This window comes from Sarcophilus harrisii, chromosome 4 (assembly GCF_902635505.1).
Source record: "Sarcophilus harrisii chromosome 4, mSarHar1.11, whole genome shotgun sequence".
In the NCBI taxonomy this organism is placed as follows: Eukaryota; Metazoa; Chordata; class Mammalia; order Dasyuromorphia; family Dasyuridae; genus Sarcophilus; species Sarcophilus harrisii.
Genome location: NC_045429.1, coordinates 279,979,836 through 280,124,014, shown reverse-complemented (window position 1 = coordinate 280,124,014; position 144,179 = coordinate 279,979,836). Strand labels below are relative to the sequence as shown.

The window sequence follows — 144,179 nt, the reverse complement described above, 5'->3', positions numbered from 1 at the left end:
ACAGTCTTTGTCCTCAAGGAATTTACAATCTAATGGGAAGAAAACATGAAAATAATTATGTACAATTTATAAAGAAGATAGGTAGAAAATAATAAAGTAGAAGAGTTGAGAGATGACATTCAAAGCCCTTCATAAGCTCCCTGCTTCCCCCACCCCAGTCTTATACCCTTTTTACCTTTACTACATGGACTCTTCAGCCCAGTAATAATGGTGTCCTAGCTGTTCCTTGAACAAAACAGGGAAATCAGGTATTGTCATGTATAAATTGACAGTTGAATTATGCTTTGAAATAAGTAGATAAATTATAAATGTCAGATTGAGGGTTTTGTGTTTTATCCTAGAGGCAATTAAAGATTTTTAAAGGATGAGGGCATACGGAGAGATTGACAGGGCTAAGTCTGTACTATGTGAATTTGGCAACATGTGAAGAATGGAGGGAGGAGGGCCTCAAGGACTGGAAACAAAATAGGAGACAACTGCAATAGTCTGGGTCAGTGATGATGAAGAGTTGGACTAGGAGAATGCAAGTGAAGAGAAGGGGGATACAAGAAAGGTGAACATAAGACTGACAAGACTTAGCATTTGATTGACTATGAGCAGGGAAAAGATAGAGAAAAATCAAGAAAAACACTGACATGGTGAACCTTGAGTGACCAAAATAATATTGCCGGCATAAACAACAATGAGAAAGTTTAGAGAAGGGAGTTTGGAGAGAGAAGGAATAGAATCAATTTCTTTACTAGTTGAGTTGGATTGACTATAGTGAATTTATGTAAAGACACAGAACTGGATAGAGTTCAGAAGAGAAATTAACACTGCATTAAGGGGATCATATGCAGAAATATAATAAAGCCAAGTAAACTGATGAGATCACTGGGGAGAGAGTCTAAAGATGGAAGGGAAGAGGGTCCAGAAAAGAACCCTGGGAAGCATTCAGACTTAGTGGGTAGAAGAAAAATGATAATCTAGCAAGAACACCTGAGAAGTGGCCAAACAGAAAGGAGAAGAACTAAGAAAAGTATTACAGAATCCAAGGGAAGAGGAGGTTCAAAGGAAAGAATTGGTTGGACAGGGTCAAAAGTTAAAAAGTCAAGTTAAAAGGGCCAGATAAGATGAGGACTGAGAAGAGATAATTGGATTTAGCAAGTAAGAAATCATTTCTAAGTATTGGAGGTAGGGTGTAGCATAGGGTTTAAGGCTGTAAAAAAGAAGAGGTAGAGAATGATAACTTGAGAATATGGCATGGTCAGGAGAAGACTTTATAAAGGATAGGGGAGTTCTGGGCATTTTTGCAGGTGGTAAGAAAAATAATGATGGCACAGATATTTTTGATACAACCGTTCAACTGTCCCATCCCAACAACTTCAAATCAACAAGGAATAACGACATATTTCACACTCTGTCAATATCCTGATAGCTATTGTCTATGATCTTCCAAGTCACTCTATTCCTTCCCCATTGAGTTTTGTACAAAATTCATAGTTTTTCTCTCCTATATAATTTCTGTCCTTGAATAAGAGAACATCAGTATACATAGGGATTCTTCCTCAAATACTTTAACCACTCAATTCCTTGACCTTTTCCCTTCCTATAAATTACTTCTTCATCCCATCTCAGCTACACACAAAGATGATCATACCTTTCATCTTGCCATCACTTAGATATATGTACCACGTTTATGTTCACGAATTCTGAAATTCCCATTATCCAAAATATATTGACTTTTCATCTCTTCTTCTGCCTTCCCTTACAAAACCCTATTCTTTGTCAAAACTATGATCTCCAATCCTTTGACTCCTCAATTTTCTCCCAGGCCATCTACCCTGAATTAGCCACTTTCTCCTCTTTTCCTTATTTTGATTATTTGGTGAACCAATTCAACTCTGTACTGTTCTTTTTTTGGCTTCCTAAAGTTCTTATCATATTGGCAATATGTCCTACCAAGCTTCAGCCTTGGATCACTCCTACTCCTCCTACCAACTTTGATCCTACACATGCTGCAAAATGAAGATGTAGAAAATTACACAATGTTCCAGTTTGATGTATTATGAATTTATGAATTATACATTATTTATATTATATAATGTATATTATTAATTACATATTTGAAATACATATTGTGAATTGTATATATTACATAATTATGAATTATAAATTATATAAATTCATACAATCTTAATTGAGCTTTCACTGCTGCTAGGCAATCCTACAATACCTTCCTTTTCAATTCACTACCCCACTTACAACAGAGGATCTTCTAAATTTTTACATCCCTCCTCAAACTTTTCATGATTTTCCTCTCATACACCCTTTTTAGCTATGATCCTTAACTCACATTCTGGAGAAAAAATTGTTTGCTGTGAGCCCCCTCTTCTCCCTTCTTCCTTATCTCATATTACTCAGATGCTTCTTCCATGATCTTCTTCATCCAAGTCTCACATGATGAAATGACTTTCCTCTTTCAAAGGTTCATCCTTCTACCTGTTCAAGTCAATCTATTCCATCCTGTCTCCTCCAATAGATTGCTCCCACTGTTATCCCCATTCTATCACTTATTTAAAAAAAAATTAAATAGTATTTTATTTTTCCAAATACATGCAAAGATAGTTTTCAACATTCACCTCTGCAAAACCTTGTGTTGTAAATTTTTCTTCCTCCCTCTTGCCCAAAATAACAAGCAATCCAATATGTGTTTAACATGCCTCTCATTTACTTTCAACCTCTCCTCCTTTACTGGCTCCTTTTCTTATTGCTTACTAAAATGCCTATCTCCATCCTGAAGAAAATCCTCACTTGAACATTCCATTCCTGCCAATTATGGTCCTATCTCTTCTTCCCTTTGTAGCTAAACTCAGAAAAGCTGTCTACAATTGTTGCCTCCACTTTCTCTTATCTCACTCTCTTCTCCATTATAATCTGGCTTCTAATCTCCCACCCAAACTGCTCTCTCCAACATAGCCATCCATCTCTTTGTTGCCAAATCCAGTGGTCTTTTCTCAATCTTCATTTCCTTGACCTCTCTGCAACCTTTGACATTGTTGATCACTTCTCTCCTCTTTGATACTCCCTTCTCTCTAGGTTTTCAAAATGCCTTTATTTTCTGCTTTTCCTTTGACTTACCTGACTATTTTATTTTGCAGTTTCCTTGGCTGAATCCTCATCCAAATTACACCCTCTTATCACTGGTATCCTAGAGGGCTCTGTTCTGGGCTCTCTTCTCTTCTTCTATACTACACTTGTGGATTTCATCAATTCTCACGAATTTAATTATCATCTCCATATTGATGATTCTCAAATATGTCTATCCTGCCTCAAACTCTCTGTTGTCAATTTCACATCTCCAACTGCCTTCCAAACATCTTAAACTCAATGTCCAGTAGTCATTTTAAACTCAACATGTCCATAACAGAACTCATTATCTTTTTCCTTAATCTCTCCCCACTAATCACTTTCTCTATTACTATATAGTGTAACACCATCCTCCCAGTCCCCCAGGCTCACAATCTAGAAGGCTGACTATCCTCATTATTTTTCACTCCCATATTCATTCTGTTGCCAAGGTCTATAAAATGAGATAATCACAGAACCTAACCTACCTCCCAGAGTTGCTGTGAAGATCAGTTGGGATAGTATTTGTAAAAGACTTAGCACAACTAACGGTATATAATAGGTGCTATATGAATTTATTCCCTTTCCCTTTCCCTCCTGTTACATCTCTTCAAAACAACAAGATAAGAACTAACCCAAATACCTAGGTCTCCTCCATCCTTATGACGTATAATCTGATATAGGTTAAACACAACATTAATATTTCTAAGATTTTGAGTTCCAAACATTTTTCCCTTCCAAATCTCCTTCCTCCGTAATACAGCAACCAATATGATATGTCATAAGAAATAAACAAACAAAAAAAAGTGAAAATACTATTCTTCAATTCACATTCAGTCTCCTTTCTGTAGTTCTTCCTCTGGATGTGGATGGCATTTTCCATCTCAAGTCTATTGGAATGATCTTGAATGATCACATTGCTGAGAAGAGGATAAAGCCTTCTTTCAAGTCTGACATTCTACTATATATTTCCTAATTCTAGGACATAGAACAAGGAAGAGAGAAAGCTCAGAAGGCATCAAACATCATATTTCTACCGAGATCAGGTTATTGCCCCATAGACATATAAGCCACCTGACCAGTCATTCCCAGACTCCCCTTTTTCATATGTCCAGTTCAATGATGGAAAACAAAAAAAAATTTTTTTTTGATTGGTCTTGTTTTCTTATATGCTTTTTTTACCTTTTTATCTTGATTTTGGCCATGCCAACTCTGAGCTAGCCCTGGCTGCAAATTCTAGCTTCCTGAGACTCTTTGGTTCCAAGAAATCAGCTCCATATCAGGCAGGAGGATGTTAGACTGAAAGGAGGACTTGCCCGGGAAAGTGATAGACGGGGGAAGAATTGGCATTGTACCATGTTTTATAGAAGCAAAGAGATTTCTGGGCCAGGCCAATATTGGGCAACTATTTAATGCTTTAGGAGGCAAGAAGAGAGAGATTCCTATCTCTATTCTGTGAGATGAGGATCAACAGGTTTTTCCAAGCCTGCCTTGCTAGAAATTTGGTTTCAGAATTTGATTTCCCAATGAACCCAAGCTCTTCATGCTTAATGAGTGATAAGAGGCTAGTTACAAATTCCTTATTGCCTGTCCCTTCAGTCAAGTCCCCTAACTCCCTGTCTACACTAATGGTATTTTAAATATTATTTTGGACTTTCTGCAGGGCTTATAGTGTCAGAGAGGGCCAGGGAATGGGAGATGGGGGACCTGTCTTCTTCCTAATAACCCAGACTATGTCTCAAAACCCCAAAAGCTTGATAAAGTGTGAATAAATGTGGTAAACAGGGTCAGTCTCCAGCCAACTAACCTCACCCTTCCTTATCTCCCAGTGCCCTTCCTCTATCCCTGGGCATTTGTTCCCTAGAACCTGCCCTCCCAGCCCCTTTTCCCCTTATATTTATCCCTACTCCTCTCTCTTTCTAACACCTTTCTGCTTTTCTTTTTCCTGTTCTCCTCTTGTCTCCATGTTTGCTCTTTCTGTTCCAGTGCTTGGAAGGTCCTTACTCTTGTCATTTGTTGACATGCTGCTTGTCCTTTAAAAGCCAACTCAGAAGTCAACAGAACCAGATGAACATTATACACAGTAACAACAACATTGTGTGGATGAGCAACTTTGATAGATTTTGCTCTTCTCAGCAATACAATGATCTAAGATAATTCTAAAAGACATAATAGAAAAAAAAAATGCTTTCCCCATTCAGGGAAAGCATTATGGAATCTGAATGCAGATTGAAGCATACTATTTTCATTTTTTTTGTTGTTTTTTTTTTCTTTCTCATGATTTTTTCTCTTTTGTTCTTCTTTCACAACATGACTAATGTGGAAACTTTAAAAAAAGGAAATATAAAAAAATTAAAATAAATTCAGATGCCACGTCCCCCAAAGTCTTCTCTAATCCCCTTAGCTGGTAATTTATGACCTTCTCCTTCTGACTTTATGTTGCACTTTGTTCCAGGCTTGGTACATAGTGAGCCATTAATAAATGCTTTTTCCTTGAGATTGATTGATTTTGCCTTACTAATGCCTTTATTAAACATTATTATATTTCAGAGCAATTTTTCTTTTTAAATTCACACTCTAACCCTAACCCTATTACTCTTTCTTTTTCAAAATAATAGGCAAAGATAGTTTTCAGCATTCACTCTTGGCAAAATCTTGAGTTTCAAATTTTTCTCCCTCTCTCCTTTCCTCCACACCTCTCCCCTAGATAACAAATAATCCAATATAGGTTAAACATGTGCAATTCAGAGTAATTTTTCTAAAGCACAAGTCTGCTCATGTCAAAACCCCTTCTGTCCCCAATGCAATAAATTTCAGTGGCTTCTTATTGCTTCCAGGATTAAATCTAAAATGATCTATTTGGCATTTAAAGCCTTTCATAACATAGTTCCTTCCTACTTTTCTTGTCTTCTTAGACCCTGCTCCCCAATACATATTTTTCCATCCAATGACACTGGTCTCCTGGCTGTACCACAAGCAATATACTTCATCTCTCAGCTCTGGACACTTTCTTTACCTTTCCCCCATGCCTGAAACATACTCTCCTTTATTCTGACTACTGACTTCTCTAGCTTCCTTTAAGTCCCATGTAAAATGCTGCCTTCTGCAGGAAGCCTTCCCTAACCTTCGTTAACCCTTAAAATCTTTCCTCTGTTAATTATTAATATATAAAAATAATATATTTAATTAATAATGCTAAATATTGCTAGTTTTGTATATACTTGTTTGCATGTTGTCTTCTCCATTATATTGTAAGATCCTTGAAGGCAGGGACTCTTTTGTTTCTTTTTTTGTAACTCCAGCACCTCACAGAGTGCCTGACACATAGGAGGCACTTAAACTTAACAAATGTTTTATTGATTGATCTATGTTAGAGCCAGTATTCTCTGAGCCGCTTTCTCAAGCATTAGACCGGTTATATCTCCCCTAGAGTTCTAAGGAATATCCTGAGAGATTGGAATGTCTCTCTAATACTATAAGCTTGAGACCTCTACTGTTGTGTTCTCCTCCCCATTGGCTGCTAGTGAAGGACCAGTTCTTCAATTCCATTTAACTCCCAAATATCAATAAGCTTTTACAAAGAATATTTGTGTCAAAGATATAGCAGGAAAATATTTCTCCTAAAATCTCAGGGATATATGATCTCTGGGGAGACTGGGATGATACTGCATTCCTACCTAATTCATGAAGAAACATGACCTTGCTCCTAGATGCATTTTCTTCTCTTCTATTTGATGGGTCTTGAAGGTCATTCCTTGTTCCTTGGGGCAATGATGTTGAAGCAACTATAAAACCCATTTGCTAAGACATTGAATGTCAATCCAGATTGATGGCTCACATAAAAAATTGTATTTTCATGGGGGCCTTCCTGAAATAATGCCTCTACTGTTTTTGATAAACTAGAGGTCGACTAATTCTGGGAATTTCAGGCTGTGTTCTCATGGAGCAGAAGTTTTGCAGCATGCTCCTCTATAAAATGAGGGGATTATATTAGAAGGAAAGAGGCATTTATTAGCATATGTATGTATGAATAATAAAGAAATAAAAATTAGGAAAAAAGGAAATCAGTCCTTGTCCTTAAGGAGTTTACATTCTAATGGAGGAAGACAACACAAAAAAAGAGGTAAAATGTAGGGAGAAGATGGAAGTGGAGTGTTGTAGAGGGAAGTTAAGGTATCTGCCCTGGAATATGTGGGGGAGGGATCTTGAAGTCCAAAAAGTCAGAACTGTCAGGTCCACCTAGCAGATTTGATCCTTATTTGGTATTGTGCTGATAAGAAAGATACAGGTCAGGCAGGATGCAAGAGAGCAATCAGTTTATTTTTTGGAGGGACAAGACTTTTATAGAGCCAATCCATAATAGCTTATAAACAGCTGTGGAAGTTATATTACTTGTTCCTTCTGGATGAACATGTACTTTTAGCTGGGTTCTTGTTTTTTTCAATCATGAGTCTGCACATACATCAACTTCTTAGGGTCATGGAGATCTGTGTTTAGGTGATGAAGGAGCATGTTCTCCTGGGTACAGGCTTCTCTGAAGTTCTGGCTTGGACTAGAATTCACTGCATCTCCGCCCTCCATAAGAAGCACAACCAGAAAGAGAATGAAGGTTGGCCATCCTGGACCTATCCCCTAAATGGAGAAACTCACCACCGGGAAAAGAGGACCATCCTGGAAGACGCATATTCTAGGATAAGGAAGCACCAGGCACTGAGGATAAGGCAACAGCTGTCATTATAGTCAGAAGCACAGCTAGGAGGGCAATGAAGACTCTAAAGGTTCCCCCCATCTCTAGACCTATAATCCAAATCATATTGAATAGTGGCTTCACAAACTAATCACAGAACATCAGAAAAGAAAGTTTATCTCTTCCAACCTTCCATTTGTAAAAAATCATCTTTAAAATGGGAATAAAAATAGCACTAGCTCCCAGGATTGTTAAGAGACTAAAATGGGATAATATTCAAGAGCTATATAAATACTAATTATTAGTTTTGTTTTTGTGTCCCCCAACACTTACCACAGTGCCTGGCACATTTTTGTTGTTGTTGTTGAGTCTTTTTCAACTGTTCTCCACTCCTTGTGATCCCATTTGGGATTTTCTTGGCAGAGATAATAGTTTCCCATTTACTTCTCTGACTCACTATGCAGATAAGGAAATTGAGGCAAACAAGGAAGTGATTTTCCCAGGGTCACACAGCTAGTAAGTGTCTGAAGTTGGATTTGAATTTAGGAATAAGAATCTTCCTGACTTCAGACCCAGCTCTACTCACTATACCCCTCTAGCTACCCTTGCCTGGCACATAGTAGGCACTTAATAAATTCTTACTGACTGAAGGATGGAATGGCACCATCTTTATTTTTGTATTTCTTTACTGGGCTGAACATCAATATATAAAAAATGTTGAATTGAATTTAAAGTTATGATTATTAAATTATATTAAAATATATAAAGGTATTTTCAAGGAGTGGGGTAGGGATGGGGAAAGAACTAACAAAGATGAAGATCAGAAAAGATCTCTTCTAGGAGGGGGCACTAGAATTATAAAAAGCAAGACGAATTTCCTCTTGTGAATGGGAACTAACCAGCTCTGAAAGTACTTCTCAAATCAGACCCCCCTCTTCGCTCCCTACAATTTACTGAAAGAAGAAACATCTTTGGGACAATCATCAGTCTCCCAGACTAGGAAGAAACAAAGAGCTCATTTGGACATGTAAATTCTTGTGTAATTTTAGATGGTGTCAAAAAATGTTCTGATTTCCTGGTATAGCATGGAATAGAATTATTTTAAGGATTTCCCAGAAGAAACTGACCTTGAAATCTAGGCCATACCGTGGGAAACTGCTTAATTCTGTGGAATCTATAGGATCAAATACAAAATTTTCTCTTATACCCTCCTTCCTGTTCAGTCTTCTTATATCTTACTCTCTAATATATAACCTTCCATATATAACTCTCTAATATATAAGCAGGCCAGGCTGTTCCATGAAGAAGACTCTCCATCTCTAACTGTAAAATGGGGATAATAGTCCTTGCCCTGACTACTTTTAGAATGGTTCTGAGTCCCAAATTAGGTTATAGATGTGATAATGGTAAAAAAGAGAATGGAGATGCTGGATGGTGGAAAAAGTGCTTTTTTTTTAGCTGTTTTGAGTTAGAGGATTCCAGCCCCGAAGGAAACAACAGGGCAGAGAACCCCTTAGGAAGTCAGGAGTGGAAAGGGGAAGATGTTGGCTATTGTGCAGAGGCTGGCATATGAGACATCCTCCTATTCTCTGACTGGTTGTTCACAATCATCTTGGGGCTTACCTACATACAGGGACTTTTTCTGCCCCTCACCGTTGAGACTACTGTTTAGGAAGGAACAACAAATAAGATGACTGTTTTTCTTTAAATTTTTACTTTTAAATCAGTTATTTCAGCAACACATATCTAATCTCACTCTCATCTTTCCATTACTTCTTTTGCCTCATTTTTCTTCCAATGGACTTCAAAACCATGATCTCTCTCTATGGCTGGCTTGTCCTGCAACAATCCTCAGTGTTTGGGGTCTCCTTTACCTAGAGCAGCCCATGACCCTCTGATCTACACATCATTAAGTTGCTTCCCACAAGTGAATCTTCTTACTCCTATTGGCTAATCTTCCAGGAGTCTTCATTTTTCTTGAGGGGTTGAGGCTGGCCTGCCTTCCTTTTTTTTCCTTTTGTTTTCCTTTTTTCTTCCTCTGGATTGTGAAACTATGTCCCCTCTCTTTTTCAAATCCTTTTTGAATTTTTCTTCTCCTTAAACTCCATAAAAGCAAGTTCTCTCTTTATTTTTGCTTGCATTATATCCTCAGCATATAGGCCAGTACCTGGCACAGAGTATTTTTTTAAAGTTAAACTTGTACAATTCCTCCAAACATATTTTTATATTTGTCATGCTGTGAAAGAAAAATCAGATCCAAAGTGAACACCCCCCCCCCCACACACACAACATGAGAAAAAAAAAACAACAAAGGTGAACAAATAAAAAAAAGGTGAAAATACTATGCTTTGATACACAATCAGTATTCATAGTTCTCTCTAGATGTAGATGGAATTTCCATCCCAAGTCTATTGCATGATGATGAATCTTCCTGATTTCAAACCTAGTGCTCTTTCCACTGTTCCACCTTGCTGCTCTGGCACTTAATCCAAGTTCAATGTGACCTCAGCTATATTAGCTGTATGATCTTGGGCAAGCCTCTTAATCCTGTTTGCCACAGTTTTCTCATCTATAGAATGATGTGGAGAAGGAAATGGCTAACCGCTTCAGCATCTTTGCCAAGAAAATCCCAAATGGGGTCTAGAAGAGTTGGACTTGACTGAAATGACCGAACAACAATGTTTCCTTCCTTTCTTGTAAATCTATTTTTTGGTTAATAATAACAACAACTAGAATTTAAATAGCACTTTATAATTTGAAAAATGATTTACGTGTTATTTTATTTGATCCACACAACAGCTGTGGGACATATTCCAGTCTTCCTGAATTTAGTGATTCCTCCAAATTTAGTGATTTTTTTATACCACCCACTGCTTACTTCCCCACCTAGTCATCAATATCAGGGAAGATAAAGTCTAAGGGAGGGCCATTGAATGTAACAGTTAAGAGATCACTGGTAACCCTAAATTAGCCCCCCCAATAGTATTTTATTTTTCCAATTTCAAGTAAAGTTAATTTTCAACATTTATTTTTGTAAGATCTTGAGTTCCAAATTTTTCTCCCTCCCTTCCTTACCTCCCATTTCCCCAAGACAGCAAGCAATCTGATATAGGTTATACATGTACAATCATTTAAAATCTATTTCCATATTAGTCATGTTGAGAAAGAAAAATCAGAACAAAGAGGAAAAATCACTAGAAAGAAAAAGCAGGAAAAAAAAAAGATGAAAATAGTATGCTTCAATCTGCATTCAGTATCCATAGTTCACCTTAGAGTAATTTTTGTGGAGTGATGAGGTCAGGATTCAGACCCTGGGGTATTTAGAAGTGAGTGGAAGGTGAAAATGTGGAAGCACTGAGTAATTGTGGTTCTTTCTAGGAGTTTGGAGAGGTAAAGGACAGTATAGTTTGAAGGAATGGTGGGATCATTGGGAGAGAGTTGACAGTGTTTTTGGGCAACAGGGAAGGAGCGAGATAAGGAGAAATTGAAGATGAACAAGAAAGGGAATGGGAGAGAAAAGCATAGGAGGAGAGGAGGGAAAGAAAAAAGGAGAGGGGAGAGAGAGACATACAAAAAGAGAGACAGACAGATACAGACACAGAGAGACACACAGACACAAACACGGAGATACACACAAAGTACATTTGAAGGAATAAACTTCTAGAGAAGATGGGAGGGAAAGGGAATGAGAGTTCAAGTAGAAGAACTGACCTTGGCAAGAAGGTACACTTCTTCCTAAGACACAGAAATAAAAAAGAGGATGCATGCAGATATGGAAAATTTTTGAGGTGAGGAGTGGGGGGAAAGAGGAAGTTCACAGTAGGTGAAGTCTATTTTCTCAGCAATTGAGGAGCAATAATATTTGCTAAGCTAGAAAGTTTTGGGGGAAGAATAGGAAGCATTGAGGAGAAGTTGGCAATAACTACTAAAGGAAGGAGGATAGAAAATCAAACAAGGAAGAATAAATGTATTGCCACGTACCAGAGTGTATCTGTCTACCCACATAGACAACATTCTAGCTCAAGCCTTCATCCCCTCTAAACTAAACATTCATTGATCTCTCTACAAGGCACTTAACCTCTGTCAATCTAAGTTTTCTTCTCTATAAAATAGGGATAATAACAATAATAATACCTCACACAGAGTTGTGAAGATCAAATAAGGTGACATGTACAGTGCTTTGCAAATCTTAAAATGCTATACAAATGCCAGCTATTTTTGACCTCTGAAAATGTTTATTTAACACACATTCCCCCTAGATACTCTCCTCCCTTGTCTCACTGCTATCCTGGGCCACTCTTTTCACCTACTTCTATTGTGCCATTCCTCCTGGTATGTTTCATTTCCCTAGGGCTCTGCCCTAGAACTTTTTTCCTTTTGTCTCAACCCTCCACAATCTCATTAGCTCTCATGGATTCAAGTATCATTCCTCCACAGTTGATTTCCAGATCTTTATATTCAGCTCTAATCTCTCTCAAATTCCAGTCTGGAAACTGGCTGCTGGATATTTCCATTTAAATGTCCCAAATGATATCTCAAGTTCAACTTGCCCCAAACAATATTCATTATCTTCACCTCCAACCACTCCCTCCTTCCAACTTCCTTATTTCTATTTAGAGTACCACTGTCCTCCTAGTCATCCATGTTAGTAAGCTCCTAATCATTGTTGATATCTCCTCACCAAGCCAATAAGCTACTGTCTTGTTGATTCTTACTCTATAATATTTTTCACACTCATACTTCTTTCTACTCACAGAGCTACCACCCTAATTCAAATGGTCATCATTTTTCATTTATCTTACTGTAATATCATCCTAATTAATCTCTTTATCCCCAGTCTTTCCCAATTTATAGCTGTTAAAACAATCTTCCTAAAGTACAAACCTGACACAAACAAAAATACTCAGTGAGAGTTAAACGAGCAGATTGTATGATGATCAACTATGATAGACTTAATTTTTCTCAGTGGATCAGTGATCCAAGGCAGTCCCAATCAACTTTGAATGGAAAACATGATCTGCATCCAGAGAGAATATATATGGAGACTGAATGTAAATCAACATGTGCTATGTTCATTTTTTTCTTTTTTTTTTCTCGAGGTTTTTCCCTTTTGTTCTGATTTTTCTCTCCAACGTGATTCATATAGAAATATGTAAAAAATCAATGTACGTGTATAACCAAAAGAAAAGTTGTTTTTCATGTAAATGGGGAAAATAAAAATATATTAAAAAATAAAATTATTGAGTTAGGTTTAAGAAAAAATACTCAGTGATCAATTTGGAAATATGCTCAAAAAGCTATCAAACTGTGCATACCCTTTGATACAGCAGTGTTTCTACTGAGCTTATATCCCAAAGAGATCTTAAAGGAAGGAAAGAGACCCACATGTGCAAAAATGTTTGTGGCAGCCCTCTTTGTAGTTGCAATAAACTGGTAACTGAGTGGATACCCATCAATTGGAGAATGGCTTAATAAATTATGATATATGAATGCTATGGGATACTATTGTTCTTTAAGAAATGACCAGCAGGATGATTTCAGAGAAGCCTGGAGAGACTTACATGAACTGATGCTAAGTGAAATGAGCAGAACCAGGAGATCATTATACATGGCAACAATAAGACTATACCACGATCAGTTCTGATGGATGTGGCTCTCTTCAAGAATGAGATGATTCAAACCAATTCTACTTGTTCAGTGAACAGAGTGTGGAACACAACATAGCAGTCTTACTCTCTCTGTTGTTATTTGCTTGTATTTTGTTTTCTTTCTCAGTTTTTCCTTTTCTTTCCTTCTTGATCTGATTTTTCTTGTACAGCAAGATAACTATATAAATATGTATACATATATTGGATTTAACATGTATTTCAACATATTTAATGTGTATTAGACTACTTGCTAGGGAGGGGTGTGGGTGGGGGGAAGGAGGGGAAAATTTGGAACAAAAGGTTTTGCAAGAGTCAATGTTGGAAAAATTACCCATGCATATGATTTGTAAACAAATAAACAAACAAATATATGAATGAATGAATAAAGGAAAAAATCCTCAGTGACTCTTTAACTGCTAATAGGAAGAAATGCAAACTCTTTGATCTGGTCTTTAGGGTCTTCTAAAATCTAATTTCCACCTACCTTGCAAGTCTTATCGCATTTTATTCTTCTTAATAAATTTTATGTTCCAACCAGAAGAGATTTCTAGCTTTCCCAAAACTTAATATTCTACCTTTCTTGACTGTGTATTCACTACATATGTTCTCATGTCTGGAATATGATCCTTCTGGAATCCTCTTTGAATCTTTGATTTTCTGATTTATGATTGCCTCTCTCAGACCACTATGTCAGGAAAAATACCAGACCAGCCATGTTTCTCTTCAAACCTGACTCTGGCTAGCCCTTCCATGGCCTCACTAATCATCTTCCCTTACTCACACAAAAACCATTATCAAATCTACTCTCCCATTGTTCCTTTGTTCCTATAAGAGTGTCATTTGATTCCCCTATAGTCCCCTGTAATTTTCTGAGCCAAAGTGCCCTTCTCTGCCAATATTCCCCTTTCTGTGTTGCCTCTATCATTAGACTTAAGTGAAACAAACCATATACACTTAAAGTGCTGGTTTTTAATTACTATTATCATGATCATGGATATCCAATTGTTACTTTGAGGACAGTGTATTTATGTGCCCAGTGTTTAGCACGGTACTTGATAACCTAGTGGGTGCTTAATAAATGCTTTTTTGATTCATTCATTTATTCTTTCAAAACTCAATTCCCTTGCCACCTTCTTTGTAAAGCCTTCCTTGATTGATTCCTTTCCTAAACATTAATATTCTCTTCTCAATTTTCCTTTTTTTTTTTTAATTTGTGTATATAGTGTATTTCTTCCTCTTCTCCTTTCTCCATGTAAGTTCTTTGCCATCAGGGATTAACGTATGTGTGTGTATGTGTGTGTGTGTGTCTCCTTAGTACCTATTAACATGCCTTGCACACATTATATATTTAAAAGGTATTTTTCCAATAGTTGAATTTTTAAGAAAATATAAACACATCCTTGACAGAATGCCAGAGGGCAGGGATCATACCTACACTCCTCTGATTCATGCTGAGCAAATGGCCAAGGCATGGGCAGGTTCTTCAAGATGTTCTGTGATGATGATGATAGCAATGATGACAATCATGAAATGTCCTTCCCCTCCATAATAACTGACCTGGGGGGGGACGTCTCCCTTTAATCACCAGCAAAACCAAAACAAAACAAAACAAAAAAGCCCTCAGATTAAGCCATATATATATATATATATATTTTTCTTAAATATATAAGAAAAAAATTCTGAGTTTGTCAGTGGTTCTTAAGTACTTACTCCAACTTCAAACACAGGAGCTTTGAGATATTTTTCATTGATGGAAGATCCCAGAAGTAGTAAGGTGGTCCATGAAAACATGGGATAAGGAGGATACTACCTCTCCTTTTTTCCACTAATATCATTAATCATAGAAACCATCAGCAGAAAACCACCCAATTATAGTATGTAGTAGTTCAACATTTCACTTGTGTCCTATTCTTCATGACCATATTTAGGATTTTCTTGGCAAAGATCCTGAAGTGGTTTGCCATTTCCTTCTCCAGCTCATTTTACAAATAAGGAAATGGAGGCAAACAGGAGCAAATGACTGGCCCAGAGTTACCCAGCTAATAAGTGTCTGAGGCCATATTTGAACTCAGGTCTTCCTGATAACAAACCTTGTACTCTATCCACTGTGTCACATAGCTGCCTAGAATACTAAATTATAACAAATGATTAAAACTGTCAAATGATTGGTCTGATGTTGATTGGCAGCTTAGCTACCCAGTGAGAGAAAAAGTAAGAATAATGGAAACTATCTGATATGCTCACCTGTTTTTCTATTTCACTAGAAGAATTTGATCCTGAGCAGCAGGTTGAAAGTCTAGAAATGCCAGAGCAGAGCATCTAAATTTAATTCTCAAACTTCTAATTAATGTACCCTCAGTGGTGGGGAGAGATGGGGAGAATGGGGGAAATATGAGAAAGGAGTGACAATCTCAAACATAGTAGCCCCCTCAAGGGCCCCCAGCTTAGTTCCTAAAATCATAGATTTTGAGCTGGACAGCACCTTGGAGATTATCTAGTCCAACTCTCTCATTTGATAGATATAGTGCATCCTTAGCCCCACCTACTGCAAAAGTAGGTAGAGACCTGGAATCCAGGTATCTGCCCTGTGTTAGGAATTTTTTTTTTTAACTAAAAATTTCCTAAGCCTTGGAGCTTCTGTCTTTGAACATGGGTTTGAAAGGGGATGGTGGGCTGCAGAAGCAGGAAGCTAAGCTTAGTAAGAAACTCTTTAAAGTAAGCAATAAATGAGGGAGGAATCATGAAGAGCCACCCGACTCAAGCCAGTGAGAGTGGCTGATTGGGGAGATGAAGACATCCAAGGTGGGACTCTGCTGTAATAAATGCTGAAAATAGGGATGGTGATACATCCTCCCACTTTATTGGCCCTATTCCTTCTCCCCAGGGAGAGAAACTGAATGTATTATCACTTTACAATCCTTGATTTCCTTTGTGTTCAAGAAGCATTCATTAATTAGCTTTTGTTTTAAATGTGTACCTTCGCTTCTACATCCTTAAGTGTGATAAAACTATTAATCAACACAAACCCAAATTGTCTGGGGATGGGGGAGGTCATAGATACTTACTTAATAGAAATTATAATATTTTAGGCTGCATAAATGAATTCTTGGCAGCTGGGACAGTGGGGGTGTAAAAATTAGTTAAGTCTATGAATCATCTCACCCACAACTAATCCTTCAAATGGCACAGAGATGGCATCAAGAAACCCAGGTCGCAGAGATGCAAGCCTCTGAAAAAAATTGATTTTAAGTTTCAGAAAAACATGTGCTCTGCTAAGGAATAAAACAAAAAAGGATGATTCAGGCCAACAGTGCCAAAGTCATCAGCCTGGAGTCAAATCAGACCACATGTGCTAAGAGTTGTGGACACAAAAAAGACTCTCTGGTTTCCAGGAGCTTAAGGAAGCTCTAGTGGGGGAGTGAACATGCAATAACTACAAAAGAGGAACACACAGGATACATTGTAAAAAATCTCAGAGGGAAAGCACTGGTATTTACGGGAATAGGGGAATGTTTCTTGCAGAAGATTGGGTTTTATCTGGGACATGAAAGAAGCGAAGGAAGTCCAGAGATGGAGATTTGGAGGGAGAGAATTCTAGGTCTGGAGGAGAACTGATAAAAATTCATGGGCTCAGAAGATGTATTGTTTCATTCAAAGAATTGCAAGGCAGAGTCACTGAATCAAAGAGTGGGCATTGAGGAATAAGGCAGCTAAATATGAGGAAGTAAGATATAATGTTATGCCACAGCCTCTTTTGAACGGTTCTACCTCACTTTCCCTGTACAAGTTTCCCTTGTCTCGGTCTCCTGAACTATTCCCCTTAGTTATAAACCCTCCCTCTGGCCCATTAAGACTGAGAACCATTTGCTCTAAGGTTATAAATTGTTAATGCAAGCAAGATAAACAAGAGAGTAGACTTCCTGACTCTTTTCTGTTCTCAAGAATTTACAATATCCCTCTAAAATATTCCAAGATACCTCACTGACATCTTTATCTCTGTGTATTCAGACATCCAGTCTCTGGTTTTTAGGATTTATGGCCTCCCCCATCCTGACAGAAGTTTTCACACCTTTTCCATTTCTTTGTTTGTAAAAGATACTTAAGGAGATGAGAGTCTCCCATTCAGCACTGGATAATTTGAGACAAAGAGTCCTGTCCAGTCAATTATGCTCTCCAATTAAAAAAATATTAAAAACTCTCTAATCTCTCTCCTGCCTCAGTTTCTCTGGCACTACAATAATAAGACTGGAAAGGTAGGAAGGGATCAAGTTATGAAGGTCTTTAAAATCCAAAAGAAGGATTTTATATTTTATCCTGGAAGTAATAAAGGAACTTGTTATTATGATCACATTATGATCACATCTGACTCTGTGAGTACATTTGGGCTTTTCTTGGCAAAAATACTGGAGTGGTTTGCCATTTTCTTTTCCTTTCAGTTTCATTTTTACAGATGAAGAAACTGAAGCAAACAGAATTAAGTGACTTGCCCAGGGTCACATAGGTAGGCCATGTCTAAGGCTGCATTTGAGTTCAAATCCTCCTGACTCCAGGGCAGGCACTCTATATATTGTGTCACCTAGCTGCCATTGAATGGGATAATAGAATTAGACTTACATTTTAGGAAGATCAATTTACCAAGTCCAAGGTCTTAAATATACCACTGCCTTGAAGACTACTGCCAAGTCACTGTTTCCCAAGGGCAACAAGCCTGACTCTTGAGGCTGCCAAGAAGAGCTGGGTTCAAGTCCAGCTTCTGACATCTTTTGATTGTGTAACTCTAAGCAAGTCATTCACTTTCTCAGAACTCCTGGTGACTCTTTAAGACTATATGTTGCAGAGAAGATGCTGACATGTTAGAAGGTGTTTCCTCACATGGGCATTCCCTATACTAAGGAAATCACAGGACTCTATTTTTAGTCCTCTTATGAGATTTTGGGGAAGTGAAAGTAATATACTGAGAAATAAAGGTGATTTAAAGCAAAAGTTGTCAATAAAAATCCAGATAAAAGCTTATAAAAAATTAAAGATGAAATCTAAATTGACTGATGAAAACAAATTAAAAAATATGTTTTCTATCTTGTGCTATAGCTTCATGGGGAAGGGAGGAAGGGTTGGTTCCTGGAGTTTTCTTCTAGTTTCTCTGGGGTAAGGTTTCCTATAACTTCACCATAGTGTCCTTGTAGCTCGATTCCTGTCAATAGATTTATAGGATCACAAAATTCAGAGCTGAAAAACATCTAATAGCTAGCTCTGTTGAAACCTCATTTTATAGATGAGGAAGCAGAGGCCACTTGAAGAGAAGAGGGGAGAGAAAGGGAGAGAGAGAGAGAGAGAGAGAGAGAGAGAGAGAGAGAGAGAGAGAGAGAGAGAGAATGCTCACCTGAGAGGAAGTTCCTTAAAGTTTCTAGTATAGCAAGCTGGGGGTAGAGACATAATGATGGAGACTGTCATTCCAGAGTCTTTTCCTTCAACAACCTGAAGTAGAATTGGACTTGTTCATTTTCTGTGTTAAAGCTAGAAGCACCTAGAGCCCAGGCAAGGCCTCAAGGACCTCAAAGTCTGAAGAAAACTCAAAGAGGATTGAAGAGAGTAAGTCTCCATGCTCCATTTAAATGCTTGGTCTCTACTTTGTCTGCTCCTGACTATCCTCAATCTGACCATTTTACCATCGCTATGTTCTGGTCATAGTGTCTGAAGCAAAGAACCAGTACTTTGAGGGGAATATTATTCAAAAGTTACTCAAGGTGTCCTGGTCACTTGTACAGTTGAAAATATGGATGACTTTAGCTTCAGAAGTCACACCTTTGAATCCACTTTTTCTCTTGTCACTGGTGAAGTCATTTTCTTAGCTCTATCTAAACACCTGTTTTCCTTCACCTCCATTGCAACTAGATGCTTCAAAAAGGATAAACATATGTTAGTGATATTGTTATCAGTATTTTACACACCACCAGGATAAAAAGAGGAAATAGAGGAGTTCGATAATATGTCTGGCATAGAATAAGGGGACATCAATTAACTAGACATTTGTTCTCTTTGCCAAAATCAGAATGGTTTATGGTTTCTTTGAGCAACTAAGTGACACAATAAATAGAGTGCCAGACCTGGACTCGGGAAAACTCATCTTCCTGAGTTCAAATCTGATTTCAGATACTTTCTGTGTGATCCTGGGAAAGTCATTCCCCCTGTTTGCCTCAGTTTCCTCATCTACAAAAAGAGCTGGAGAAGGAAATGGCAAACTACTCCAGTATCTTTGTTAAACAAAGAGTCAAACATGACTGATAATGACTGAACAACAACAATGATTTCTTAACTTACACAACTTAATGAAAATTTCCTTCTTCAAAAGGTAGAAGAAATATGTATCTGATTCTCACCAGCTAGAAGAAACTAGTTGCTGAAGTAGAAAGGATGAAAAAGTTGGGGCCATTCCCTCTTAAAATTTGTGATGCGGGAGAGAAAAGTCAGACTTAGTCTGACATACCAGTTCCTCTCATGCCTTTCCAGAGTCTTTTCTTTTAGCACTCTGACATGCAGTTGAACTCATTCATTTCCCCTGTTGAAAGTAGAAATCAGAAAGAATAGGCAGTTGTCAAGCGTTTATTAAGTGCATATTATGTGTCATGCACTGTGCTAAGTCCCAGAGATACAAAGAAAAACAAAAGACAATTTATTTCAAGGTGCTTTCAAATCTTATAATTCATAGACAACATGAAAAGAACTATGTACAAACAAGATGTATATGGGATAAATTGGAAATAAACAACAAAGAGTAGACACTAACGTTAAGGGGGATCAGGAAAAGTTTCTTATAGAAGGTAGGATTTTAGCTGGAATTTGAAGAAAGCCAGGAAAACCAAGAGGCAAGGATGAGCATTCCAGGCATGGAAAATAGTCAGCAAAAATTCCCAGAGTTTAGAGATGGAACATATTGTTTGAGAAATAGCAGTGATGCCATTGTCACTGATTCATAGTCTACGCTGTAGGAAATAAAGTATAAGAATATTGAAAAGGTAGGGGAGAGGGTCAGATTATGAGACTTTTAAAAAAATTAATGGTATTTTTTCCAATTACATGAAAAAACAATTTTTAACATTCATTCTTTGAAAGATTTAAGTTCCAAATATTTCTCTTTCTTTCCCTTTCCTTCTCTCTCCCCAAGACTGTAAGCACATAGATTAAACATGTGCAATCATGTAAAACATTTATAAAGGGCTTTAAAAATCAAAGGTGGCTAAAATGTGCAGTAGCTAAAATGTGCAGTAGACAGAGAGCTGGGCCTGGAGTCAAGAAGACATGAGTTCAAATTCAGCCTCAGACATTGTGTAATACTAGACAAGCTACTTAAGCTCTGTTTGTCTTAATCCACTGGAGAAGAAAATGTCAAGTTACTCTAGTATCTTTGCAAAGAAAGCCCTATACAGGGTCAGAAAGAGCTGGACGTGACTGAACAATCACAACAAAAAATCAAGATTTTAAATTTGATCCTGGAAGTGAGAGAGAGAGAGCTATAGGAGTTTATTAAATAAGGAAGTGACATGGTAGGACTTGTGCTTGAGGAAGATTAATTTGATAATTAAGTGAAGGGTGAACTGGCGTGTGGAGACTTGAGACAGGGAGGCAATAATCCAGTTATGCAGTACTTATGACCTGATCCAAGGAAGTGTCAGTGGCAGAGAAGAGAAGGGAACATGTATATGAGAGAAGTGGAGAAGATAGAATCAACAGACCTTGGCAACAGATTGGACATGGGGAGTTGAGAGACCAAGATGATACCTAGGTTGCAAGTAGAGGAGGCTAATGATATTTCAGGCAGCAGTAGGGATATTCAGAAGCTGGAAGACCTTAGGGGGAAAGGTAATGCATCCACTTTTGGACATACTGAGTTTAAGATGTCTATGAGATATTCACTGTAAAATGTTTAATGGGCAGTTGGAGATATAAGACTAGAAGTTGGAAAAGAGGTTTAAGCTTGATACATATATCTGAGACCATCTGCACAGAGGTGGTGATTAAATCTATGGAAACTGATGAACTTGTCAAATGAAATAGTATAGAGGAGAAAGAGAAAAGGGTTCCAGACAAAGCCTTAATGGACACTTATAGCTAGTAGACAAACCTGGATGAAGATGCATTAAATGAGATGACAAATGAGTGGAGAACCAGAAGAGAATAATGTCACAAAAACCTAGAAAGAAGGGAGCACCCCTGAGAAGAGGTGAGGGAGGGCTATACAAGGTTACCTGCCTCACTTTCCCCTCTAGAGCATCTAGGTGCAGTGGCAAAATATAGATCAAGATAATTAGAAAAGCATGGTACAGTTCCATAAGTTTCACTAAAAGTCAAAATGAACTGAAGTTACTGAGGAAGTTACTGAGGAAAAGTCAAAATGAACTGAAGTTACTGAGGAAGTTACTGAGGAACTGAAGTTACTGAAGTAACTTCAACTGAAGTTACTGAAGTTACTAAGGGAAATGGTGGTTTTTAAAAAGCTATTTTTTGGGAAAAGACGGAATAGTCAATTAATCATAAATATTCATTAAGGGCCAACTATATGCCAGGCACTGTGCTAAGTACTAAGATCAAAAAACAGATACAACTACTGCTTGGAGTGGATGGAATAACTGGAAGAAGATTGAGTCACTGCTTTCTCTGCCAAAGACAATGCTCTTTGGACAGGAAAGGATAGATCTATTTTTTTTTCACAGAGATTTAAGAGATATTTTCTATGTCTTGAACTCTAAATTCGTGCCTTTGAGAGAGAGACATGGTTTCTAATACTAGTTCCAATGATAACTTACTATATGACTTTTTCCAAATCAAGTGTTCTCTCTGGACCTCAGTTTCTCTCTCTGTAAAATGAGAAGGCTGTACTAGATAATCTCCGAGATCCTTTCCAACTTTGGTCTTCTATGACCCTATGATTTCTGGAAACTGTCACTACTATCTCTCACCACACCCCTACATGTTCTCTTGGATATAGGTAGGCTTGTTGAGGCAGGTTTAACTATAGCTGGAAAAGTCACCAAAAAGGAGCAAGTCCCCAACAGTATGATTTCAGAAAGGCCTGGAGAGACTTACACGAACTGATGCTGAGTGAAATGAGCAGGACCAGGAGATCATTCTATACTTCAACAACAATACTATATGATGACCAGTTCTGATGGACCTGGCCATCCTCAGCAAGGAGATCAACCAAATCATTTCCAATGGAGCAGTAATGAACTGAACCAGCTACGCCCGGAGAAAGAACTCTGGGTGATGACTAAAAACCATTACATTGAACTCCCAATCCCTATATTTATGCCCACCTGCATTTTTGATTTCCTTCACAAGCTAATTGTACAATATTTCAGAGTCTGATTCTTTTTGTACAGCAAAATAACGTTTTGGTCATGTATACTTATTGTGTATCTAATTTATATTTTAATATATTTAACATCTACTGGTCATCCTGCCATCTGGGGGAGGGGGTGGGGGGTAAGAGGTGAAAAATTGGAACAAGAGGTTTGGCAATTGTTAATGCTGTAAAGTTACCCATGCATATAACCTGTAAATAAAAGGCTATTAAATAAATAAATTCAAACAAACAAAAAAAAAAAAAAAAAAAAGGAGCAGGTCCCAATGATGCAATTACCTATCAAAAGGAGCCATCAGGTTGTGCTCTATTGATCCATTGAAGATTGGGTTGGACTTTGGGATATTGTGCCTCTCATCCCTACCTGCTTGTTAAATCCTCCCCCACGCTCCTAAGACATGTTTCCTATAACATGAAGCCACCAGTTAATGTCCATTTGTAAAGACCATTGGAATAGACACATTAATGCTTCAGTTTTGTCATCAGTGAATAAGTCAACAGTCAGCAAGCATATATTAAACACTTACTATATGCTAGGGATGATACAACTTTAAACATAAAAATAGTCCCTCCCCACAGAAACTTACATTTTAATGGGGGAAGATGATACATAAAAAGGGTGTGTGTGGGTTGCAGAGCTAACATAAAGGAAGTCTGGAGGGCAGCCTGAGAAGGAACAAGATATGGCTGGCTTAAACATCTTCCTAAAATGGAGGTTCTGGGAGAAATCATCTTCTAATGGGAGACTACTTCTAGTGGGAGTTCCAGTGCTAGAGTGAGGCTTTAGGATGAAGAACCCGGGAATTATAGAGGAAATCCACATGGCCTCTAAGGTTCCTTTTAGGAAGAAACTTTGGCTTAAAAGCCTATTTTACAGAGAATTCATATAAGGCAAGTTATCACACAGGGGTTAAAAGAAGCCTACAAGGACACCTTTGTGGAGAATTTATGAACAAAGCAGCATTGAAGTAGTTAAAAAAAAAACATGAGATGAACAAATTTAGAAATATCTCTATTCCAAATGTTCACACAGACTATTTGTTCCTGACCTATGGCAGAGCTTTCCAAGTTTGTATTGGTTTGATCAGTCATAGTTGGACACACTGTAATTTGATCCCAACATAGAATGTCATGTTGGCCTTCTGAAGAGCAGGAAAGACAGCTAACCAAGAACTCCTTTTTAGGACTAGATAATCTCTAAATTCCTTCTAGCCTCACCATCCTAGGATCCTCTAACTTGTTGGTATATTTCAAAATATAAAGCTGAGCAGCTGTTTTCAATTTCCTGTTTGTGACACTGCTAAAATAACACATTTTAATTGGATCAATGAGCTATACTCTAGAGCATCTTCTATTTATGGTGGCAGCAAGGCTCCAACAAGGATTCCAACCAAAGTGGGAAGCGGGAGGAGGTGAAAAGGTATTCCCTTTAGTCTTGTTCATGCTGCTTCCACCAGCAGTTTCAGGGTTTCTAGTAGTATTTATGTATCAGTGAATTGCATCTAGCAGTTGGACCCAAATGTCTATGTACCCTGAGGTACATTACTACTCGCCAGTATAAAATCAGTCATCATGACACCATCATGTAAAACACCAAACATAAAACATTTATTTAATTATAAGACAAAATAAGTATTACAGTATTTACTCATCCAAAGGCAAAACCTTTACTTATTACTTACTCATTAGAAGACAAAAGCAAGAATAATCATAATATTTACTCAATAAAGACCAGAGGAGGAATAAAGAGGGAGAGGAGAAAGTATTGAAATCAGATCTAACAATGTGAGCATGTACACTTTAGAAACTGGCAAGGGCTTGATTTGTTGTTTTGTTGGTTTTCTGGACTTAAGTGTTAATAATACAGATTAAACTTAAAAGTGTGTGTGTGTGTATTTTACTATAGAGCTATTTACCAACATACTTCAGAATAACTATAAACATTGCTTGAATTCAGCAGGTATGTTCTCAGAGAATGTGTGTTCTCAGGTAATCTCAGGGAATAAAGTCATGGTCATTTTAGAGGCCTGGTAATTTTCAGGCTAATAACAACAATAGTAATCATGAAAATAATAACAATAACTGTCATTTATATGGTACTTTAAGGTTTGTGAAGTGCTTTACATCCATTATCTCATTTGAATTTTACAGCATGCCTGGAAATATAAGTGACAATTCAGCTATAAACTTAGCTCACTATTTTCTACCAAAGCACAAAGTGTCTGTTGTAAAATGGGGTGTACACTTGCAGAAAACTGACCTGGATCAGTTAGGAAACTGATATACTTGGGACAACTTTGGACTGAAATCCTTGATGTTTTTGGTCCCTTCTGAACCATACAATGCTGCTTCTCTTCTAACTGCTTCCCTACTAATCCTTATGCTTTTCTTGCTGCAAAAAGCTGCTCCTTTCCTATTCTCCTGTGAAGCAAGCTCTTTTCTCTTAGAGCCATACTCAACAGGGTGCTGAGAAAAAGTGTTATGCTAGTTTAGTGACAAGCAATGTTCTTTAGCTGGAGAACTACCAAGTTGAGAAGGTCCGAAAATAGCAGGTGATTAGGCTTCCTCAAATCAGATCCAAGGCTCTTCTACCAGCAAATATAGCTCCAGGAAAAGCAGATGCAAAGGCAGTTTATTGCCCCTCCCCTCCCTTTATAGAAGACAGTAAAGGGCAACACAGGCAGCTCTGATAGGTATCATCTTTCTTGTCTTGAAGATGGCACTACAAATAAATTATAATAGCTCTTCACTCAGCAGCAGGGTTCAGTTGTCTTCCTAAGAGATCCCAGCAACCACTCCAATCCTCCACCTGCCAATCAGTACAGTAGAGCTTCTCCTCCAGTCAGCAAGTTCTCAGCAAGGCAGATAGACTCAGCTGTCTCAGTTGGAAGGCTTCTATATCTTCCATCCCTGGCTTCTTGTGACTCCCCCTGTACTCTGATTTCTTTCTTGCCTCTTTTTGGCTTTTTCTATGGATTCCTCAAATCTTCTCCTGTTGGCTTTTTACTTTCACTCCTGTTGATTTGTTAACTATCTCTAATGACCTGGTGGTCAATGACTTATCTTTATTGTGAAATAAAACTCAAGAAATCCATCTTTGTATCAGATAGAAATTCTATATTTGGTGCAAGTCTTTTATAGAATCTTCTCATAGTCCCCAATTATTTGATTTATACTTTTGTCAGATATATATTTAAAAGCTCTAAGATAGTCCCATGCAGATAAGGTGTTAGACTATAATACCCTGAATTATTCTTACTTCAATCATTGCTATGCCCTCAAACAGGTCTTCTAAGAAGTACCTTTGATGAGGTCAAGGTAGCAATTCCTAATTCAAAATAAACATGTGACAAATTCACAATGGCCATTTTCTTTGCCAAAAGATAGGTTTATTTAGGATCAGAGGTTACAGACACAATAAAAGGTAAAATAGGCAGGTAAAATAGGAGTGGAAAATATGAAATAGCCTTGGGAGAGCATAGAGTTAGCAAGGAAAAGACAAGTTCGTCAGGGGAACTCACAATTCACCAGAAAAAAGAAAATACTCCATTAAGTGGGAGTATGCCATTTACTGGCAATTTAGATCTCTGTAGGGGTTTAGCAGATTAACCAGAGTTAGCTATAGGCTATTATAGGGAAGGCACTATAAGGGAGAGAGAGAGTACCTCTTAGCCCTCCTAGTCCTGAAAAGGACTTAGCAAAAGTCTTCATCATAAGCAGATCTTTTATAGGGGAAAGATAGCCTTGGGGTTTTCTCAAGAGAAATAAAGGTAGGAAAGAAGGATCAAGGAGGAGCTAGATGGAATGCATCAGGCAAACCAGGTTCCAGATCTGTCTAAAGATATGCTCATCAATATCTCATAGGTTGTTTAAAGATACCCAGAGGTTTGAGGTATAGAAAATAGAGGTTGATAAAGAGTTCCATCTTCACAATCATTCTATGCATAGAACGATATTCTATATTTTGATTATTTGTAAATAAGGTAGAACTAGTTTTGCCTAATAATAGCCAGATAGGCTTCTGACTGGGGAAGAGAATAAGTTCACATCACATTCATCTGAGGAGTCATTTTCTATCCTATCTACCTATTTTCTTTTTTTCTTTCTCTCTCTTTTTTTTTTCTTGTTGAGGCAATTGGGGTTAAGTGACTTGCCCAGGGTCATACAGCTAGGAAATGTTAAGTGTCTAAAGTCAAATTTGAACTCGGGTCCTTCTGACTTCAGGGCTGGTACTCTATCCACTGCACCACCTATTTACCTATTTTCTACCTGTGATCTATCCTCAAAGGAGTTTGTCTTTCTCCTCTACATTCCATCCCCCCCCCCCCCCTTCCCCAGACTATGTTTTTTCACAAGTGGTTTTTTTTTTAATTGCTTTTTTCCTTGCACAAATGTTCTCCCTCTCCCCTATCAATAATCAAAGCATTTATATGTAAAAGAGGCAGTATTATACATTTAGAACCATTTTGCCAATGAATGTGAAGACCTAGATGAATTCTCCAGTTCATCCAGGTTTTGTTGTAGTTCAGTTATTTCAGTCATGTTGTAACCCCATTTGGGATTTTCTTGGCAGAGATATGAGAGTTAGATTGTCATTTCCTTCTCTAGCTTGTTTTACAGATAAGGAAACCGAGGCAAAGTTAAGTGACTTGCCCAGGGTCAAGAAGATATGTCTTCCTGATTCCAGATCTGGCACTTTATCCACTAGACCATCTACCTGTCTATTTGGCCAACACAGTAATGATTTTTTGACACCCCATAGCTGTGAATTATTCAGATATTCCAGAAAAAATACCTAGCAGACTTTTTTCCAGGGGGGAAAAGCTTCCTGTTTCCATGAACCAGCTGTGAAGTCTTGTCCCTTATTCTGTGAATTACTACAGTTAAACTAAAATAGATATGTTAGTTGGCAAAGAATTTTTGGTGCTTTACACTTTTTATGTATCCTAGGCAATGGGTCCTTCTAGTCCAACTGTGGATCATTTAACTTATTTCCTCTGGAGTCCACTCAGAACATTCCCTAAAAATGGGGCCATAGGGATCAACAGAGGCTTATGGAGAAGAAAAAGGAGCAAATGGCTCCCTTCTCTGACTCCCAGGAGCCTCCTTTGCTTGGAAACTGTGATGATCTCAAGCCAAGTTATTTCCCTTTTTGGGCCTCAGTTTCTTGTAGGCAATGTATTAGTAGTCCTGAATTTGGGATCAGGACCCGAGTTTGAATTCTAACTTCTACTTGTTATTTGTGTAAGTTTAGCAAGGCAATGTCAATGGACCTGTTTCTTTTTCAGTTAAATGACGAGGTTGGACTACATAATGAGCTTGTGATATTTCATCTCATCCTCTACTCAGATTCCTCCCTGGTACCTGCCACTCAATATGTTTCAAGGTAACATCATCCTTTTCCCTTCCCAAACCGGCTTCCCTTCCCAATTTCCCCATTTCTTTCAAAGGCACCACCCTGCTCCAGACCTTCAAGTTCCAAAAATGCAGAGTCATTTCTGACTCATCTCTCCTCTGCCACTAGACCCAATCAGACATCAAAACTTATTGAGCTTTCAGAATAATTGTTCTTGGTCTCATCTCTCCTTCCTCATTCCCCCTGTTGCCATCTTGACTTTGATCCTTATTACCACATTCTTCTCAGTGGACTTGATGACTTTCTGGCCCTCTTTTTATTTCAATCCATCCTGTATACACGTGTAGAATAATTCCACAGGGATATTCTATAAAGAGGCAAACTCAAATAGAGACACAAAAAGGATTTATTCTTTTTCTCACAAGGAAGGGTACTTCCCATATGGTTCTCAGAAACAGCAGGCAGGGAGTATAAAGAACTCAACAAAGCACAAAACTTTTATTCCTAATACAATATCCCCACCCATCCCCTGTCTCTTCTTTTCATTATCTGGACTTCAGAGCTCACATTATGAACCTGGGAACTTTCCCCATCAATTAAAAAAAAAAAGTTATGCTTGGGGGAGGGGTGTGGAGAGGGAACAAGGTTGAGATTTGTGGCACTTTACCCTTCTTTTATCTCGTTTGTCATTGGTTATGGGAAAAAATGTTAGACAAGTGGTCATGTAGGAATATGAATATTTTACAAGAATGTTCTACATGCTTTCTGAGGGGACTTCAGTCTCCTAGATACTCTATTCACATAGATAATCATCAATACATATTGCCATATGAGCTCTCATCATAGCATCTTCTATTTAATAACCTATAAATGGCTCTCCACATCTTTTATTGAAAGCCTTCTATCTAAGGCAGTGTGATATGGTGGACAGAGCACTGGATTTGATATCAGAAAGCCCGGATTCAAATCCTAGCTTTGGTTTCTCTGAAACCATTTTGACTCCAGGCAAGCCACTTACCCTCACTGGGCCTGTTTTCTCAGCTGTAAAATGAAGATATTCTACATGGTCTCTAAGGTTTCTTGCAGCTCTAAATCTATATTCACAGGGCTATTCTGAATGTATCCAGTTGTAGCTCACACTATCCCCCAAAGTAGGACTCTCTGTTCCAGTCTTATCAGCATGCCTTTTTTTGCTCCTTCTATCCCTCTAACCTGGATTGCCCTCTCCATTTACTCACGGGCAATTCAGTTTTCATTTATTAAGCACCCACTGTGTACAGGAGTCTGTCAAAGATACTAGGGCTAGGGGAGTTATAATGTTTAAATTTCCACACATACACACTTAATAGTATTTTTTTTTCCAATTATATGTTAATATAATTTACTTGTTTTCAACATTCATTTTATTTTTATTTTATACAATAGCATTTTATTTTTAATAATAGCCTTTTATTTTCAAAATACATGCAAAGATAGTTTTCAGCATTCATCCTTGCAAAACCTCATGTTCCAGATTTTTCTTCTTCCCTTCCTCCCACCCCCTCCTCTAGATAGCAAGTAATCCAATATATGTTAAATATGTGCAATTCTTCTATACATATTTCCATATTTATTATGCTGCACAAGAAAAATCAGATCAAAAAGGAAAAACAAATGAGAAAGGAAAAAACAAGCAAGCAAAAAACAAAAATGGTGAAACTACAATGTTGGGATTCACATTCAGACCCCACAATCCTCTTTCTGGATTCAGATGACTCTCTCCATCACAAATCTATTGGAATTGACCTGAATCACCTCATTGTTGAAAGGATCCACATCTATCAAATCAACATACATTTTTATAAGATTTTAATTTTTAATTTCTTTTTTGTCCCCTACTCCCTCCCCACGATGGCAAGCAATTTGATATAGATTATACACATACAATCATATTAAACATATCTCCACATTAGTCATGTTGCAAAAAAAGAATCAGAACAGAAGCGATAAACCATGAGAAAGAGAAAATGAAACAACAACAACAAAAAAGTGAAAATAGTATGTTTTGATTTGCACTCAAACTCCACAGTTCTTTTTTTCTGGATATGGATAGCATCCTCCATAAGAAATCTTTTGGAATTGTCTTAGATCATTGTATTGCTGAGAAGACCTAAGTCTATCAACGTTGATCATCTCATAATGTATAATGTTTAAATTTTCTAAAGCGCAGACTCCAACATCAATGTCACTCTCGTTCTCAATAAGCAATAGTGGCTCCCTACTACATCATGGATGAATATACAATCCTTTGTTTAACATTTAAATACTTCTTCCTACTTTTTTAGTCTTTTAACACTTTACTTCCCCATATTAATTTTCTGTTCCAATTGCAATAATCTCTTGTTGCTCACAAATGATATTCCAATTTTTTATCTTTATACTGACTGTCCCTTGTGTCTAGAATGCTCTTCTTCCTCATTTCTACCTCTATTTTTCTGGTTTCCTTTAAAACTTTTAGGTCAAATGTTACCTTTTGCAGCCAGCTTTCCCTACTTTTCTCCAGCTGCTAAAACCTTGTCTTCTGAAATTACTTACCATAGATTATTTCCCTACTTATCCTAAAAACATGTAATGATGTACATGCTGTCTTCCCCTTTATATTGTAAGCTCTTTGATAATAGGGACTTTTTGGGGGGAGGGGAGGGTCTTTCTTTGTGTCCCAAGCACTTGACATAATATCTACTACACAGTAAGAATTTAATAAGTGCTTGATTCCAAATCCTCTTATCTATCAACGCCTCAGTCAAATTTCCTGGTTATTCTAGGTCCATATAAGCCATAACATTTCTGAGTCCTTCTAGCATGTAGGATTTGTGTCACATAGTTTAATATCAAATTATACACATTCTAATATTGTTCTCCAATTTCTTTGTAAGTTTACATTTAACCAGACCCTAAGTTATTTGATTTGTAAACTATATCTTTCTTCCTTGTTATTCCACAATACATGGCACAGTTTGGGGCATCAAATACTCATCAATACATATTCATTTATAATTTTGCCCTGTAGGGTCTTCCAAATTCTACTCTTATCATCTTCCCCAGGAACTAGGTTCAAAATATTATTGTTCTCTAGTCCTTTCAAGTTCAGACAGAAGTAACACCATAGGTTTAAAGTTAGAAAGAGTTTTAGTTAAAGATCATCTACTTCAGTTCCTTCGTTTTTCCCAAATAAGTTTTATTATTGTGTTTCATGTGTATACCAGTCATTTCTGGAAATTTCTGCCCTTGCTTTCTAACAGAACTCTTCTTGTAACAAAGAAAAACAGTTAACTAAAAATATGCAACTACAGTGACAATGTATGCAGCATTGTATCCTACTAGTTTTCTCCATCTCTTTTGCTGGGGCATGTTTCATGATCTTCAATCTCTATTTTATTTCTAAATTAAATTTTACATTTCAATTAACTATAGTCTGTCTTCTCTCCTCATGCCTCCCATTCCCCAACTGAAAAAGAAAGAATAATATAGGTCTTGTAATATATATCTAGTTTAACAAAACAAAATTCCCTATATTGGTCATGTTTTCAAAATAAATCTCTCTGTATACTCTGAATCTATTATCTTTGTGAGGAGGTGGATTACATATTTCATCATAAGTCGCCTGGAAACTTGATTCTAGAAACTGGAAATTGATTCGAAATCATCTTCCTAAGTTTTTCAAAGTTATTTAATTTTTACATTGTATTTTTTATTGTACAAATTGTTCTCCTGGTTCTGCTCACTTCTCTGTCCCTCCATTCCTTCAGGTTTTCCCTGGTTTCTCTGAAATCCTTCCCTTCATTGTTTCTTATTCCAAGTATTCCAAGACATTTACCAATTGATGGGCAATTTTAGTTTCTATTTCTTTGCTAGAAAAAGAACTGATATAAATATTTTTGCACACGTGAGTTCTTTTTCTTTTCCTTAGATTTCTTTGAGGCATCAGCTTATTTTCAGTATCACTGGATTAAAGAACAGGCACAATTTAGTGAGATGGAGAGCAAAATTTGTTTTGGGGTTGTTATTGTTTTGTTTTGTTTTTTTGTCTAGACAATTAGGGTTAAGAGACTTGCCCAGGATCATACAGCTAGTGTTTGAATTTGGATTTGAACTCAGGTCTCCCTGACTCCATTGCACCATATAGCTGCCCTGGGAGTACAGTTTGAAATTACTTTCTCAAAAGGTTGGACCAGTTCACAGCTCCACAATTAATGTATTAATTAATGTTTTCCCATAGCCTGTCCAACATTTGCCTTCTTACTTTAAAAAAAAAATCAAACTTACATCAACTGATGCTGAGTGAAATGAGCAGGACCAGAAGATCATTATTTACTTCAACAACAATATTATATGATGATCAATTCTGATGGACGTGGCCCTTTTCAACAATGAGATGAACCAAATCAGTTCCAATAGAACAGTAATGAACTGAACCAGCTACACCCAGCGAAAGAACTCTGGGAAATGAGTATGAACCACTACATAGAATTCCCAATCCCTCTATTTTTGTCTGCCTGCATGTTTGATTTCCTTCACAGGCTAATTGTACACTATTTCAAAGTCCAACTCTTATTATACAGCAAAATAACTGTTTGGACATGTATATATATATATATTGTACTTAACTTATACTTTAAGATATTTAACATGTATTGGTCAACCTGCCATCTGGAGGAAGGGGTAGGGGGAAGGAGGGAAAAAGTTGGAACAAAAGGATTTGCAACTGTCAGTGCTGAAAAATTACCCATGCATATATTTGTAAATAAAAAGCTATAATAAAAAAATAAAAAAACAACTTTACCAATATGATAGATGAATAAACTTGCTAATTTTATAGAGAAGGAAAAGGAAGCCCATAGAGATTGACTTGTTCATGTAATAAGTGATTGAACTAGGATTTTAATTTAGTTCCTCTAACTTCAAAACTCCTTTCACAATATCATCCTGCTATTCCAGATATTAGGAGCTCTCTGAGTTATGCATGTTGAGGATATAATAGAGGAGAATCCTGAAGTAGGCCTAATGTCAGACTGGATAAGTTTTAAGGCCTTTTCTACTTGTCAGATTTAAGATTGGTTGGGGTTGGGGGAAGGGAGATCAAAAATCAAAATCTCCAATAGCTTCCTCTTTCCAGTTGAGTTCAAACTTGTTCTGGCATTCAAGGTCCTCCTTTATTTTCTACTTTATCTCTTTTATTGGATGGTGGGGAAGAAACTAGGCTTGTGGATTCTTTTGGTATAAAGGAGTCTCAGGAAGTAATCTTCCTCTCCTAATTCAGATTAGCACCTGTTCTTCAAATTAAAGTCTTAGAGAGTCATCTGCAGCATCAAGAGGTAAATCCTAGGATTACATAGCTGGTTTGAGTCAGGGCAGAACTTGAACCTGGATCTTTCTCATTTTTTCTTTATCCATTCCTGCATTCTGCTTCTTACCACATTACTTTTCTCATTTTACCTCACACCACTCTCTTCTATGCCCTGTAGGATGCAGTTAAAAGCTATAACTCTCTGATCTTGCCATACTTTAAGCTATTCTTTATTATGCCTAGAATGTTTTCCCTCTCATTTTTTCAAGGTTATATGCTATGAACATTTATTACCTTTTGCAAGCCTTTTGATTTTTTCCCAATGATATATAAGCAAAAAAATTTAACATTCATTTTTTTATTTTGAGTTCCATTTTTTTCCTCCCATCTACTTGAGAAGGCAAGCAATTTGACATAGATTATACATGGGAAGGCATGTAAAACATTTCCAAATTAGCAGAGTTGCAAAAGAAAGTACAGACAAAAGAAAAATAGTAAAGAAAAAACTTTTTTTTTAAATGCTTCAATTTGTATTTAGACTCTATTAGTTCTTTCACTAGAAATGGCTATTTTGAACAATTAATTAATCCAAGACAATTCCAAAGGACTTATATAGCCTTCTTACTCTTCATCTGTTGAATTCTTTCCTAGCCTTTAAAAATCAACTTCCAGTAAGTCTTGTCTGCCCCTACTTCCACTAAAGCCAATAATAATTTAATTTGCCAATAAGCTTAAAGTCTTGTCTGTCCCTACTTCCACTAAAGCCAATAACAATTTAATTTGCCATTTAATTTGGTTATTATTATTATAAAATCTGTGACAAGTCACTTCCTTTCTCTGGACCAAAATCCCCTCATTTGTAAAACGAGGCAGGATGACTCAGTTGATTTTCTTGCTGTAACCATCTATGAATGTATATCCTCCCAACAGCAAAAGTCATGACTCTTTTTCAACTATAAAATAGCTAAGGCAGCCTCTTAGGTAGCTGACCAAGTACCAGAGATTCTATGAAGATATCCCCTATTCTAAAACATCACCCCTCCTCAGGGGAAGCTGCCTGAAATTCTTAGATTTTTTGGAATCTTTTCTTTGGACTAAACATTGTCATTGGTTCCTCTTTGAAGAGAACACCTTTGTTATTTGTGTTATTATTGTTAATTCCGTAATAGTTTTAAAAATCCATTGAGAAGACAGCTCATTGTGGAAGAAAATATTACCCATAGGAGGACCTCATCTTAGATTCCGCATCAGCTATTTACTGCATGATCTTAGGCGAATCACTGTCCTTCTCTATCTCTGCCCCTTCATCTGTGAATGGAAGATTAAACTGACCTGCATGATCTCTTATCAGCTTTGATGTTCTATGAGCTTTCTGAACAGTAAGAGACTATGGTTACCTTAGGGGACTGCAGAAGGAGGTAGTTAAGTTGCAGGGGGGTGGGGGGGGTATGATGATGGTGGAAGAGAACAGATGTACAGGCAGCTGAAGTCTAGACTTCTAGGTAGAAGTCTGCTTCTAATGGGTCTTCAGAAATAATTATGTGACAGGAAAACAACAACAAAAACTATAATAGATTACAGAGGGCTTTATCAAGATCTAGGAGCTCCCAAATGGGGAGAAGGATAATGACTCCTAATTCACAGAGATAGTTATGGCCAATTAAAGACAATCCATTTTATAATTTTGCCTTTGGCAGACTTAAAAATATTGCCTTGATTAAGTCCAAGCTGGGGATAGAGAAGAATTAATAAAAAGGTCATGATTGATTTTTAATTTTTTTTAAAGACCTAGAGAGTGAAGTATGTGGATACCTCATACTTTTGGGGGGAGTGTGGGTAGGGGCACAGGTGTCACACTCCCGGTAAACAAGATGTCCTTCTACCTCATCAACCATTGCACACCTTCAGCGGACTTCCTGCAACCGGGCCACCTTCCCTCGGGAGAAATGCCAACCCTTTAACTCACTCCCTCACTCAGCATCGCAGCAGCACTGAGCTAAAAAAAAAAAAAGGGAGACACCCACCCACAGATAACCATCGCCTGGTGGTTCTGAAACAGGCTGAATATTTGAGCTGTGGGAGTCACTAGCCAGTGACAGGTCGTCTGAGAATGGTTACATTTAGAGAGTCCTGAGTTGCTCCCCTGGAGGGAATCGCAAGGGATCTTCTGCGGTGCCCCCTACGTCTACCCTCATCACGTGGGCCAGGGCTCAAAACCCCGAGAAAATGGACTCGGGAGGGAGCTGAGAAGGCAATTAAATCAGGCACTTGGGAGCGTGCAACCAGGACGCCGCCTGCACTGGCTCAACAGGGATTCCTGCTTCAGCAGCCAGAAGTCTGCGGTTTCAGGTACCACGATCGCTGTGGCTATTGCTTTTAGACTGATATTACTCAGGCAGAACAGGCCCCGGCGGGGCAGAATCAGCCGTCGGGCTCAGATCAAGCGCCTTATCCGCTCCGGGGAAGTCCCACTTGTCCCGCCAGGACGAGGCAGGCGGCGGGGGGGACTCTAAAAAGGCAAGAGCTCGAGACTGATTCCTCCCTCTCCAGGGAGGACCACCGCCAGGTGCGAAAATGATGGAACAGAACTTTAAGGGGGACCCCGATACCCCGCACTCCATCTCCTTCTCCGGCAGCGGGTTCCTCTGCTACTATCAGGTGGGAGCCGTGGATGCTTTCCGAGACCTGGCGCCTCGCATGCTGGACACTGCTCATCGCGTGGTCGGGACGTCCGCCGGCTCCGTGGTGGCTGCCCTGACGGTGTGCGGCATCGGCATGAGTAAGAAGTTTATTCTGCTTTTCCTCCACCCTTGGTGAATCCTCTGGCAGGAAGCCTGGCAGCAGCCTGGCTGTGGGTGTCAGCAAAACACTCCAAAGTAGGCATTTGGGAACCGGAGATTTGCAAAGGGTCCTGAGCACGTTTCGGGAGGTAAAACGCAGGCACTGGGTGGGCAGGGGCCCCGCCTCTATCTCTTAGTTTGGAGAAATGACTCCCTCTGCCTCTGGCTTTCCCATCCATCCATGATGGAAATAATAAACACTGGCTTCCAGGAAAGACCTTATGTATGAAGGCAACAGACACACAGCTTTAGGATTGTGAGGGACTGAAGAAGTCATCGGCTCCCACCTTCTCCTTTATCAGGAAACTGAAACCTATAGATTTTAAAAAGTTCCTTTGCCCAAGGTATATGTGTGACTTCAGGCAAGTCACTTGACCTCATGGCTTCAAGTTTCCATATCTGTAAAAATAATGGGTTCAAATATCTGCTCTTTGCTGGACTAGTTGTATGGCCTAGGGCAAGTCATTTGTCCTTTTGACCTTAGTTTCCTCATTTGTAAAATGAGATGCTTGGACCAAAATTCCTTCCAGCTCTAATTGTATAAAATGAGTGACAGAGCTGGATTTGAACTTAGTTCTTCTGACTTTCCACCCAGCATTTTTTTCACTTGAACTTTGTTGAGAGGAGGAAGGGACTTTTAGAGTTTAGCTAATTTAAGGTTTCCCTTACTCAAATAGTCTTGGAACACTTTAGAATTTTCAATATTGGGGGCAGCTAAGTGGCACCATCCCTGAAGTCAGGAGGACCTGAGTTCAAATCTGATCTCAGGCACTTAACATTTCCTAGCTGTGTGACCCTGGACAAGTCACTTAACCCCAATTGCCTCAGGAAAAAAAATCCTATTAAAATATCATTTGTATTACATAGGTCAAATTATTTACCTTAAAATATTCCTATTCATTGAAGAAAATAAGTCTTTTCGAGAAACAGTGTGTCAGAGTAACTAAAGAATTGGTCTTGGACCTAAGAAAACCATGATTAAAGAAATGTATTGTGTGACAAGAGCAAGTTTCCTAATTGCTCAGTGCTGTAAGCAATAATAATATAATACTAAGTAGCATTAATATATAATTGTGTCAGGCATTTTAGAAGTATTATTTCAACTGAACCTCACAACAAGCCTGGGTGGTAGATGCTACTATGATCTCCATTCTACAGTTGAAGAAACTGAGACAAACAGAGGCAAACTTGGTTAAATACATGATTTACCTAAGATCACAAAGCTAGGCGGGATTTGAACTCACATCTTTCTAACTCTAGGCCCATCACTCTATTAACTTGTGCCTTTGAAACTAAATTACAGAGAAGTTGTTGACACAAATTGGTAGAGGGAACTTTTTCATTTGGGAGTCCTTTGTATCAATGGCTTTACAGGTTTCTACTCTATCCTTTTAGGCTGGAGCTTGCTATACTTAGTATTTTATGTATGTATAATTTTAAAAAAATTATTTTAAAGAGAAAGTATCATAATAATTCCATTGCAGGAATTGTTTTCTTGGGATCCCTATTGAAATCATGTGGCACCTCACAGTTCCGTGGAAAGTTTTTGAGAAATGCTGATCTATCCTAATCTTATTTCACATTTTTGTTGTCCAATCATTCCAGTCATGCTCTTCATGATCCCCTTTGAGATTTTCTTGGCAGAGATACTACAGTGTTTCCTATTTCCTTCTCTAGTTCATTTTACAGATGAGAAGACTGAGGCAGACAGGGTCACACAACTAGAAAGTATCTGAGGGTGGATTTTGAACTCAAGTCTCTTTGATTCCAGACCTAGTGCTCTAACTACTTCAACATTTAGCTGCCCTTTAGACTTTCACAAAGCAGAAAATTAAAACACAGTTTCTAGTAACAAGGAGATGATAATTCCTTCTGTGCTCTGTCACACCACATCTAGAATATTGAGTTTAATTCTGAGCATTGCAATATGGGAAAGTTGTTGGCAAGCTGGAGAACATTTGGGGTAAGCAGGATCTTGACATCCTTGAAGACTTCTTAGTAAGCCTTGAATTCATGTCATAGAATGATAGATTGAAGAAACTGGAGGTGTTTAACTTGGAGAAGAGAAGGCTCAGGGGAATATATTATGATTATCTTCTTTTGAGAGTGATTTGTGTAAAGATGGGGGTGGGAGATCAGAGAAGCAGAGGTTGGAACCAAGAGCAATGGGGTTAAAGTTGTCAAAAGTCAGATATAGGCACTATATCAAGAAAGACTTCCTGACCATTAGAACTATCTAAAAGTGAAATGAATTGCCTTGAAGAGTGATAGATTCATCATCTTAGGAGGACTTTTGGCTGATCCCTTGTCAAATGTGTTATAATGGATACTCCTTATAAGGATGGATTAATTCACTCATACCTCTGGATATAGATGGCTGCTGAGGTCTTTCCGAACAATAAGAATTATTACTTTTTTTTGAGGCAATTGGAGTTAAGTGACTTGTCCAGAGTCACACAGTTAGTGACTATTAAGTGTTTGAAGCTGAATTAGAACACAGGCCCTCCTGACTTCAGGGCCAATTTTCTATCCACTGAGCCATCTAGCTGCCCCCACTTGGATTCTTAAAGATTCAGAGAAAAGATGGCAAACTTGGTCAAGATAATAAAACTTAATAGTGGCAGAGCTAGGATTAGAATGTATGTTTTCTTACTTCATTCCAGGAATATCCCCATTGAATTACATTGTATCATCTTCTTGGGTTAGGATTTGAGAGGAACTGGGAATGTTCCCCTAACTCCCAAATATCTCCAATGGTGACTGAAATTCCGCCACTGGAAAATCATTTTCCTACATTAGGATTCTGTCTGATGGCCTTTCATAAAGCAAAGACCCTCAAGAGGAGCAACCCTTTAGTGGGAATTAATAATAATGATAGGTAACGTTTATATTGTTCTTACTAAGTGCCTTGCAACTATTATCTTGTCATTATCATAACTCTGGGAGATAAGGGCCATTATTATCCCATTTTACAGACTAAGAGACTAAGGCAAACAGAGGTTAAGTGTTTTGCCCAGGGTCACACAGCAAACAAACGTCTGAGGTCACATTTGAATTTGACTCCATGCCTGACACTCTATCCACTGTGTCATCTAGATGTTCTCATTTTGCTTTATCAGATTAGCTTTCCTTATAATAGAAGAGATAGAGAAGAAGAAGGGATTTAAGCCCTGAGTTCCTGGTAGAGATGTAGGATGGTAGGATTGTAGAAAGAATACTAGATTTGCTGTAAGAGGATGTAGGTTTAAATCTCACTTCTGCCACTTACTACCAATGTGTCTTTGGGGAAGCCACTTAACATTTCTGAGACTCATCTGAAAAATAAGGGGTTTGGACTATGTGGTGTTTAATTCTAAATACAGGGTGTTCCAAAAATCTCAGTGCAACTTAAAACCTTAACAGCTTTAAAATACACACACATATGCATATACATACATACATGTGTGTGTATATATATATATGTATTATATATATATATATATAATACACCCATGTATATGTCTATTTACATACACACACATATAGATAGATAGATCTATCTATATCTATCTATAATGATCCAGGTCTTGATCCTGGCTTTGCAATTTAATGGATTATTTTGGGCAAGTCTTTTTCCCTCTCTAGATTTCAATTTCTTGGTCTATAAAATGAATGGGTTAGATTTAGTAGTTTCTTCTGGCTCTAGCTCCTGTAATCTTCATTGATTTAAGAAACATTTATTGCTTGCTTGCTATGAATATGTCCCTGTGGAAATTGTTGATTGGGATTTAAGGATTCAAATAAATGAACAATTTCTCCCCACAAGGAGTTTACCTTCCACTAGGGAGATAGAACACAGATCAGGAAATACAAAGTTAACTAAGGAAAGGGACTACATTGATCACTACAAAAGTCAGGGAATGCTCAAGGTAGAATCTCAGGCTGCTGAGAACAGAGAAATCTCTTTAAAACCCACTTTCCATATTATGAGTATGTGGCCAGAAGCATGAAGTGACATCTTTGAACTGATGTAACTGTTAAAAATAAAAACTGGGCAATGATATATGATAGGAAGGTCCCTGGCTTGGGAATTAAAAGATATGGACTCCAGTTCTACTACTGACATTTCTCAGCTGTGTGATCTTTGACAATTTAAAAGGTTTTGGATAGGAGGGGCCCCTTGATTGGAGCCTTGGATAATGTTTAAAAATCCCTAAGAGTTAGAGGGAAATAGTTTTTGCAGTCCAGGCAAGGGGGAAGAGTTTGTGCAAAGGCTCAGAGATAGAGAAAGGATGCTGAGTTCAAGAAACATCTAGTTTGGCCGAAATTTGAGTGTATAAAGGAGAAAAATGTGAAACAAGTTTGGAAAAGTAGGCTGGAGCCTCCAGAAGGTGGAGGGTTTAAAATGCTATGGTGATGAGGCAGGAGGTGTTGACAAGAAGAGGTAGTGGGGGGAAGGGAAGGAAGGAGACAGAGAGAGGAAGGGGAGAGATGAGAGAGACAGGGAGATAGACAGATGTAGGGATAGAGAGAGACAGACAGAGAGAGAGGGAGAGACAGAGAGGAAGAAAGAGACAAAGAGGGAGAGAAAGACAGACAAAAAGAAAGGAAGGAGGAGAGATGAGAGAGTAAGAGAAAGAGGGGATGTAAAGAGAAAGGGGGAGAGAAGAGAGAGGAAAAGGGGGAAAAGAAAGGGAGAGGAAGAGAGAAGGGGGAGAAAGAAAAAGAATGAGAGGGAGAGGGAAAAGGGAGGAAGAGAGGGAGAGGGAAAGAGAGGAGAAGGAAAAGGAGAAGGGGAAAGAGAGGGAGGAGGGAAAGAGAAAAAGGGGGAAGAGAAAAAGGGAGAAGGAGAAGCGAGAGGGAGAGGGAAGTGGGGAGTTTAGTGAATGCCAAAGAAAAATTTAACTTCAAGCCTTTTCTGGGGTGAATCTTGTTAACTCTAGATTTTAGAGAGATTTTGGGAGGGTTCTCCTTGAATAGATAAGGTTAAGAGTGGGGAGCAGACTGTGAAAGAATACTGAATTTGGAGTCTAAGGAATTTTGGATTATCCCCTTCCTATGTGATCTTGGACACACTTAATCCCATAATCCTCATTTGATAAATGACTGGACTATTTGATTTAGAATGTTCTTTCTAGCTGTAAAACCTACAATCTTAAGGGGAAAGTGCTGTGCCCTTTCTGGGGGAAAATAGTTTATTGATAAATCATTTGAGATTATTGGTATTAATTATTCAGTCTAGCATTTATTAAAAGCCATATTTATATATCTCAGAAGCTGTGCTAAGCATTGGGGGTATAAAGCAAGGCAAAAGATAATCCCTGCTTTTAATGAGTTTACAATCTGATGGGAAAATTTTAAAGTCTAATGGGGCTAGTTTTGATATTTTCTTATTCAAAATATCAACTGGCTTTTGGCTGGCTAAAATGGCACATGCCTGTAATCCCTGTTATTAGTGGAGGCTGGTGGATCAGTTGGGTTTAGGAATTCTGTAGTGCAGTAGGGCTAAAACCTATCAACTGTCTACAATTAAGTCCAGTAACAATATGGTGAGCCCCCATTGGTGGAGAGCCACTACTAGAAATAAACTAGTCAAGATTGTCAGTAGAGTAAAGCTTCTGAGCCCATCAATCAACGATGGGTATGAGTAGCTACTGCACTTCCAGTCTTGGCAAAACAAGGAGGACAAGTCTCAAACAATAAGGGCAATAACAAGAAGTCACAAACACCAACTTGCCAGTTCCATAGCTCAGATTTATGTATGTGCACCTACAGGATTGTAGATTTAGAGCTGGCAGAGACCTCAGAGATGATCTAATCCAAGCCTTTTATTTTCCAGATGAGGAAAGTGAGGCATGGGGAGATTAAAATGAAGTGCTCAACATCCATACAGGTAGTAAGAAGGAAGCCTGATAACAAGCATTTATTCAGCATCCACTATGTACCAATGTAGCAGGCATTGTGCTAAGTAAGCACTTTAAAAAATATTATCTTATTTGATCCTCACAATAGCTTTGGGAGGATTAAATAAGCGTGGTCATGAGGATCAAATAGTAATATTTGTAATTACAAATTACAAATTTGTAAGATAATATTTGTAAAAAATACATTTGTTATCATTTTTAGTCATGTCTGGGTCTTTGTGATACCTTAAGGCAAATAGGATTAAGTGACTCACTCAAGATTAAGTGTCTTAGGTCACATTTGAACTCAGGAAGATGAATCTTCCTGACTACAGGCCCAGAATCTATGCACTAAATCACTGGGCTACCCCCAACATAGATCCATAGTAGATCCTAATGTGTGTTCTCTTCTTTCTCATTTTACAATTGAGGAAACTGAGGCAGACAGAAGTTAAATGACTTCCCTGAGGGTGACATAGCTATTAAGTGTTAGAGGCAGGCTTTGAACTTAGTTTTTCTTGACTATTATTTTACCTAAACTGTCTCTAAGTAAGTAACACCAATAGGCTTTGACTCTGGAATCAGTGATCTTTCCATTGTATCATGCTTTTGTTGTTGTTCGTTGGTCAGAGCTCTGATTTTCTGGTGAAGAAACTCACCCCACTAAGGAGGAATGGCAAGTCCTTTGTAATTTAATTTATTAAAGAGTACCTGGGAAGGAGGTGGAAGGATGAATTAAGAGATTAAGCGGCTTGCCCAGGATCACAAAGCAGTCTTCCTGCTTCCAGTGTAGACCCTCCTCGCCCACCTTATCAAGAAACCTCTCTATGTACAATTTAACAAAAAATTTAAAATAAAATAAAAAAACCCCACTAACACCAGTTCTCTGAAGCTCAGTAACCCCAGATTAACACAAAAGAGAAAAAGAGAGAGAGAGAGAGAGAATTGAAATAACCCAATTGCATAAAAAGAAATGAAGAAGACACATAAAAAATCCCAAAGGAAAAGGAAAAAATAACCACTTTCAGCTCACATTTCTATAGATCATTATTGTTACAAATCACTTTCTGAACTCACAGTAACTTGATGGTGACAGGGCAAAAATTGATATCCCCATTTGTAGATGAAGAAACTCAAGTTCATATTGGTGAGGTGACTTTGTTAAGGTCACACAGCCAATAAGTGTAGGAGTGATAAAAAAAATTAGGATAGGAATCCATTTCTTCCGACTCCCAGGTCAGGGATTTCTTCTGCTCTCCCAGGAATGTCCAGTTCTTATTTTATCTTTTTCTGTTGGAATTTTATTGCCACCAAAGACATCTGGGTGACAGTGGATAAAGTGCTTAATTCAGAGTCAGGAAGGCCTGAATTCAAAGCCTTCCTCATACATTTATTAGATGATTGATCCTAAGCAAGTCACAATCTGTTTGCTTCAGTTTCCTCTCTATAAAATAGGTATTATATTAGCAACTACTTTAAAGGGTTGATATGAGGATGAGAATGAGGACTAGAGTAATTTTACTATTTCAGGAGTAATCCTGAATGAGAAAGTTCTCATCACTAATTCAAGTCTACCCTTTTCTCTGCAAATGATAATTTCAGAGAGTTGCCTAGAGCATTTAGAGGTTAAGTCCATCCAGATGGCTGAACTCAGGAAAGTTCTGTAGCCATCACATAATGTTGCCTCTATCTCATTTTACCTTATAAGAGTAAAAACTATATAAAGTACTTTGCAAATATTAAAGTAGAGGAGGAGGAGGAAGAGGAGGAAGAAGAGGAGGATTATTACTTATTACCCAAGCCTTTTCTAAAGAGCCAAGTTCTAGGTTGAGATGGGAATTAAAGTCCTATTTTCACTATAAGAATTTCTGCCCTGAGACTCAGTCCTTCCTGGGAAGGTCAACTTCTCTGGGCACTGGGCTTCTGCTTGACTCCCTAAAGATTGGTGGCACAAATGCCAATCCTTCCTTGTATATTGCCACATTATCCAGACACCACTCCCTCATTGTTATAACAAATATTTATTAGGTATCCATTGTATGCAGAAAAATGTACGACCAGCTGGGGAAGTTACAAAGTTTTGATAAGATAGCCCAGGGGATGGGTCCCACAAGTTGCTCATCAGGGAGATAAAAAACCAACACAGCTGTGTACATATTTGTTATTTAGTCGTTTTCAGTCAAGTCAGATTCATTGACCCTTTTGGGGGTTCCCTTGGCAAAGATACTGGAGGGGTTTGCCATTTTCTTCTCAAGCTCATTTTACAGATGAAGAAACTGAGGCAAACGAGTAAAGTGACATGCTCAGGGTCTCACATCTAGGAAATGTCTGAACTTAGGTCTTCCTGATTCTAGGTTCAGCTCTGTCCTCTGAATCACTTAGCTGCCCATAATACTGTCCTGGGGCAAATATAGGAAAGTACTGTATGTGCTCCAGAGGGAAGGTCATTCCGGACCTTGGGTATCACAGGAGGCTTCCTGGAAGTGAGACTGGAGTTAGTCTCTTAAAGGACCATAGGGAGGGAGGGAAGAGAGAGAAAGGAACAAGTATTTATTAAACACCTACTATGTGCGAGGCAGCATTCCAGTGGACTGAGGTTCTTGCCTGTTTCTTCCTACTAGAAGCTTTGGCCACAAGCTCATAATTTCCTAGATATTTTATTCATAAAGGAAAGGAACCCTATACAGAAATAATAAGGGTTCTGATGGCTTCTAGGTGGCACAGTGGATCGACTATTACACTTGGAGTGAGGAAGATCTGAGTTCAAATTCTGTCTCAGATACTTGTTAGCTTAATGATCTTGGACACATCATTTAAACTCTGTGCTTCAGATTCCTTATGCTTATATATATACTACATTTTAATAGTATTTTGTTTTCCCAAATACATGCAAAGATAGTCTTCAACATTCACCTTCATAAAACCTTGTGTTTCAAGGTTTTACACATCCCCCCAAACAAAAAACAATCCAATACAGTTAAACATGTGCAATTCTTGTTGTGCTTGTTCTTATTCTTCTTGTTCTTCTCTTTTAATAGGATTTTATTTTTCAAATACATGCAAAGATAGTTTTCAACATTCACCTTTGGAAAACTTTGTGTTCCAAATTTCTCTCTCTCCCCTCTCACCCCTTTACCCCTCCCCAATATGGCAAGCAATCCAATATAGAATTGTTTAATCTATATATATTTCCATATTCATCTTGCTGCACAAGAAAAATCAGATCAAAAGGGGGAAAAACATGAGAAAGAAAAAACAAACAAGCTAACAAACAATAACAAAAGGTGAAGATTGTATGCTTTGATCCTTGTTCAGCTTTCATAGTTCTGTCTCTGGATACACAAAGCATTTTCCATTGCAATTCTATTGGAATTGCTTTGAGATTTCTTATCTTTAAAATGACAGAGTTCAGTTTTCATAGTTCTCTCTCTGGATGTGCAAGGCACTTTCCATCACAATTCTCAAGAAGCTCATAATTTAATGGGGGAGACAATATGAAAACAGCTATGTACAAAATAAGCTATATACAGGATAAATAAGAAATGATGGAAAGCTTATGCAAAAAACAATAAGTATTATTAGGTTGTGCCCTAAATCCATATTCTAACAAAACCTAACAATTCTAACAAATATTCATTATGTCTCTAACTAGGTTGTGTGTATGTATGTGTGTGTATATGTGTATATGTGTGAAGTGTTCAAGAAAATCCACTCCCAGCCCTCAAATATCTGACCTTCTAGTTGAGTAGATAGAGTTAACATACTAATAAGTGAAGAACAAAGGGAAACAGGATATAGCCAAAGGATGAATTAAGTGTCATTGAAAAAATTAAGCCCATTCAAATGAGTTCTGAATTTAATATTCTTCTTCAAAAAACTTTACTTCTTCTGAACTTCTCTGTTATTCTTAAGGTTACCATAATTCTCCCAATCACCCAGGTTCCTGGTTTATGTGGTATAAGACAAACTTTTGAAGGAACTAGAATAGATATAGAGGTTTAAAAGTATACCCTGGGTACATTTGTTGAAGATCCCATTGTTAAACAATGTGAGGACACAGTTGAGTTGACTTTGGAAAGGGGAATCACCTCTTCCTCAGAAGCTAGAGCAAAGGAGCAGTGGACTAAGGAATTTCAAGACTGAGAATAGGAAAAGTGAGGAAATTCACAGGTGGCTTTGGCTAAGAAGGAAGCTAACATTGACTGGAGCAGAGAGTGTGGAGTGGCACAGGGGCTGAAGGATAGAAGTCTGGAGCTATGAGCCAGAGATGCAGCTCAAGACTAGAGGCCCAATCTAATGCAGCTAAAAAGTAATAATTAATTGCCTATTATGTGCAAATCTTGGGGAATAGCATGATGAAAAGAAAGACAGTTATTATCTTCAGGAGACTTAGATTTAATTGGGTATGGGATGAAAAAGGGGGGCATAAATAAACAACTATGACAAGCTCAAAAAATTAATGTCTAAAGAGCCATAGAGATTATACACCAAATGTTAAACTCTGAAAAATAAAATAAAACCAAAGAGCTAACAGTGGTTATAAGCAAAAGGCATTCTTTATTCCATTGGAGAAGGGAAACTAGATTAAGTTCCCAGTGTGCTCTGGACTGAGGAGACCCAAGGCAGTGAAGCTAAGCTTTAATACATATCGTCATGGATAGACAAAAAGCCAGAGCATAAGGTGTAGCCAGAATAATAAGGGACTTGATTTTTTTTCTGTCAAATATGTCAAAGAAGGATCAGAACTAAGATTTAGCAATGAAGAGATCACTATAAACTGTTTTAATCAGTGTTGGGATTGGACCAAGATGGGAACATAGGAGGTAGAGGCAAGGAATACAGACAGGATGTCTTCTTCCTTCCTCCCTCCTTCCCTTCCTCCCTCCCTCCCTCCCTTCCTCCCCTACATCCCTCCCTTCCTCCCTTCCTTCCTTCCTTCCTTCTTTCCTTTCTTCCTTTCTTCCTCCCTCCCTTCTTTCCTTTTTCCCTCTTTTTCTCCCTTCTTCTCTTTTTCTTTCTTTCTTTCTTTCTTTCTTTCTTTCTTTCTTTCTTTCTTTCTTTCTTTCTTTCTTTCTTTCTTTCTTTCTTTCTTTCTTTCTTTCTTCTCTTTTTCTTTCTTTCCTCCCTCCTTTTCTTCCTCTTTTCTTTCTTTTTTTTTGTCAATCTCTTTCTTTCTCTCTTTCCTTCAATGAGAATTATAATAGTAACAATAGCCATATAATAGCTAGCATTTATATGATGTTTTAAAATTTTCAAAGCACTTTACTCATATGATCTCATTTTATCCTTATGACAACCCTGGGAGATGCATAAGAAAGGTATGGTAGACAGAAGAGAAGGGTTGTTGGGCTTTTTGATTTGATTGGTTGGTTTCAACATGCAGGGGAGACCTGGCCACTGATTGTAGAAAGGAGAGAAAAAGCCATTTAGGAACTAAAGATAAGAAAAAGAGGAGCCTGATCAAAGTTAAAAGGGTCCATAATAAATGGGAAAAGATGAGATCTAACGGCACAAGTAAAGTGATTGGTCTCACAAAGCATCAAATTTAGGCCGGATATAAAGAGGGGAAACTTTTTTAGAAAGACAAAGAGAATCATACAAAAATGGAATGTGATTCCACTGGAGGTTGTGGGTTTTAAGTTGATGATTACTTGTTGAGTGTATTGTTATGGGAATTGGTTTTTGAGTATGGGCTGGATTCTGTGACTTCTGGGGTGCCTTTTCCCATCGGAAATTCTGGGATTTTTCTTTTGTCCCTCTCTATTTTTCTCTTCTGGGTGCATTCTTGTTGACAGTCTAAGGGTGTGTCCACAGAAATGAACTCACATCCCCAAACTGTTTCTTTGTTTGAATACAGATGTTGTTTGTTAAAGCCTTTCACTCTTAAATAGATGAACAAATCCCCTCTTTCCTCTATCAATTTACCATCCACCAACAAAGGACTGGGCCAGGTGGAGAAATGTGATCACTTTGGACCTGAGTTTGCTTTTCATGGTGGAGCTGCACATCTGGGACCTGGGAGCACCTATGTCGTTATATGGGCGATGTTCAGAAGCAAATTAGGTCAACTAAAGTTCTTAATTTCTCATGCATTTCATTGTGATGACAGAGGTACCAACCCTGGTTTAGAGAACAAGGGAATGTGGTCAGTTGAAAAGAACTTTGTTTCTTTTCCAAGTCAGGAAGGAGATTAGATTTTAGCCCCAGCTCAGATAAATCCTTGCCCCTCTGCAGGCCTCAGTTTTCTCCTTTATAAAGTAAAGAAATTAGATTTGAATTAGACTAGAAGGCCCCTCCTGATTTAAATGGAGTGTAACTCAGCAAAACACTCATCAAGTTCAATTAGGCATTCTATTTTTGTATATGCCCTTAATATGGAATTCATCCAGCTATGAAATCAAAGAAAGTCATCTCCTCTGACTGGAAATGAACATCAAGAGACCATCGTGTATTCACAAAATGCATAATGATGCATAAAATAATATCTGCAAAATGAATATTCCCCTAAGAATGCCTTTTCTTTCTTTTCTTTCTCTATCTAAATTTTGTCTAATTGTTAAGGTCCAGCTGTCACCCTCAAGTACAAACCAGAAAGGATAAGTTTGGCCAATGAGGTGAGGAGTCCTTAGGGACTATGTAGCATAATAAATCATGGTGCTAAGTTTGGAGTCAGGACACTCCGACACTTTTAATGTAACTACTGAGGTTGGGAAAGGGACCCCAAAAGTTTGGGATCACATGTCTCGAGGTGTCTCAAAAGAATTCGAAGGCTTGAACCCATCTCCTAATTAAAGGACAAAGTTTATTGTAATTGTAATGCCATTACAAGAGTGGTCTGAATTTCCAAAAGAAATTAGCAGAGAAAGAGAAGCAAGGAGACACATTGATCCAGTTTTTTATCATAGATATGCTAATTCTATAGCTCATAGGTAGGAAGGAGGAGGGGTCTCTGGAATTTGGTTCTCCCTGACAAGATTATCAGTCAGCAAAGAATTGAGAAGAGGTAGATTCTCAAAACAATAGCATTCCTAGGTTGGGGGCGGAGGCAAAGCCAGATTGCCAGAATAGAAGCCCCCCTAAGGTTGAGGGACCTAAAACCACCTCTATATTTCCCTAGAAGCTATACCATCTCATAACCATGGGCAAGTCACTCAACATATCTGTGCCTTAGTTTTCTTATCTGTAAAATAGGGTGTTAGAGGACCAGATAGCCTCTGACACCCCTTTTAGCTCCAAATATATAGTCTTGTGATTCATCTCCTCCAGGAGCTAATGCCTTTAACAATCTTTTATATAATATATTTTCTAATCTAATATTTACTATGTACTGGTTCCTTCTTTTCATTCTTAAACCATGCCCATCTTTCCCCTTAAAACACAAACAAAACATGTGTGACCTATATCAGATTGTTTGTTGTCTTGGAGAGAGGGGGTAAGAAGGGAAGGAGGGAGAAAAAATTGGAATTCAAAATCTTACAAAAATGAATGTTGAAATTATCTTTACATGTAATTGTAAAAAAATACTATTAAATGAAAAAAAAAACAACAACTAAAAAGCAAAGAAAAATGTCATTAAAAAAAGATCTTTATTGTTGTGCTTTCATGTCCAACTCTTTGTGACTCCATTTGGAGTTTTCTTAGTAAAGATACTAGAGTGCTTTGCCATTTTCTTCCCCATTTTACAGATGAGGAATTGAGGCAAATGGGGATTAAGGGACTTGTCCAAGGTCACACAGCTAATGTCTGAAGTACCATTTGAACTTAGGTCTTCCTGACTCCAGACTCTAGTGTTCTCTAAACTGAATAGTTGCTCAGTAACCCCATTATCCTCTAAAGTGATAACCTCTCCCTGTCATAGAAAAAAACTATTTATACTGCTTAACTTCACCTTTTCTTTTCATTTATTAGCCTCAGTAATCTGGCTTTGAATCCCAGCCCTCACTGAAATTGCTTTCTCAAAGATTAATCAAGGTTTTTTTTAGATCACTACATCCAGTAGTAACTCATTCTTCTTAACTGTTCTGTACCATTTCACTCTGTTGTTAATTCTCTTTTCTAGCTGTTTTCCTGAGGTTTCTCTCTGCTGGTTCTCCTCCCTCCTGTCTGATGGCTTCTTCTAGCCCTCTCTGCAGGATCATCATCCTTCTTTTGTGCTCCTGGAACAACTCTTCAAAGGGGAAGAGTCTTCACAGGTTTTTATGGCTAAATCAGACTTAAAGACCAGCTAGTACAATCCTTTTATTTTACAAAAGGGATAATGGAGTTCTATATAGGCTAAGCAACTTGCTTACAGTATCAAATTATTAGTGTCAGAGCAAGAATTAGAAGCTTGTTTTGTATTCCTTTTTGGTTTTTCACATTTCTTTTTTTTTCTTATTCCATTTTTAAAAATAAAATAAATTTTAAAAAAGAATTAGAAACTTGGGTTTCCAATTCCCAGGACAGCTACATGGTGCCGTGGATAGAATAATGGACTCTGGAAGATTTTTCCTTTCTGAATTCAAATTCATCTTCAGCCTAGCTGTGAAACCCTGGGCAAGTCACTTAATCCCATTTGCCTCAGTTTTCTCATCTATGAAATGAACTGCAAACTACTTCAGTATCTCTGCCAAGGGTCTGGTTTCCAAAATAATACAGGAAGGAGTTAAAAAGATATCTAGAAAGAAAAATGAGGTAACTGTATGGCACAGGGGATAAAATTTGGGATTAGGAGTCAAGAAGACTTGTGCTTGAATCTTGTCTCTGATATTAACTAGCTGTGTGACCCTAGGCAAAGCACTTAACCTTTTTGTATATGTTTCCCCATCTGTAAAATGGGATGATGATAGAGCCAACCTTTAGGGTTGTTGTGAGAATAAAAGAAGTTAATATGGAAAGTGCTTTGCATATAATAATATATTAGAGTATTACATAAATATGGAAATAATAACGAACAATTACTCCTGCTTTAATCTGTATATAGCTTGAGTGTGTGTGTGTATTTGTTGTCTGCTCCATTAGATTGAGTTCCTTGAAGGCAAAGACTGGCTTTCACCTCTTTTTATATCCCCAGATACTGGCACTGTGCCTGGCATATAGTAGGTACTTGATAAATGTTTATTGATTCATTGATTGATTTCTTTATCTAAAAAATGGGGATGATAAACAACAGCTAGTATCTAAATAGTACTTTAAGATTTTCTTTTTGTATTCTAATCCATTAGCACAATGTCTGGCACATAGGAAGTGCTTAATACATAGTAAATGTTCATTGATTTATTTGTTGATTTCCTCATCTATAAAATAGCTAAAATTTAGAGACTATTTTAATATTTTAAGGCATTTAAAATATATCTTATTTGACCCTCACCACTACTCTTTGAAGTAGAGAATGATTATCCCCATTTTACAGATAAAGAAAATGAGACCCCAAATGATTTAAGGACTTATCCAAGTTCTCACAGCTAATTTGAATCTGGGTCAGTCACAGGTCCAGGCTCACCACTCTAAGCACTATGCAATACTTTCTTACTAATACTGATACTACTTCCTCACAGGGTTGTTGTGAGAATCAAATGACATCATAGCTATAAGTTGTTTAGTGTTTTGTAACCATTAAGCTATATAAATATAAGGAATAATAACAATTCATTCTTTTCTAATGTGTTTCTGTGTACTAATGGTTCATAATGTTACCTCAGCAAAGAACTATGTATTAATTTTATCAGGGGTTTCTGGAAACCATGTCTTAACCTTTATAATAGAAAGGTTTCATTCCAGCTGTGGCAGGCTGGCAAGGAACTGGGTAATTTTGTGGGTAATCAGTATTGCTTAGGACACTGAACTTGAAAGAAGTTATTCAATTATTTTCAGTCAAGTCTGATTCTTTGTGTACTCATTTGGGGGCAAACATACTGAAGTAGTTTGCCACTTCCTTCTTCAGTTCATTTTACAGATAAGGAAACTGAGACACACAGGTTAAGTGATTTGCCCAGAGTCACATAGCTAGTAACTGTCTGAGGCCAGATTTGAACTTGGGAAACTGGAATAAATATTGTGCAACTGGATGCCAATTCAAAGACTTTCTAGCATGATAGAACTGGCTGGAAGTCACAACCACATTCTCTGGGGCAAGGGATTTAAGGAGGTCCATGAATCTGGATAGGAAAAAAAAAATCTCTATTTTCATTAGTCTCAAACTGAAATTTAACAGTTCCTTCAATTAAAAAAAAAATATTATTGTGAGAAGGGGGACCATAGTCTTCATAAGACTGACAAAGATGTCCTTTGCACAATATAGGGAATTATGCAAAAATTAGGGAATAAGTAATCATGAACACTCTTCATTCCTCCATTTTTGCTAATATTTTCTTCAAAGTAGACCCTTTCATTCAAATCTTCAATTTGTCATAGCTTGGATGTGATCCTAGGTTTTCTAACACCATTCCAGAGGCATGCAATAGGGATACCATAGTAAGACTGCTTTGAGTATTGGCTCAGCAAGGAATTATATGTTTTTGCTCAGGACCTGCCTTGCTAAATTGGAAGAGGCGTAATGCATTTGAAAACTTTTCTTTCTTCCTCCCTCTCTCCCTTCCTTCTTCCCTCTCTCCTTCCCTCCTCCCTCCCTTCTCCCTTCTTCCCTCCTTCCCTCCCTCTCTCCCTCCCTCCTCCCTCCCTTCTTCCCTCCTTCCCTCCCTCTTTGCCTCCCTCCCTCCCACTTTTCTTTCCTCCCTCCCTCCCTTCTTCTCCCCTTTCCTCCCTCTCTCCTTCCCTTCCTTTCTCCCTCCCTCCTTTTCTTCCTCTCTCTTTCCCTCCTCTCTCTTTCCCTCCCTCCCTCCTTCCCTCAGTCCTTCCTTCCTTCCTTCGTCTCAAGGTTATGAGGTTCAAATGCAATAAAAGTGTTTTTAAAACTTTAAGGTGTCATTGTATTATTATAGACAGATAGTGCTAAAACTGTGTGATTCTTAGTACTTTCTGTCACCTTTTCTGCCACCTGCAACTATCACTATCAAAGCAGACCACTGGAGGTCTTTAAGTGAAGACTAAAGGAATAAACTGGAATTATGTGACTACTGGGCTCCCTTACAATTCTGAAATTATTCAGTTGAGTGTAATTACTCGTTGTAGTTAAGGATCATTGGGTATTTTTGTTTTATTGTTGCCCTGACTAAGGAATATCTCACCGAGTAGCTGGCTATTTGGAACGTAGACATACTATCTCCCCAGGACCTTGGATGTCACTCAGACTTTCCAGCATGATGGAACTGGCTAAAAGTCATAACCATATTTTCTGAGTCAAGGATTCTTAACTGTGGATAGATTTAAGTAGATCCATGAAAGGGAAAAAAAATTCTCTATTTTTATTAGTCTCAAACTGAAATTTAACAGTTCTTTCAATTTTTAAAAATATTATTTTGAGAAAGGGAACATGGTCTTTGCCAGACTGCCACTGCACAAAAAAATTAGGGTCCTTTTAATCTCTAGGGTTCCTGTCTTAGATTCTCCTACTTGAAATCTTTACAATTTTTTTGCCTCTATCTTATTTCTCTGGATTCCCTGTTTGTCCCAAAGTAATCACCATCTCCTTCCATACCTCTCCCCCTTCTAATGATCTCCACTATTCAAATCATTATTCTAATTCATTATACTAGCCACAGGAGATACCTAGGTGGAACAGCTGGAACAATGAGGCCAGAGTTAGGAAGATCCGAGTTTAAATCCAATCTTAGATACTTATTGACTGTGTGAGCCTGGCTATGTCATTTGGTCTCTGTTTGCTTCAGTTTTCTCATCTGTAAAATGGAAATAATGATAGCATCTACTTCTCAGGTTGCTATGAGGATCGAATGAGATAATAATTGTAACATGCTTAGCCCAATGCCAGGCACCTGATTAGTACTTTTTAAATGTTAGATATTTTTGTTTTATTCTTATCTAATTTGGATGGTATAAATAATAAAAATAGGTGGCATTTATATAGGTCTTTAAAGTTTACAAAAAACTTTACATACATTATCCTCTGAGAATTAAAATTGTCCAATGTACTATAAGAGAAACCAAGGCAGGGCTCTGAGTCAATGGCACTTCATTAAAGGATCCATGGTATCCTCTAATAAAATGGATCTTATAGCTTCCTCACAATTTGAGATGCCCCCTTCTTCCAGGACTTTGTTTTTGTAGGCTTTCCAAATATGCAAAAGAGGGCATGGTAAAATACAGAATCTCTTTAGTTGAAAGACCTTGCTCTTGAGGGTCAAAAATGACAAATTAACAGGGGGCTCAGAGATTGGATGAAGCACAGGGGCATCCCCACTAAGTGCTTATAAGATGGCCATTTGCTCATATTGGACAAGAGAGAATGGTCTGGAGGTACAAAAAAAAATTGTGGGACTTTTCAAAGCTTTGAGATAGCCCACCCATCCTGGATTTGAACATGGAATTTTAGTCAAGCAGGATGGAGATATCTTTTTTTTATAATAACTTTTTATTTTTCAAAGATAGTTTTCAACATTCACTCTTGCAAAACCCCGTGTTCCAATTTTTCTCCCTCTCTTCCCCCACTCTTCCCCTAGACAGCAAATAACCCAATATAGGTTAATAATGTGTGATTCTTCTAAACATATTTCTGCATTTGTCATGCTGCTCAAGAAAAATCATATCAAAAGAAAAAAAATGAGAAAGAAAAAATTCTCCCATTTATATTGTATTATAGCATTTTAAATGCTAAAAAAATTCAGATGAGGTAGAGATAAGTTGGGGCTGGATTAGTCAGAGAAGGCTTCATGGAGGATGTTCCTTTCAGCTGATTTCAGTCCCTTCCACTATGGAAAAGAAGATGGGAATTCAGAGGGAGGAATCAAAGAGCCAGATGGAATGCAGTTAGTTGGCAGACCAACTTCCAAACCTGTCTAAAGCTATGCTAATCAGTATCTCAAAGCTTATTTAAAGATGCACCAATACTAATAGATTGTTAGTGAATTTATGAAATGATCCAACCATTCTGGAGAGCAATCTGGAATTATGCCCAAAGGGCTGTAAAACTATGCATACCCTTTGATCCAGCAATGCCATTACTGAGTCTGTTTCCCAAGGAAATCTTAAAGGTGGGAAAAAGACCCACATGTACAACTCTTTTTGTGGTAGCAAAGAATTGGAAAAGGAGTGGATGCCCATCAATTGGGCAATGTCTGAACAAGCTGAAAGTAATGGAATATTATTATTCTATAAAAAATAATGAACAAGATGATTTTAGGAAGGCCTAGAAAGATTTACATGAACTGATGCTGAATGAAACAAGCAGAACCAAGAATACATTGTATATAATAATAGCAAGATTGGTTTTTCTCAGTGGTTCAATGATCCAAGCAATCCCAATAAATAGACTTTGGGTAGAAAATGCCATCTGCATCCAGAAAAAGAATTGTGGTGTTTGAATATGCTAGAGTCGTTTCTTTTTTCTGTTTTTTTTTCCTCTCCCATGGTTTTTTCCTTTTGTTCTGATTTTTCTCTCCCAATATGATTCATAAAACAATATGTATTAAAATTAAAACAAATAACTTAAAGATACACGAAGATTGGGGGATAGACAATGGAAGCTGGAAATCCATCTTTACAATTTATGCAAACTGGATAGTCTAGGACTTGGTTATGCAGAATAATGGCCAGATGGGCTTCTTCCTGACAGGGGAAGAGAGTAAGTCCACATCGTTATCTATACTGAAATAGTTTTTGAAATATTAAAAAAAAACAGTCTTAGGCCCTGGCTTAAGAACCCTAACCCTTCATTTCATCATTGGTCCTTTAGGAATCAAGATTGGTTTTGACATTAATCTGAAGTGTAATGTTTTGCAGTTCTAACATGTTGTTAGTGACTATCTAGCCCAGATATGAGAAATATTCACAACAACCATAGGAAGTAGGTGCTATGATAGTTATCTCCATTTTATAGATGAGGAAACTGAGGCAGAAAGAAATTAAAACCCAGAGTCACACTGCTAGTTAGTGTCTGAGGTAGGATGTGAGATGATGATTTTCTGACTCCAGACTTGGCACTCTATCCACTGCTTATTTAGCTGCCCCTGAAACACCAGCACTAATTATTCATGTGACTTTGGGCACTTTAATTTTCTTAACTCTAAAATGGGAACAATAATAATTGTAGTATTTACCTCATAAGAATGTGTTGTGAAGATCAGAGGAGATAATGGGGCCAAATCCTTTGTCTCTCTAAAAGGTCATAGCTGAATGAGTCCTTGCTGTTAGCAAAGGGTGAATGAGTTTATCAGATCTAAAAGATACCTGGAGTGCACTGAATGATAGGAGGTAGGGCAGGGGCAATGGAACACAAACTTCGCCCGCTTTCCAGGTGGATGCACCCCAGGGCAAGGCACCTGTTTGATCTGAGTTGTCCTATCAAACAGTACACTCACTTCATTGGATGGTGGCTTTTATTAAACTGTTGAGGTCATTGTTTGGGAAGGGCGGCAGCTTCATTAGGTTCTCCTGGGGAGTCTCTGTGACTCCTCCCACTTTCTTGGGAATGACCAGTAATTTTGGAACATTGGTGTTGAGGTGTTTCTCTCTCCTTCCCTTCCTCCTTCCCGTTCCCACTCCCCCCCCTCTCTCTGTCTCTGTTTCTCTTTCTCTCTCTCTTCTCTCTTTTTCCCCTTTCTCTTCTCTCTGTCTCTATCCCTCTGTTCCTCTCTTTCTCTCTGTTTCTCTTCTTCCTTCTCTCTCTCTGTGTCTCTTCTGTTTCTGTCTCTCTCTTTCTTCCTCTATTCCTCCCTTCCTTCCTCTCTGTCTCTCTTTCTTTTTCTCTCTCCTCCTCCTCCTCCTCTCTCTGTCTCTATCCTCTGCTCCTCCCTCTCTTTCACTCTGTCGCTCTCCATACTTCTTTGTCTCTGTATCTCTTTTCTGTTTTTGTCTCTCTGTCTCTATCTGTCTGTCTCTGCCTCTCTCTGTTTCTGTCTCTGTCTCTCTCTCCTATCAGGCACCAATGGGGGAAGGTGGCATGTGGCAAGGCCAAGAAAACACCGAGAAAAAACCCTTTATAGATAAATGGCTGAACCTAAAACAGGTTGCTTAGCAACTAGGTCTAGGGCTGACAGATTAAAAAATTCCCAAGAACTCATCCCCTGCAAGGGACTTTATTCTGAACTGATCTGAAGTAGTAAAGGGGAAAAATATCAGAGTTGAAAGGGACCTCAGAGATGATCTTGTCCAACCTCTGCATTTAACAGTTGAAACTGAGACTAAGAGAGAAGAGACCTACTTCAGTTCATACTACTAGGAAGGAGAAGGGATTCAATGCTGAGTCAGTGTGGGAACAGCTGAAGATCTCTAACTACACAGAGAGGGTCTAGGTTCTACCCTCTAGTGCTTCTTCCTTACATGATCTGGGCTTCAGTTTCTTCCCTTTTAAAACGAATTGTTCAATCACATCTGACTCTTTGTGGCCCCATTTAAGATTTGCCATTACCTTCTCCAGCTCATTTCACAGATGAGGAAACTGAGGCAAACAGGGCTAAATGACTTGCCCACGGTCACATAGCTAGTAAGTGACCCAGGTCAGATTTTAATTTAGGAAGATGAGTCTTCCTGACTCTAGGATAGGGGCCCTGGGCACTATGGTGCCTCCAATCACGGTATAAAAGGAGATTTTTTTTGTATTAAATAGCCTCTTAGATTCCTTCCAGCTCTTCTGACTATAAAAACATTCTTTTATTAACTATACAACAGTTTTTAGAGGGGCAAACTGAGACTAGTCAGATAGTTTGTATGTCAGTAGATTGAATATTGAGGTACCTAACACTTCCTAGCTGTGTGACCCTGGCCAGTCCCCAATTGCCTCAGCAGAAAAAAAAATTGAAGTAACTTAAAGCCCCATTTAGGGGATTTTTCCTCACAGTCTTGGAATAAGTAGGAGCTGCAGACAAAGCCTTCCTAGGGCATGTAGTTTTACTCATTTCTCATTTTCCTGGTTCTACTTGGTTCACATCTGGTTTCCATGGTTCATACATTATGAGAAAGAATTGGGAGTCAAATAGACCAGCTTCACATCCTTTCTTTGTGGCCAAGTTAAACCTTTAGGGAGATTTCAGTTTCCCTTTTTATAAAATGGAAGCTAGGAGATAGGGACAAGATCTATGATTTTATTAATATTGAGGACTCCCCAAAGAGAAACCATCAACTCTACCAAATACTAACATGGAACTAAATTTCCAAGAGGAACTCAACTAATGTGGGTCAGTACTGCCTCGGATGTGAGAGCTTGTCAAGTGCTTTCCAGGGCTGAAAATCACCTTAAGTGTCCACTTTTCACTCAGCTCTCACCTTTGGTTCCAAAAAGCTGTAGCTTGCCCAGTGGCCACACCTTCGTAAACCATCTTAGAAGATCGGCTAAGCCAGTTTGAGGGTAACTGAAGGGCCACAATCTCCTCAGTGTGTTAGGGGGGTGTCTACCCCAAGCATGTCAAGACTTCTTCCAGCTCTCACTGTTCTTCAATGCCGTTAGCTAGTTGATCTATTAGATATAGAAGTCATTTTCCAGTCATGGCTGACTCTTTGTGATCCCATTTGGGATTTTCTTGGCAGAGATATAGAAGTGGTTTATCATTTCTTTCTTGAGTGTTTCCCTATTTTACAGATAAGGAACTGGGCAACTAGCAAGTACAGCGGACAGAGTGCCAGACCCAATGTCAGGAAGACCACAATCTCCTGATTTCAAATATAGCCTCAGATACTTAATAGCTATGTGACTCTGGGCAAATCATTTAACTCTGCCTCAGTTCTTCAAATATAAAAAGAGCTTGAAAAGGAAATGTCAAACTGCTCCAATAAATTTTGTCAAGTAAATCCCAAATGGGGCCATGAAAAATCTGAAATAATAAAAAGCTCTAACTCTATGACTATACAGTGTGTGTGTGAATATTTATTATCTATATCTATATAAATATACACATCTATGTGTTTGTATATATGAAAATATAAAACATTTAAACATAGATATATAAATACATATTTATATATTATATGTACATTATGTGTGTATGTATATATATATTTAAATGTTTTACATTTTCCAGGTGAGAAGAGCTTAAGTAAATTGCCCTAAGTCACATAACTAGTAAAAGGTGGAGTCTGGATTCAGCCCTTTTGCTTAAACTGAGGAAGTGAATCAATATGGCTCATATTATAATCCACTCCAAAGCTTCCTTTCAAGATGCCACCATTACAAGTGCACAATTTCATTTAAGATTACCTCTTGTTTGCCTTTCTTTGTTCTCCAATCCAGCTGGAAGTCTTTTTAGCTAAAATGCTTAATTACTTTCTCACTAGCTCAGGGAAGATTAAAAAGGGATCTTTTTGCCTTAATTTGGACAGAGTAAGGAAGAAGAAAAGAAATCTTAGCTGGGAGATAATTTAACACAGGGATTCTTAACCTAGGTTCCATGTACTTGTTTTTGAAAAACATATTTTAATATCATTGACTTCTTTTGTAATCCTGTGCATTTTACTTGATATCTTTAAAAACCATGATCTGAGGTTTCATCAGATTGCCAAATGGATCTATGTTACCAAAAGAAAACTTCCTGACTGCTAAACTATGGAGAAATTAGTTTCTCAGCTCCTCAGTAACTGCTGACACAGATGAGATATGTTATTGCCAATTCCCACAATTTCAGAGTCCAAAAATATAACCAAAAATAAAATATTTAGACTTTTCTTTCCATTCTCTTAGCATGCTCTCCTTCCTCATGGATAATTGATTTAATTCATAGGTACTAGAAGGGGCCTTGGGGAACAAGGAGTCCTGTGATCAAACAGTTAAGCTCATGTGCTTTAAATATATTATCTCATTTGCTTCTCACAACATCCTGTACTGTAGTATAATGAGACTTTAGTGGCTCTGTTGTTGTTCAGTTTTTTTCAGTTATATTTAACTCTGTGACCTCATCTGGGGTTTTCTTGGGAGAGATGCAGGAGGAGCTTGCCATTTCCTTCTCCTGCTCATTTGACAGCTGAGGAAACTGAGGCAAACAGGTGAAATGACTTGCCCAAAGTCACACACTAATAACTGTCTTGAGGCCAGATTTGAATTCAGGGAGATATCTTTCTGATTCCAAATCCAGCGTTCTATCCATTGTTCCACCTAGCTGATTTGTAGCCAAAAGGGCCAGGGATGAAAGAAGCCAGGGAAAGCCCACCTCTCCTATGTCTCTGCCTTCAGTCTGGGCAGTGAAAACTGGTTCCATAAATACTCTTGCTGCCCTTCATTGATCTCTCTCCCTACCCCTTCCATTTTGGGCCTGCTCAGAACACTACAGGGGGCTCTGGACCAGAGTCTGGGCCTGATTCCCAGGCAGGCTCATTGCTCTTCCACAGCATAGCCCCAGGCACTGTCTCCAAAACCAGACACTGGGTGAGGACATTCTGTTTATTCCTGGCACTGATTTTGAACAATAAGTATCTAATGAGATATTTGTCCTACTAAATCAATTATATATATATTTAGAGAACTGAAACAAGAACCATCAATCACTTGGGGGTGGGGAAATTAAGCTAATCAGTACAGATATTGAAATACAAAATCCTTCACTTCCCAATGGCAAAGAGCAGAATCCTGAAAGTTCGATGCTTGGTGCCCTCCCTTGGTTAGTTATATCTGACTCTTTATGACCCCATCTGGAGTTTTCTTGGCAAAGATATTGGAGTGGTTTGCCATTTTCTTCTCAAGATCATTTTACAGAGAAGGAAACCAAGGCAAACAGGATTAGGTGACTTGCCAAAGTCACACAGCTAGAAAGTGTCTGTGGCTGGATTTGAACCTAGCTGTTCCGGTACTCTATCCACTGTACCACCTTACTGCCCTGGTGGAAGAACTTAAATGATAGTTTCACCAAATTGGTTACTATATAGTTCATGATACCTAATCCATCCCACCATCATCAGTGTTTCTTTGGTGATTTTTAATCCTAATCTCTCTGGATATAAGCAGTGGGGAGACATCTGTGGTAATGATCCCACATATCTCCTTTTATTATGAAAGATCATCCAGAATTTGAATTCAAGTCTTTCTTTGTGTCTGTCTCTTCTTCTCTGTCACTGTCTGTCTGTCTCTGTTTCTAAGTCTCTCCTTCCCTCCTCTCTCTCTCTCTCTCTCTCTCTCTCTCTCTCTCTCTCTCTCTCTCTCTCTCTCTCCCTCTCTCTTTTTCTCTCTCTGTATGTCCTTGTCTCTCTGTGTATCTGTGTCTCTCTCTCTGTCTCTTGTGTCTGTTTCTCTTTCTCTCTTTCTTTGTGTGTGTGTATCTGCCTCTGTTTCTCTGAGCCTGGTGTCTCTCTGTCTCTCTTTTTCTGTGTTTATTCCGTGTCTGTCTCTGTCTCTTTGTGTTTGTGTCTGTCTGTCTCTGTGTACATTGTATGTGTGTGTATGTCTGTGTGTGTGTTTGTTTTTCTCTTCTTCTTTCTCCTTCCCAGAATCATACATACTCATGTAACCTGGGATTGTTCCCCAAAGCAACTATTGTGTGTTCTAATAAGCTCAGCCTTCACAATCAGTGACTATAGTAGCAGTATTATTTTTTCCTTTTTACAGATGAAGAAAACAGACACTAAGAGACAGACACTAAGAGATGAAGTTGCTTGCCTAAAGTTAAGAAGTAGCTGAGCTGAAACTAGAACCCAGATATCATGATTGAACTCATAAAAATCATAGACTATTATTGGATTTTTTTCCTGGTTTTTAAAATAGCATTTTCTTTTTCAAAATATTTATATAAAGATAGTTTTCAATATTCACCTCTGCAAAACCTTGTGTTCCAAATTGTCTCCCTCTCTTCCTTCCTCCCTCCTTGCCTACACAGCAAGCCAACCAATATAAGTTAAATATGTACAATTCTTCTAAACATATTTCCATATTTGTCATGCTATGCAAGAAAAATTGGTTCAAAAGGGAAAAAAAGAGAAAGAAAAAAGCAAGCAAACAAATAACAACTCTCTCCTTCCCCACAAATGATGAAAATACTATGCTTTGATCCTCATTCAGTCTCCATAGTTCTATCTGAATGCAGATGGGTTTTTCCCAAGTCTATTAGAATTGCCTCAACTCTCCTTATTGTTGAAAAAAGCCAAGTTCATCACAGTTGATCATCCCATAATCCTTTTGTTGCTATGTACAATGTTCCTTTGGTTCTACTCATATCACTTAGCTTCAGTTCATGTGAGTCCAAGCTTTTCTAAAATCAGCCCGCTCATCATTTCACATGTAACAGTAACATTCCATTCATATATTATATATTATTCAGCCAATCATCAACTGATAGGCATCCACCCACTTTCCATTTCCTTGCCATTACACAAAAAAGGAAGCTACATGCGTGTCCTTTTCCCTTTTTTATCATTTTTTTGGGAGACAGGCCCAGTAGAGACACTGCTGGATCTTCAGAGGGTATGTACAGTTTGATAGCCCTTTGAGCATAGTTCCAAATTGCTCTCCAGAATGGTTGGATCGTTTCACAACTCCACTAAGAATGCATCAGTGTCCCAGTTTTCCCACCTCCCCTCCAACATCTATTGTGATCTTTTCCTGTCATCTTAGCCAATATAGAACATTATTGCAGGGGCAGCTAGGTGGTACAGTGGACAGAGCACTAGCCCTGAAATCAGGAGGACCCAGTTCAAATCTGGCCTCAGATACTTAACACTTCCTAGCTGTGTGACCCTGGGCAAGTCACTTAACCCCAACTGCCTCAGCAAAAAAAAGAAAAGAATATTATTGTGAGCATATCCAGAGTTTCCAGGCAAATCTTAAACATTTTATGTGAGACTCCAAACTGGTGGAAAGAATGCTGATGCAAATCTTTAATTTCCATGCGTGTAGAATATAGAGATATGTATGTGTATAGATGCATATAGACATATAAAGATATACATATATATGCATATATCTACATTATCTATCTATCCATCAAATATTTAATTTTCTCCATTTATTTTGTTTTTCCTAAATAGAATCAAAGTTTTCTGAGGGTAGAAATTGTTTCTTTATCCTTTTGGTCTTTGAATTCCCTGGCATCTGGCACATAGTAGGCACCTAATGCATGTTTATTGAATGAATGTATTCAGTTAGAAGGCATCTTAGAAACCATCTAGTCTCCCCCGCCTTATTTTCCAAAGGAAGAAACTAAATCTCAGAGAAGGTATCTGCAAGTACAGGGAATTTTCCTCCACCAACATTGGACGTGACTCTTAGTAAAGCAGAATTCAAGGAAAGGTTCCCTTCTTTTTCACAATCCTTATAAAAAGGGGAAAACATGAACCCTAAACTGTTAAGACCCGCCCACTTAGCTTCCACCTGAATCCAACTTTTCAGGATTCTGAAGGCATGTTGGGAAAAGGTCATTAGGGGCGTAGTGAGAGCTACTAATAAAGAATCCAGAAAAAGAGGGGTGACCACACCCTGAGTGTGGGCAGGCAGCTTGTCTGTCTTCTCAGGTGGGTCCCAGATATGAGCACATACCTTGGTATCTGTACTCTCTTGTTGTTTAATTACATTCAAGATTGTCTTCCTGCCTTCCCTTCAGGGCCAGGAGGGGAAAATTGCTTATTTGTAGTCATACTTATAAACAACCTATTCATTAACATCCTAGCCTTCATGCTTTTAGCAACCCAGTACTTCCCTACATTGTCTTAATCACCAACATTTCTAAGATGCTTTGGACCATAAGGGACAGAAAGGATCTTAGTAATCATTTAATTGAGTTGGCTTGTTTGAGAGAAGAGGAAGGTAAGGATGAAGGAAAGGAAGTTAAGGAACAGGACTGGAGTCAAATACAGGTCCTACCTCCAAATTCAGGGCTCTCTCCACAGCACTGCATAGTTAATCCAAATAAGGATTGTTATTCATATTTCTCAGCAGGGAAATGAGGCAAAAAAATATATTGGGGTTTGGGGCTGGGATTACAACAAAATTTGTAAGACTTAGACCCTCCCCATATTAAGAAGCAAAGCTGCTAAGTTCCTTAGGAGAATTCACATTAAAATGAGGCACTCTCACTTTAAAAATCTAATTTAGATTCTTGGACACCCAGAATTAGAAGGGGTCTCAGATACCATCTAATTCAATTGTCCCATTTTTTCTGGGAAAAAAAAAATGCACCTAGAGAAAAAAGTGATTTTCTTCATATAGGAAGTAAGAGTCAGAGAACTCAGAATTTGAACTCAGAACCTTTAACTCCAATTCTTACTATATTGCCCTGTATCTGTTTCCTGGGAGATATGTGGGATAATAAAAGGCACTAGATGATTTTTTTGTCCTGAATTTGCCAGTGATTCACTGTGTGACCCTTTGGTAAATCACATTACTTCTTCAAGGATTAGTTTCTTCATCTATAATTTGGAAACAATTTCTGCTCTGCTTGTCTTTACAGGGTTGCTATCTGGGTCAAATGTGCAAAGGTGCTGAATCCCCCCAATTATTGGAATGCCAAGATTTTCTCAATGCAGGCCACCAAATATTGGGGTTCAGGGTTGGCAAAAAATATATTGGGGTTTGGGGCTGGGATTACAACACTATTTGTAAGACTTGGATCCTCCTGATATTAAGAAGCAAAGCTGCTAAGTTCCTTAGGAGAATTCACATTAAAATTTTCACATTAAACAAATTCACATTTCCTAAACAGGAAAAAACCCCAACAACAAGGGGAAAGACATCTTTAAGGCAGGTTGAGTTCCTGCTATAAGAAGGAGAAAGACACCATAAAGCAGACAAAATTCCTAGAGAACTTGCTTCCATAAGGTGAACAGGTCCTAATAAATTCAGAGAGGAGTATGCCATTGATGGCGGGCTAACCTTAAAGGGAGTTAGCCTCCAAAAAGGAATTAGCAGAAAAAGTGGAATACCAGTAGATGTTTTTATAGAAGAAAGATAATTTCCGGGGTTGACATCTATAACTTGGTCTTCTCATTAGACACAGTAACTATAGGGTCATGATAATTTCATCAATACAAGGAATTTGACAAGGAATCCAACAAGGGCCTACTGCAACAAAGCCTTGCTTAAGACAATAAAAGGTCCACTTAAAATAATCCTGTAAGTGTTCCTCCCTGCTTGCTTCTGGGAGTAGCTTGGACAGTAATTCAGGCTCTCTCCTATTCATGCTCCTCTCTAAGGCTTTTCCAACTACTGAAGACCTGGGGTCTTTTTATTGAAATATTATTCACTCCATCGAGATAATGGATAGTAAAGTTTTAAAGCTATAAATTCAAGGAATGATTATCAGTCTTGGTTCTGGTGCTCACTTATTTTTTAACACTGGACAAATGCTTAAACTTTCTGTTTTTTGGTTTCTATCTCTAGAATCACTGGTGTCCTGCTTTATGGGACTGTTTGTGAGGACATCAGGAGTTACTATATTATGATATTGTCTTATATAGGAATCACTTGAATTTGGAATCATAGGAATAGTGAGTCAGAAGTTATCACACAGGTCATTTTGTGTGACTCTCCCACCCAATGCTGGAATCTTCTCTATCACATCACTAGCAGGATATCCATTTTCTGTTGGAACCCTTCTCATGACAGGAAGTTCATTATTTTGGTAAAAGACAGTTAGAATTGTTATCATTGGGATTTTTACAGTGTTTTAAAGTTTACATAGAACTTTGTTACTTTGTTCATATTTTCATTTGAATCTCATTGATGCAGTTAGTGGCAGGGCAGAGAGTTGAGGTGTGAGAATCCCCCTCTGGTCTTTGCAGGTTCAAAGTTGAAAGAATTCACAAACCTGAAAAGTTTGACTGACAAAAGGAAAGTTTTATTGGTCCTGAGATGAGTTAGCTTTAACACCTCTGTTTATTTCTCTGCCAGGATTTCTCTGTTAGGACCTTTATCTCTCTGCCAGGACTGACTTCTCTGTGCGAATTCTTTCTGTTCTCTGTGTGAATTCTTTCACATTGAAACTGCTCTGACCAGACAGGGATTCTCACACCTCAACTCTTTGCACTGCCACTAACCACATCATCATAATAACCCAATGAGGTTGACTGGCAGCAGGGTGGATCAATGAATAGATTTAAGAGTTGGGTCTGGATTCAGGAAAACCTGAATTCAAATCCAACCTGTAAAAGTTGGGGAGGCGGGAGAATAATTGCTCTTATACTGCAGTATTCACTGGCTCTATATGGAAGACATGTGTTCAAATCCTGTCTCTTAATTTAATCCTTTTGTGATCTCTGAGAAGTCATTTAACATTTTTTTTTGGCCGCAGTTTCTTCATGTATAAAATGAGAAGGTTGAACTCCAAAGTCCTGTCTACCTCTGTATCTGATTCATTCAGCTAGAATTTATTTTTGTTGTTCAGTTGTGTCTAATTCTTTATGAGCTCACACACTTTTCTATGGGATTTTCTTGGCAAAGATATTAGAAGGTTTTTTTTTTTTTTCCATTTCCTTCTCCAGTATGTCCCTATATAAAATATAAGGAATAAGACATAGCCAGGGTCACCTAGCTAGTAAGGTTCTGAGGCTGGATTGGAATTCAGATCTTCCTGATCAAGCCCAGTGCTCTATCCACTGCACCACCTAGCTCCCCAAAAAGTTATTAAATATCTACTATGGGCACTAAGTGCTAGGGAAATGAATAAAATATGATTTCTGCCCTAAAGGAGCTCATATTCTAGAAAGAGTATAAGATACCAACAGATATAATTCCATTCTGAGCGGGACCTAACTAAGCCAATTTCCTCTTGTTCAGTTCAATTATTGTTCAGTTGCATTTAATAATGTTACCACTTTTTCTGACCCCATTTGGAGTTTTCTTGGCAGAGATACTGGAGTGACTCATCATTTCCTTCTCCAGCTCATTCTACAAATAAGGAAACTGAGGCGAACAAAATTAAGAGATTTACTGAAGGTCACACAACTAGGAAATATTTGAGACAGGGTTTAAACTACATTTTCTGACCTCAGAAAAGGGGGAGAGGAAAAAGTGAGACTAAATATTATGTAACTGTATTAATCAAGCTTAGTCCCAGAGAAGAGATAAGAAAAGACAGCTCCTTGCACATTTGGGAAATGAGGGGGATAATGGGTATGGAATTCTGCATACACTGTCAGATCTGCTCAATACATTGTATGAATTTGATGAATGGCTCTTTTTTCAATTTTCATTTTTTAAATACAATTTTTGATGTTATGTAGTTCAGTCATGTCTGACTCTTTGTGACCCCATTTGGGCTATTCTTAGAATGGTTTATCATTTCTTTCTCTAGCTACTTTTACAGATGAGGAAACTGAGGCAAACAGAGTTAAGTGACTTATCAAGGGTTGAACAGATAGAAAGTATCTGAAGTAGACTTGAATTCAGATGAGTATTCCTGACTCCAGGCTTGTCATCCTACTCATGTACCCCTAGCTGCTCCTACCATTTTTTTTTTAAAGTAATAGCTGACATTTCTATAATTATCCCCCCTCCCCCAAATGGCATAGTTGTTGTATATATTCTTTCCCCAGTTCTGCTCATTTCATTTGCATCAATTCATATTTAGTACAAATGAGTCCTTTTCATCTTTCTTTGATCTCTTTAGAGTATATACCTAATAGTGGTATTGCTGGGTCAAAGGGAAAGCACAGTTTAATAGTTTTTTGGGCATAGTAATAAGTTAAAAAACATATTGATAATTGTGTTTTGGTAAAATTGGTTTCCTTTGTATTTTATTTTATGCATTAAAAACATCCTGAGTAGTGCAATGAATAAAGTATCAGTCCTGGAATAAGGAAAACCTGAGTTCACATATGACCTCAGACATTTACCAGCTCTGTGACTCTGGGCAAATCCTACCAACAATTTTCTTTTCTTTTCTTTTTTTTTTAAAATGTTAAACATGGTAGAAATATATGCTAAATCTGGGGTAGCTAGGTGGTACAGTGGATAGAGCACCAGCTCTGAAGTCAGGAGTATCTGAGTTCAAATCTGGCCTTGTCAGACACCTAACACTTCTTAGCTATGTGACCCTGGATAACACTTAACCCCAATTGCCTCAGGGTAAAAAAAAAAGAAATATATGTTAAATCCAATATATGCATAAATATTTATACAATTATCTTGCTGCACAAGAAAAATCAAATCAAATTGGAAAAAAATAGAAAGAAAATAAAATGCAAGCAAATAACAACAAAAAGAGTGAAAATGCTATGTTGTAAACCACACTCAGTTCCCATAGTCCTGTCTCTGGGTACAAATGGCTCTCTTCATCACAAGACACACCACCAATTTTCTTGGAAAAAAAAAATTCTGAGAAGGGACCCAGTCTTCACTAGACTATCAAAGAAGTCTATATCATAAAAACAATATCTTCTGACAGAGATATTGGAGAGGTTTGCCATTTCTTTCTCTAGTGGATCAAGGCAGGCAGAAATTGTGACATATCTAATGTCACACAGCTAGAAAATTTTGGGGACTGAATTTGAACTAAGGTCTTCCTAACACTGAGCCTAGCACTCTATCCACTGTGTTATTTAATTGCTCATTTTATATAGTACCTCATTAATTTTTACAAAACAAGGTTTATAAATCATTGAAGCTAAATTGAATATAAACATGATCTACAATGTGGTATAGTGCCAGGAAGGAGAAAGGGACAATGATTTCTCCATAGACATTCTTATTAATCAGTAAAGGATTCATGAAGGAGCTGGGACTTAAACTGGATCTTGAAGGATGAAATGGTTTAGGGTAGAAGGAAGAAGCAGGTAGTGGAGAGAATGATGTGAGCAAAAGGGCAGATGTAGAGCTGAGTGTGACCTGTATAAGGGACAGATTCTGGATATGTGATTTCACTGGTATTCACTCCCTCTAGCATATATTTTATGATTATATATATTATATAATTTATGTATTTTATATGAGATTACAAATTATATATGTGTTATATATAATTTATAATATTTTATAATTTATAATCCTATAATTCATAATCTCATATAATTTTTAATCTCCGAGATTTCCTGAAGAAATGAGAGGTTAAGTGATTTGCCCAGGATTGCAAAATCAATTCAGGTAAGAGAAGGGACCTGAATTCAATACTTGGTTTCTAAGCTGACTCTTCAATCACTAAATTATGCTCATTATTCAGTAAAAGGGAGTAAAAAGATGTTGTCTTGAAGAAAGTGAGATAGGGTTGTCTAGGTGTGATGGGATCAGATCTTGGAGAGCCTTGATCTTCTAATAATTGTTTGTTGATTAATTGATTGCCTTTGAAAGCCAGAAATTATTTCAGGACACTCCATCTTGGAGCACTTTGATGTTGATCACCCTTCGTTTGTTTTTACCTTAGATGAGTATCTCAAAGTCTTAAACACTGGTGTGGAAGAGGTCCGGAAGTCCTTTCTGGGGCCATTTTCTCCTTCCTGCAAGATGGTCCAGATGATGAAGCAGTTTCTGTACCGAGTCCTGCCTGAGGATTCCTACAAGTTGGCGACAGGAAGGCTCCATGTAGCCCTCACACGGGTGACAGATGGGGAGAATGTGGTGGTGTCTGAATTTACTTCCAAGGAAGAGCTCATTGAGGTAAAGGTGATGTAATGTGCTGGGGTCAGGCTGGAAGATGGGTTCTGATCAGATTTGTTCCAGGAAAAAAACACAGGGGTTTCCCGACTACTTGGTTTTTCTTTTCTTTCAAGAGGCATTTATTTTCTCTTCATTCCAATAACCATCATTGGAAGAACAAATGAAAAAGAAAAACCTTCAAACAAATATACATCATCTTTAAATATTTCAAAAATAGAAGTCAGCTAAAGACCCAAAGAAACCATTCTTTTAAAAAATTTTTCATTTAATTTACATTTTAAATTTAAAAGTAGCTCTTTTCTCTCCATTCTACTCACAATGGAAAAAGAAAAGAAAAACAAAACCACCAAAACAAATATGCACAATCAAGTAAAACAAATCCTCAAATTATCTCCAAACATGTTTCGTTTTCTATCTTGAAGCTTCACTCCCTTCCTCCCTCCCTCCCTCTCTCTCTCTCTCTTACTTTCTCTCTCTCTCTCTCTCTCTTTCTTTCTCTCTCTCTCAGAATTTGGGTTCATAATTTCATAATTCATCATCAGTTCTCTGAAATCATGGTTGTTTATTGCATTACACATAATTCTTTAAGTCTTTCACAGTTGTTGGTTCATTTTTTTTTATTGTTATTGAATCAATTGTTCTGTTTTTCCTCCCTTTACTCTGTATCTGTTTATAGAGATCTTCCCAGGTTTCTCTAAAACTCTTCCTTTCATCATTACTTATGATTCAGTAATATTCTATGATGTCCACTATGATGTCTATGGCTACTCAGCCATTCCTCCGGCCCCCCCAACTGATGGGTACTCCCTTAATTTCCAGTCCTTTGCCACTAAAAAAGAATTGCTATAAACATATATATTTGAATGTGTGTGAATATATATGAATGTATTTGATGTACCTGAATATGTATTTGATATGTATGTGTGTGTATATATATATATATATGTAATTTGGTAGAGATATAAATCCTTTATATATATATTCTTTCCCTCTTTCTTTGATCACTTTGGTACAAAGAATTTCTGTTTGTTCCCTCCTATATCCCTTATTACTGAATCATGACTGCTTTCCACAAAATTTCTCTTTGTTTCCATAAGCCCCTGAGACCAGGAGAGGGCTCTCTGGTGTAACTTGTTTCACTAAGCCTTGGCTACAATGTGACTCCCCTGAGAAAATAGCCAGGAAAAAGAAGTACCCTTCTCTCTCTCTCTCTCAGTGACATTTGTTAATGAGACTGAATTATTGCTGCAATACGTTGCACTTTGCAAGAGATGGGATTCAGTAGTGGGTATGGGATGGGCTTTGACATCAGAAAGAGCTGGGTTGAGGACCTGCCTCTGACACTGACTCTGTGAACCTAGGTAGGTCTTTTTGCCTTTTAGAACCCCAGGCAACTCTCTCAACAGTATATTACAGGGGCAGCTAGATGGGTTTAGAGGATAGAGCACTGGTCTTAGAGTCAGGAGGGCCTGAGTTCAAATCCAAGTTCAGATACTCAACACTTCCTAGCTGTGTGACCCTGGACAAGCCACTTAACCCCAATTGCCTTGCCTGAATAAATAAATAAAATAAAGCACAACTTCCTTTGTTAAAAAAAAAAAGTATATTGCAGTTTTTATCTCTGCCATAAAACAATGTATATTAAAAAATAAACTAAAAAAAATGCATAAAAGGTGCTGACCTACATGGATAGAAGGAGTTTTTTCACCCAATTATTCCCTAAGTCCTATACCCATAAAATCAAGTAAAATCTCTATTCCTGTCAAGACTCAAATATCTACATTATTCCTAACTTCTAAATCTATGACAATGTAAACAATATCCAAATAAGTCTTGGTATGTTTTAAAAAAAATGTTACTGGTGAATAGCTAATCTGAATAAATAGAGGCAGTTTCTACAACATCAGCTTCCTACATTAATGAAATCACAAATTTGGAACCCTCCAAAATTGTCCTTGTACTGAGCTGTCTCACTTAGGCTGAGGTGAAACAAATATTACAAATATGCAGAGGGATAATGATTAGTACCAACTATCTACAGTTATCCACATCCTCATTTGAACCTCATAATAATATTGGGAGGCGGGGTTTAGGGAAGGAAAATGGTTTCTCCCATCCTACTACTTACCCTGTCCTCTTTCATGGTCATGACTACACTATCCAGAAACCATCCACACTACATATAAAATTACAGAAAGGATGCAAGCAAGAATTATGAGGGAAGAGATGAGTGCATCATGACTATCACTAGCCTCCCCATCCCTCCCTTCCTCCTCTTTCACCATAAAACAGAATGGAAGAACAAAATGATGGATATTTATTGAGTACCAATCAACAAGTATTCCCTGAACACCTGGCTACTATAAAGCATACTCTGTATGCCAGGTTGAGAAATTTGGACTTAATCCTATAGGAAGGTATGTGGGCAGGTGGGTGACATGATCAAAGGGAAATTCAGCAGGTAGTGGTGGGAAGAGTTAGAGTGGAGTAGATAGGCCTCTGAAAAAGGGAGATGACCCCCTTTCCATCTCCTTTCCCCAAGATAATTGAATTATTTAAAAGGAGTCAAATAGTGGATACTCCCACTATTCATACATCCCTTTTTCTCTGGTGTGATGTTTGTTCATGCCTTTCTTTTAAATTTCCCACAGAAGCTCCACTCAATATATTGGAAGACTCCCTCTGGTTATTTTCCTTTTTAAAAAAAATTTTTTTTTTCAATTACATGCAAAAAAAATTTATATCCTTTTTTAAGTTTTGAGTTCCAATTTTTTAGAAGGCAAGCAATTTGATATCGATTATATATATAGTCACATAACATTTCCCTAATAACTATGTTGCCAGTACCCCCCCCAAAAAATCAAAAATAATAAAGTAAAAAAAATATGCTTCAATCTGTATCCATTCTCCACCAGTTCTTTGAAAGTAGATGACCTTTAAAAAATAAATCCTTTGGTTTATCTTGGATCAATGTATTGCTGAGAATAGCTAAGTCATTCACAGATCATACAATATTGCTTTTATATATGTTACAATGTTCTTTTGATTCTACTCATTTCACTTTGCATCAGTTCATATAAATCTTCTCAAGTCTTTTCTGAAAGCATCTTTCTCATAATTTCTTATAGCACAAAAGTATAACATCACAATCATATCCTGAATTGTTTAGCTATTCCCCAATTGATGGGCATGCCATGAAATTTCTAATTCTTTGCCTCTCTGAGACCATTGCAACACTCATGCCATCCTTCTATTATCCTTTTCCCTCCATTTATGATTTGCCTGTTTCCCTTTCTACTTCTTGATTAATCTGTAAAATATGAGGATGGACTAGATGATCTCAACGGTCTCCTTCAGTTGTGAATTCAGTTCTTTTATGGTTCTTTTACTTGAATATACATCTTCACTGGAAATATGCATCCACCTGCTGATACTAACTATTAATTGCCTTCTGTTCCCTCTCCACAGGCACTCTACTGCAGCTGCTTTATACCCGTATACTGTGGCCTCATTCCACCAACTTACCGGGGTGAGGTGGGTACTCAAGTCTTTTCATAGGGGAAGCGTTTGGAAAGAGGGGAAGTCAGTGTTTTCAATAAGTATTTATTAGGAACCTACTGTATTCAGAGCACTGTATGTCTGGGGGACATCATAAGAGGATTGTTTTAGCATTAGAAAGGGGTCTAAGAAGAGATTACTCAGTCTAATCTGCTCATTTTCCAGAGAAACAGGCTAAGACCAAGAGATGACAAGGGACTCATCCATGATAGAAATATAAAAGATTGGATCTGAATCCAACTTTTCCTGGATCCAAATCCAGCACTTTAGCTGCAAACCATGAGATAAACAGTTTCTTGCATTCATGAAGCATTATATTCTAATAGGGGGACTTGACATAGACACAAAGAGGCAACAGGTGGCTCAGTGGATAGAGTATTGGTCTTGGTCTCAGGAAGACCCGAGTTCAAATCCAGCTCCAGATCTTTATTAGCTGTGTAACCCTGAGCAAGTCACATAACCTCTGCTTGTCATAATTTTCCCAACTACAAAATGGAGATACTAATAGCACCTACTTCCCAGGATTGTTTTAAAGATCAATTGAGATTATAGTTGTAAAGTGCTTAACACAATACCTAATACACAGTAGGTATATAATAGGTGCTGCTTTCTTTTCAAATAACCACAATATAAAATAATGCATGATAAGTGCCTAAGAGAGGTTCAAATAAAGTACCATGTGAGGTCTCAAAAGGGAAAGATCATGATAAATTGAATTAGATCAAGGAGGATTCATGGAAGAGGGAGCATTTGGGTTGGATTTTAAAAGATGGGTAAGAATTTAATTGATTGGACATGACAATGACTTCATAGGTTTCTCCCTCCCAGCTTCTTCCCTCCCATTTTCACAAAGGTCTTTTGGAGACAATGGCTTTAGCCAAAGGAGTAACCTTATGAAAATGTATACATTCTCTGAGAGATATTTGGGTGTGTGTTTTAGTACTAGTCCTAAACCTAGAAGCTTGCTAATAAAAGTTTAACAACCACTCAAAAAAAAATGCACACACCTAGCACAATTTTTTAATCTGCCTTATTAACATTTTTCCTATTATTTTCTTAAGTTAAGGTGATCAACAAAATAACAAATCAAGTATTATTTACTAATTTGGGGGTATAAATGCTCACTGAAATTTTAATCATTGACTCAAGGGAGCTAGAGTGGGTTCCAGCATCTCCCATCCTCCCTCCCCAGGCAACATCCAAGTCAATGAAGATCCTCTATTGGTAACCATATGGATTAGGAATCAGGCAAGCAAGTCATCTTCCTCATCCAAGCCTCAATTTACTCATTTGTAAAATAAGAGCATTGGACTTGATAACTTCTAAGGTCCTTTTCAACATTAAATCTATGATAATGATAAATTCTTGTGGGATATTCTTAGCATCTGCATTAATAGCTTAAGTAAATGCTTAATAGCTTACTATATTCCTATAAATAGGAAATTTTGAACTGAAAACTGAAATGGTTTTGCCCTCAAAGAATCTACATTTTTCTGGAAAGATAGAATATATACCTAGAGAAGTAAATCCAAGATATAAACAAAATAAATTAAAAGTGATTTTGGGAGACAGTGATAACAATTGGGGATAAGGATAGGCTCCTTACATGAATGCAAAAGATGATACTTGAGTTGAATTAGGAAAGAAGCTAGGGGTTTCAAAAAACAGAGTGAGGAGGGAAGACATATTGGGAATAGGGCAGAGATGTTTTATGTCACATACAGAAAGTAGAGAGGCTATTTATGGTTGGAAGGTTGAGTGAGTGCATGGGATTAATCATCCTGGAAAGAAAGTTGGAGTGATCATAAAGAACTCTAATTGCCAAACAGGGAAGCTAATGAAAGGGAGGAATCTGAAGTTGGAAGAAAGGAACAGAATATAAGTGGGACACAGGAAGAGAGGAAGAGCCAATTTTCTATGTCATAAATTTAAAGAATTAAGAATCTTTGTCAGGAATAGTTATATAGATGATCCCTAAGGCCCTATGTAATCCTGACATTCTAAAATTCTAATATCCTTGAATGAAAAATTTCCTGGTACATTAATACAGATGTATTTCCCAAAGACACTCCAAGACTCCCAAAGACATAATCGATTAAATAAAAAAATAAACAAATAAATAACCCCCAACCTCCCACATTCTTGTTCTCTTCTTCCTCCTACTTCCAAAAACAGAGGTATATTGATGGCGGTTTCACCGGAATGCAGCCATGCTCCTACTGGACAGACTCAATTACCATCTCAGCTTTCAGTGGCCAGCAAGATATTTGCCCCAGAGACTGCCCGGCTATCTTTCATGACTTCCAGTTATTCAACTGTACCTTCCAGTTCTCCTTGGAAAATATTACCCGGATGACCCATGCGCTCTTTCCCCCAGACCTAATGGTAAGTGGTAAGAGGTTCTGTAATCATCTTTTGAAAAGGAAAGAAGGTTGTTCAAGAGCATAGAGAGTGATTTAGAAGGGACCTCATCTAATCTAGCCTTCCTCCATTTTAGAGATGAGCAAAGTGAGGGCCTAAGAGTATGTGACCTGCCCAAGATAGTAAGGAAGGGATTTGAATCCAGATCCATCCTGTGTGCTTTCTATCACAATGACTCTCTTTGGAATTAAGGTCATTGACTTGTGGTAAACTTAAATTGGAATCCACCCTCACTTGGAACCAGTGCACCTTTTGGGTTTTCCTAGACTTCAGTTTACGCTTCTGTAAAATGAAAAAGTAGATACTCTATGAGATCCTTTGTGGCACCAAATTTTGTGACCAATGAAACAAATGTAGAAATTAGGGGATTTGAGAGCATTCTGAAGTTATCACTCAAATTAATGGCTAAATAGTCTTATGCTTATTTCTTTTTTCATGAATTCTCATTAGGGTCCCATAAAATTTATAGGCTTATAGGGAGATAGTGACTAGACTAGAGTCTAGTGACAGGACTAGACTCACATAAGTAGAGAGAAAAATTTAATTCAACAAGCATTTGTGAAGTGCTCACTATGTGCTTACCATATTAGGCATTGGAGTATACAAAGACAAAAATGAAAGCTTTTGCCCTCAGAGAGCAAGTACAAAATCTATACAAAGTAATTTAATTAACAATTAGGAGGATCAGGAAAAGTCTGTAAGTTATAGAACTTGAGCTGCACCTTAAAGAAAGCTAGGGATTCTTTAAGGCAGGGTGAGAAAGGACTACATGTAGGGAAGAAAGAGCAGGTTTGTTTGATTGGAATGATGAGTATGTAGAAGTTAATAATAAGACCAGAAAAGTAGATGGAAACCATTTCATGCCAATTATGCCAAGCAGAGAAGTTTGTCTTCATCCTAGTGGCAATCCAAAGGTGCTGGAGATTTTTGAAAAGGGGAATGACATGGCCAGATTTTAGTAATATCAGTTAGGTAGCCTTAGGAAGATGGGAAACAGGGATGATAGCAATCTGACCAGAGTAGAGATAGAGGAGACATTAGAGAACAGACTAAAAGATTTTAGACTCAATAAAAATTGGCAGCTGATTGGATCCTGGGGTGAGAATGAAGAAAAAGTCAAGGATAACTTCAAGATTGGCAAATAGTGGTACCTCAGAAGAAACAGGGACCCTTGGAAAGGCGATGCATTTTAGAGAAAGGAAGGAAGGAAGGAAAGAAACAAACATTTATCAAGCACCTGCTATGTGCTGGGAGCAGTTAGGTGATGCAGTAGATAGAATGCTAGACTTGGAATCAAGAAGAACTGAGTTCAAATCTATCCTCAGACACTTAGTGACCCTGAGCAAGACATTCAACTTTGCCTCAATTTCCTCATCTGTAAAATGAGCTAGAGAATGAAATGACAACTGCTCCAATATCTCTGTTAAGAAAAACTCAACTGGGGTGATAAAAAGACAATCATGACTGAAATGACTGAATAACAAAAATGTGCCAAGTACTGTGCTAAGTGGTTAACACGTATTAGATCATTTGATCCTTACAACAACCTTGGGAGATAGATGTTATTAGTATTTCTATTTTACAGTTGTGGAAACTGAGGCATTTAAAAAATTTTTTTAAATAATTTGAACAAGGTTACAAAGTAAATAAGTTCCTAAGGCTGGATGTGAATCTAGATCTTCCTAACTCTAGAGCTCTGTTCATTATTTAGTTCCACTTTAGATATCTTGAGTTTGAAATGCCTATAGGACTTCAGATTTCAAAGTCTACCTAGTCTTTGGTCCTGAGCTGAAGCTCAGGAGAGAGATTAGGACTGAATATAGAGAAAACTAAGAGATATCTGGAGCCATGTGAACTGATAAGGTCACCAAGGAAAAGAATGTTGAGAGGAGAGAAATAGCCAGGATATAGCTTGTGAAAAAAGAGGCTGTGGATAAGGAGAAATTAAAGATATGAGAAAGAGAGAGAATAATTGAGGGACAGGCTCCTGGCACTGATGGGAGGAAGTGGAATCAGGAGCACCATGATGAAGTGTTGATCTTAGCTAGGAGGAACACTACCTCTTCAGAGACTATTGCAAAGAAGAGTAAATGAAAGATGATGACAACCAGAGTTTAGTAGTGTGGAATAGGGAAGATGAGAAAGTACACAGTAGAAGTCTTTTATTTTCTTATGAAGTTGGAGGTGAGGTCCTTGGCTGGGACTTAGAGAGAAGATGATGAAAGCAGAAAGTTTAGAAAGAGAGAAGAGATTTAAAATATTATTTGTGGAGAGTGTAATAGAATGTCAATTCCAGAAGAAAAAAGGCTGTAAGGGCTCAACTGAATTCAACAGCCATTTATTAAGCAACCACTGTATGTCAGGTATTGTGCTAGGCACAATTGAAGCACTCTTTGCCCTTAAGGAGCTTACTTTCTACTGATCTAGTTGAGGATAAATTTTTAACTTTTTGATAGTTTTGAGGGATAGAAAAAGCAAGCCCTAGTTCTCCCTATAGTTCCTACCAGTATTTCAGTGGGAGTGGGAGAAACAATGGTTTTCATGATGCTTTTCTCCTCAGGCCCTGCATGAATACTACTACCGGGGATATCAGGACACAGTTTTATACTTGAAGAGACTGAGTGAGTAAAAGGGAAGAGATAATAACACTAATAATAACTAGCATTTACATATCACTTTAAGGTTTGCAAAATACTTTAGAGTGTTATTTCATTTTATCCTCATAACAACCTTGGGAGGTAGGTGCAATTATTAGTCCCCTTTTACAGATGAGGAAACTGAGGTAGAGATGGAAATGACTTGTCAAGTATTCCACAGTTAGTAAGTGTCTAAGGCTAGATTTGAACTTAGTTCTCCTTGATTCCAGATACAACACTCCAGGTCCTACCCAGGGACCTCTTTCCTTTGGCTAGCTAGCTTCTGCATGAACACCCCAGTGGTGTTCCCAAGGGGTCTTTGAAAAACAGTTATATGGAAAATAAATTCATCTCCAAAAAACAAAGGATATTTAAACTCATATTTCACTGTAATGGTTGAAGATCACAGTATTCTGGTTAACAAAGCATTCTTGTGAACTGACAGTCACTATGATGACCCCAAAAAAGAATACTAACTCTCAAGTTAGTGGACCTAGATCCAAATCCTTCCTCTGATATCTGTGTCTGTGATTTTCAGATCTGCCTTTCTTGCCCCAATCCCTCTGCTGGCTTCCAATCTCACATCTCTAACTGACTTTCAAATGGAACTAAATGTCCAGTAGATATCTTAAACACAATATGTCTAGTACAGACCTCATTATCTCTCCCTCAAAACCTGTCCTCCATTAGATTGTAAACCCTTTGAGGACTGGTGGGACTGACTATCTTTTGTTTTTTGTTTGTTTGTTTGTTGGTGTTTTTTTTTTTTTTTTTTTTAATCTCCAATGCTTAGCAGTTTGTTTACTTGTTCTTGGTCATGTCCTACTCTTCATTTGGGATTTTCTTGGTGAGAACACTGGAGTGGTTTGCCATTTCCTTCCCCAGCTCATTTTACAGATGAGGAAATAGGCACTTGGTAAATGTTTATTTTTTGATCACATTCCCTGTGTGATCTTGGGCAAGTCATTCATCTGGGACTCTCTGGGCTTCAGTTTTCTTATTTGAAAACTGAAGAAGTGGGACTAGATGACCTTTAAGGTCATCTAAATCTATGATCTGAAGAGGTGGGAAAGTACAGTTTGGGAAAGAGTGAGTAGTCTAGTTTGGTTAAAGCAAAGCTTCTTAAACTATAGGCTGTGATTCCAGTAACTGAATGTGAGGGTTGCAAAATTATGATTTATCATCAGTAAATATTTGATTTATGTCTTATTTTGTACCTGGGTTTGTGTAAAAATTCCTTGGATAAAAAAAGGTTGTAAGTAAAAAAGTTTAAGAAGCCCTAGACTAGAACATAAGGAACAAATACAGGAATATAATGAAAGAAGGTTCAAAGTCTCAAAGGTGACACTGAGGTCTTTATTCTATCTGTACTAAAGTCATTAAATCATTTGGATAAGTAATAGCATGATTGGAAAAAAAAATGCTTTAGCATTAGTTAATTTTGGTTATTACAGCTGTCTTCTTCCCCCCTGCAACAAAGCAACAACAACATTAAATAGCATACAGAATGAGGGAAGTGGCAGTTTTGCTGTACTGTGCCCCACTCATAATATAGCTGTAGTGTTGGATTCATTTCTGAGTGTCATGTTTGAGAAAGAACATTGGCAAGCTGATGTGCCCAGAGGACAACTAAGGTGGTCATAGGATAAGAGACCACTTGATGATAGGAAATAGGGAAAGAGGAAATTTATCCTGAAGAAGAGATAATTTAAGGGTGACAAGATCAGTATCTTTAAGTATTCATTCATTAATTTGTTGGAAAAAACAATATTTTTTCCCTGATTACATGTAAAAACAACTTTTAACATTCTTTTTTTTCTTAAAAGACTGAATTTCAAATTCTATTCCCTGTCCCCCTCCCTTCCAAGAGAGTAAGCAATTTGATATACATTATAGATGTTCAATCTTGTAAGAACTATTGTGTGGAAGAGGGTTAAATTTGTTATGCTTGGCTCATGAGGAGAGAACCTCTAAGAAAAGAGTAGGAAGTACTGAAAAATTCAATGTAATTCATTGTAAGGAACTATTTTCTTTCTTTCTTTTTGGGAGCATTTAGGGTTAAGTGACTTGCCTGAGGTTGCATAGCTAGTTAGTGTCTGAAGCTAGATTTGAGCTCAGATCCTCTTGATTCCACTCCTGGCATTCTATCCACTATACCACCTTGTTGCTCACAAACTATATCAGGCCGCCTTGGGAAGTGGAAAGCTGGACAAGAATGATATCTTGTCAGAGACTTGTTTATTTAGAACTGAAAGGACCTTAGACATCTAATTCAACTCACTTCATTTTATAGTTGAGGAAACCGAGACCTAGAATCACTTAAATTGTAAGTAGGATTAGATTTGAAACAACGTAATTTTACTCTAAATCCATCATCCCTTCCATGAGAGCCAAACGATTTCCTTTCTTTTTTTTTTTTGGGGGGGGGGCAAACTATTTTCATAGTTTTAATGTTTTAATTTTTAGTTTGGTAAATATCAATAGATATAATTTACATAAACAAAAGCTCTTTGTGGGGTGCAGGTGAGGAGTCCTCAATCATTTTTAAGAGTGTAAAGAGATCCCAAGTCAAATAAGTTTGAGAATCAATACACTAGACCATGGGCAGCTAAGAGGTGTCATAGTGAATTGAGTGTCAGACTTGGAGTCAGGGAGATTCATCTTCTTGAGTTCCAATCTGGCCTCAGATACTTCCTAGCTATGTGATCCTGGGCAAGTCACTCCATCCTGTTTGCCTCAGTTTCCTCATCTGTAAAATGATCTGGAGAAGGAAATGGCAAAACACTCCAGTATCTGAGAAGAAAACCCCAAATGGGGTTACAAAGAATCAGCATGACTGAAATGATTGAACAAACTATATCATACTGGCCTTTGTGTTGTTTGGGTGAGTCCTGTAGGTCATACCTTTGAAGCCCCCTTCAATTGTGACATCCTATACTTCTCTAAGCAGGCTAAATTTGATTCTTTCAGCCATCTGAGGTTGGGGTAAGAATCATCATGAAGAGTCTGGATTTCTCAGATTTAAGCCATTTTGACCAAGAAATGTTATTGCTTTAGAGTAGATAAATTACCATTGGTGTTCACATAATACACGCTGGGTCCATTCCTTCCTCAAACCAAAAGAATGGGAATGGTGCAACCCTATGCCTCACACTCACAGATAATTCATGTCTAAGAACTGGCATGACTGAAGAGTCAGACTTTGGAACTGGCACTGCACCAAAGTAGCATCATCAACGCTTCAGTCTGACCCTATATTTAGACATTTGCAAGGCTAATTTTTTTTTTTTTTTTTACCCTGCTCCTCCCTCCTAAAGTGATGCTGAGCAGGTATTTTTCCTGTTCCCAATTCATCCACCTTCTCCACCCTCAGTCTCCATCCATGAGATCTCTTTGCCACCAGGAGGATCCTGTATCCTGACATTCCTGAAGACTTATATATCCCCTCCCTGGAGTTGTTCTTTCCTTTTCATGACATTAACACTGGATATAGCTTTTACTTAATGACTTGTCCATTATATTGTCTCATGAGATATTTGAATAATTTGTACTCATGGTATTATAGATTTAGAGCTGGAAGGGACATTCAAGAACATTGAATTCAGCACCATTTTACAAATGAAGAAACTGCGTCCTAAAGAACTTAGGTGGCTTGCCCAGGGTTAGACAGCTAGTCAAGATTCAAAATTCTGATCTTCCTGACATATTTGGTCTTCTTTCTAATTCACCACATTGCAAAATGGCTGTCCATATTTTGAAACTAAATCATTCTGGTCCAAACCTCCATCCTTTGCTGAATCACATAGAGGGATGAAGGAAGAACCAATAGGAAATCTTCAGTAACTGAGATATTCAAACTATGGCTGGTCAATTGAAATTAGGCAAAACTAAGGGTGAACTAATCTCTTCTTTTTCCTCCACAGGATTTAGAATTGATAGATTTGCTAGAGATTATCTTTTCATTTTATATATGAGCTTGGTTTGCCCAAAGAAACACAATTAGTAAGTAAAAGACAAGATTGGTCATCAAGTCCTTTAAATCTAATGTTACTGTCCCATTGACCCTTCTGTTTTACTTTAACCCATTTTGGATAATTTTTTGCAAAGCAGATTGTATTCCTTTCTTGCCTTAGGTAAAGTCAAATGATCTTAATCAAATCAAACATGTAACCCAAAACTGAATAATAATAATAATAATAATAAAGATTAGCCAGCTGCATATGAGGAGCTCACCCTAATCAGAAGAACTCTGCTCAAGTGTGGGGAAGCTGAAGGAATAGGAGTAAATAGGAGTGCCGTGTAATCTGTAATTGATTGGTCATCAAGTCCTTTAAATCTAATGTTACTCTCCCATTGACCCTTCTGTTTTACTTTAACCCATTTTGGATAATTTTTTGCAAAGCAGATTGTCTTCCTTTCTTGCCTTAGGTAAAGTCAAATGATCATAATCAAATCAAACATGTCACCCAAAACTGAATAATAATAATAATAATAATAATAATAAAGATTAGCCAGCTGCATATGAGGAGCTCACCCTAATCAGAAGAACTCTGCTCAAGTGTGGGGAAGCTGAAGGAATAGGAGTAAATAGGAGTGCCGTGTAATCTGTAATTGATTGGTCATCAAGTCCTTTAAATCTAATGTTACTCTCCCATTGACCCTTCTGTTTTACTTTAACCCATTTTGGATAATTTTTTGCAAAGCAGATTGTCTTCCTTTCTTGCCTTAGGTAAAGTCAAATGATCATAATCAAATCAAACATGTCACCCAAAACTGAATAATAATAATAATAATAATAAAGATTAGCCAGCTGCATATGAGGAGCTCACCCTAATCAGAAGAACTCTGCTCAAGTGTGGGGAAGCTGAAGGAGTAGGAGTAAATAGGAGTGCCGTGTAATCTGAAATTCAAATTCTCAGGGAATTGCTTTATCTGGAATAAGGTATCATGCTCTTTTCCTGGAGAATTTTAAGAATAGGATAAATACCAGTCTCTGAATGTGAAACCAGTTCCAAAAGTCCTGGGATTCTGTTCCCTTCCATTCATAAATTCTACTTCTGTTGTTGGTGGACACGTGTCCCTCTAGTGGTGGAAAATCAGAAGTTTTTGTCAAACCTAATCTACAGAATCAACCTCCAATTGGGAAGAGCATAAAGGAACATTAAGACCTTAGTTATATCTGACCACAGTCATAGATCATACATTTATTTATTTATTTTCTCAATAGTATTTTATTTTTCCAATTACATGTAAAGATAGCTTCAATGTTCATGTTTATAATATTTTGAGTTCCAATTTTTTTTTCTTTCTCCTTTTCTTACCTCCCCCTCACCAAAACAGCAACCAAACTGATATAGGTCATACATGTACAATTATTTTAAACATATTTCAGTTTTGGACATGTGAAAAAATCACGACAAAAGGGAAAAAACATGAGAAAGAAAAAGCAAACAAAAAAAGGATAAAAATAGTATGCTTCAATCTGCAATCAATCTCCATAGTTCCTTCTCTAGATGTGGATGGCATTTTCCATCCCCACTTTTATTGAAATTGTTTTAGATCACTGTATTGCTGAAAAGAGCTCAGTCTGTCACAGTTGATTATCATACAGTCTTGCTGTTACTGTTTTCAGTGTTCTCCTGGTTCTGTTACTTCACCCAGCATCAGTTCAGGTAAGTCCAGGCTTTTCTGAAATCAGCCTGCTCATCATTTCTTATAGAACAATAAATTCCATTGCATTCATATACTATAACTTATTCAGTCATTCCCCAGTTGATGGGCAACCACTCAATTTCCAATTCCTTGCCATCACAAAAAGAACTGCTATCAACATTTTTTTCTTTTTTATAATTTATTTAGAATACAGATCCAATAGTGACATTCTGGATCAAAAAGTATGCACATTTTTATAGCTCTTTGGGTATAGTTCCAAATTGCTCTCCAGAATTGCTGGATCAATTTACAATTCCATCAACAATGCATTAGTGTCCCAGTTTTCCCACATCCCTGCCAACATTTATCATTTTATTTTCCTGTCATCTTAGCCAGTCTAATAAGGTATAAGGTGGTACTTCAGAATTGTTTTAATTTGCCTTTCTCTACTCAGTAGTGATTTAGAGCATTTTTTTCATATGACTGTAGAGTAAATTGTCTGTTCTTTGACTACTTATCAAGTGGGGAATGACTTGTATTCTTATAAATTTGATCCAGTTTCTATATATATTTTAGAAATGAGATCTTTATCAGAGACATTGGCTGTAAATTTTTTCCCCACCTTTCTGCTCCCCTTCTAAAGTTGGCTGCATTAGTTTTGTTTGTGCAAAAACATTTTATGTTTTTATTTTATCTTATTTATTTTATTTAATTAATTTATTTATTTTAATTTAATGTAATCAATATTATCCATTTTTCATTTCATAATGTTCTCTAGTTCTTTTTTGGTCATAAATTCCTTCCTTCTCCAAAGATTTGACAAGTATATTATCCCTTGCTCTCCTAATTTATGTATAGTGTCATCCTTTATGTCTAAATCATAAATTCATTTTGACCTTATTCTTGGTATAGAGTATGAGATGTTGGTCTATGCCTAATGCCATACTATTTTCTAGTGTTCCCAGCAATTTTTATCAGTTAATAGATTCTTATCCCAGAAGCTGAAATGTTTGGATTTCACAAACAGTAGATTACTGCAGTGTGTTTCTTGTGTATCTAACCTATTCTACCGATCCACCATTCTATTCTTAGGCAATACCAAATGGTTTTGATGACTTCTGCTTTATAATATAATTTTAGGTCTGGTATGGCAAGAGTTTTGCTTTTTTTTTTTCATTAATTCTTTTGATACTCCTAACCTTTTGTTTTTCCATATGAATTTTGTTGTTTTTCTAGTTCTTTTTTTTTCTTTCTTTAAATATTTGGTAGAATTCACTTGCTAATAAAAATAATGGTTTGATCATGTATACTTATTGTGTATCTAATTTATATTTTAATATATTTAACATCTACTGGTCATCCTGCCATCTGGGGGAAGGGGGATGGAGGGGAAAAATTGGAACAAGAGGCTTAGCAATTGTCAATGCTGTAAAGTTACCCATACATATAACCTGTAAATAAAAGGCTATTAAAAAAAAAAAAGAATTCACTTGCTGATTCTGGAGATTTTTTTCTAGCTCTACAAAATAATTTTTTGGTAGTTTGATTGATATGGCACTGAAGAAGTAGATTAATTTAGGTAGAATTGTCATTTTCATTATTTGACTATATCAGAATGTTGTTAGGGGAATTTCTCTCTCTCTGAGATTTGCCAAGTAGCCTGTATGCCACATCAGCTTGGGCAGAGTAGGACCCAGAGAAGTAAAATGGGCTTGGCCTCTGAGGCAGGAGGTTGTATCTTGCAGGAGTTATTAGTATTAGTTAATTAGTATTAGCAGGAGAAACTGCTAATAGCTTCCTTGAGATGGCAAGGGGTATGTCCTCTTGCTAGAGCTCTTCCTGGCATGCAACTCAACTCCACACGCCTCCTTCCTCTGGCTCCACCTATGACAGTGCTGAGTGGATGGGCACAGGTAATCTGGGAAGAGAGGAAGCATGATTAGACAGCTCTAAGTAGAATTTGCTGTCTTACTTCCTGCTACCCCCACTGAGAGGATGAGTGAATAAAAACAGACTATTTGCACCTCCCAATCAGCTCGCCTCCAAAGTTTATCCGGGTATACCCCAAAGACTGATATGTAAGGCCCTGGCAGCCTAGAATAGTGTGCCTGAACAGTCCAGCACAGAATGTAGGGTAGGATAAATATAGGGAATTCATAGGATAATATCATGATTTTAGAGCTGTAAGGGACCTGAGAGATCATCTAGTTCATTTTAGGTGAGAAAATGGAGGCCTCAAGTGATATGCTTGAGGTTACATATAGTAAGTGCTGTTTAAGTCATTTCAGTTGTGTCTTTAAGAAATGATTCATTGGATCCCAACGCTATTCCAATCAGTATTGATCATTTTGTTATTTTATGTAAATTATATAGGGATAATTAGATAAGACAGGTTCTTATAATAGGCCTTTATAATAGGCTTTAAATTAAAAATAGAAGGTCCACTATTGGTTTATTAGTTATGAAAATCATGTATGCACTACAAGAATGCTGACAGATATCTCCATCCTGTTTTACTCAAATTCCATGTGCAAAGCCAATGTGGGTGAAATGACTTGATTCTTTGGAATTCCTCCAACTTATTTTTGTACCTCTAGATCATTCTCTCATGTGCAACATGAACAAGTCATCATATTATGACCATTTTGTCAGTGGAGATGCTCCCTGCTTTACCCAATCCAAACCCCCTTCCTCCCCATACCATTTTTGGTCGATACATAATTTTTGATCCTCAAGAGGAAGACCTATCAGCTAATGAAATTCTGTATTTTACCATATCGCTTCTGTATATTTGGGTGTTGAATCCTATAAAAAAAGATCATGGGGATCATGGGCATCTCAGATCATGAAGAAGAGCTGAACTTCATTTTATTAGAGAGGATGAGGAACCTTGAAGAAAGTACCATTGGTTCAGAGTTTTGCCTTGGTTTCTTTTATTGTAGATTAGACAATTTTATACTCCATAGATCTGCTTCTTTATGATCTCATTTAGGTTTTCTTGGCAAAAATATTGGAGTGGTTTACCATTTCCTTCTCCAGCTCATTTTGCAGATGAGGAAACTAGGCAAACAGGATTAAGTGACTTGCTCAGGATCACATAGTAAGTTTCTGAGGCCAGTTTTGAATTCTGGAAGATGAGTCTTCCTGATTAGATCCAGCGGTCTATGCACTGTGTTACCTAGTTGCCCACAGTAATTGGCTGAACCAGAATTGCCCTCAAGTTCTGAGTAAAAGATGCTTTCTTTCCCTTCTCTATGGGATTTTAGCAATTAAAAATAAAAAATAATTTTCCCTTTTGTTCTTATTTTTCTTTCACAATAAAACAAATATGGAAATATGTTTTAAATGATTGTATATGTGTAACATATCAGATTGCCTGCTGTCTTGGGGAAGTAGGGAGGAAGGAAAGAAGGAGGAAAAGTTTGGAACTTAAAATCTTATAAAAATGAATGTTGAAAACTATGTTTACATGTAATGGGAAAAATAGAATATTATTGAGAAAAAGCTAAAAATAAAATAATATCAATGTGAAATTTTATTTTCAAATGCTTTGCCAGTGTAGGGAGATTTTAAGATTGACATGAAGATACTCATTCTATTATCTTTACTAGATGCTGTCTATTTGGAATCCCCCACCAAGAATTTAATGTTCCCACGGGTGGAAGTGTTCTGTCTTGGAAATCTGTACCGATGCAGGGAATGGGAAGTGACTGATGAGCAGAACCCAGAGACCACACAAGCCAGCTTGTCAGAATTCTCAAGCCACACTTTGAATGAAGTCACCAAGAGAACTGTAAAGGATGATGATGGTCCACCTGACTCCTTTGCTGTGCAAGCACCTGAATCTGTATCTGTCCAGCTCCCTTTATCACCTTCCATGCAGTCATCTACAGTATCAGTTCCATCACTCATAAAGTCACCTGTAGGGTCACCTGTCTCACCTATGGGGTTCTCTCTTTCATCATCACCTTTGTCACCTGGCTCACCTATGGGACTGCCAGTTTCATTACCCCTTGAACAGTCACCCATATCACCAATTGTTCAGTCAGTGGCTCAGTCACTCCCATCATTCATGCAATCATCTGTGCATCTCTCTCCTGTGCAATCACCTTTAGGACTTCCTTTCTCATCTCTACCCATGGAGTCTTCTCTATCACCTTTTGTGCAGTTGCCTGTCTCATCCCCAGTACAGTCACCAGTATCAGCTCCTGTACAAACGCTTCCTTCAGTCATAGTGCCATCACCAACGTTATCTCCTGCATCTCCAGCTGAGCCATATCTTCCACGGATACCCCTAAATTCACCTTCAGCATCTCCTATGCAGGTATCATCCATGGAGGATGATGTCATGCCCCAGTCCCAAGGTACCATGTTTTTTCTGTGGGATTCCTTATGGGCTTTCACTTCTGGAAATTATTTCACAACTTTAAAAAAATCAGTTTAAAATAGTTACAATTTTAAAGGTTGTTTGTTTTGTAGATTCTCTTTTTATCTATCTTCAGGGTTGAAGGAAAAGTCAACAGAGTCCCTCTGTGTTTAACAAACTAAAGTTTCACTTTTAGCACAAACTGTGCCATAATCACAGTCTTGACAAAGCTGGGAGATTTCTACCTGAGGAATAATGATCCCAAGCCAGCCCTTTTCTTCTCCATTTCAACCCTGCAGATGTCTGATAAATAGTAGATCTGAGTTTTCATTTCAATTCTGCCTCTCATTTACTGCATGATCATGGACAAAGCAACTATCAGTCATCTCATCTCTAAAATGGGAATAATGATTCCTGCTCAGCTAAGTTCATAGGGTGGCTATGAAGCTCAGATATGATAATGAAAGTGAAAGTCATTGCATGATGATGGTAAGTGTACGATTTCACATTGACAGTGATTTATTGTTACAAAGCACAGTGAAGAATTCATCTCTTGTGATCTTTGCGGTACTATGGTATATTCTGTCTGTTTTACATATAGGAAAAGTAAGTCCTGTAGAAGTGACATTATTTGCCTAAGGTCATAATTGAGAGGAAGCATAGGATAGCGGAATTGTCCTTGGATCTGAGTTCTTGTCCTGGCCTTTTTACTAATGATAATAGCTTTATGTAATCTTTTAAGATTTATGATATTCTTTAGATACATTACCTTATTTGCTCTGCACAACAGTCCTGGTTATTTTAGATTTTGTTTTTATCCCCATTTTACAGATGAGGAAATTGAGTTTGAGAAGTTAATTGACTTGCCCAGGCTCATACAGCTCAGCATTGGAGCCTAAGTCTCCCTTCAAGTCCAGTGCTCTGCCCACTCTGCCCACTCAGTGTGATCTGAAGCAAACTTCTTAACTCCTCTAGAGTCAGCTACAAATATGAAACTCTGAATCCTATGCTTCTGGAAATTATAAAATCATAATCTTAAGGCCAGAAGAGACCACAGGGGCCATCTAGTTCAATTTCTTCATTTTACAGATGAGAAAACTGGTGTTCAGAGAAATAAAAGGATTTGCCTAAGATGTTCTCAGAGGTGAGATTTGAAGCCAGTGTTGGAGCTTGTAGCTATTTCTCTTGCTCTGTCTTGATGAACAGTAGACAAATGAGCCATATAATTCAAGGATGATTGGGATTATAAATGAAAAATGGGAAAACATTTATTAAATGTTCACCATGTTCCAAGTTTTGTATTAAATACTGGGAATACAAAGAGAAAGCCAATGGTTTCTAGTCTTGAGAAGCTTACATTAGGATTGAGTTATGGCAATGCTTTCAGGAAAGTTCAGTTATTCTTTAGGATGGATGGCAAAGTCCAGAGTTCCTTAGATTGTAGTGATGTGGTGGGCAAATCATGGTGGAATCTGACTGGTCCACTTTCTTATAGTATGCCTAGGGAATCTCTGGCTTCCAATAGGAAGAAAGAAAACAAGTGTTTATTTAGCATTCAGCAAGGAATAGAGCAAAGTTTCTTAAACTATGGGTTGTGACCCTATATGGGTATAACTGAATGTGGGAGTCATAAAATTATGATTTATTATCAGTAAATGTTTGATTTGTATACCTATTTTATATATCTATTTACTTGAGGTTGCAAAATAATTTCTTGGATTAAAAGGGGTTACAAGTACAAAAAGTTTAAGAAGCCCTGGGATGTAGCATTGGACCTGGAGTGAAGAAAACTTGAGTTAAAATCTGGCTCCAGGCACTTACTTACTATCCTATCCTGGCTAAATCACTTAACCCTATTTGCCTCGGTTTCCTAATCTGTAAAATGAGCTGGAGAAGGAAATAGCAAAGCCCTCCAGTATCCTTGCCAAGAAAACTTCAAATAAAATCACAGAGTTTGAACCAACTGAAACGACTCAAAAATGTTAACAAATATTATCCTACTTGGTCTTCACTCAGTGGTTCTCAAACCTTTGTTCTCAGTATCTTCATGTTGTTAAAAAACTATCAAGGATCTGTTCAAAAAGTTTTTGTTCACATGGGTTATATTTATAGCTATTTACTATATTAGAAATAAAAAATAATTTTGAATTTGTAGACCTTCTGAAAGAGTTTCAGAGACCCCAACAATTCTTTGGACTACACTTTGAGAACCACTGAATAATTCTGGGAGGGGAACTATTTCACAGTCATGGAAACAGAGGCAGATGGAAGTTAAGTGACTTGCCCAGGATTACAGAGCTAGTCTGGGGCCATATTTAAACTCAAATCTTCCTGATTCTAGACCCAGAGCACTGTCCACTGTTCCACCTGAACTTAGAGGAACAGTTCATATTCATTAAAGGTACTTAGCTTCCATCAAATCTGTCACTAGACTCAAATCTGCTTGTTAATTCATAGTGAATGATTGATTCATTCTACCCTCAGGCCCAGTTTTCCACTTGCTTAGCTCCATCAGGTCAGGACCATTGCCAATTCAGGAACAAAGCCTTCCTTGTAACCAACTGTAACTTGGCCTTGTACTGACTTTGTTAACACTGTGTCTGATCATGTCCTGGGCACTGAACATAATAGTAGAAAATGGCTTTTGGAACCCTTAGCTGTGATAAGAGGTTGTGTCTGGGAGGGAATGGAGGTGGGAGTCTATGGTTCAAAGAAGTTGCTGTGTATTGAAGGTCCAAATGTGTTAAGTTATGTACATTTTTTAAAAAGTTATTTGGAATCCCATGAAATCCACAGGAGCCTAAGTATATTTGAGAGAAGTGGTTTTAGGCACAATTGTTGACTTTTCAGCCCCACTATCCCATTTTTTCCAAATACACAGATGGATAATAGTAAGAATATTTCCATAATTCTTTCCAACATCAATCAAGAACTCACATGAGATCCTCTCACATCCACCATGGGATCATTCCTGCTATGTATCCAATTGACAAACACTAAACTTTTTTTAAAATTAATTTTCAATAGTATTTTACTTTTCCAAATACATGTAAAGAGAGTTTTCAACGTTCATTTTTGTAAGACTTTGTGTTTCAAATTTTTCTCCCTCCTTGCCTTCCTTCTTTCATTTATTTTTTCTTTCCTTCTTTTTTCTTTCTTTCTCTCTCTTTTGTTGTTTGACTCTTGTTTGAAATGACTAATATGGAAATCTTTTACATGATTAAACATATGTTACCTATATCAGATTGCTTCTTATATCAGGAAATGGGGAAGGAAGAAAAGGAGGGAGAGATAGAATTTGGAACTCAAAACCTTTTTTTTTTTTTTTGACAAATACTACAGAAGTAATTTAATTCAATTTCCCTCAGTCATTTTTTCCCTCAATAGTATTTTATTTTTCAAATACATAAAAAGATAATTTCCAACATTCATTTTTTTCCCTTTCTCACTTACCTTCCCCCTCCCCAAGACAATAATATTCTGATAAAGGTTAAATATGTACAATTCTTTTAAACATATTTCCATATTTGCCAAGTTTTGCAAGAAAAAACCAGACCAAAAGGGGAAAAAACCTTGAGAAAGAAAACAACAAACAAAGAAAAAGAAATAACTTAATTTTTAAGGACTTTAGTTTTGTCATCTATAAAATAGATGCTTATAATACCTACCTTATAGAATTATTGTTTTCTTTAAATGAGATAATGATTATAAAGTGCTACGTAATTGTCAGGTATTCATTCATTTGAGCATTGAAAAGGAATATAATTCTTAGATATTCAAGTTGTGAGAATCAAATGAAATAATATTAATAAAGTACTTAGCACAATTCCTGGCACATAATAAACATTGTATAAATACTAGCTATTATTATTGTTGTTATTATATGATTCATATATTTGAATCTTAGACCTCAGAGCTAGAAGGGATTTCAGAGGTTATCTAATAATAGTTGACATTTATTCAGTGCTTTAGGGCAGATAGGTGGTTCAGTAGATGGAATGGTAGGCCTGGAGTCAGGAAGACCTGAGTTCAATCCAGCCTGAGACACTTTCTAGCTGTGTGATTCTAGGCAAGTCATGCAAGCCTGTTTCCTCATTTGGAAAATGAGCTGGAGAAGGAAATGACAACCTCCTTCAGTATCTTTGAGAAGAAAACCCCAAATGCAATTACAAAGAGTTGTATATGACTGAACAACAACAACCCAACACTTTGAGATTTACCAAGAATTTTCATTTGGGTCTCAATACTACCCTTGTAGGAAAGTAAGGGGAAATTGAGGCTCCAGAGAGTTCAAGTGATTTCCCTATAGTCACAATTAGTAAATGGCAGAGCTAAAGTATAAAACCAGTCCTTCTAGTCCAAGGTTATAAGTTCTGAGGTTCTAAGATTCAAATATGTGAATCAAAAAACAACAATAATACCAATAATAATGGTTAGCATTTATGTAGTGCCTACTATGTTCCAGGCACTATATGTTAAGTGTTTTATTAGTATTATTTGATTTGATCCACACAATTCAAATATCTAAGAATTATGTTCCTCTCTGATGTTTAACTGAATGAATAATAACTGACAATTAATAAACTATTTAGGTTATGAATAATAACCAAGAATTATGTAGCACAGCTGCCTCTCATTCCTGATGGGTTTCCTTGATAAGCTGTCTGCCAGAATCAAGTTCCATTTGCCTTTCAAGATACCATGGTCAAAAAAAAAAAAACCTTTTGGACTCAAAAATGAAGCAGGGAATTACAAATTCTCCTTAGAGTCTAGAGAACCCTAAATTCGCGCTTGCAACCTAAATTTTGCAAACCCATGCACATGTCATTTAGAGCTTAAACCAAAGACAGTTAAGAATCCCAAATTAGGAGGCAGCTAGATAGTGCACTGATCCTGAAGTTAGGAGGACCTGATTTCAAATCCTGCCTCACACTTAAAACTTACTAGCTGTGTGACCCTGGGCAAGTTACTTAACCCCATTATCTCTCCAAAAATCAAGCAAGCAAATAAACAAATCAAAAAACCCAACTTCAGTAAACTGTATTATCTTGCTTCTCTCCAAACAATGGACACAGGATAGCACAGTGGGCCAAGTGCTAGATTTTGGATTCAGAATGCCTAGTTTGCATTCTTCCTCTACAACTGAAACCAGGTCTAGACTCATCAGTTATTTGAATTGACATAAATGTTTTTAAAATAATTTTTTTGGTAATTTTATTATAATTTATTATATTTTTATATCTCTATAAATGTATTTTGAAGATGAATAATTAAAAGTAAATATTATTATCTTACTTTGAAATAAAAATTTTCATCCTATTCTCTCTGATATATGCCATTATATCACTTGACACAGTTTGTCTTTCAAGATGTTGTTAAATTCTAGTCAGTCAGTCAATAGACATACATTGTGCACCTACTATGTGCCAAACACTGTTCTAAACACAGTGCTAAACAGTCCTTCTATAATTTGTCCATATGACTTTAGTAATTTCCTTTTTCCTGAACTTCAGTTTCCTTATTTATAAAAATAAGTAGTTGTTCAATCACATATGATGCTCTGTGATTCCATTTTGGAGTTTTCTTGGCAAAGATGATAGAGTAGTTTGCCATTTCCTTCTCCAGCTCATTTTATGTATGAGGAAACTGAGGCAAACAGGGTGAGGTGACTTGCCCAGATTCACACAGTTAGTATCTGAGGCCAGATTTGAACTGAGAAAAGTGAGTCTTCCTGATTCCAAGCTCAGTGCTATATTCACTAAACCATCTACCTGCCCTAAGTAAGAGGGTTAAACTTAAAACTCCTTCTCTTATATTCCTTCTAGCTCTGAATCAATGATGTGAAATATTATATATACATGAATATATATATATATATATATATATATATATATATATATATAAAACTTTAATAGTCTAGCAGTTCAAACTGGCCTGTATATGTTTTTCTTTCAAAAGGAAAAGAGCATTTATTATGCACCTACTATGTGTCAAGTACTTTGATGATTACAAATATTACCTCATTTGATCCTCACAAGTATCCTGAGAGATAGGTGCTGTGTTTTCCTTATTTTATAGTTGAAGAAACTGGGGCAAATACATTAAGTGATTTGCCCAGAGTCATCTAGCTAATAAGTATCTGGTTTTAAACTCAGGTCCCCCTGACTTCAGGCCTCTTCTTTTTTAAAAATTTGTTTAAATATTTTTTATTCTATAGTATTTTTTCCAGATGCAAGTAAAGATAGTTTTCTACATTCATTTTTGTAAAACTTTGTGTTTTAAACTTTTGTCTTTCCCTCCCTCCTTCCAGATTGCTTGTAACAATTTGAAACATGCTAAATATGTACATTCCTTTTAAACATATTTCCATATTTGTCATATTGTGCAAGAAAAATCTTACCAAAAGGAAAAAAAAAAAACCATGAAAAACAAACAAACAAAAAGATGAAAATACTGTGCTTTGATCCACATTCAATCTCCATAGTTCTCTATTTGAATGTGATTGCAAACCCAGTGTTCTATCCACTGTGCTACCAGCTGCCTCAACTGAACAGCAAGATGTTCTCTAAACAGAAAGGGAACAAATGTAGTTCTAAGGCCCAAATTGGACCAACAGCAAAGGTCACAAAATAGACCAAAAGACCCAAGAAAAACGTTTTTGGAATATAGACCTAATTTTAAATGGTAATACACACATTTTTAGATCCCTTTAGGTATAGTTCCAAATTGCTCTTTGGAATGGTTGAAAATATTCACAACTTTACCAACTATGCACTTGTGCCCCAATTTTTTTCATATCTCCTCCAACATTTGTCTTTTTCCTTTTTTGTCATATTAGCCAATATGATAGATGTGAGGTGATGCCTCAGAGTTGTTTTTAATTTTCAACTTCCCTACTAAGCATTATTTTTTCTCTTCGGAATGTAAGCTCTTGAGGGCAGGGAATGGCTTTCTTTTTGTTTTTATTTATATCCCTAGTGCTTGGCATGGTGTCTGGCACATAGTGAATGCTTAATAAATCTTGTTGACTTACTGAGAAAGTCATTTGCTGGGTTTAGAAATGTTTTTCAATCTAAAAGAAAAGAGGAGAAAATAGATTTTTGGTGAAGTGAAAAAAATAAAATTAGATGTTTTGGGCATTAAAAAAAAGTTTTTCTCACCTGTTACAACATACAGGTTGCAGGTTTACCATTTGTTATGTCAGGACTAATCTTTCTTTTTTTGACATTTCCTTTCTTTTGGCTTCTAAATATAGCTCTACCTAAGACTTCAAACAAGAAAGTCACCGTATTTCTAGTGAATGTGAAGGAAGCAGTATCCAAGCCCTTTGTGAAGTACGTGTTTCTTGGAGATGGATGGGAGTGGGCCTTTCTTTATGTAATAGGTAAGAACAGGGTTCAGGGAGATACAGGGACTGATTCACAACCATCTTGGCTTCCAGTGAAAACCCTGGGCTATGTTCCCAGTCAGGTAATTAAACTCCACCCTTCAAATGTCTCCTTGAATGATGTTATCTACTTTTAATTCTTTGGGGTCAGTTCTTATTGGGCTATTACCCAATGTTTGCTGTCCCTCCAGAAATGGTTGCATTTTATTTCTGGGCAGCCTTGAAATCATAATATTCATGTTAATATCATTATTAATACCAACTGATTTATTCCACACTTTCTTTGGTCATAGTGAAAGAAAATTCCACCTGCTTCTTCCACTGCCCTGCTACATCTATATACCCCCTCTACCTATTCTTCTCCCTCTCTTTTTTTTAATGTATATATAAATCAGTATTTTTTATTAAAACTTTTTTATTTACAAAACATATGCGCAGATAATTTTTCAGCCTTGACCCTTGCAAAACCTTGTGTTCCAAATTTTCTCCTCCTTCCCCCTACTCTCTTCCCTAGATGGCAGATAATCCAATACATGTTAAATATGTTAAAATATATGTTAAATCCAATATATGCATACATATTTATACAATTATCTTGCTGTAGAAGAAAAATCAGTTTGTTCTTCTCTGATACTTGATTCTCAGATGATTCCTGATTTGAGGAGAGAAGCCACAATTTAGTCTGCATCAACAACCTGGACAGCCATTGTCTAATATTTGTATGAGAAATAATTAGCATCCTAGCCAGACTTAAGAGACTGGTTTTGTAACTGATCCACTGCCCAAGTTATTTTCTCTTTTGGGTGGATGCATTGTCTCTCAAAAAATACTAGTTGAAGTACATATGTGTTAATAATGAAGTAATCTATTAAGCAATTTTTTATGAAGAAAAATGCAGTTTGTTACTTTCAAATGCTCACAATAAAATATAGCCATTAATTATTATTTACATTTATAATTATATATTATAATTATATAATTAATTAATTATAAAACTTTAAAAATAGAATCTTCTTTACTGGAATAATCTAATGCATGAATTTTCCTTTTAATGATACAGATCACAACTTACCTATGTGTGTGTCTCTTGGCAATAGCCAACACACTGGGGGATTTCCTAATATACTCCTATTAAATTCTTACTCTATAAGCAGGAATTAATTATTTCAGATCTGTAAGCTGAGAAAAAGTCTCTAAAGAGATAGAGCATAGAATGAATACATTTCAATGAGACAGAGGCTATAGACAATCTCATCTCTTATATAATTGTGTCCAGGGGTCACCCTGTAGATGACACACCTTGGATGAATAAGTTATTTGGAAGGACCAGCCATGACACAAATGGCACCAGAAGAGACTTCTCAAGACACCGAAAATCCTGGCAAGCAAAAAAAAGAGAGCAGTAAGTATGTCTATCAGTGTCCTATCTCTATCAGAAAAAAACTGAGGAGGCTCCAAAAATTTCAGAAAAGATTGTGTAATGCTCACTTTCTCTAATAAAGTCCTCATAACCCATCTCTTCCAACGTTTCTCTTCCCACCCTTCTTCCTTCAGGGTCCTGTGAACTCTGGGGAAAAAAAAAAGAGAGGGGACATCAGAAAGTGCTGTCAATTAAAAGCAGAGTTGTTATTAACTCAGTAAGAGTGACATCATTGCCTTAGGTGTCATTCATGCCCAAGATTTCAGACAACTTGGTACACAAGATTTCTTCAAGACATTCACACCAAAGAATAACACCCATTCAAGGAAAGTTACTCAGGAGTACTATACCTCCATGCCTTAATTCCTGTAGGGAGAGATGTTATTTGATTTTCTTGTTTGCAAATTTTCTAACATATATTGCTTTATACTTGTCTGGCACTGCTCTGAGGGCTCTGGTCCTTCCTGCTTAAGTATGCTGCCTACTAGCAATCTCCAAAGGAAAAAAAAGATCAATCAGTGAAACAATCAATAAACATATTTTGAATAGCCTAAATGCCAGATCCTGTGCTAAGTGTTGGAGATACAAAGAAGGGCAAAATCACAAAATACTACTACAAAATACATAATACTACTACAAAAGTACTACGGGGGACATGGGCTATAAATTAAAAGGTTCATATAAAATACATTCAGAATAGAAGCAAAATAACCTAAAGGGCAAAGCTTCATAGACCAAGGAAAGCCTTCAAGGTAGTAAGAATTCTAGGCATCAGGAATGGCCAATGTAAAGCCGCAGGAATAGGAAATGTAGTATCTGAGGAACAGCAAAAAAAAAAGGGGGGGGGAAGGGAGGAAATAAAGATTTATATATTACCTATTATGTACCAGATTCTTTGCTAAGTGTTTTATAAATCTCTCATTTGAACCTTACAACAATCCTACGGTTGTTCAATGTACCCCAGGAGGTGGTATTATTTAGTCCCATTTTACATCTGAGGAAATAGGCAGACAGATAAAATGACATACCTAAGGTCACACAGCTAGTAACTGTCTCAGGCAATATTTGTACTAAGAGCTTCCTGGCTCTGGGTCCAGTGCTCTACCCGTTGCACCATCAAATCGCCTTTAGCCAATATCACTGAATAGTGATTTGCATAAAATATAAAAAGAGAAGAAAGATGGGAAAAGGGCCTGGTTGTAAAGAATCTTAAAGAGTTCTAGAGTTTATTGAAAAGGAAAGGGAATAAAATAGCATGACCTGAGCTAATCTTTAGGAAAATCACTTTGGTCCTTGGGCTTGGAGAATGTTTTGAGAACAGATCAATTATAATAGTCAAGGTGAAAGGTGATGAGGAATTGAATTAAAATGAGAGCTGTGTAAATGTAGATAAAGGGAGGTATATAAGGAATATTCTGAATGCAGAAATGACAAGATCTAACAATGGATTAGATATGTGGGGTTAGAGCAAATAATTAAGTAGAGCTCTACGGTTTCATACTGTAGAGTCTGGGAGGATGGTGATACCCTCAAGAGTAATAGGGAAATTTGGATGGGCAGATAATGACTTCCATTTTGAAATACCTTTGAGACAACCAACCAGTTTGAAATGTCCAATTGGTAGTTGGAGATAAGGGACTGAAAATCAGGACAGAGACTGATAGAGTTGATAACTGAGTTGATGGAAACTGATGAAATCATTAGAAAAGGTAATATAGAGAGAACAGAGAAGAGGTTCAAAACAGAACCATGAGGGATACCCACAATTAGAGAATAGGTATGGGAATCCAGTAAAAGATGAGAAGGAATCTTTAGACAAGTAGGAGGAGAACTAAGAGGATAGTAAAATAAAATCCAGGGAGGAGAGATAATACAAGAAGAAAAAGTATAATGCTACACAAAGGTCTGGAGCAGGGCTTCTTAAACTTTTTCCATTTGTGATCCCTTTTTATCTGAGAAATTTTCATACCACCCCAGATATATTGGTATATAAAATAAGTATACAAATTAAACATTTACTAATAATAAGTCATAATTTCATGATCACCCTACATTCAGTTATGCAATTCCATACAGGATCATGACCCATAGTTTAGGAAGTTTTGGAATAGTAGGATGTGAGGAATGAGAAAATGCCTTTAGATTCAGCAATTAGGATATCATTGGGGATTTTGGAGAAAGAAGTTTCAAATGAAGCTATACTACAAAAAATTGAGAAGAGAATAAGAAGAGAGAAAGTAGAGATACTGAAGAGAAATGATTTTTTTTTTTTGAGGAATTAAACAGAGAAGGAAGGAGAGTTATGAGATAATGGTTATCAACGTTGAAAAGGTAGTTTTAATTTTTTTTTTTTTGAGAATAGAAGGGAGGCATGTATTTGTAGGTATCCAGGAAGGAGACAGAAAATAAAAACTGAAGAGAAAGTGGGGATCATATTAGGGGTCGTCTTCTGGAGAATATGGGAGGAAATAGGACCAAGGGAACATGACAAGTATTTTGCTGTGGCAATGAGAAGGGCCACTTATTTAACACAGACAGGATTAAAAGAGGAGATTGTGGAGGAAGAAGCCTGTGTTATCTAAGATGAGGGCTAAGAAAGGAGAAGAGGGAAGTATCAGTAAAAGGTCTCAGGTTTTTTTATTTTTTGTGTGTGAAATATGAGAAATCCTCAGTGGAGAAGGTAGGGAAGGGAGACAAAGAGAGCTGGGCAGGTCTGGAACAAGTTCAGTGAGCAAGCACAGAATCAAAGAGGAGTTAGAAGAACCAAGTTAGACTTGGTTCCATGAAGTTCCACTGAGATTAAATTAAGTAACTTGGTGAGACAGTGAAACCTGGAGTCTGGAAAACCTGAGTTCAACCTTAATGCACTGGAGAAGGAAGTGGCAAACCACTCCAGTATCTTTGCCAAGAAAACCCATAGACAGTATGGTCCACAGGATCACAAAGTGTTGGATGTGACTGAAAAACAAGAATGACAACAACATAAATTTGTGGTGGGACACAAGCAGTTTTGTGAATTCCTGTATCTCTCCTAGAGGGTGACTGATTGTCTGAAATTGTAGAACCCTAAATTGACCATAGCGCACAAATAACTGCCTAGTCAAGATAGAATATGGTAAAAGGGTTTCTTCCCAGCTCTGTAATATCTTATCATTCATTTATTCATTCATTCAACCATCAAACACCTATAAAGCACCTACTATGTACAAGGCATCATGCTTTTTTCTGATCCATGTCCCTCTCTCCTGTTTATTTGCAGTCTCTCATAAAACAGACTTGTTTTTATTTTGTATTTATTTTATTTTGTATATTTTACATGCATACTTAGTATACATATATTGCTGTCTCAGTTAAATTGTAACATTAAAATGTAAACTATAAAATGCTGCTTAAAGGCAGGAACTTTCATTTTTGTCTTTGTATCACCCAGTGTCTAGCATAGTGTCTCATACTTAACAACTTTATTGATTGAATTAAACATGATTCCTGTCTCCCAGTTCTTAAAATGTTGACATTGAACCAATTCTAATAAGATAAAACATTTACAAAGCATTTTTAATGTATCAGGAACTGGGGTAAGTTCTGGGAATGCAAATACAAGATTGCTTTCAAAGAGCTTACATTTTAATGACAGATAAGACAAATAGAAGAATTAGAAGTGGAGGGAAAAGAATGGCAAGTGAGGAAGATTCCAGAAAGAGCACAGGTATGAGTGAAATAAAGCATGATTGGGACTTTTCCTAAAATGGTGGTACCCAATTTATCAATGAATTTTTCAATGAGGAGAGGAAGGTCCCAGGACAGATGTTTCTCAGATGTTCCACAGCAGGCATGGAAAAGGTGGAGGATTCTGGGAAGAATCCAAGGTATTCTATTAAATTGCTAAATCTGAAAACTCAAATGTTAACACCAAGAGGAGTGGTTTTTGTTTGTTTGTGTAATACAAATTAAAATATATTTAATAAACTTATTTCAACCAAAAGTCCGTCATTCTATAAACATTTATTAAGCACCTACTGTATGCCACACTGTATTAAGAGTTAAAGATTCAAAGAAAGAAAAAAATAAAAGCAAAACAGCTCCTGTTCTTCAGGATTTAATTGGATAGAAAATATGCAAAGAATGATATAAAAATAAACTATACAAATATTTCCAAATAGGGAATAATCTTTTTTTTCCTTTTTTTAAATCTCTTTTGGTATTTATGTTATTATTATTGTTATTATTAGGTCAAAAGATATGCTTGAATTTATAGTCTTTTGGGCACAGATTGTGTCTTTTGGGCACAGATCGTATCTTTTGATTATTTGTCAATTGGGACATGGCTCTTATTTCTTATAAATCTGACTCGGTTCCCTCTGTTTGAGAAATGAGACCTTATCAGAAAAACTTGCTTCAAAATTCTTTTTACAATTTCTATTGCTAACTGTATTTCCTCCCATTTATTCTTCCTCTCCTTTCACCCTGCCTCTCCTCAAAAGTGTTTTGCTACTGACCACTCCCCTCCCATTTTATCATCATCTCCCCCTTCCCATATTCCTACATATTCATATTGAGTGTGAATGTTATTTCCTCTTTGCAACTTGTATTCCCATTCGCAAAACTTACAAATTTTGATGAAACTAGTTGCTTACCTCTCCTCTCCCCTGCCCCTGTACTATAAAAGCTTTTTCTTGCCCATTTTTAAAATGGCAGATAATTTACACCATTCCACTTCTCTCTTTCCCTTTCTCCCAGTATATTCCTCTCTCACCCCTTAATTTCATCATTTAAAAAAAATAGAGAATAATCAAAAGAGGAAAGACATTAGAATTAAGAGAAATAGGGAAAGGCTTCTTGTTGAAGGTGGAAAGGACTTGAAGAAAGCCAGGGAAAATGCTTAGAGTGGGAAGATGGAGTGTTAGTATCACTGAAACCTGGAAAGGAAGGAAAGGATGAGGATATGAAGGGTTTCAAATGATAAAGATAGACTTATTTTTAATAATGCTTTTTATTTTCAAAATACATGCAAAGGGACAGCTAGGTTGTGCAGTGGATAGAGCACCAGCCCTGAAGTCAGGAGGACCTAAGTTCAAATCTAGCTTCAGATACTTAACACTTCCTAGCTGTATGACCCAGAGGAAGTCATTTAAATTCAATTGCCTCAGCACACACACACACACAAAAAGACATGCAAAAATAGTTTTCAACATTCACTCTTGCAAAACCTTGTGTTTCAAATTTTTCTTCTCTCCTTCCCCTCTATCTTACCCCCTCACCCCAACCCTCAAGGACAGCAAGTAATTCAATACAGGTTAAACATGTGCAATTCTTCTAAACATATTTCCACATTTCTAAAGAGAGAATTTTATATTTGCTTCTAAAGGCAATGATGAGTCACAGGTTTAGGGTAGTGACTTGGTCAGACTTGAGCTTTAGGAAAATAATTTTGATAGATAAGTGGAAGATGAAGCAAAGTAGGGAGAGGCTTGTGGCAGGAAGACTGACCACAGCAATAGTCCACAAGTGCATGATGAGGAACTGTCTCAGGTGGTAACAGTGTCAGAGGAGAGAAGGAACATATGAAGGTAAAATCAAAACCCATACATTTTGCAGTCTCTTTCCATACAGGTAGGTGTGTATGTTCTGTTTTGGAAGCCAGGGCTGGTATCTAGGTCACCTAATCCAGTTCTCTCTCCAGTACACCATAAAATAACTGACATTTATAGAGTGCTTTAAAATGTTCCAATTTTTTAAACACATTATCTTATCTGAGCTTCACCACAATTTATTTGAAGGAGGTTTACCATCCCCATTATGAGATGCTTTCACATCCATTATTTCACTTGATCCCCACAGCAATATTCCTGTGCTAGGCAAGGCTAGTGGTCTCCCTTTTTTACAGGAATATATGCGGTCTCAAGAAATTACATGATTGTCCAAAATCATACAATGAATTAGCATTAAAGCTGGGACTAGAAACTAGGATTCCTGATTCCTAAACCAGAGCTCTTAAATTTTCTTACTTTTTCTTGATCCAGGTCTTCATCCTGCCACGGCAACTCATCTCTGCTTCCCACTTCTGGGACGGTTTGGGTGTCCTACCGCCCTCATCCCATCAGCACGTGTCAGACATTCGATGACCCTCAGGTTGGCAAACAGTCTTTTGTATACCTCCACCCCTTCTCATTTATTTCTCATGAGCTTTCTCTGGTCAGCTCTGAGCCTTTGCCTGCCTCTGATTGGGGGACCCTTGCATTTGTCTGCTATAAGCCCTTGATGACAACTTGGACCCACTTTCCTTCCACTGTCTTCTACCAGATTTATGATAATTCATTGTGGGGAAAAAATTTTAATACTTTGTGTTTTACATTTCTATTTTGTCAAACATAATAAATAATATTTGTGTCATATAATATATATGATACATATAATAATATATGTCATGCCTATGTTAATATTTACAAGCATTATTGCTTGGAAATAGACTCAGATAATACAATTCATGACTATCCTCTCAAGCAAAGGCTTTCTATACAAAAAATTTCATAGTCAAAATTGTCAGAGTCCAGCATTTGGGTGACACTCTTTGACATATCAGGGGGAGCAATAGTAACTCGGAATGTTGAAAAACCCTGGAGAGTTATTTCCCAATCCCTTTAATTTGGTCAGGGGTAGGGAAAGAACTACTTTTAATTGGATTAGTTACAGCAGCTTTTGCACTTGTCCAATCATTGCTCTATTTCTATTTTCAGGGAGATCAGAGTTCTTATCTGAACTTTGACTTCATTCCCTTTAAGAAATCAGTTAGACCCTTTGGATTCCAGGTTAGGTCAAGATCTCCTTGGCATTTATGTACTGACAAGGTTTATTTTGCTCATGGTCCAAAGGTTTCAGACACTGAGAAAATATGATCAAGAAATCTTTCAAAAGTGGGAGGAGACATTTGGTGTCTTTACATACCATAATTTCTTTGAAACTGTTATATTCATAAAGAAAAGGAGCTCCTTTGGCTATTCTAGTAGATACATTCCCCAAAATTTGAATAAAAATCAAATTTTTGTAAACAGAATTATATTTCAAAAATATTTAAGGAACTCCCAAGTTAATAGAGTCCTACGTGAATCCCTTTATATAGTGAAGAATCCTATAGAGAAACAGTATCTTTTACTTTATTCTTGTTGTAAATCTATTTCTTTGTATAAGACTTGGAAAGGAACTTTAGCTAGGCTATAAAAAAACATGCTTTGCTGAAGATGTGAAAGATGTTGTTGCTATGGCAATAAAATGGGGATGAGAACTCAGTCTAGCTAACTAGGAATTCTTCAGAACATTTTTCTTTTCAAAAATCTTCTTAAATTTTCATTAATATCTTTGTTCTGATATCACTTTAGTTTCTGAATGTATCTCTTCCCCTTACCTACCCAATGAGCCATCTCTTATTTAAGAGAGAGCAAGGGGGTGGGAGGGAGGGGAGACAGATGGTGAAGGTAGGGGAGAGAGACACACAGAGAAAGAGGGAGAGAGAGAGACAGAGACAGACAGAGACAGAGACAGACAGAGAGACAGACAGAGAGAGAGACAGAGAGAGACAGATAGACAGACAGATAGAGACAGAGAGCCAGAGACAGAGAGAGAGCCAGAGACAGACAGAGAGAGACACAGAGAGAGAGAGACAGACAGACAGAAACAAAGAGAGAGAGAGACAGAGAGAAAAAGAGAGAGAGAGAGAAGAAGGGAGAGAGAGAAGAAGGGAGGGAGGAGAGAGGGAGAAGAAGAGAAGGAGGGAAGAAAGGAGGAGGAGAGGGAGGGGAGGAGAAGGAGGGACAGAGAGAGACAGAGAGACAGAGAGACAGAGACAGAGATGTAATTTGGTAAAAGCAGAACATTGATTGTTTCTGACATTACATACAATATTACATTACCCATAGCCCCCACCTCTATAAAGAAGGGAAGAAAGTGCATTCTGTCAGTCTTCAACACAGTGTAAAACTTTTTCTCCCTCCAGGCATCTACACACCTCGAGAGGGACTAGAAGTAGCCTCTGTGTGACTTTGTGGGGAGCTTTCTTCTGCCTCCTGTCATATTCCAGATTGGAATGGCTGTGTTGATGATCATGGGAATCCTAACTTTCATGTGGCTGGGGACCACTGTGTCAGCATAGCCTTTCTTTATCCCTGAGCTCCTGAGAACCTCACCAAAACTCTTCCCTCTTACATGGAAAGAAAGCCCACCCAAATGGGCAATTGTTCCCCGTGACTCAGCAATGTCCCTGAGAACCAGCTCCTGGATATGAAGTCCAACAGGATTTTCTGTCTGAACTGTCAGCATTCCTTGCTGTTGTTTTTAGTGCCTATATATTAACTTCACTGCCCTCTCCATATGGATTCAGTATTCTGGGAGAAAAAGTTTTTTGTTTTGTTTTTTTTAAGACTAATTTCTTTTCCCTTTTATTATACCTCCAGCTTCTATTGTGTGTTCACCTTTCAGCCAGTGAAATTTGTCTCTGTGTTTCTATAGTCCTGAATAAAGGGGCAGCAGGTATTTTGTCTCAAGGATTCCCAGGCCAGTTCAATCCCAAGGAATTCAATGAAGTCTTTGCACCCCATATCCTCCCTGAGCTTATAAAAGGGCTCTGAATATCCATCCTCACTTCTTTCAGTCTCATTAAGAAGGTCCATGTCTGCAAATCACAAGAAGACTCAAAAAAACCTCCTGACTGATACCATTTGCAAAACAAACAGATGACCTAGTACCAAGACTGGGAAGAGAGTTTGTTTAACAAAATGTGTGATGCAAAACCAATGCAGAATATTGAAAGAAGAAAAGCAGAAAACGATGCATATTTTTGAATGCTCAATTGATGAGCCTTCCTGGAAGAGTAATAAAGTACATTCATTTTCATGGGCAAATTTGAGTCCAAAAGTGAGAACAATGGACACGGTGGGAGTAAGAGGAGGTTGAGTGTGAGGATATATTTAAATGGAATCATTTAACATAACATAGTTTTTAATCAACTTTGTTTTCAATGCACATCTAAGGAGATGATCTTGTGATGATCCTCTGAAATCTTCTCTTGAGAACTCAAGTATACTTCCAAAATGTCTGATGGGGAGCTCCTTTGGAGATCTCTTCTTCCTCTTGTTTCCCTTTGTGGAGTTTCTTGCATTAATACTGGGGGGAAAATCCCTCTTTAGGTTTATGAAGGGAGGAAGAATTACATAAGTCTGCATACCTCTCCATAATGTCTAGAGAACAATGTGACAAATCATTTGCAAGAATTGACTGCTGCCCATTCTTCTTCAAGACGTATACAAGCAGAGACTCGTGGAAAATAGGATGTTTTTCATGACCTGGGAATGTACATTCCCTGGTGCAGGAGGGTGGGAATAGAGCTCAATAATAATTATTGTTGTGACACTAAACTTGTACATACTGCCAGATGTAACAGATGTTTGAGGATCAATTATACAATGAGCATCAATAAAGATTTCCAAAATATTTAGAATTAATTTCTTATGTATCTTCCCTTTCTTTTGCAATTTCCTCTGCTTTTGATTTTGAGAAATCATTTGAAAAAAATGTTTTCCTTCCTTTTCCATTGTTTTTTATTCTTTAAAATGGCAAATATAGTTGCCCGCAGATTTTCTCTACAGAGGCAGTCCCCACTTTCTCCTTTTTATCTCTCTCTAGTCTACTTTCTTTTTTGGGATAGTTCTAACTTAGAACTTTCAAGCCTTCTGTGTTAGGAGTGGTTTTCACCTCGTTGTGATGTCTTGATTAGAATGTCAGTTACTTGAAGGTGAGGAAATTTTTTGCTTTTATTTTTGTATCTCCAGTATTCAACGTAGCACATGTGCTTAATAAATGCCTTTTGAGTGTCTTATCACATATTATAGAAGCAGGTCCCTGAGGAATTTCCCCAAAATAATATGCCTGCTAAATATGTGCTAAGCTCTAAAGTCTTCAGATATGGTGCCAGTAACAAACTTTGCTGCCTAAAGACTATACTAATCAAATATAAAGAAACTTATCACTAGAACTTTGTATGCTAGATAAAATTTGGGATTTTACCCAGAAAACAGATAAAAATGATAGTAATAAACAAAACTAATAAAAACAATGGCTAGCATTTAAATAACACTTTTGTAAGGTGTTATGTGTAATTTACCTCATTTGATCCTTCCATAGCCCTTGCTATTATGACCCAGTTTTGCAGATAAGGAAACTGATGCAAATATGGATTAGAGAATTTGTCCAAAGTCACACAGCTAGTAAATATCTAAGATGCAATTAGAACTCTGATCTTCCTATCAAATTCAACCCACCATACTACCTAGTACTTCCACTTCTGAGGTGATAGTAACCTTATAGCCATCAATAAGAGAACATCAACAACTTTTAGTCCATACAAGAAAATAGACGGCCTTCCAAGGCAAACTAAGGAAAGAGACAGCGCTAGAATCCTTTTTTCATCTTTAGAAAATCTTTATGAAAATGGTCTTTGCCTACATCAAGTATAATTGACAAATGGTCAAAGCATACGAATAGGCAGTTTTTCTGATGAAGAAACCAAAATAATTTGTAGTCATGTGGAAAAATGCTGTACATTGCTATTCATTAGAGAAATGCAAATTAAAACAACTTTGAGATACTATTTTATACTTATCAGATTAGCTAAAATAGTTGAAGGGGAAAGGGACAAATATTGAAGGGGATATAGAAAAATTGGGGCATTAATTTATTATTGGTGAAATTGTGAACTGATCCAATCATTTGGGGGAACAATATGGAATTATACCCAAGCATTATTAAACTGGCTATATCCTTTAACCCAACAATATCACTCCTAGGTCTATTTTCAAAGATACTTAGGGAAAACAGAAAAGAACCTATATGTTCTAAAATGTTTATAGCAGCTCTTTTTTGGGGGATGCTAAAGAACTAGAAACTGCAGGGATACTCATCAATTGGGGGATGACTAAACAAATTGTGGTATGATTGTGATGGAATAATACAAGGCTAAAAAAAATGATGAGTTCAATAATCTTTAAAAAAAACATGCATTGACTTTCATGAAATAATCAAAAGTGAAATGAGCAGAACCAAGAGAACATTATATACAGTAGCAGCAATATTTTAACAACAACTTTGAATAAGTCATTTTGACTATTATAAATACTCAAATTAACTACAAAGGACATGTGAAGGAAGATGCTGTCTGCATTCACACACACACACACACACACACACACACACACACACACTTCTATTTATACAGAACAGTGCAAACAGTGTATAGAGTACTGATTCTGGAGTTAAAAAGACTCATTTTCCTGAGTTCAAATCTGGCCGCAGGCACTAGCTGTGTGATCCTTGAACAAGTCACCTATTTGCCCCAGTTTCCTGTATATTAATATTTTAGTTCACAATTGGAATAAATGTATACATACCTAGTCAATTCCTCATGATTCATAGTACTTAATCTCTAAAAAGTAATCACGAACAATGAATTAGTGAATACTAAACTAACCCTCATCCCAACCCTAACCTCCTTAGGGAAATATGGGTTTAGGTTCCTGAGAACCTCTATCTACAACATTTGCTGTAACACTTTCCAGAGTGGTATCATATGTAGGTCAGGAAATTTCCTTTTCCTTTTTCTGTATGTACTATGATGTTGATTCATTAACAGTGAACTCATGGCTAATAGACTTGTACTTGAACAAAGCTTATCTTGCACATATATTTTCTCTGTGAGGCACCTCACAGCCTTCTTGCAACTTAAGAATACTAGACAGCACTTCAATACTATACTTAAGGGTCAGTTTAAACAGCAAAAATTACCCCCCAAAGCAAAAGCAAAATGCAGAAAATAGCACTAAATAAATTTTGAAAAGGACACTTACTCATAGTTTAAACACTAAAATTTTATTTAACTTCAGATAAGGGAAAAATTTTTGTCACAGTAGATATCCAAAAATTGATTTTCATGGGGAGTGGTCACAAATAAATTTTGGCAAATAGTTGAATTTACAAATAAGGAGGATTGACTGTATATGCATATCTATGTGTATGTATATGTGTGTACATACTCACATGTACATATATGTATATGATGGTAGGATAGTATAGGGTTTTATACCCACTCTAAAAAGTATAATCCTAGAAAATGTATTCAATCAAAAGTATAAATTAGGTGTGAACAAGTCTTCAAATAAATTTAAAATTAAAGTGCTTTAATCTGTCCTCTATTTACTATATCACTTAGCTATTTCTCAAAAACAACAAAATAGATAAAAATCCCTAAATGGGAAATTGATTGGAAAGTATAGCAGGAATAGATATGTTAGCTTAGGATAAATCATTCCATTTTATGTTAAGTGTCCCTTTTATTATTAAGCAAGTATGTGGATTTAAAAAAAAATAAGATAAAGACTTCAGTAACTGCCATAGTTTGCACTGGTATCTATGAAATATTAAAGCAACATTTATTAAGCACTATACTGAGCACTAGATATACACAAAAAAGTAAAAAAAAAAAAAAAAACTATTCCTACCTTCAAAGAGCTTATATTTTAATGAGGAAGACAACAAGATATATGGAATAGATAGAAAGAAATATAGATAGAAAGTTATTGTAGTTGTTGTTTTGTTCTCAAAGAGGACCATGACATCAGGAAGGTGGATGTAAGTGAATGAGGTTGTGCAAAGTCACCTGCCTCACTTTCTCCTCCAGAACCATCTGGATCTAGTGGCCAGATATAGATCAGGTTGACTGGAGATAGCTCCATTCCCAAATGACATCTAAGGTTACTACAAATTTGAAATCACATGATAATATTTTAATGGGGGGATTGAGGGGAAGAAAGTTGATTAGAGGAGGACTTGGTCAGTTTTGATGAGTTCCATATCATCTTGATGAAATTAAAGAGAAAAGACCTTTGCTGGAAGAATATCTCCTATGGGGATACACATGTACCCTAGCACTTTGCCCAGAAGATGCAGGAAACTCTTGATTGGTTTTTAATAAATATGAACACTGCCAGAAAGTTAGTGGGAAAGAGCCTCTTCAAAAATGGACTTTCCCTGTTATAAAAGTGAGTTGTGAAATATCTTGCTTCTTCTCTTTTCATGACTTTTCTTTCCCTAGATTTCCAGACCAAAGCTCATCAAAGGGGATGGGAAAAGAAGGGTATTTCTTCCTCCTCCTCTCCAGGAACATAAAATGGAAATTGACAGGAGATGCATATGGAAAGTTGCCTATATTGCCCAATGACCTCTTGATAGACCTTAAGTTCCTGGACATCTGCCTTTCTTATTTCCTTTTTTGAGCAAAAGTCAAAGACTAGAGTGTTTCCAAGAATGGATATTTCTGTGCCTTAGAAAATACCTTATGGGTAATCATGTGTTCAAGAATTCTTGAATTCAGAAGTCAAACGCCATCCTCCTGGGAAGAAAATTTCTTCAGCACCAGGTTCCTTTGGGAAGGAAGAGAACCACTGCCCTGTCATGCCATGAAGGGAGAAGGGAAGAAATCTGGACCTTGTTCAACCAATGAGTTACTGAAAAAGTATAGGTCAGAAAAAGGGAAGTATGTATTCATCAGTCCTCTTAAATGTGGTTATATTTCAGGGAAAATCTAATTAATTTTTTTTTATTTGTTTAGGGCAGGGGGTGGCAATCCTGGAATCAGGAAGATTCCTTCATAAGTTCAAATCCTGCCTCAGACACTTGCTAGATGGGTGGACCTGGGCAAGTCATTGTTTATTTCAGTTTCCTCATCTGTAAAATGAGCTTGAGAAGGAAATGGTAAACCACTCCAGCATCTTTGCCAAGAAAATTCCAGAAGGGGTCTTGAAGATTTAGACACGCTAAAATGATTCAACAACAACAAATGGGCAATTTGGATTGTTTTATGTTTCTGCATTTGTTCATGGGCACATGGGAATCCTTTGCATACCACTTTTTTGTGATGGTTAAGATAAAGGCTGTTCCATACCACTGTACTATTCATTGAGTGTTGATGTATGAGTTGGGGGAGAACTTTTAACTCACACTTGAAGAAACCTAGATGCAAGACAAGAAAACCAATTAAGAGGCTATTGTAATAGTACAGGCAGCAGGTGATGATGCGGTAGCTATTCAAGTGGAAAGAAGGTTCCATGTAGAAGACAGATTGTAGAAGGGAAAAAAGCACTAAAATATGGCAGCCAATTAAATATATGAGATAAGGTTTTCCTTGAAGTAAGAGGTTGAATATATGCTGAGGTTGCTGGCCTGGATGACAGAAAGGATAGTGGACTCCTTGACTGAAACAGGAAAGTTCAGATAAAAGGTAGGTTTGTGAGGGAAAATAGAGAATAGATAGCAAAATAAACTATTTTGGACATTTTGAATTGGTGATGACTTTGGGACATCCAATTTGAAATGTCAAACAGATCATTGGTGACTCAAACTTAAGAGAGAGATTGGAACTATGTTTGTAGATTTAGAAATCATCTGCATCCCCCCCTGATGGGGGACCATGATGAGGTCTTACTTTTACCAAGTAAAAGAGTAAAGAGAAGATGGTGCAGGACAGACTTTGGGGACCTCCCTTCCTCTAAACTATTGTCTCCACTTCAGTCATGAGGTAAGCCACAAGGTCATTGCAATCCAATACTGCTGACTGCAAAATGTTCTGAGCCAAGCCTAACTCAGAACTATCAGGAAGTTCAATCTTGTAATTTCTAACTTTGTTGTTGTTCAGTCATTTCATTCATGTCCAACTCCTTGTGTCCCTATTTGGGGTTTTCTTGCAGAGATATTGGATTCGTTTGCCATTTTTGTCTTCAGCTCATTTAATATATAAGGAAACTAAAACAAACAGGATTAGGTGACTTGCCCTTCTCAACTTGCATTATAAATGTGTCTGAGGCCAAATTTGAACTCGGGGAAAATGTCTTCCTGATTCCAGGCCCAGCATGCTATCTAATGTCTATCAAACCTTTAACAAAAGTAATTTTACTTAAGAGTAACATAGAAAGAATATTCAGCAAGGCTATATCCTTTATTAATAGTAATAATAGCTAGCATTTGTGTAGTTGTTTTGCAAAGTGCTTTATAAATAGATCTCATTTGATCTTTACAAGAGTCTTGGAAGATAAATGCTGTCATTTTCTTAATTTTGCAGGTGAGAAAACTTGCCCTAGAGTCACTAAGTGCCTGAGCTCACACTTAAATTAAGGTCTTTCACTCTATCCACTGCTCCCACTAGCTGCTCCCAAACCACTGGATTTACATTTTGTATCTATAAAATGGAATTAAATTATATATAAAGCTTCTAAGGTTCTGCTGTATATCTATGATCCCTTTAAGTCTATATTGCTTCTATCCCACTTTCAGTGCAAGCTGAACTTTTCCTGACGACTAAGTAAGAGTATCACCTAGTTCCTAATTCTGAATGTCCTAGATCATTCTTAAGGAATTATGGAGCCAAGAGAGAATCAAGCTATGTGGATTCCTTCCCCAACATTTCATCCATGTGAAATCTGGGTTAGAATGAATTTCCAGGGAAGGCTTGAAGAGTAAAAGAAAAAAGGGTAAGAGAGGCAATTTCACAGTAGGAAGACATAAATCCTGAGTGGGTGTGTATCAGGCAGCCAATCCTTGTCACACCCATGTTGCCTTGGTATCAGGGGGATAGGGTGGGAGAACAGAAAATAATTATAGGATTTTGTTGCCTGGCAGAACCTTCAGTCCTACCCACTTTGCTTTAATTAAGGGTGGAGGGGAAATGCTCCCATAAATTTTAGCACTAGATAATGAACTGGAACAATTAGTTCCCTAGATGTCTTCCTCAGGCACTTTCTGCATTATTTAAACCCCCCTGAACAAGGTGGGAACCAGGATTCCCTCTCTTTTACTAAATCTTAGAAACAAAGCCAGGGTTCTGATTAGTATTCAATCCTGATTCTCTGACTCTCAATGGATAATGAGCCTTAGCTTTTAATAACTCCCCCATCCTTCATCTAATTCACAAACTATTTAATATCCACCCCATTGATGTTCTTTACATGCAAGAAATTATGAATAGAGTCTAACCAAACTTCGCCATAAGATCAGAAAACCATCCTTCCATTCACACACATATATGCATGTAAATTTGCACACATTTGCACACATATATTGTATATACATATTGTACTTATATGTATTCAAATATATATTCTGTATATGTAGAGTATAAATGCATATATATGTGTGTATACATATATGTATTCTGCATATATATATATATATATATATATATATATATGTGATCTCACTCTCCTGGATCAGTTTACTTCTCTCCCTCAGAGTTCAAGAGTTATCCCTGAAGGGTTGATATGTGTTTTGTCTAATGCTATGAGCTTCAGCCTGGATTCTACTGTGGGCCTCTCTGTTAACTGCTAGGGAGTGCCCCAATTATGTATAACCAATTAACAATTAGCCTTAATAACCAGTTTAATTAACCAATTAGCTTTTACAATGGAATATTTCCTTCAAAGAGATAACAAGACCCAAAGCAAAACCGTTTCTTTCTCCTCCTGCCCACCCAATGTGGGGACACTACAGGACCTTTGTCTCAGGGAAGAATGGTTTCAAATTTAACACCATTTCTACATGACATTGATTCCTCATCTTAGCCACAGGCTGAGTCCTGAAGGTCTTGTGATTCCTTGAGGCACTGATACTGGACCTACTGCAAAATTCAGCTTGTCCTATATGCTTGGCTCATTTTCCGGACCTCTTGATGCTTACAAGATTAAAGCTTCCCATCTTTTCCTCCCAAAATAACAATGCTAAAGCAACTAACTAAAACCTTTACTCCAGGGAAAAATCGTCCTCAGAAAGGAAGAGCCCAAGCGAGTGGTGTTCTGTTAACATGTTTAACAATCATCTCCCTGGGGGGTAGGGGGGTGGGAATGTATACAGGGCATTCTTCTAAGTTTAATATGAATTATTAACACTTTTCCATCACTTTCTTAAGTTTAGGCAAAGAGCCAAACAGTGTGCCATTTTGCAAGGTTGAAATGTTCATACTGAAATTTTATTATATTAAATAATTATTCATAATTAATTTTTTGTAATGATTGTTTATACTTATATTAAATTATTACTTAAATAATTGTTAGATTAAATGTATTATTTATTGTGTTCAATATATTTCATTTCAATAATGCAATACTACACATTTAATAAATTTAACAATTGACTTTTATGAGCCACTAGGTGACAGCAGCAGATAGAATACGAGTTATAAAATCAAGATGACTTGAGTTCAAATTTGACCTCAAAGTAAATGTGTGATCCCAGTGATCCTGGGCAAAGTGACTTAATTCTGTTTTCCTCAATTTTCTCATCTGTAAAATGGGGAGTAACAATAGCACCTGACGCCCGATTGTTGTGAAAATTAAATAAAATAATTATAAAGTGCTTAGCGCAGTGTCTGGCACATAATAAAAACTATAAAACTGTTAGATATTATTATCTCATGACCCAGTTTGAGCTGGCTCCTGCACTTTCCCCATACATGTTGATTCTCTTCTCTAATTGGAAAATCATCAGTAAGAAGACTCAACCAAAGGGAATAAATCACTCCAGTGAAAGGGCAGCCTTTTCCAAGAAGGGATAAGGCAGACTAGGTATATATTTGGTAAATGGTACAGCAGATATTGCACTACACTGAGCATCTAGGAGACTCATCTTTATAAGTTCAAATCCAGCCTCAAACATTTATTAAGTGTGTAACCCTGGCAATCATTTCCCCCGGTTTGCCTCAGTCTCTTCATCTGTAAAATGGCCTACCTTTAAGTAGCTGTGTGATGTTGAGTAAATCACTTTTGCTCTCTGGGCTATCCTCGTCATCTAAAAAATTAGGAGATTAGGCTAAAATTCTTTTTGGCTCTTGATCCCATGGTCAATTATTACAGTGTCTAAAGGTTTAAACTTGGGGTTTGGGTATGAACCAGAGTACGTTCAAGGATTTTAAATCTGACAGTGTACAAAGGATATCTTGGAAGAGCTTTTCTTCCATTTTCTCCCCAATTCATGCCTGGAAGAGGACGGGAGCATTAATCTAAGGATTGGTTGGCTTATTTGCAGTGTTTTGGAAAAGGGAGTGCAATGTGAAAACCCATAACTACTCCTGAAAGATAAAGAGAAGTTGGAATTCAAAGAAAGGGAAACTAACTGCAAAATATATCATAACAATCTTCAGGCTTAAAACAAATGTCTCCAAATGTACAAGTTCTTTCCCTTTTAGAAGGCAAAGTCCTTGGCTGCTTCAACTACATCTTGTATCACCAGTGCCCAGAACATATTTGTCTGGTTGAACTCATTCCAGCATTGTTACTGGAAGGGAAGGATCTGGCTAAGGCATAACTGTAAGCAGGATGGGATGAACACAGATTTCTCCCCAAGGCACCCAATTTAGACTTGCAGGTCTTTTCATAGCCACCATCACCCTCAAAACAAAACCCCCAAATTCCAGAATTTAGCATGTAGGAATCCAGAATAATTAATTAAAATAAGAAGCTACAAAATAGTGGAACAATAGAAAGAGCAAGTGATTTGAAGTCATAAAATCTGGGTTCAAATCCTCCTTTTATGTGACCTTAGGGAAGGTGTCTTTCTTGTTTCTTCTTTTGCGAAAGAAGAAACTAAATTAAATGATCTGCCCTGGGTTCAAATCCTCCTTTTGTGTGACCTTAGGGAAGGTATCTTTCTTGTTTCTTCTTTTGCAAAAGAAGAAACTAAATTAAATGGTCTGCCCTCGGTTCAAATCCTCCTTTTATGTGACCTAGGGAAGGTGTCTTTCTTGTTTCTTCTTTTGCATCTCTCCAAGTTTAGATTATACTTTATTTTTGATGGAATTGAATGTTACCTTCTTAGAGATAGATTAACTCTCCTGCTGATGCTCAGCATTCCAAGCTTAGATTGCTGCTTCAAGCAGGATCCTACCTTGTGGTCAAAATATAAAGAATACAAAATCTTTTGCTAAGACGATTTCACTCATCATTGATACCTGAAATGTTCAAATACTTATAGACAATGTAAAATCCAATATACCTGAAAGACAAATGAGCTCTCTCAAATAGTGAGACAACTCAGAAAGGATGGCATCCAAATAGCAATCCTGAGTTAAATAAGGCTGACAAATGAAGTCAGAGCTGTACACACGGTTTTTCCCCAGAGTGATGGGGAGCACTGTGAAGTTGACATAGGTTTTGTAATCAAAACTAGTTTAGTCAACAAGCTCATATGTCTCACAGAAGGAGTGAATGACAGATGCATGACAATATGATTATCACTTGCAACAAAGCCCCATACCACAATAATCATTATGATCCTTGATAAGGTCAAAGAAAAATTTTATGAAAACTTTGAAATTCTCATCATCAATGTGCCAAAAGAAGATAAGCTTAACTAATTTAGTGAAAATTAATAAGATAATTCTATATGGCTTTGATGCCAAAGTAGGCATAGACTATCAGATACAGCAAGGGAATTACTCCCTTGGGAGTAATGGAATCAGTAACAGCAACAGCAATGTTCATGTAGCACTGCAGATTTCTATGTTTCAACCTCATCACCAACATTACCTTCCATTTATCTAAACATAACACAACAAAACAAAAAAATGCACCCCTGCAGCAAACTGGTATTTAATAGACCATGCCATTATAAGAAGAAAGAGACAAGAAGTGAAAGTAAAGAAGGAATTGTGTGGTACAAAATGCTGAACTGATCATAGACTTATTCTCTCCAAGCTAAATATTTGCAATCAACAAAAGCAATGGCTCCAAGAAAAGATAACTACTTGACTTAATGTTGACTTGATGTCAACAGATTAGACAATTTGTCTGAGCAGAACACTTTGTTGCTAACTTGGGGAAAAAGATAACATCAAGTTAGCAACAGTGAAGCAGAAAAAGAATGAGCAGCTTTCAGAAATTTGGTGTATAGCACTGCATTTATTCATCTGGGCCAGAAGACTTGCAAATTGGTGTGACAAAAATGATGGGGAAATTCAGAACCTGTTAAGAAAAAAACAAGAATCCACAGGGTTTACCAGGAGAATAATTTGTCTGCCTCTAAGAAGGCAACATTTAACTTTATCAAAAGTAAAATGCAAGTGAACCTTAGGAGAGATGTAGAATATTTGATTAATTAAAAAGCCAGATGAAATTCAGTTTTATGTTAATCCAAAGCACTTTTATGATACCTTTAATGATGGATTAAAGATCTGTGGCACATCTCAATTATTCAGTGCTAATGGAACTACACTGATTATTAATAAAGACAGGCTGCTGGAGAGATGGACTGAACATTTCCATAGTGTCCTCAACAGACTGTCATCAACCAATGCTAAAATCTATATACCTCAGATTAAAGCCAATCCTCTCTAACTGAACCTCCAATTGAAAAAGAGGTTTTGAATGCCATTAGGCTCTTCTTGTGTGATAAAGCATTTAGTGCTGATTCATTCTAGTTGAGATTGACAAGACAGGAGTCCACTACTCATACAAAAATGATGGAAATTTTTCTGAGTTATATGAGAAGAGGAAGTTCTTCCTGCAGAAGTTCCAGCTTGCCTCACTCCATTTCTATAAAGAAAAAGGAAATAGGTTGTCTTGTGATAATCACAATCTCTTAGTCATTACTGGCAAGACTTCTGCCAGGTTTATCCTTGACCTGGAAAATGATCATCTCCCTGAGAGCCAGTGTGGTTTCTGAAAGGGGCAAGGAACAATCAAGATGATGTTTGCTGCCTGACAATGCTAGAAGAAATATCAGGAGCAGAACAGAGATCTATACACAATATTTGTTGATCTGACCAAGGTTTTTTGATATTGTCAATTGTAGAGCTTGATGATGACAAAAGTTAGTTGCTCAGAGACATTCATCATTATTGTGTGTCATTTTCATGATGGCATTCTGGAATGGGTTCTGGATAATGGATGATGCTCTTGCTTTTTGTCAGTTCACCAATGGAGTGATGCAGGGCTTTGTGCTTGCTTCCATGTTTTTTGGCATCATGCTTTCAGAGATGATTTTGGAAAACTTCAAATAGGACAAAAACAGCAACAAAGTCAGCTGTCACACTGAGAGATGCAACAGAGTGTGGATCCATTCTCTATAACTTATACTAATTTTGGCCTGACAATTAACACCAGAACAGAAACAGAGATTCTCCACCAGCCAACACCAGACTCTGCATAGGAATCAGCAGTTACACCAAATGGAGACGTTTTGAATGCCGTGGATAAGTTCACTTACCTTGGCAGTATACTTTCCAGAGATGTCCTCATAGATGATAAGATAGATGCACATGTCAGAACTGTTTCAGTGTTTGGGAGGCTCTGAAAGAAAGAGTGAGTGAGAAGAAATATTAGATTAACTACTAAACAGAAGGTCAACAGAGCTATTGTGCTGACTATTGCTGTATGTTTATAAAACCTGAATGGTATACCAGCGCCAAGCTAGGAAACTGAATTTCTTTCATTGGAATTGTCTTTGGGAGATTCTGAAGACCCCAAGATAAGATACGAGACAACAACCAAGCATTCACTCTCTATGCAGAGAATGCAATTCTAATGGGCTGGCCATGTTTAAATTCCAAACACACATTTGCCTAAAACACTATTTTAGGAAAAATGCACAGAAGACGTGCATTCTTGTGGAAATCAGAGGGAAGAACACTCTCAAAATCTCTCTGAAGAACTTGGGAATCAATTATGAGATATGGGAGACTGGCACAGGGCTCCCTAGCATGGCATGCCTACATCAAAGAAGGGACTATGTTCTATGGGCAAAGCAAAATTGTGGTAGCTCAAAAGAAATGTGAGATATGCAAATTTGGAGACATTTCCACCTCAAATGTTCTTCCAAACTATTTGTGCCCAACTTGTATGCACATTCCAAGCTCATATTGTTCACAGTCAGATACACTGTACTTTGATCTCGATATGAAAATGTTACTTTGGTCCTTGTCAAGTGTGAAGGACAACTACTACCTCAATAATACAATTTGTGACAGGCAGAAGACCATGGTGTAGGGAATGATGGTCAGCTTTGGAGTCAGAAATTCTTCTGCTCTAAGCCATATCTTTGTTATCTCCTGATTATTACATTAGCTTGAGCAAGACACAGTTTCTTGAAGGGGAAGGAAATAAGCACTTATTAAGTGCCTACTATGTGCCAGACACTGTGCTAAGCACTTTACAAATATTGTTTCATTTGGTCTCACAACAATACTGGAAGATAGATGATATTTTTTGCAGACAGAGACAGAGGTTAAGTCACTCTTTAGCTAATAAGTATTTAAGAGTGAATTTTAATTCAGTTCTTCCTGACTCTGAAGGAATATATCTTCTAGGGGAGACAGCACTAGGGAGGTCCCCCTATCATAGAGTGTTTCTATTCTAATAATCTGTCAATGATTCTAAAGTCTTCTGGCTTTGGAATCTGTAATTCTGAGGTCCTACTGCCCCACCCCACCCCCAACCTTGGAGTGCTAATGATATGGTTTAGATTTTAGGGAACCAAACTGAGATTAGAGTTCCTGGTGGTCAGGGAGTTAAATGATAAGGTCTAGTGACAGGTTTGGGGTTCAGGGAACCAAACGGAGAAGTTTGGCTCCCCTGCATTTCCTTGGGATTCAGCACAAGGATAGGGAGTTTTGGGGACTCCCTTCTAGTGGCACAGAGATTCTCTGTAAAGGAATTTACAGACCCAAAAACCTAGATTGATAAAAGAAGTTTATTATGGGGATTGGAAGTAAGGTTAGAAATCCTGACAGAGAGGCATAAAGTCTGGTTAGGGAAATAGGTTAGGGAAAGAGGATAAAGAGAGGATGGCACTGGAAAGAATATTCCAGTGGACAGAGGCTCCTTGGCATCCCAAGCATGGAGCTGGCATGTTTGGAGCCTCTGCAAAGAGAGGATTTTAGTTTGGTTCTTTTATAATGAGAGATTTAACTAAAGGGGGCCTGTGGGTGGAGTCCCTTAAGTTCCATGATCAGCATTCCCTGAGCCCTGGTACCTGAAACTATAATCAAAGGGAGATCCTGGCATCAGTCACCCCAGCCTTCAGCAGGTTCTATCCATCAACTGTTTAGGAAGGATCTGGGTACCCATGGTAGCACCCAACATAGCAGTGTGAGATGAGAAAGCCAGTCAGCCCTTGCATTTGCTAAACTCATCATTCTCTGCTTCAGTTGCAGAAATGTATTAGCTATGTAATTTTTGGCAAATTATTTTATGTCTGCCCAGTTTCCTAATTTGTAAAGAGAAATAATAATGATTGTTGTTGTGAAGATCACATGATTGAGAAAGTGCTTAGCATAAAATATGCTATATGAATGTTAACTGCTTTATTGGATATTATTGCTTCATATTTGATAACTTTATGGGTTTTTTTTAGATGTAACCAATATACAGTGTCTATGTTGAGATAAATGATTTCTATATGCATATAAGGAAAGTAATTTGGAAATTTGTTGTTATAGATATGATAGTAAAAGCTGTTTTAAAGGAGTTCTAATTAAAGCCCAATATTTGTACTGATAGTGTTAACAGAAGATTTAAGAGTTTGGGAACTTTAGGAAAACAGAAAAGCAGTTTGCTTTTATATACCCTGGCAACCTGCAGCCTGCTTTTGAGTTATTTCTGAGGGCTTCATCAATAAAAACTGACACCTTAACCCTTTAGCTGGCTCACAAAAGAAAAATGGTCTGTGTGGATTGGAAAATAACCAAATGGCAATTCAGTTTGTCTAGAACACTTAATGAGAATTTAGGGAATCTCATTAATTAAAGTTGAGTCAATTATTTTATTTTGTTTTGGGTTTTTTTTTTAATTAAAGCTCTTTATTTTTAAAAACATATGCATGGATAATTTTTCAACATTGACTCCTGAAAAACCTTGTGTTTCAAATGTTTCCCTCTTTTCCTCCACCCTCTCCCCTAGATGGCAAGTAATCCAATATATGTTAAACTTGTTAAAATATATGTTAAATCCAAAATATGTTTACATATTTATACAATTATTTTGCTGCACAATAAAAATCAGATCAAAAGGGAAAAACATGAGAAAGAAAACAAAATACAAGCAAACAACAATCAAAAAAGTGAAAATGGTAGGTTGTGATCCACACTCAGTTCGCACAGTTCTCTCTCTGGGTGTAGATGGCTCTTTTCATCACAAGATCATTGGAACTGGCCTCAATCATCTCATTGTTGGAAAGAGTCATGTCCATCAGAAATGATCATCATATAATTTTGTTGCCATGTATAAAGATCTCCTGGTTCTGATCATTTCACTTGGCATCAATTCATGTAAGTCTCTCCAAACTTCTCTAAAATCATCCTGCTAATTTTTTCTTATAGAACAATAAGATTTCATAACATTCCTATACGATAACTTATTCAGCCATTCTCTAACTGATGAGCATTCACCAATTTTCCAGTTTCTTGTCACTACAAAAAGGGCTGCCACAAACATTTTTGCACATGTGGGTCCTTTTCCCTTCTTTAATATCTCTTTGGGATATAAGCCCAGTAGTAACATTGCTGAATCAAAACATGGACAGTTTGATAACTTTTTGAGCATAGCTCCAAATTGCTCTTCAGATGTTCACAGAAACTAGCTTACTAAATATTTGTTGATTGAATAAAAGATGGGATTTTTGGAGGGTATATTTGGAAAGTAAGGTGACTCTCAAAATTAATCACATCTTTCAGTCCTTGAATTATACAGGATTTCTTAAAAGTATTCATTCATTTTAAAACTATTAAGAGTTATTTAAATTTTACACTGTGCTAAAACTTTTGAGACAACTTATATTATATAGAAGCAAACATCAAAACTATTTGATGTTGGTTAAAAAATAGAAAAGTAGATGAGTGGAAGAGACTAGATGAGGGAGAATCAGAAGTAATGAGACTTAAATTATCCTGTGTTTGATAAGCCTAAAAACATAAAATCTGCTGGGAAAATGAAAAAACAGTCTAGCAGAAATTTGGCCTATATCAATATCTTATACCATATTCCATAATGGAATCAAAGTAGCAACTTGAGTATTAAAGATAATAGCAAAAGAAAAGAGAATTACATTTCCAGAAGGCAGACTGGACATGTAATTCTCTTTTCTTTTGCTATTATCTGCCTTCTGTCTTATCTTTGAAAAGCAATTTGCAGAAGAAGTGGGGTCAATCTTTTTATAGACAGAAGACCTGGGTTCAAGACAACATTGACTAACCATGTGATTCTGGCCAAGCCATTTAACTTCATTTTCCTCTTCTCTAAAATGGGGCTAAGAATGCATGTTCTGCTCTCCCATCTATCTAACAAAATTGTTGTGAGAGGAAGTACCCTTGGGCCTTAAAGTGCTACAGAATTAAAAGTTGATTATTCAGTGCAAGTGGTTGATTTTCAGTCAAATGGTCAGTTGAGTCAACAGGTCTTTGCTATTGCTCAGTCATTTTTCATTCCTGTCTAATTCTTTGTGACCCCATTTGGGATTTTTTTGGCATAGATATTGGAGTGGTTTGCCATTTCCTTCTCCAGCTTATTTTAAAGATGAGGAAACTAAGGCAAACAGAATTAAGTGACTCATCTAAGGTCATACAGCTGATAAGTGCCTGAGGATAGATTTGAACTCAAGAAAATGAATCTTCCTAACGTTAGGCCCAGTATTTTTATCCACGGTCTTACTTAGCTGCCCTAGATTATCAGGTTAACAATCTTCATTAATAGAAGTCAAGAGAGAGATAGTGAGGGAACAAATGTCCTCATAAGAGTGACATGGACTGAGAAATAGGAGACAGAATGGGGGAGACAAAGTATATTATGGGTTTTTCTCTAGCTCTCTTCATTGGGATCCAGCCAGGTCAGACTACAATTCCCTATTCCAATCCTGGCTACTTAGTGAATTTACTGCAGGTCTATCACCTAGGCTTACCTTCTAAGGGACAGTGCTCCACACTCAGCATCTTCCTCATCTCATCAAATTAACATGGAATCATAGAATGTTGAAGATGGGAAAGATATCTTTGCAATTAATTATTGCATCTAATGCAATCATCTCATTTTACAAATGAGGAAACTAAGACCCAGGAAACAGCTATGAATTCCCCAAATTCTCATGGAGAGTCAATCACAAAGTTGGGATTGATTTGAAATTGGGTCAATTGATTTCAAATCATTTTTTTCCATTATGCCATGTATAATCAACATCACCTCAGACCTCTATTAAAGGGTGATGGTAATGGCGGAAATCTCGAACAAGTTTTAGTAGGAGAGATGTTGGTTCAAGTATTGACTCTGGTATCCAATACTACCAAGAACTACTGCCTTAGTCTTTGTGTAAGTCTAGTCCTAGACTATAGAGAACTAAATTTAGAAGTTCTCTAGGGTTAGGGTATCTCTTTCTAAACCCTGAAATCTCCCAAACATGTGAACTCCAATGAGTACTTAAATATTTCTTGCTTCTATGAGCTCTCTAAAGGTGTGAACACAAGCATCGTTTCTATCAGTTGTACTTAGTACCTTGTTTCAAGTTCTGACCCAAAATATCTCCTTCTAAGATCAAACCAATCATATTGAACCATGCCAAATTAGATAATTATTGTCTCTATCAACTCTAATGGCTTAACAGTTTGTAAAGATTCCAACACTAGATAGAAGAGTAATAATTAGCAGGAAGAAGCCCAGTGTACCAGTGTTCAAAGTGTAAAGTAGCAACAGGACAATAACTTCCATTGCCCTTGTATGAATAATGTTTAAGGTGATGACTGAGAAACAATCACAAGAATCAGCAGATTATGGAACACAGCCTTAGAATGCATGATTAAGGAAGCTTCTCATACTTTGAAAAGGTTGTTACCTGTTTGGTCAACCATCAGGGCAGCTCTAAACCAGGATATCAAATTAGTATGATTCGTCTTTGGTGATTTATCATCTCCTTTTCAATACCTCTGTCCTGTTCTTGGCTTATGAGACCAAAACCTTAATTCCCTACTCCACTACTCCCCATCCAGTGTCCTTGCTGTGTACTTTTCTCAGAAGTCTTTGCTGCCAGCCAAGACCCACTCCTTTCTCCTGTTGGTGAATTCTTCCTGAGGCTTCCATTCTGTGGAGGGGACCAATCCAGGCTGCATTGCTCTCCTGGTTGGCACTTGATTCTCAGACTTCAAAAATAGGTATTGCAGTCTTCACTGCCATCCCCCCATTCAGTTTGCTTATGTATGCTGTTTCCCCATTAGAGTATAAGTTCTTTGAGGGCAAGGGCTGTCTTAATATTTTTATTCCCATTGCTTAGCACAGTGCTTGACACATAGTAAGCGCTTTTTGAATGCTTTTTCTTTCTTATTTCTTCTTCTTCCTCTCTCCTCCTTCCCTCCTTTCTTCTTTCCTTCCTCCCTCCCTCTCTCCCTCCTTATTTCCTTCCATCCTTCCTTCCTTCCTTCCTTCCTCCTTTCTTTTTTTTTACTTTCTTTTTCTTTTTTCTTCTCTCCTTTCCTTTTTTCCTTTCTCTTCCCTTCTTTCTTTTTCCCTTCCTTCCTTCCTTCCTTCCTTCCTTCCTTCCTTCCTTCCTTCCTTCCTTCCTTCCTCCTTTCTTTTTTTCCCTTTCTTTTTCTTTTTTCTTCTCTCCTTTCCTTTTTTCCTTTCTCTTCCCTTCTTTCTTTTTCCCTTCCTTCCTTCCTTCCTTCCTTCCTTCCTTCCTTCCTTCCTTCCTTCCTTCCTTCCTCCTTTCTTTTTTTTTACTTTCTTTTTCTTTTTTCTTCTCTCCTTTCCTTTTTTCCTTTCTCTTCCCTTCTTTCTTTTTCCCTTCCTTCCTTCCTTCCTTCCTTCCTTCCTTCCTTCCTTCCTTCCTTCCTTCCTTCCTTCTACCAGATCTTTCCTAAGTGCAAATGTTAATAGTGTGTGTGTGTGTTTTTGAAGAAAGTTAGACCAAGAGAGCTCTGGATTCTCTAATGTGGTGGTGAGGTGATTACTATTGTTAATAGTCCTTCAATTTCAAAGAGGACCAATGACATTACAGATGATGTCTTGACTTGCTCATAAATTGGAATTAAATGAGAAAGAGTTGCGCAAAGTCATCAGCCTCTCTCTGAGTCATCGAAATTCAGTGGCAGAACAAAAGTCAAAATTCAGTGAATGAAGGAAGATTCATGCCACCTGCTTGCACTCCCTTGCAACCAGATTTCATTAGTCAGGAATAAGAAATAAGCCCATCCTTAGGCACTGTCCAAGATGCTGACCTTGTGCCCTCCATCCTCCTCTTCCCCTCTCCAAAAAATAAGCCAGTCCAGATCTTTGCATAAGTAAACTGTTTTTATTCACTCTATAATGTACAGTGGTATTGTACAGAAAAGAATAAGAATAGGTAGGGTCTTAGGCCAAGACAAACCCTGATTCTCCCTTCACAACTCTCCTTCCCTGTTAAATGTAGTGATTATTTGTGATGTAATTTGGAGTTTTTTTTTACATTTGTTTTTAAATTTTTTGAGTTCTAGGTTCTTTTTTTGTTGTTCTTTTTTTAATTTTCAAAACATATGCAAGAATAATTTTTTCAACATTGACCCTTGAAAAATCTTGTGTTCTAATTTTTCTTCCCCTTTCCCTTACCTCCTCTCTTAGAAAGCATATAATCCAATACATATTAAACATGATAAAAATATATGTTAAATCCAAAGTAGGCATGCATATGTATACAATTATCTTACTGCATAAGAAAAATCAGATTGTGAAGTGATTTGTAATATAATTTGTATCTCTGGAGATCCTTTCACCTCTGGGTGAACCGAGGCAAATGTCCTTTGTTTCACTCCCTAACCACCTTCTCCACCTTATCCTTCTGCACACGCCAGCTTTAAGGGTCTTCTGCCAACTCAAAACTAAAACTTTTTTTTATTATTAAAGCTTTTTATTTACAAAACAATTTGCATGAATAAATTTTTCAACAGTGACCCTTGCAAAACCTTCTGTTCCAAATTTTCCCCTCCTTTCCTCCACTCTTCCCTTAGCTGGCAGGTAGTCCAATACATGTTAAATATGTTAAAATACATGTTAAATCCAATATATGTTTACATATTTATACAGTTATCTTGCTGCACAAGAAAAATCAGTTCAAAAAGGAAGAAAAAGAAAAATTAAAAAGAAAACAAAATGCAAGCAAATAACAATAGAGAGAGTGAGAATGCTATGTTGTGTTCCACACTCTGTTCCCACAGTCCTCTCTGGGTGTAGATGGCTCTCTTCATCACTGAACAAGTAGCACTGGTTTGAATCATCTCATTGTTGATGAGAGCCACGTCCATCACAACTGATCATTGTATAGTCTTCTTGTTGCCGTGTATAATGATCTCCTGGTTCTGCTTATTTCACTTAGCATCAGTTCATGTAGGTCTCTCCAAGCCACTCTGAAATCATTCTGTTGGTCGTCATACTAAAACTCTTGACCAATTTGGGGTTATCCATGCTTCTTGTGATGGAGATGTTCAAGTTCAACAGAACCAGACTTAAAATCTGAAAATCCTTTGAATTCCCCAGATGACATTTGCCTTTTCCCTTCAACATGCCTCATGCTGTCCAATCAGATATACCCCAATCAGGGTGACAGTCAAATTTGCAAGAGCTCCCTCCCAACCATTCATCCTTCATGGGATTCTCACAATATCCCTTAGAGGTGAAATTAGTAGAAAGCTTATTATTATCATTGATCTTGATATTCCTCCCTACTTTAAACCCCAGGATTTTAGAATTTCTATTTTATACATGAAGAAACTGGGGATTTATGACTTGGCCAATGTCACATAGATTGTAATTGGTAAGTGAATTTCTAAAGAATTTCTATTCCTCTCTCCCCCTACATCAAATTTACAGAAGATTTAAGATTAGAACCCAATTCTCCTGGTCACCTGCTCTTTTCATGACATTATAACATGGCAACAATAGGTAGTAACAGGAGGTAGAGAGCTGATCTCTGAGTCACTGACCACTGAGTTATGTTGTTACTGACCCTTTCCCAGTACTCTAAGCAACTCTCCAAGACTTTAAATTGCAGAATAGTTGATGATCGATTTCTTTTTTATTAACCTATTTCTTGAAGAATGGAAATAAGCATTTATTAAGCATTTACTATGTTCCAGGCATCATGCTAATTGTTTTACAATTATTATCTCATTTGATCCTTACTACAACCCTATGAGGTAGGTCTATTTTACAGCTGAAAAAACTGAAGCTAAATGATTCAGCTAAGGTCACAGAGCTGCTAAGTGAGTGGAACTAGATTTAATTCAGGTCTTTAAACTCCAAGTCCTATATCCACACCCAGCTGCCTTTGAAGATTTGCAAAATGCTTTACATCTGGATCACACTTGATCCTACTAGAAACCTATGAAATAGGTGCCATTATTTTCCTCATTTTACAGAAAAGGAAACTGAGGTGAAAAGATGTAAAGTGACGTGTCCAGAATCATAGAGCTAGAAACTATCTGAAGCAGGATTTGAATTCAGGTGTTACTGAATCCAGGTCTAGCATTCTGTCCATGGTATAACTTAGCTCTATTCAAGGCTTTTCTTGTAGAAAGAACTAACCTGACAATTAAAGATATTCACAAAACACACTACCACCAACTTAGTTTAGACCATCACCGCCTAGGCCCAGATTATTTTGAAAGCCTTCTAATTGGTCCCTGTTAGTCCACATTCTCTTCTATCATTTTCCTGTCAGATTGATATTAATAAAGCACAGGTATGAGCATCTTACTCCTTCACCAAAGAAATTCCAGTGGAGGTTAATGACCTCTAAGATGAAAAATAAACTCCTCTCTTTGTCATGTAAAGCCAATTTCCCACTAAATAGTATATTTTCTCCAATTACAAGTAAATATAGTCTTCAACATTCATTTTTGTAATATTTTGAGTTCCAAATTTTCCCCTTCCCTCCCCCCTCCCCAAGATAGCAAACAATCTCATATAGGTTATATTATGCACAATTATTTTACACATATTTCCACTTCAGTCATGTTGTGAAAGAAAAATCAGGCCAAAAGGGAAAAACACAAGAAACAAAAAACAAAAAGTAAAAATAATATATAAAACCCTTTTCAATATGGCTCCAATCTTTCCAGTCTTATTACATACTACTCTCTTTCACAGACTTTACATTACAACCAAATTGATGTACTATACATGATATTCATCTCCTATTGCCATGTCTTTCTTTGCAGGAGCTACAGAGCCATTCCTAGGATATGCTCCCTCTTCACCACTGTCTCTTAAATTCCGTCAGAGTTCAGCTTGATAGATAACAGACTTTTCCTGATTCTCTTTTAGCCAGATTACTATTAATATTACTCTCACCACTTTCTTTACTCCTATTATTCATGTGCTGTTGAACAGAACTGGAGGAAATCACAAAACTGCTTTTTGAATCCATTAAAAATTTGTCACCTAATGTTGACTTCACATCAGCCTTCTCTTCCTCCATATTTGCTACTCCACTCTCCTCTTCTAAAGCTCCTATGGCATCTCTCTTCCTCCATTCTCTCAACTGAGGACTTTTACTTCATCCTTCACACACATACACAAAAATCAATCAATTGCAAGAAGAATCCCTACTTTTTCCATCCTATTCACATCCTATTATTCAGACATCTCAACCCTTTGTTCTCATTCACACTGGTCTCTGGTAGTGACCCTTCTCCTTCCCTACATCAGTCTTTCTAGAAGTTCCCTCGATTCCATTCCCTTCTGACTTCTCTAGCAGTTAGCTCTTACCATCCTCCCTACTCTTTCTTATCAGTTTCTCCCTTTCTCCTGCTTCCTTCCCTATTGCTTATTAACATACTCATGTCCTCTGTCTTTATGAAACCCTTGTCTGATCCTATCATCTTTAAGAGTTATCTGAGATTTCCCTTCCCTTTCTCAGGTAAACTCCTTGAGAAAGCCATTTAAAAGCAGTGTTTCTCTTCCTTTTCCTCTCATTCTCTTCTGAATTCTCTGCAATTTGGCCTCATCAAATATCTGAAATTGCTCTTTTTAGAGATACTAGTGTTCTCTTAATGGCCAAATCTAATGGTCTTTTTCTCAATCCTCAACCTTCTTCTTGATCTTTGTAGCATTTCACACTGTTGATTACCTTCTCTTCCTTGTGACTCTGCTCTTACCATTTTCTTACTGATTGTTCCTTTTCAGTCTCCTGTGTTCATTCTTCACTCATGTTACACCCTCAAAATTTGGTGTCCCTAAAGTCTCTGCTTTGGGTTCTTTCTTACTTTATGCTATTTTATTTATTGAGCTCAAAATCTCCCATGAATTCCATTAATATCTCTAGTGAGGTGGCTCCCAGATCTAAGCTTAATTTTTTTCCTCAGTTACAGTAACAGACTAATTATTTGACATTTCCAACTGAGCATTCCAGTGACATCTCAAATTCAGCATTTCTAAAATGTGTTTTTTCTTCAAACCCTCTCCTCTTCTAAATTTTCCTATTACTTCCACAAAGGAGTAATTTATAATAAATCTCCCTTTAATTTCATAATGTCATAGGATGATAGATTTAGAGCTAGAAGGGTCCCAATTCTCCCATAATCCCATATAGATGAGGAGACTGAATAAGCCTCCTTTGTTCATAGACACAAAGCTGGTGATATTGGGATCTTTCTTTCTTTCTCCTTCCCTACTTCCCTCCACCTCTCTCTCTCATCCTTTCTTTTCCCAATTTTTTTCTTCTTCCTTCCCTCCTCCTTCCCTTATACCTTCATTATCCCATCTCCACTATATCAGATGCTCACAGATCTTTGCAACTCCACCATGGCAACTATCATATCATACTATAAAATGTAGAGAGTATCTTATCTTCCCCACTGGACCCTGAGTTCCTTGAGTAATAGTAATAAAAGTTTGCATTGCATCATTAGGTTTACAAGTTGTTTTCTTCCCAACAACCCTGTGAAGTATGTAGTATAAATATTCTTCTTCCCAAATGACAGATGGCAAAACTGAGACTCAGAGAAGAGAAAGACTTCCTCAGGATCACACAACTTACTAGTAGGACCTAGTAGGTCTTCTGATTCTGGGACTGCCAAGTCAATAAACCACCACTGGCTTTTTATATGCTTATCCTCATCTTTTTATCCACCAGAAGGCCTCTGCCTGGCAATACAGGTGTCTGTTGAAATGAATTAGAAGATTTGCCAAACCATGTCACTATTTCTTTTCATCAGGAAACTCTCCTAGAGAACTGGCTCGATGTCCATATTAGTGTATTCTTCATTTCGATAAGAAGCGGCCCATCGATCAAGTTATCAAAGGCATAGGAGCACTCAACGATTTTATTCTTGTGGCTTCCACCAGGTCCATGGTTTTTAGAAAGCATCTTCCCATCTTCTAATGGCTCCAACGTTTGGCGATTCAAAGGAAGAAAGACACTTGAGATTCAGTCTGGACTAAGGAATGGCGTACTTGCTCCTTGCTGTGAAGAGAAAATGGACATCTTGAGATAGAGACCATCACCTTTCAAGACTCTTCAGAATCTGGCTGACCCCACTTAGGAATGGCTAGTGATACATTATCATAGTAGGCTATAGGACCAAGGCTAGGTAGGGAGGCAGGTGAAGCCATACTGGAAGAATTTGAATGAATAAATGAATGAATGCTGGGTACATCCAAGGTACTGACTAAGTGAAGAGGTCTATGGAGTTTTCTTGGCAAAGACAATAGAGTGGCTTGCCACCTTTTTCTCCAGTATGCCCTTATTTTACAGATGAGGAAGTGAGGGAAATATGTTAAGTTATACACCCAGAATCACACAGCAAGGGAGGATGTGTCTGAGGTTGGATTTGAACTCATATTTACCTGACTCCAGCCCCAGAGCCCATTATTCTACATAGCTACTGCCTATAATATTTATAAATGAGTAAATAAGATAATGTATGAAAAATACTTTATAAAGTTTTAAAATTGTAATTCAAATATCAACTATTAACAAAATGTCAAAGCAAAAAAATTTTTTTTTCTTATTTTTCCCATAGGTATGGGATATCAAGAAGATTACACTTGTCTCTGACCAACTTTTTAAAACTTTTCTTATACTATTCATGTACTCTACATTATAGTCACTCTAGACTATTTTTAAGGTCTGCCCTTTCTTGTCCCTGAGCCTTTGCTTCTCCATAGTGCCCAGTTCCTCCATACCTCTGCTTACAGAGATCTATCCCATCTTTACAGGGGTCCCTTTTGGCATAAAGCCTCCCCTAACCTCCCCTAGGCAAAAATGATCTCTCTTTCCTCATGTTTCTCAAACACATTGTTGCTATTCTCCTTTGCACCTTTCCTATTTTGCTTGTACTAGTGGAATTTTGAGGCCACTTAATAGAGGATAAAATCAGGACTTATGTGTTATTTCATCTTTATAGTTCTCCCTAAGGCTTAACACAGGATGTGTACTTAATTAAATTGAATTGAATTGAATTACAGTTAAAATACAACCCATAGACACATAACTAAAATATTCCTTCATTCATACTACTTTCATGCTCATAATCTTGTTTGATTTTTCTGAGCAATTCTGTGAGATAGACAGAGAAGTAACTATTTCTCTTACAGGTGTGGAAATGGAGGCTTATTTGAGTGATTTAATCAACATCTAGAATCCATTTCTTTCAGTTCTGACTTCAATGCTTCATCCGTCATTCTATGGTGGTGTTATGTCACCATAGAAATTGAGAGAAAAATTAGATAAAGATATGATTCATATGGATCAGAATCATTAGGAAAAGGGTGGAAGAGCTACAAACTGAGCTGTGTTATGAATGTTGGGTAAGATTTGGATGAGCAGAGAACAGAAAGAGAGAGGACTTGGGGGCAGCCAGGTGATACATTGGATAGCGCACCAACCCTAAGTTAGGAGGACCTGAGTTCAAATCTGGTCTCAGACACTTAACACTTCCTAGCTGTGTGACCCTGGGCATGTCACTTAGCCCCAATTACCTCAGGGAAAAATAGGGAGGACTTGTTTTTTGGGATAGGTATCATCTTCTAAGGCCATATAAAAACTCTTGGACATTCTTTTATTCCCTTTCCCCTGCCCCCAATTTACCTGCTGATTATTGTAAGATATATGACCAAATGTGTGTGTGACAGAATGATCTCTCCAGCCCATGATTCGGTGGACAGCATGGTTAGTGTTGCCTGCATAGTTAAGCAAATGATAGCGTATCTCTGTTTGACTCCCAGTTGGCTCCTGGTTCTCTTCCTGATTTCCAAAAACATCTGCCAAGGTTTGGAGGGAGGTAAAGGAAAAGTTCTTCCAGTCTGCTTTAAAATTTAGGTCTTCAATCTAGAATGCAGAAACAAAGGATAAGATTATTCAGGGCAGGCTAGGTTTGGGAGGCAAGCACAGGATTTTGAGTCTGAACATGTAGTTCTGCTACTTACTTGCTACTTACTATCTTGGAAAAATCATATCCTCTCACTGTAGGTCTCAGTTTCCTTCTCTATAAAAATGTCCCTGGCACATAGTAGCTGCTTAATAAATATTTGCTTATTTATTAATGAGGAAGTTGAAAAAAACAAGGAGGTTGGAGTAGATGAAGGGTTCTTTACCAAGAGTCAGTGAATTTATTTTTTAAGAATATTTTGATAATTGTATTTCAAAATAATTGGTTTCCTTTATAATCCTATGTATTTTATTTTATCCATTTAAAAACTAATTTTCTTTTCCTGAGAAGGGTTCCATAAATTTCATTAGACTGCCAAAGGGGATCTATGATACATGCAAAAATTGAAGAATTCCTGGTCCCTAAGGTCTCTTTCACATCCAGATACAATGATCCTAATGTCTCATAAAAACCCTCTGTTCTAGCCATGCTGAACATACTCTGACCACATCATTTCTATTTCTGTCTTAGATCCTACCATTTCCCTGGCCTGGATTCTCTTCTCCCTTTTAAGAAAGAGGCTGGGTTTCTCATCACATTCCTGGCATGAATTTTTTTTAGAGTTTCCAAGAGATGACAATCAGAAAATGAAAGTAAAAACAGGATATGAGATGTACTAGATAGATAGACCAAGAAGCAAATTCATAAGCCTATGAGGAAGAGGAGAGGAAGCAAGACAGAAAAAAAGATTTCAGAATTCTAAGACTTGAGTTCAAAGCTAACTTCTAATGTCTAATGACTTATGGCCCATATATTATTTAATTTCTCTGTACTCTAAAACTGTAAGTTGTAGTTGGTAGAAGGGGTATCTGTCTGAGAAGGTCAAGGTCAAGGGGAGAGAGAGAGAGAGAAGCAAAAAGAGAGACAGACAGAAAGACAGAGGCAGAGAAAGACAGAGATAGACAGAGACAGAGAAACAGAAAGAATGCATAGTGGATAGAAGGCTGAGCGTGAGTTCAAACCTTGTCTCTGACACTATCTTTATGTCCATGGGTAAATCATTTAAATTCCCATGCAATTCCAAACAATTTTCTCTCTCTAATCTATAAGTTGCAGATTTGTCAGCCTCCATTGGTACAGTTCCAGAAAAGAAGCTCTCTTCATCAATGAAATAACAAATCCAGATAAAAATATAAATATAAAATTATATTTTATATATACATATTTTCATATATATAAGTATATATATATACATATATATATATATATATATATATATATAAAAGGGGCACACATTATTATCATTATCATAAATGTCAAATAGGAAAGAGGCAGAAGTAGGCAGGAAGAGTAACTTTGCAAGCAAAAATTTGCCAATCATGCATTCCAAGGGAAGTCAAAATACTCTGAAATGGTTTCTGTTTATCAAATGGCCCCATTTTTCATTCTCTATGTAGAAGGCAGGAGGCAGCTGTTGAAGCTTTTCCTACAAAGGTTACTTTCCATCTATTCTAAATGCATCTTGTATATAGTCTCCCTCATATTAACTCCTTGAGGACAAAGACTATTTTTTGCCTTTCCTTGGATTTCAGCTCATAGCACAGTGCTTGATACATAGTAAGTGTTCAATAAATACTTGTTGAGTGATATATATAATCACAAAAGGACAAAATAATAGAGTATTAGTGTTGGAAGAGACTTTAGAAATCAAACTCCTCATTCTTGATCCATCAACTAACCAAAAATTGTCAAGCCAAATACTTACATGCTCAACCGTCTGTCTAGCCCTAGGGTTGGGATAAGAGTTAGGCAAGATGAACAGTTGCTTAAATGTGACATCCAGAAGGTATAAGGAAGGACACTTTGCAGAATTAAATTTAAGTTTATTATTTTCCATAGATACATTTTAGTGCCCCAAATGCTGTTTTCCACAGCACATATGTAGGGTCTGATTTGCCTTATGGGGGAATTCAGAAAAAGGAAAAAATTAATTACTGGCCCTGAAGAAATGTATGTATATAATTAGAGAGTTACAGTCTTAAAGGAAGACTGAGAGACTTAGACTGTTGGACTGGAAGGAACCTTAGAGATCATCTAATTCAATCCTCTCATTTTACAGAAGAGGAAAATGAGACCAGATGAGGAGGTGATAATAGTCATACAATGAGTAGCAAAGTCAAGACTAGGTGATTTATCTTCTGCTACACTAGGCTATCTTCTATATGAAATGATAAATAGAAAAATCAAGTATCATGTTACCATTAATTATATAATAAAAATAACAATAACAACAATACCCATGTATGTAGCATCCTAAGATTTTTTGGTAAGCTAAATGGTAGTATACAGGCAGAATTGAGCTCTGAGATGGGCAGGAGGCTACCCTAGGTATTTTGTTATAATGTAAAGAGACTTAGATATGAGCTTGTATCTTGCTTCTGATACATACATTGGACAAATCATTTAATGTTTGCTTCAGTTAGCTAAATGTAAGATACAGAGATAAGAGTTGATGATCTTTAAGGTTCTTTCTAGCTTTAAATCTATAATCCTGTAAGAAGATTTCAGAAAAGGAATGGGATGTAGGTTAGGTTTTGAAAACATACTAAGCCATGAATAGGCAGAATTATTAGGTCAATGGAGATAACTAGGACACATTTCTCACCTTTTCATTGTGCTTGTCACCTTCCTTTCTGAGAATAGCACCTATGTGCTGAAAAATATCATCTAAAGGAAAAGAAGAGAAAGAGATTAGTTTTTAACATTTAAAGAGATGGTCCTTAAATGACCACATTGTTTTCTAGAAACCAAATCTGGCACACAAGATTCTTTTCCTCTTGACTTTCAACCTAATCAATCATCTCAGGAGGAAAATCAGCCCTTTCTACCAGGCAGGACATTGGTAAGATTGGGGGAGGAGGAAGACATGGATAGGCAAAGAGGAGAGGAAGATGTGGATGGGGGAGGGCTGTAGCTATGCTACGTAGGTAACCTGGCAATTCTGTTCACTAACCAAATGAGTATGAGTCTTTTTCCCCTAGGTAATTTTCTGAAACAAATGGAACTCTTCCTGTTCCAAGGCTTCAAGATAAACAAGACAGAAAACAACATATTAGAAAGAAAATGGCCCTGGATTGGGAGTCAGAATTGGTTTTTGGTCTCAGCTCTGCCACCAACCAACCAATTAGATAATCTTAAACAAATTGCTTTATGTATCTAGGTTTTTAGTTTCACAGGGTCACAGATCTAGAGCCAGATGGAACCTTGGAAACTGTTGAGTCCTACCCCATCATTTTATGATGAGGAAAGAGATGAAATGACTTGTCTAGGATTATCAAGGTAAATCATCAGAGGCAAGCTCTGAACCCAAGTCCTCTGACTCCAGAGACAAGGTGCTTTTCACTGGACTATACCAATGGCTTCATCTTTAAAATGAAGTATTTGCTCTCCAAGGTCTCTTAAAACTCTGCAATCCTATTTATGGTTATAATCTGCAATGTTTTATAGATCCTGCCCTAGGAAATTGACCTAGAGGCCAGATTTAATATTCTGTGACCAAGAATGGGGAAAAAAAATGCTGCCTTTTCACCCTATGATCTCAGAGCAAAAGTCCATGCAGGATCTTGGTTAAAATCATGCTTACTAGATTCAGAACTTCTGTTTGAAGGCCACTGGTCCCTTGGTGGGGGCTGCCCATCTTGGTTGGGAAGTCCAGTAGAATCAAGAGTCCTGACTTCTGTGAACACTGTCTCTTGTACTTCCACCTCATTGGAGTCTGGAAACAGAAAAATATATATATATTTTTAAATACATATATGCTTTTTGGTCAGGGAGTTTATAACTGAGAATAAAGCAATAGAATGAGTGTTCTGGCTGGCTCTGCCTAACCTATCACATGAAGACATTAATATGAGAGAAAATATCCCTTATCAGTTATTAGGTCAATAAACCGGCAAGCATTTATTAAGCTCTTGCTATGTTCTAGGAATTGTGTTATACAATGGGGATCTAAGCAAAGGCAAACAAACAAAAATTGTCCCCATTTTCAAGGAGCATACATGGTAAAAGGAGAGATAGCATTATAATTGTAGTTGTCGTCATTGTCATCATCATCATCATCATCACTGCATCCTTCATTTTTGTACCACTTTTAGATTTTTAAAGTGGTTGGAAATCTGTTATCTCATTTGATCCCCACAATTGCCCTCTTAACATGGGTAAATAGGGCTTGTACTCCCATTCAACAAATGAGGAAACTGAGGCTCAAAAGAGTCTAGGTGGGTGTGCCCAAAGGCACACAATTGATAAGAAATTAAACTCAAGTTTCCAGATTTGGGGTACAATGGAAAAGGGTTCAAATCTCAGTCTGATATTTTACCAAGTTGTGTTATTTTGAGCAAGTTGCTCAGTTCAAGTCCCACTTTCTGTAGGAAGCCTTTCCTTGTCTCCAGGCTTCTACTGCCTTCTTCTCTGTGTATTTCTTCTATGTACCTATTACTTACATTAAACATAAGCTTCTTGAGAGCAGGGGCTGTTTGTGCTTTTCTTTGTATCTACAATGCTTAGCATGATATTGGAAACAGTACTTAATGTGTTGACTTATTGACTATTCTTTGAAATTTAATTTCTACATCTACAGAATGAGAAGGCTGGATATCTAAGGTTTTTCCAGTTCTAATGTACTATGGTTTCCAATTCAGCATCTGGCTTCAGTTGAGTCTTTCCAGTGCTCCCTTAAGATACCATCCCATGTAGCTACTCCATGTAGCTAACTCATGCTTCCATGTCCCTGATTTTTTTGAGTGATCTCAAATTAATTCATCTTTCTTCTCTGAATTTCTGCAGCAGTATTTTCTAAGTGCTTTCTCTTTCTCCCTATTCTCCATTGCTTCTCAGTTCCTAGAATATTTCCTTTTACTGTTACCAAGACCACCTAAGATGGCCAATTCTCTTGGTTCCCAGAAGCAAGTTCCCCAGCACCTTCTACCAGAGTGATTCTATCTTAGGTGATTTGGTATTTACCAAAAGCTCATTATATTCACAAAAAGGTAGACTAAGTGCTGTCTACATAGGGCAGCTACATGGGATAATCTGATGCACTAGGAAGACTCCATTGTAGCAAAGTAGTCTTCCCCTTTAGGTACCAGAAATTTTATCATTAGAAAGTTATTCCTTTGGGTTAAACATTTCCCACTCTTTTCAAGGGCTAGTTCTTTGGGGAAGGAGAACACATTTGTTTGTTATTAGTTACTAGCACTTTGTGTTCCTGGAATTATCTCATGCTTTCCTCCATGCTAAGAGAACAGAGTGAAGGTAAAAGATTTGCAGTGGAGTTTCTAGGTAAGCGGGTGGGCATGTTATAGAAAAATAAAAGAAGACCCAGTAAGCAGAAACTGAAAGTGATGGGAGCTAGAAACAAACCACTTCAGTAACTGTAATGTACCATGAATAAAAAGTCAGGAGACTTCTAGTTCCAAATCTGCTACTAATAGGCCATATGACCTTCACCTATTTGAGTCTTAGTTTCCTCATCTGTAAAATGGGGATGGGATATTTATACTATCTTCCTAAAAGGGCTAAAATAAGGCAAACTTTAGGAATATGAGTTGATGTCCTCTTATCACTACTGGCCTCTCATTTTCTTGGGGAAAGAGTAATTCTGTCAATGAACTTGGTCACTCCCAATCTCATTCCAGCAGCAGTCTTTTTGGGAGGGGATAGGGAAATGGCCAGAGGAAGTCAAGATGATCTTCTCAAGGCCCCCTTCAATTTTCTCCCTACTCACAAAAGAGCAAATGATGGAATAAATACAGATGGGACTTGCCACCCTTCAGAAGTTACCAACTCCATCAGAAGTCTGGCAACTTGGGAGAGAAAGGGGGGAAGGAGGGAACTGCAGAATTGACACAGCTACATGGATTGGTCCAGCTTACCAAGTGAAGTCAAACTTGCAGGTCTATAGCTGATGCACAAAGGAAGAAAAGTAGGCTTTGCAGGTCTCCGTGTCTCAGGGCTTCTAGAATCCAAGCCTGATGATTTTTTGGCTTCTTCATGACTATGTTTCTTAAAAGAAAAGGCTTTTTTGAGGTTAGACTTGTCTTTCTTCTTAGAGATTGGCTCTGGTGGTTCTGCCAGTGCCTCTAAGGGTTCTGGACACTGAGGAAAAACACATTTCTCCTTTGATTTTTTGCCTTTCTTTGTCTTGTCTTTTTTCTTGGAGGTTGCTTCTGGTGGTTCTGCCAGAGCTTCTAAGGGTTCTAGACCCTGAGGGAAGATGCATTTCTCCTTTGACTTTTTATCTCCCCTTTCCTTGTGTTTCTTCTTAGAGGTTACCTCTGGGGGTTCAGTTGGTACCTCTAGGGATTCTGGACTTTGAGGGAAGATGCATTTCTCCTTTGACTTTTTGTCTCTTCTTTCCTTGTCTTTCTTCTTGGAGATTACCTCAGATAGTTCAATTGGTAGAGATTCTGGACCTTGAGGTAAGATACATTTCTCCTTTAACTTTTTGTCTCCCTTTTCTTTGTATTTCTTCTTGGAGGTTAACTCTGGGGGTTCAGTTGGTACCTCTAGGGATTCTGGACTTTGAGGGAAGATGCATTTCTCCTTTGATTTCTTGTCTCCCCTTTCCCTGTCTTTCTTCCTAAAGGTTGGCTCTGGTGGGTCTACAGATGCCTCTAGATATTTGGGGTCTTGAGGGGAGATACATTTCTCCTTTGATTTTTTTTCTTCCTTTTCCCTTGATTCCTCAGACTCTGTTCGGGTCAGGAAATTCATCAGGGTCTTTAGCCACCCATGCTGGCCCTTCTTGTGGGCCTTGTCCTTATGGTTATTTCTCTGGCTACTTTGCTTACTGATGGCATCTTTGGTTTTCTCCAGTTTTGGAGTCACAGAGGCATCATTATCTAATATCTTTACTTGCTTATTCAAGGGTCGGACCACATCACTTAATGCCCGCTGAAGAGAGCGTGAGCCCTGAGAATCCCCAGTTCTTGGCATCTTCTTGGGGTCCTGAAATTTGTCTGGGGAATGGACTTTTCTTCTCAACCAGAGTTCTGCCTTCCATGATGCCCTGTGTTTCTCCATTCTTGTTCCAACTACAACAAAAACAAATACCTTTTTTAGGAAAATGGAGTCCAAGAATACTTGAGAAAAAGGAATGTATTAACCCATAATAAGAAGATAATATTATTAAAAAAGACTTTTTGAGATGTTAGTAGTATGCCATATGCTTAGTCAAAGTGACTGAATTCTCATCTCAGTCCTTTAAAGTAGAAATAGTGTATGTTAATATTATTATCCTCATTTGACAGAAGAAGAAACTGAGGCACAGAAAGAATGTGTGATATGTTTAAGATTTAGTTAGTGACAGAGTTGAAGAATAGAACCTATCACTATATCTCCTGTCCCTAGTTCTACAAGGTATATTGTACTACCATTTCAGTACTTCTGGCATATGACTAAGCCTCTATGTGACCCCACTTTCTTTTGTACTTTAATTTGTTTTAAAATATTTTAAAAATTATCTTTCAGGATTGACTCATCCTTTTGGTTTCAAATTTTTCTTTTTTTTTTAAATAACATTTTATTTCCCCAATTATATGTAAAGATAATTTTAATATATTTTTAAAAATTTTGAGTTCCAAATTTTCTTCCCTTTCTGAGATGGCAAGTATGTTATATACATGCTAAATCATGCAAAACATATTGTCATACTACCATATGATCTTAAGCAACATCTTGAGCTTTGATTCCTCATCTGTAAAACTGGTTTAATATTCTCACTACCTCCCTTTGCTCAAATGAGATAAAAGGAATCTTGAACCTAGAGCTGAAAGGAACCTGAGAGTCCAAAAAGTCTAACTCCTTCATTTTACAGATGAGGAAACTAAAGTTTAGAGGGATTAAGAGAAGCCAAATAGGTATAAGCATTAGAAGTGGAATTTGAACTCAGATTTTCTATTTCTAAACCAGTTATCATTCCACTGTGCCAGTAGCGCTTTTGATAATGTTTATAGGTAACTATAGAATCCCACTGGGCTATCTACACATTGTTGGGGAAACAAATAAAATTAATGTCCTCCTGATGGTAAATCAGTAGAGATACCATGTTTGTACACAATCAAGGGTATATTTTGCCAAAGCAAACTCTCACTGGAGAATCATCCTTAACTGGAAATTGTCTTGAATTTCCTGTCTGCTTTTCAAGGCTAAGAAGAAAGTTGTTGCTTCTGCTTTCTTTCAAAATACATTTTTATTGCTCACTTTTATATTTAGACAAGTCATTTCAGCCCTTTCTCTCCTCCCTTGTGAGAAAGAAAAACAATTAAATAAAAACATTCAACTCAGTGACCTCATCAACTAATGTTTGCAATATTCTGTCCTGTTAGCCCTCATCTATTGTCATGACAGGAGTAGTATGTTTTATTATCTCTGGAATCCTTATTGGTTTTTCAGTTATTCATTATTCATTGGAAAAAAGAAGCTTACTTCTTTTTAGTATCTTCTTAGTATCCTCATTTTACAAGTAAAAAATTATGGATCAGTAAGGGGAAGAGATTTCTCCAAGTTAGTTGCATAGCTGGGACTCAAGCCTAGGACTTTTTATTCCCAAATCCTATGTTCTTGTTTCTATCTTTGGCTGTCTCAAGTCACGTAGCCAAAGTCCATGGAATAAGTCAGTGACAAACACAGGTTTAGAACCCAAATCTTTTGATTTCCCCATCTGGTGTTTTTCTTCCCTGTTGCTCATTGCAAAACACACTTCTAGATCAAGGAACAGAAAATTATCAAAGAACTATATAGCATAGGGCCTGTCCTTACTCCATGTCAGGGTTGAAAAGGCAAAGGAAAGGCTTTGGAAACTTTCCATATGCTAAGGCAGGCCCAAGATAAAGAGTCTATGACCAACTGTGTCATAGATTCCTAGCATATCAGAATTGGGAAGGAGTTTAGTAGGTGTTTAGTCTACCCTCAATCTCCCACTTTATAGATGAAGAGACTAAGGTCAAGGGGAAGTAACTAGCTCAAGATCAAAGAGCAAATGTTGTTCCATGGTCATATGTCCCAATCATGATTTCTTCTTGCTCTTTTAAAAATCATACCTTTGGTCAAGTGGGGGCATCTGAATGGATGCAAATACACCCTCATTAAAGAAATGCCTGAAAATGCACATCCTCTTAATTGCAACTCAAATATATATTACTTCATCTTTGTGTACACAGGACTGTATATTGTCATTTAGTCATTGATCCTCTTAGAAAACAAAGGACAAAGAACAACATCTCCATCTTACCTAATCTCACAAATGAGATGATCTCAGAAGTTACTGTGCACAGAAACTGAGCAGCTGATTATAAACAAGTTATTGGGTTTCACTAACAGGTACAAAGTTCAAAACAATTCATAAATACACAAGTAAGCCTGTTGTCACATGACTTCTAGCAACTCCTGAGAAAGAGAGACAGAGAAAGAGACAGAGATAGAGACAAAGACAGTGACAAAAAGAGACAGGGACAGAGATAGAGACAAATGGGGTGGGGAGAAGAGAGACAGAGAGATCTTCAAAAGATATAAACTGCTATGGGATAAGATTTATTCTTTTCAAACCTACATTATTGCTTTGACTTTTCTTATTACTTTATACTAGTATCATGTATATATTTTTCTAATCTACAATAATAACAGCTCATGTTTATGCATATGTACCCATATATCACTTTTTTGCATGTATGTGGGTATATATAATATATATGTGTGTGTTTATGTAGGCAGCTAGATGGCACAGCAGAAAGAGTGTCAGGTCTTGAGTTAGGAAGAACTGACTTCAAATCCAGCCTCAGACACTTACTAGCTATGTGATTCTAGACAAATTACCTGTTTGCCTCAGTTTCCTCTTCTGTCAAATGAGCTGGAGAAGGAAATGGCAAACCACTCCAGTATCTTTGCCAAGAAAACCCCAAATGGGATCAATGAAGAACTGGATGTGATTGAAATGATTGAACAACAAGAAGGAGGTACAGGATAGAGCTGAGAAAGTGAAGGCTCACTAAAGTGATTGTAAAAGGATTGTAGTTTAAGTAGTTGAGCCTAACCATTTGTGCTCATCATTATGCACCTCGGAAATCAACTAGTCCAACCTTTTCGTTATGTCCTGTCCAAGTTCTTGAAGAGATAGGACCAGGACTTCTCCAACTCCATTGCTGCCTCCACTACATAATTCCTAAACATCTCAGTAGAGCTTGCAACCATGCAAATGATGGCCCTGACTTTAAGACTCTAATACCTGAATCACAATGGCTGAATTTAGAATCTGAAGATTCCACTTTGGCACTAACCATGTTTGTGAATTTGGGCAAAACACTTAAACTCTCTGGGATTCAAAGAGAATGAAACTAGAAGACTCCCAATGTCTCTTCCCATTGTAAAGATAGGATTAACTGGAGTAAGAGGACCAAGGTTGAAATCCCAGTTCAAACTCTTCCTCACAACCTCCCTAGGCCTCAACTTCCTCACCTATAAAATGAAAGAGCTGGACTAAATGGCTTTTGAATTTCTTTCTAACCCTAAATCTGTGATCTTACATCCCCAAGTCTATATAAAACAGATGTAAGATGAAGTCCATGGCAATGACACCAGGGGAAAGAGGGGCAGACAGACTCTGGGGTAAAAATATCAGTCTCTGGAGTTACTTGACTGTGATGCTGGAGAAACTGAGGCAAGATAGAGATTAGCAGTTTTTAATATTTTATTAGAGGGAGAGTTTGGACTGGCCAAGCCATCTTAGCCAGCCAGGGGATTCTAGAGACTCTTATAGGGCTCCAATGATCAGGGAAACAAAGGGGGTGGGGTGGGGGAGAACACTGGTGAGCGGGAACTTCAGGAAAGATCCATAAATTCAGTTTTTGACAGGTTGGGCATAAGGAGGAAGGATCATAAAATTTAGTAAGTGAAGATGCTAGAGACATAGTGTCTGAGATTATAAAGAGAAGGGGTCTTCTAGGTATTTTGAGATAAGCCATCTGGAGTCTATGATTCTTTGGAATGTGGAGCAGCCAGAATCCTGAGACTCAGTTCTCAATCTTAGTGGCCAGGAAAGGGGGGGAGGGAAGGAGGGTTGGGGCCCATCATACTATCTCAGGGAAACTAAGATATTATAATTCAGGGGAACTAATGCAGAGAAACTGAGGCACAACATGACTAACCTTTACTCACTGAATGGGCGTTGGCTCAAACAACCTGAGGTTTGGGAAATGACTTTGATTCAGAAAGGCCAAGGTTGTCTGGGTCATTGCCGGTCTTGTTACTTTTGTCCTGCCACTAGACTTTGATAATTCTGGAGGAGAGAGTAAGGCTGACTCTTTGTACAATTCTGCACAAGTCAAGATAACCACCTTCATGATGTCATTGCTCCTTTTTGAAAATAAACAACAACAGTGGATTGGGGCACTACACAGGGTCTTAATGCATTCAATAACTCCCATTACATCAATGCAAATCAGACCTGTCCCAGATAAAATTATGAAGTAGGTCAAGTCTGGCTTGCTTTTTCTTCTGCTTGTCTCTGAATCCTTCTGTCTATATTTACTTTTTTGG

At 37.3% G+C, this 144,179-nt stretch overlaps 2 protein-coding genes across 2 annotated transcripts; one reads left to right on the top strand and one right to left on the bottom strand.

The window, feature by feature from the left end:
- Positions 1-36,057: 36,057 nt before the first annotated feature.
- PNPLA1 (patatin like phospholipase domain containing 1) lies at positions 36,058-106,670 on the top strand. Its single transcript, XM_023502964.2, has 10 exons — positions 36,058-36,262; positions 69,520-69,752; positions 73,221-73,286; positions 75,486-75,695; positions 78,292-78,352; positions 87,631-88,383; positions 95,641-95,719; positions 97,049-97,174; positions 103,213-103,321; positions 105,180-106,670. The coding sequence occupies exons 1-10, from the start codon at positions 36,058-36,060 to the stop codon at positions 105,204-105,206; spliced, it is 1,869 nt and encodes a 622-aa protein (XP_023358732.2). The 3' UTR covers positions 105,207-106,670.
- Positions 106,671-130,607: 23,937 nt separating this feature from the next.
- On the bottom strand, positions 130,608-139,670 carry BNIP5 (BCL2 interacting protein 5). Its single transcript, XM_031968809.1, has 6 exons — positions 139,061-139,670; positions 138,521-138,736; positions 136,231-136,362; positions 135,244-135,314; positions 132,308-132,547; positions 130,608-130,681 (listed from the first exon to the last, which is right to left on the bottom strand). Exons 1-6 carry the CDS (start codon positions 139,668-139,670, stop codon positions 130,646-130,648), a joined length of 1,305 nt encoding a protein of 434 aa, XP_031824669.1. The 3' UTR covers positions 130,608-130,645.
- Positions 139,671-144,179: the final 4,509 nt, after the last annotated feature.

Excerpts from the sequence above, each read along its gene's own strand:
- PNPLA1 (XM_023502964.2), top strand. The coding sequence starts at position 36,058 with ATGATGGAACAGAACTTTAAGGGGGACCCCGATACCCCGCACTCCATC. Across the intron at positions 69,753-73,220 it reads CCAAGGAAGAGCTCATTGAG|GCACTCTACTGCAGCTGCTT; the intron begins GTAAAGGTGATG and ends CCCTCTCCACAG. Across the intron at positions 103,322-105,179 it reads AGACATTCGATGACCCTCAG|GCATCTACACACCTCGAGAG; the intron begins GTTGGCAAACAG and ends TTCTCCCTCCAG.
- BNIP5 (XM_031968809.1), bottom strand. The coding sequence starts at position 139,670 with ATGGAGAAACACAGGGCATCATGGAAGGCAGAACTCTGGTTGAGAAGA. Across the intron at positions 138,737-139,060 it reads GAAATGTATCTTACCTCAAG|AACCCTTAGAGGCACTGGCA; the intron begins GTCCAGAATCTC and ends CTCAGTGTCCAG. Across the intron at positions 130,682-132,307 it reads TATCTTACAATAATCAGCAG|CAAGGAGCAAGTACGCCATT; the intron begins GTAAATTGGGGG and ends TTCTCTTCACAG.